Source organism: Myotis daubentonii, chromosome 4, assembly GCF_963259705.1.
Source record: "Myotis daubentonii chromosome 4, mMyoDau2.1, whole genome shotgun sequence".
In the NCBI taxonomy this organism is placed as follows: domain Eukaryota; kingdom Metazoa; phylum Chordata; class Mammalia; order Chiroptera; family Vespertilionidae; genus Myotis; species Myotis daubentonii.
The window spans coordinates 100,142,508-100,264,403 of NC_081843.1; the positions used below are offsets into that span (position 1 = coordinate 100,142,508).

Below are 121,896 nucleotides of genomic sequence, written 5' to 3' on the forward strand. Positions count from 1 at the left end.
AGGAGGTAAATCTCTCCACTGTTATGAGTTACCTCTTGCACATATATTACTTTTAATCTATTTTAAATTAGCTTTTTATTCTGAGCATATGTTCTTGCATTATGCATAGCCTGTTCAATTGTTGGCAGCGATGCAGGCTCTGGGTTCTTGACTTTGTGCAGGAAAGTTTTCACAATATGAGCCCAGGTGATTTTGAGAGTACATTTATTAAAGCTGGGGGACAGGGCAAACAAAGGAAGGGCTAAAATAGAAGAGGCAAGATTATACAATAGTAGTGAGACTAAGCATGGCTGCTTTGGCCCTTTAGAAAGAAAGTCACAGAGACAGAAGAAGTGAGCCAGCTGGCTGGGTGGACTCAGGAAATAAGTTACCAAGGCAAAAGAAGGGTCCTTGGAGAAAGAAAGCAAAGATATGTGCCTTAAGAAAAAAGGGGGTGGGGGGAGAGGGGAAGGTACAGATGTGTGTGTGTGTGTGTGTGTGTGTGTGAGAGAGAGAGAGAGAGAGAGAGAGAGAGAGAGAGAGAGAGAGAGAGAGAGAACTAGGTCCTTTGCCTTAAGGATTTTTACCTTTTTCCTAAAGGCAGTAATTATAGTGGAGTCTCAGGAGAGGATCTCAATAGAATATTCATCAGCTTTCCTGGTGTGTCCTCTCAGGGGTGTGGTCTCTACTGATTGATTGGTGCTGGAGTAGGGGGTCATTGTTCATTGTGCTTGTCCTGAGGTCAGCCATGGCATTGCTTCATCACCTCATCTGGTTTTGCTGCTTTCCTGGGCCTCCAGCTGATTTGATGCTGATCAGAACCTCATTGTCTTAATGCTTGAAGGAGAGGTCTTGCAAGGGAGAAGGAGGCAGGTGAGTCAGGGTGCTGGATCGGGCCAGTTTGAATCAGTCATCTGTCTCAGTCTCCCCGGTCCATTTGCCAAGGAGTTTTCCTAGCTTCTTACTATCCTGCCTCACAATTAGGCTTGGTATGCTATCTTTTTACCCCTAATTGTTTCTCTTAAGATTTTAAAAAAAAACCTTACATTAATATTTAATCTTTTTTTTTTCTGCCGAAAACCTTTTTTAATAGAATATCCTTCTTAATGTAGTTAATGATTTCCTTTTCAGTGTTGCTTTTAAAATTCCAACTATTTCTTTTATACTCAGATCTTGGAAAGAGTTTTGCTATTACTTAGCGTGGGTGTTCTCTATCTTGGCACTATTGAAGTTTTGGGCCAGATGATTTTTTGTTGTGGGGAGCTGCTCTATATATCATAGGATCTTCAGCAGCATCCCTGGCCTGTACCCAACTCCATTCCAAAAGCACCACCCACTTGTGTGACAACAAAAAATGTCTTCAGACATGGACAAGTGCCCCCCAGGAATGGGGGAATAGGGGTGGGATGGGGAGTGGGAGTGGGAGTGGTCCAAGTTGCTCCCTGTTGAGAACCACCGAGCTAGGGTGAGTTTTGGGCTTGTGTTACCATGTTCAATCAATCATAAATTATCCACAAATTATTTTCTGAAACAAGTGAACAGGCCGTTTGCAGCAGGGTATTGTTTTCAGACAGTACACAGATAAGAGCCTAGGAAATATCACACTTACTCAACAAAATGCCCCACTCACTCCTGTTATTTTCTTTCTGCCAGTGGCATCAAAAACAATTTTGAAGAAGCTTGGCTATGATGCTTCATGCTATCAATCAAAAAAAGGCCAGACATGTAACACCTCCAATCCTACTCCAGTATTCTAGCTTTGCCTGCTATGAAGGAGCAGAAATGTAGATTAAATTCAAGTTTACCTCTGTTAAAAGCAAGACAGCAAGCCCAAAGTGGAGTTGCTTAATTACACTTTCTCTCCTAGAAATAGAATCTTAAACCAGTGAATCAGGTATCACCCAATTTGCACTAGTTAGGTCATCTGACAGATAGGACCCTGCACTCCCCTAAAGCAGCAATTTTCAACCTTTTTCATCTCATGGCACACATAAACTAATTACTAAAATTCTAAATAAAGCACACCAATAATATATATATAATATTTTTTTCTTATCTGACAAAAAATAGGTATAATTTTCCTTTTTCTTTCTTTTATTTTATTTTTATTTTTACTTGAAGGGGAGGCTTTATTATACACCCCCTTCCACTATAAGAAAAGGGTCCCCCTCCCTAGCTACCCTCCCATCCCCAGAACACACACACACACACACACACACACACACACACACACACATATACGCACCTATTAAGGGCACAGCCAGCGTGGGCACAGGCTTTGGCAATGAGGCCCCTCAGGGTCTGACCAGCTGCTATGTGGGGTGTGGGGTATGGGGTGTGGAGCTCAGCACCTTTGGAGTTGGGGTGGAGTGGGGGGTGACCAAGAAGTCCCAGGGCTCCCAAGGAAAGCGGAAGAAGGGAAGTGGGAAGAATTGGTACAGGAAACAAGGCAGGCAAGAAAGCAAACAGGGAGGATCACCAGGAAAGAACCCACTAGGGAGGAAAGGAGAGAGAGAGTGAGGAGAGAAAGGCAACACAGGGTGTGGGCAGCCAAAGATGCAGGAAGGGATGGGGACAGAGAGTAGGGGACGGGGGAGAGCAGGGGACAGAAATGGGAGAGGAGCCCCAGGCGGAGGACATTGGAGGAGATCAGAACCCGGTAGAGACACCCTCGCAGAGAAGAGGGCACCGGGAGCTCCGGGACAGCCTCAGACAGAGACCGGGTGGGCCGAGTACACCAGGTCAGCCACGTAGGCCAGCAGGTTGGTGGCCGTCAGAATGGCCACGGCCAGGCGGCGGTCCCAGGCGCACACGTAGTGAACGTGGCCGGTACTGCAGACGGAATCCCTCCTGCGCTCGGGGAAGCCGCCATACCTCTCGTGGAACTGGTAGAGAGGCCAGAGGACCATGGCCGAGGCGTAGAAGAGGACGGAGAGCAGGGCCAGGCCGGACAGGAAGCTGGGGAAGGGGATGGGCAGCGCGTTGGTGAAGTTGAACAGGTTCATCAGGATGGCCACGGCGGCCAGGATGAAGCAGATGGCGTAGACGGCCACGCACCACTCCAGCGCCGGCTTGTACTTGTACAGGTAGGGGTCGCTGATGAAGGCGAAGATGATGCCGGCCACGACGGTCTCCACCACCTTGAGCAGGCCTGGCGCGGTGGCCATGTAGCCTGTGATCTTACCGGGCTGGGCCCGGGTCGAGGCCACCTCGGTGGCATAAGCCACACACGCGATGCAGGAGAAAACGGTGGCGGCGATGGCGTGGCCCCTGGTGCGGCCGTGACCCAAGAACTGGACGTAGGTGGTGGGGTAGATGATGGAGGCCGAGAAGCAGAAGAGGGTGGCGTAGTAGGCGTAGATGATGGGGAAGTTGCGCCAGAAGAGCGGGAAGCGAGCCTGGAGCCCGCCTAGTTCCACCACGATGATGATGATGATGGTCACGGCGAAGCAGAAGCACCAGGCGAACATGCACCAGTCACCCGAGAACCCTACATATGCGTCCACGCTGGCTACCAGCGAGAAGGCCAGGCAGGTGGAAAGCAGCTGGAGCAGGCGGCACAGAACCTCAGGGGACCCCAGGATGTTCGGGGAGCCCGAAGAGGATGCCATCGTCACCAGCATGGCCGCGGTCTTCGCTGAGGACCCCAACGGGCTGAAGTCAGACACCTGGAAAAGATTAGTCAGAGCATGAGACTGAGAGAGAAGACATCAGCGTCCAGCTCAGCCAACTCCGTCCTTGGAGACCCAGGCGACAGCCCAGCCAGGGAGAAGGCTCCCCGCTTCGCTAGGAAACTCAGCAGCAGCTCAGGCCACACCTCCTGGCCAAGGCAGCCCCCCCCTCCCCCCTTCCCTGATCCCTGTCCCCCCAAACCGCCGGGGTGGAAACCAAGGCCACTGGGCGAAAGTCAAAATAGGTATAATTTTGATACAGACAGCTATTATTGTGTTGGCTGTTGTGATTTTTTTTATTTGACAGTCTAAGGCAGCGGTTCTCAACCTGTGGGTCGCGACCCATTTGGGGGTGAAACGACCCTTTCACAGGGGTCGCCTAAGACCATCGGAAAACACATATATAATTACATATTGTTTTTGTGATTAATCACTATGCTTTAATTATGTTCAATTTGTAACAATGAAATTGGGGGTCACCACAACATGAGGCACTGTATTTTTTTTTATTTTTTTAAAAATATATTTCTTTATTGATTTCAGAGAGGAAGGGAGAAAGAGAGATAGAAACATCAATGATGAGAGAGGATCATTGATTGGCTGCCTCCTGCACACCCCCTACTGGGGATGGAGCCTGCAACCCAGGCATGTGCCCTTGGCCGGAATTGAACCTGGGACCCTTCAGTCCGCAGGCCAATGCTCTATCCACTGAGCCAAGCCGGTTAGGGCATGAGGCACTGTATTAAAGGGTCGCGGCATTAGGAAGGTTAAGAACCTCTGGTCTAAGGGAAAAGAGGTCAGTGCCCCTGACTAGATAGGCAGATTAGGCAGATATTTCATGTTTTAAAAATTCTTGCCACATCCCAGTGTGCCTGCCATGACACGCGGATGGAAAACACTGCCCTGAAGAAAAATAACCTTGTAACAACCAGCCTGATTTTTTGCCGAGTATAACTTCCTTGTTCCCGTTCCCTCTGACTATAAAGTCTTAAACACCTGAATGATTAAGCCTGGCTGGTGTGGCCCAGGCCCAGTGGTTGAGCATAGACTTGTGAACCAGGAGGTCAGGGTTCGATTCCCTGGTTCCATAGCTGGTCAGGGCACATACCCCAGGTGTGGCCTCGATCCCCAGTGTGGGGTGTGCAGGAGGCAGCCAATCAATGATTCGCTCTCATCATTGATATTTCTCTCTCTCTCTTTGAAATCAATAAAAATATATTTAAAAATAACCTTTCTTTTTTATGGGAGAAGCTACATTGATTATCTTAGACACTTCTAGCAGCACAGGTTTTTTATCTTTAAAATAAATTTTTAAAAGTACATAATAGTTCTTTTGAATGAAAATTTTAGTTAATATTTACTTATGTAATCCACATTTATTGAGCTATTACTAATGTCAGCCACCATAGTATATGCTTCAGAGAAAAGGTTAATTAAGCAGATAGGCTCTAAGTACTTTATAATCTAGCACAAGGGGCAGGTGGTCGGAAACCAGGTAAGTGCATATCTGACCACAATGCAAGGCTACTATGATGAAGGTTACAAAAATCACATTTCATGTTTGAGTTTGGTAGAAAAATAGACGATTTTCAGCTAAGGGGAATCAGCCAGCTGTATTTGAGATCCTTCTAAAGCAGCAGTTCTCAACCTGTGGGTCGCGACCCCTTTGGCACTCGAACGACCCTTTCACAGGGGTTGCCTAAGACCATCCTGCATATCAGATATTTACATTATGATTCATAACAGTAGCAACATTACAGTTATGAAGTAGCAACGAAAATAATTTTATGGTTGGGTCACACAACATGAGGAACTGTATTTAGAGGGCCAGACGGTTGAGAACCACTGTTAAAGCTTGCGTAGCCCTGTCATGTCATGCTGACTCAGTTGCATTCCAGATGTAAGTCAGGTTAAGGACATCCAGTGGGTACAGTAATTCAACATATTTCTATGCCTTTAACATGTCAGGTAAAAGGCCTTTAAACATCTTCAAGATCCAAGGCAGAAAGACCAAGGGAGAAAATAATGCTTGGGTATCTTTTTGTAATTTTTAAAAATGTAATGATTCTTTCTAACTCAGACATGCTCTTAAAATATTTATTGGTTTGAAGTTCTCAAAGTATTTTGGAGGAGATTGAGGGAAGCATTTTTGGTAGAAATTTGGAAACTAATTATCTCATAGCTTTGATGGTATTTATATGCAGTTTAAATATCCGTGAGCTTTCAGAGAAGATACCAGATTCTTGGAAAAATTTCAGTTCAAGGGAAGTTGGCAAGGATTAAGGCACTTAGTAAGGGTAGAGAGGGGACTGGTCAGCTAGGTTATATTTGGAAACCTTCATTAGGGGAAGGCAACTATGAAGAGATGCAAGAGGCAAAGAAAAAGAGCGAAGGAAAGAATTATACCAAACTTGCGGGTTGAAATGACAAATGCAGAATGCAATGGAGTATAAAATGAAATGAAGAACATGATGGATGATCAAAGAGATTCATCAGATATGGAAACCACCCATCTATATTCCTTCATGTTCCCTTAATGCCAGTACATACATTTTCAAATTTCTGACATCTTTGTTGCATTTTCAGATGTCTGCTGTCTTTTTTGAATGTGAGATTGAGTCACCCAAAACTTTGACTTTACTTGTATAGGGTAGCAAATGACTAGTTAGGTAACAACTACAAATTACTAAGAGAACATAATAGTTTTAGTTAATTTGTTTAAGCAGCAAAAATATATTTTGTATCACATGGAGCAGCGGTCGCCAACCTTTTGGACCTCATGAACCACCAGTGGTCTGACCACTGGTTGGCAACTGCTGACATGGAGCACACCAAAATGTTATGACTGCATCTTTGTCTTACAGATTGCATTCCCACCTGGAAACTACAGTTTAACCAGCTGCGCCATGCCTTAAACACAGAGGCCGATTAATAATTACCAGCTTGATCACCTGAATCATTCATATATTTGTTCAATAAGTACTGGCTGAGCACTAGTATGACCAGGCACTGTTCTAAGTACTGGCAACAGCTGAGTGAAAAAAAACCCCACAATATTTGATGAAGCCAGTGTTCTAGTAAAGATGTTAGATTTGAAAAGGAACAAAATACACACTATAAAAATGTATAATGTTAATAGTAAAGCAATATGAAAGAGTAAAACTGGGCAATGGTTAGAGTTAAAATTGAAGTGGAGGAGTTGATTCAAGTAGCAAGGTTAAGGAAAGTCTTTTTCAGGAGGTTTGTCTGAGCAAAGATCTAAGTGAATTGATGGAGCAAGCCATAACTAATGGAAGAAGAGTGAAAAGGGAGTATACTTGGGGAATACTTAAGTTCAGCCCAGGGCAGGAAGGAATAACAGGGATGGGAGATAGGGTGGTGAGGAGGTACGGAGGTGTCTTCAGAGAGGCCTCAGGAGTTAGTGAAGACTTGTAGGACATGCTAAGATTTTTGATGTTGCATGGAATGTGATGGGAAGCCCTTGCTGGGTCCTGAGCGAGGGGAATGACTTGACTGGATTTACATTTGAATAGCATCATCCTGGCTGCTGTAGGAGATGGATTCAAGGGTAAGAAGCAGGCTGACAGGAGTCTATTTTGATAATCCTGGGACACCATGATGGTGGTTTGAACGGGGATGGTGGGGGTGAAGCTGAATAGTAGTAGTGAACTTCGGAAGAATTTTTTAATACACTGACTACAGATATGAAAAATTAAAGTCTAGGATGACCCCACAGATTTTTGTTCAAGCAACTGGATAAATGAACACCTGGTTTACTGGCATAATGAAGATTGGGAAACTAGCAAGCTTGGGGGTGTTGTTTGCTTTTGGACTGGAACAGTTTGCAATGACTGATAGGTATCTAAGTAGAGCAGTCAAGGAGATAGTGTGACATGTAAGTCTTGAGTTCAGTGGAGAGGTTAGAATAGGAGACATAAATGGTGGCCTTGTCTGCACATGGCACTATGTTATGTGTTAACACTGCTTCTGTTCTGCTGGACAACTGAGTTCACTCTGTATGGAGGGCTCACAATATGCAGATTGTGCTTTGCTATCCTCTTTAAACATCACACCCTCCCACCCACACAACTTAATCTGTTGCTCTGTAACAGAGTTCTTAATTTCTTTCCTCTCAGTTATTTGAAAAACAACTGAGAATTCTATCTATTGTACTCGGTGGCCACAAGGACAAGTTCATGCACCGCAAAGGTGCCAAGTGAACAATTATGGAGCATCTGTAAGGGCTAAACTTAATAGAATTGAAAAACAATTCTAAAGAGCTAACCCTCCCTTTGTGGAGGATGTAGCAAGGTCATTATATCTAATTTAGCTCCGAGGTCATTCTGAAACCAATCTGACCCAGGGTAGCCTGGATTGTTTTCTAACAACCCTGAAGTGACTCCAGGGGACGTCAACAGGATGTAGTCACTAGGGAAGTTCAAAGAGAATATACTATGGATATCTAGTAATGTCATTAAATAATTTTTTGGGACATACTTGCCTGGGCCCCTCCCTCCTTCCACCTATCCTTGGATCTGACTCAAGAAAATCTAGGTTTTTAAAGGGTTTACACCTCCACGTTTGAAAGACTTCTTTTGGTGAAGAGTACATTTTACTGTGTGTGTGTGTGTTGGAGGAAGGGAGGGACACATGGGAATGGAAACTTTTTCAAGGATTGTTGTATTATTTATATCTTTCTGCTCACTTATATAGGTTCAAGTGATGTGCCTTCTAGTATTTGCTCAAATTGTTAGAATTGCCTCTCCCCCCATAGAAACATGGATGAGACAGAAACATCAGTTGGCTGCCTCCTGCCCCCTACTGGGGATCGAGCCCACAACCTGGGTGTGTGCCCTGACCAGGAATCCAACCAGCAACCTCTTGGTGCATGGGATGATGCTAAACCAATTGAGCCACATCCACTGGGCCCCTCCTTGTTTTTTTTTTTAGTTGGTGGATGCACATCAGTTGTTGGATGGCTGCCAGTGCCTGTGGGTGCCCTGTTCTTCATCCTATGTCAGTGTTTTATCATTTTTCCACTTGGGTGCCAACAAGTGAGTGTGGTTCATCTGGTCTGTGCCCGCATTCTCTATTTTTACAGCAGAGGATGAAGTCAGTTACAAAGGTGTTTTTCCTTGATCCATGGAAGACTCACTGAGTTAATGGAAGATCATAAACAAATTTCTCTTTTCAGGGAGTGATGAAGTCTGGAGGTCAAAGAATAATGTTTGTATGTGGTTACTCACCATATCAAGAAAAGTTAATTTTTCTTACTGGAGATAATTTTCTAAAACAATCAACTGAGAGGACACATCCAGCACTGTGGCTGTTGCCTCCTTTACCCATGTGACTTCGCTGGGTGAGTCATTCTGCATTGTTTATCCAGAATTCACAGCTTTTATGCTGTCCTTCAAATAATAATGTACTTTGTTACACCTGGTAGAAGCTTACTAATCACAAACTGAATTATTTAGGGGATTTTTGAAAAACCAATTCAGACACCTTTAATCTCACAAACTTAAGATCAAGGCTTATGATATTGTAAGACTGTGGCAATATACAGACTTGTGCAATGTCATTTTGACAGGTGATGATGGAAAATGAAAGCATATCTACAACCACATTTCTTCAATGTGATAAGTTCCTAGGGCATTCAGGGATTATTATTTTTAAAATGTGCTTGATGCCTGCCACTTTGCTACCAAAAATAAGCTAGTCTGAGGGGGCTAAGTGTTAGAGGACATTCCTGGCAACTATTTCGTCTGGGACCATTTGTGACAGCATTCTGGACTTCTTTTTTACTACTTTCTTTCTCTGTTTTCCAACCAAACCAATTTCTGACAAAAGAGCTGGGGCATTTTTTTTTTTTTAAAGAAAACCAAATATACTTTTTACTGCCAAAATGTATAATGGGAAAATTATTAATTTAAGCTGGTAGTTTATCTCGACCATTTCAGAACATCTAACTGTTAACAGGAGTCAGCGCCGTCAAACACATGTACTGCAATACTGTTTTTAGGAAGCAGGAGAGAAGATGGGCGGGGGGCGGGATCATTATGTTTGAGCCAGAAAATCTGCAGTCAGGGAGCTCAAAAGTTCTTTGTTAATAGGCCTATGACCTTGAACAAGTTACTTTGCCTCTCTGGGTCTTCAGCTGTTCCATGCAGCCAAAAATGACTGTCCAATGCGAGTCTGTTGTGGCCAAGACCTTAAAAGTGTTTCACTGGTGAAAGTCATCGTTGATTTGGAGAGTCACACTGATAAGACACACTGCAGCACACAAATCCAATGCTTTGTGATTTTACACTGTACCGATGTGCAAACTAGCGGATGTGCACGGGCTTCATCTACTTCCCTGCGGGTAAAGGAGTTTATTTTCAGAAAAGAACAGAGGGGACTCTGGCTCTGGGGGAAGATGAGTCCCAGAGGGGTTTTGCGGAGTGGACTTGCAGAGAAACTGGCTTTGGGGTGAGTAAAACTGAGATCCCAGGTTGCAGACACTTTAAGGGAGGGGAGGTGTCATTTGAGTCTTTTACACAACAAGGATAACAGTGACCACCCGCCACAGGACGTGGCACTAGGAGGAACCACTCCAGGGAATGACCCAAGATACTTACAATGTCACCAAGATATTTACAAATAAATCCGGATGCTCACTGCAGCAGGGAGGGCGGGGAAGAGGACAGAGGGAGGACACGGGTTCCAGAGACTTCTGCTTTTAGGACTCTGGTGGCACAGTGAGCATGCCCTTGAGGAAGAGGGTTGGGAGGGCAGGGAGCAGTCCACGGGATGAGGCCGTTACCATCCCCCGGTTCCACGCGCCCTTTTCCCGCGTCCCCGGCTCAGCGGGTTCGGGCGCGCCCAGGGTACCCGCCTCCCGCGTCTCCACGCCCACGCGAGTCCCCAGCTCGGCTTCACCCCGCCCAGCGCCGCCGCGTCCCACTCGCCCACCCGGTAACGGTTTCTGGACCGGCGGCCTACGACCCCCCTCCTCCCGGCTCGAGAGCCGCAGTGGCGCGAGGTTTGGAGAGGGGTAGTCCGCCCCGGAACCGACGTGAGCGCCGGGGCGGGGTCGGTGGAGGGGACCCAGGGATCCCCCGCCCCCGAATTCAGGCGGGTCCTCCCCGCACCTCACTCCCAGTCCCGAACGCCCCCTCCGCTCCTCCTGAGGAGCCCCACGCTAGGTCCCTCCTTAGACCTTCTCGCCAGTCCACCCCTCGGCTCGCTGCTCCACCCCCTCCGCCCCCGGTCCCTCCGCCCCCGCGGCTCTCACGCGCAGCCGAATTCCGCGCGCCGCCTCCGTCAGAGCCGAGCCGGCGGCTCCACGGAGCAGCAGCCTCTGCCGCCACCGCCGGGCCCTCCGCTTCCCCTCCCCGTCCCGCCCCCGCCCCTGGAGCCCCAGTCCCTGTCCCCCACCCTCTCCATCCCTCCCTCCTTCTTCCCTCCCCCTCTGCTCTCCTTGCGGCTGCAGCCCCAGCCCGGCCCTCCAGCGGGGCTGCCGGGAGGGCGGCGGCGGCACCATGAGCTTTGAGAGCGACCACGGCAGCAGTTGGTGCCGCGGGGCAGAGAGCGGGTACGCCGAGCCACCTCCGTCGCCGCCGCCGCCGCCGCCGCCGCCGCCGCCACCACCACCCGGGGAACCGACATCAGTCTCCGCTCCCTCGCGCTACCCGCCGCCGCTGCCCGCGCCTCCTGCGTCCCCCGAGCGCCCCGCGAAGCTCGACGAGCCGCCGGCGGGGGTGGTCCCGCGGCGCAGGGGCGCGGATGAGCTGCCCCCGCCGCCGCCGCTGCCCCTGCCACCCGCGGGCCAGGAGGTGTCGGTGGCTGGCGACTCCGGGGAAGGTCCGAGGCGCCTTCCAGAGGCGGCGGTCCCCGAAGCGGCGGCGGGGCAGGGCAGCCCTGGGGAGCCTGAGGCCGGCGCGGGCGGAGAGGGCGAGCGGCAGGGCGCCGGCGACCAGCCTGAGACGCGCTCGGTGTGTAGCAGCCGCAGCAGCAGCAGCGGCTGCGGCGGTGGTGGCGATCAGCGTGCCGGGCACCAGCACCAGCACCACCAGCCCATCTGCAAGATCTGCTTCCAGGGCGCTGAGCAGGTAGGGCCCGGCGGGACCCGGGGCAGCCACGGCGGGGCTCGGGTGAGGATGGTCTGTCTGGTCTCTCTCGCGACGGCCGACCTTTCAGCACCACGGACAGCGCTCGCTTCTCGGCGGCCCCGCTGCGTGGCTGGTCTGGTCCCTGGACTGAGAGGTGTGTACTCTGTGTTCGCCTTTCCATGTCTGTGCAGGCAGATGAAAATGTCCCGGTGACGACTAAAGGGTTTCATTTGACCTACACTTTTTTTTCCCTATCTGGTTTGCAGTTACACATTCCTCAGGTGTTTTGATGATACTGCCGTAAGTATCTTTTATTTACCAAATGGATTTTGGTTTATACGTAGAAACAAACTTATGTCCTTTTTCTACAAATGTATCCTGAGGCAGATTGTCTTAGAATACAAACTGGGGCGAGTCATGTCAAAACCAGAAGGGCAGCGCCTTTCCTTCTTGCAAATTTTGGTGACTTCATCTCATGATGTGACAAGCGTGTTACACTTACACAGGAGAAATCGGAATGTACTTTTGCCCTGTGAAAGAGAGGCTATTTAGACAACTACGTACTTTGTATTTTATTAGAATCAATTCTAAAATATAAACTCCATTAGAGGTGCATGCTAGTACTCATGGATACATCGGGATAATATATTACTCTTACAAAATGTGTGGTCTGAGAAAACATTAGGTTTAATATTTTTACAAGTAAGGAAATTGCATAAGAATATGAAGGCTTTCGGGAAATATAGTGCCCCAAGTCAATATTTATGATGCTACCTTTAGAAGAAAATAAAAGCATCAAGCTGTTGCAAGCTGCTTTCTGGGATGCCATGCATTTCTTCTTTAGCAATGATTAAGAATAACTGCAGAGGAAATGCATCTGACCATCCACTTAAAAGTTATTAAAGAGATTTAATAGTACAGCTTTCCCCTAGGAGTATTGGGAGCTACATCTTGCAGACAGTTTGTATGTTGGTAGAACATTTATGTCATAACTCTAAGCAATATCTTTGAAATAGTTTTAAGACTTCAGTTTCATTCTCATCAGAGGTATAAAAATTTACTTTCATTTTCTAGGATACAGTTTGATGCTGATATCCTTCTGGGTAACTGGCTTTGAAAGAAAAGAAAGCAAGTGTTAGATTTTTAAAATAGAGACACAAATATAAATATTCACATGAGCTGTTTTGTTTTCAGGGGGAGCTGTTGAACCCCTGCCGATGTGATGGGTCAGTTCGGTATACACATCAGCTGTGCCTGCTAAAGTGGATCAGTGAGAGGGGTTCCTGGACCTGTGAACTCTGCTGTTACAGATACCATGTCATAGCCATTAAAATGAAACAACCTTGCCAGGTAAACATTTGTGACAATTTTCCCCCTGAAATAATGTTGCTAAACATATGTGCACTTGAATTTAGCTATTACTAGGGTTATTTACATATGCTACTTAAAAACATTTTACACAACTCATGGTAAAATCAAGATTTAGAATTTGTAGAGATGTTCTTTGAGAATTCTGCGACATTGGTATCTGAGAAACTCAAAATACATCTTATCAAATGATTTCCATTATTAATTTGTTATTTGTTGATGAAATTGTACCCATCTTTGTTTCTAAAACGAAAGGTTGGTAAAATGTCTTATACTCCAATTAAATCAATTTTACTAGTTAGACATGTTCACAATTTATTTTAGAAACACTTTGTTAATTTAAGCACTGAAAACCTGGATGAGGTCAAGTTATGTAAAACAAATGCAAGTAAAGCAGAACTTTACTAGTCCAGAAACTTTGATTGTCCCCTTATTCAAAGAATAATGAATAGAACCTAGTCCTAATCTGAATACTTTTTCCACGTCACTAGGCTTTCTTTTTCATATGAAGTTTTTTTTTTGCGCAGTTAGCTTTTGATTACTTGCATTCTTTGCTGTGGTCATCTATATAGTAGATGTAGAAGTATTCCCAGCTGTTACTCTCAATAATGTTACCGAAGTGGTATATATCCTTAAACTTTTTTTGTATGTATAATGAAATAATAGCACAATACCAATAAACCTGCAAATGCCCTTGGAAAAACAAGCTTTTTTTTTGTCATGATGGAACTGATTCAGTCCTTTGAAAACACTGATGTAAATAACATAAAATACAAAATAGTGTGGATGACATCTTAAACTAAAGCAGAATAGTGTGTAATTGATAAGATCCATAGTGACATAGGGCCAAAGTTAAACAGACATAAAAGAGTAGGGTTCAAAGCACAGAGACAAAGGAGATAATGGAAGGGAAAGTAAGAGGGAATTGAAAAGTTAGGAAGGAAAGAAAATCATAAAATCTAATGGTCCATGTTTCTATTTAAAATACCAAATTTAGCCCAGCCAGTATTTCTCAGTGGTTGAACCAGGAGGTCGTGGTTCGATTCCCTGTCAGGGCACATGCCCAGGTTGTGGGCTTGATCCCTATTGTGGGATTTGCAGGAGGCAGCTGATCAATGGTTCTCTCATATCATTGATGTTTCTCTCTCACTCCCTCTCTCTTCCTCTCTGATATAAATAAAAACATATTATAAAATAATATCAAATTTAGTTTGTATTGAGCAGTATAAAATAGGTGACATTTTTATTGTTTGCAGAAGAAATCTGAAAGCTGAATTACTACTGCATTAATAATTTAAATTTCATAGTTTTTAATTTATCCTTCACATAATTTGCAATTAATTTGCATCTTTGATTGTCACCAGTTAAGGCATGATCATCAGGCATGAAATGAAAATATCAATTTTTTCAAGCTGACCTAAGGCTTATAAGTAATTTGAAAAGAAAAAGAATAACTAATGTGGATGAGTGATGTTATCATGCTGAAGATAGGCATAAACCTGACACATTTTCCCAGAACTTCTAATTGATTGAGCTTTTTGGGTATAAATTTATGGATCCATCATAGTTGTCTTGAAAAACAGATGGAACCATGTCCAAAGGTCAGAATATGAGTAGTATAATTGAAACTACAATAATTTTGTGAGTTAATATGTGGAAATGACAAATAGAGAGCTTTGGGGCTCTAGTGAAAAATCTCATGAAAAGTGCTGTAGTTGCATGTTCAAGAGCTGAGCTAGAATACCAATATTTTAAAAGCTTCAACTTACCCTACTCTGTATGAATTCATTTGGGATGATTACATTTGAAGAAAGTAGATATAGATCCTTGATATAATTTTAAACTGTAAAAGAGACAATGTGCTGGGGCAAAAATACAATTTACTAATAATTCTAATCCTATAGCAAAATGAATTAATTACAACTATATTTCGCTTATTTAAGAAATATTTAATAATTATTTTAACAAAAGCAATTTTTCCAGAGTATGTATATGAGATGGCCAAAAAAATCCAACCAAAACAACAAATTAACCCAGTATTAAGGATTAATTTTATGACCTATGTAAATACTACCATGATCTGTAACCTGATCTGTTTATTTTAGTGACCTAGAAAATAATATTTAAAAACAAAGTTGATATGAGTGTGATGATAGCTTAGATCATGCCAGAGAAAAGAGCTTTCCAGGACTGCAGGGTATGTATGTAAAGCTCAGTCCTCTTAATGGACAGAAATCAGTTAAAGTTCCCAAAGTGTGGATCCTTATACCTGGGAGTAGTTTATCCTCAATGAAGTTTGAATAATTGTCAGACATTTCTGTTATGAATGACCCATAAACGGAGCATTTACTCTGATTTTTTGGTTTTCTCCTGTGCTGCTGTGAGGTCAGTTAGAATTTGCATTGATTACAGTCACTGTGGTATGGCAGACATCGAATAAGCAGCATGTTGTGGCCCCCACCTTCACTTTCCACATCCTTCTGTCCCAAGTATAGAGCCCTCGCATAGCTTTGAGCGGGTGGTTTCTTGGACGTAAAACTGACTAGAGAATAAATACTAAGAGAGAACATTTTCTGAGTTCTTACTCTGTGCCAGTCACTGTTCTAAGTGCTTTACATGTATGTACCAATATTGATATTTAATCTTCATAACAAACCTAAGAGATAGGGCATATTACTATCTCTACTTTACACAAAGGGAAACTGAAGCACAGAAAAGTTAAGTAGCTTCCACTTGATACATATCTAGTAAAAGGCAAAATCAGGATTCAAACTTAGTCTGGTTCCTAGGTCCATGGTCTTAGCTGCCATGCTTTATACTGGAAAGGGTTCTTCTCAACTCCATCGTAGCCAACCTCACGTTTTTGAGTCAAGCAGCAACTGGTTTCAACCTGATCTCTAAGATTGTCTAGAAAGGCATTGGCTGTCTATTGCTGCATAGCAAACCATCTCAAATAATCAGTGGTCTAAACAGCTATCATTTATTACCCCTTTGGGTTGATTGAGATCAGCTGGGAGGTTCTGCACATGTGGCATCATCTGGAGCTGACTTCATCCAGAGGTCTGACTGGATTGAGTCATCCAGGAGGGCATACTCATTTCACTCATTCTTGGTGCTGGCGGTTGGCTGGGAGCTCAGTTGGGGCTGTCAACTAGTACTTAAGTTCTCTTCCTATGTGACTTGGACGTCTCACAATATTGGGTTGGGTTCCAAGAAAGCAGAAGTCACAGATCTTAAGGCCCAACCTTGGGAGTGACTGTTTCGTGTCTGCTGCTTTCTCCTGATTAAAGCAAGCCACAGGACCAACTCAGACTCAGGAGAAGGGAAAATGGACTCTACCTCTGGGGTCTGCCCTTTTTTAAAAGGAGTAGCTATCTTTAATTTACCATAGGAGCTAGCTTCTGAAATGGCTCCATTTACTTACCCTGGTCTCTGCATTTGGCCCAGACTGGTCAGCAGGCACCCACCATAGTTTCTCTCCCAGGGCTCAGAAACAGAAGGTTTAGAAAAATGAATGAAAGGTTGACTCCCTCAGCAGTGCTAGACCAATAGCCTCGAGTACTTTCAGAAGTGATTATGATCATGCTGTGCCTCCTGGTGCGCAGAGGGACCTGGGGACAGGAGGGAAAGGAGCAGTTAGCCAGGAAGCAGGTGTGTGTGAGGGAAATATGCTGCCCAAAGTCTACAACCTTAGTTTTACTTGTTTTTCTCATTGAGATTAGAAGTCTGAACATTTGGGCCTAAACCTCCCCATTTCATGGGATTTCAGTGATGCTCAACAACATGACCCAATAGAAAACTGATGTATCTTCTATAACATTTTTAAGTGTTAATTGCTGTATCACTAGCAGTAGAAGTTAATTAAGACATTTGAAGTAATTAACATGCATTCACCCTCCTACCTACTTCTAGAATGTATTTTATTGCTTAACATAGTCAAGATGATGCATTAATATTAATGTACGAGTAAAAGCCAATTCTGTTTTGAATCTCATAGTGTGGCAAAAAATTTGTAAAATGTAAGAACACATAAGATCAAAGCTATATTTTAGATCTGACATAGTAAACTAATTAAGCTATATTCAAGTTTGTGAATGCTTCAGTACTTTGTCAAGAAATATAGGTGCTTGAAGAGATAATATTTACTAGATAAAGTATTAAACGGGAAACTTCAAACTTCCTGTGTGAAACGAACTGTTTTTTCTAAACATAGAAAATACAATGTAAGTGGATGGTAAGAGCTATATTACCTTGGGACAAGTTACTTTAATTCCTTGTGCCTCAGTTAATTCATCTTCAGAAGATAATAATGGCACCTATTTTATACATTATTTTGAGAATGAAATACATTAACATGTGTAAAGTGCTTAGAATAGTGCCTGGCCCATTTTCATGTTGGCTGTGATTATTAATACATGTTCAAACAGATGGGGACCTGCAGTTGCTCTCTGCAACGATGCTCACTGGCCCCTGTGGTTTTCTTCAGGCCCGTGTCACCTAAGTGAAGTTAATGACTCCTCTTTTCATTTCATTCTTTATCCTTGGATTTTTGCTCCCTTTTCCTGTAAGAGCCCATCTAAGTTTCTGGCTAACCTTGTTACTGTAAATAATGAATGGACCAGCATTTTAAAAATCAGGTGTAATGAGATATAGTGGACTCAGCACAGGGGACCATATTTACTCTCCAGATGTCCCTCCCTGTGGGGCTCTGGGTCTCTGCTGGAGGTATGAGACGCTTTTATATGTGGCCAAGCAACAAGGCAGTGCTATTCAGCGAGCTCACTTTGGCAGGAGGTGGGGGAGCACAGAGTTCCCTGGGGTAGCCATGAAGGGGCACAGGCAGGTGACCAAGCATCAGTCCTGAATAGTGGCGTCCATCAGATTTCCTTCCTCCTCCTTTGTTGCTCAGAGGACCAGAGGAAAGGGCTGGGAAGGGACTTGCCTAGAAGGGATGGAGACTTACAAGTAGGCCATGTACCTTGCAGAGATTAGGCCCCTGGCCATTTTTACTAACCTCTAACATTTTTATTAGCCTTCTTACTGCTTTTCCTTTGAACACTTATCATGTGCTGTCAGCAACAGGTCTCACAGCAGTGAGAATGACAAGAGAGTCTCCTAGGAAAGAGAATAACTTGAGAGTATTTTTTCATTTTTACCCATATTCTGAAAGCCCTGGGATTCATCATGACAGTTTTGAATTAGAGAGGAAGTTGGCACCAGGTAGGTTCATCTTGGCAAAGGTTCTAAGATACAGCTTCTGGATGTATCTGTAACGTCTTTATAGAACTTTAATTAACTTCTTGAGGACCCTGGCATCATTATTTTCCTAATAGGGCTCTGTCATGAAAGGGGTATTTTCACCTTCAGGAGTGATTAAATTGGGAGCCGATGCACTGGGAGAGAAGCTGACAAATTACCCCTGAAAATTGACTATGATTAGAAAATGTATTAAGAAAACATCAGAGCATGAACCTTATCAGTATTGCATGCTGTCATTTGTAAAACTTCAAGGCATTTGCATTTTACGGATTAAAATGCCTGCATGCATACAACCTGGTTGACACAGCGAGCCACCGCTTTTCCTTTTTCTCAGTTACTAATGTTCTCTGTGGGTTTCATGGCAAATGGCAAGCTGAGAGGAAGCTTTTCATTGCCATGTCTGAACAACCGAGAAACAATGTTAAATGTAATATTTAAATGCATATACTGGCAGATTTTATGGTATTTAAATGTCAAAATAAAGGACATATTACACAACAGTTCGCTTGCCTTTAAAAGTATCTGTTTTCATTTGCTTACTAATTTTTAAAACATAAATGTTCACTTTACTCACTAGAGAGATTAATGATTCTCTACTGAATAAAATATGGAAATTATTCTCTGCCTACTACTTCTAGCTGCCTTATTTATTGTATAGGCTACATGATTTTACAGTTTGTCTTAAAGTCAGATGGTTCTGAGATGGTATTAAAAAGAGTGGGAGTCCATGTAGGGCTTTGTGTGTGGTGTTTGCGTTTACACTTTAGAGAAAGAGGATTGAGGATGATGTCCCAATGGATGTTACTCTCTAGAACTTTCTTCTCCACGTGTATCTGCTTTTCCACGTGTATCTATTTTCCTAGCTCTTTTTAGTGCATGTCCCTTTGACACCTTTCTCTTTGTTCTTTTGGTTCCTTCACTCAGCTGCCTGTAGGAGAAAGAACCTCTTCCTGGGTGGAGCTGGGCAGTCTTACTGGTCAAAGAAGTTAGAGGGGTAAGATTTGGGAGTGATTGGGCAGAGGAACCTTGTTGTGGCTCCAAAAGGTCATCTGATAACATTTATCTTGTTATTCAAACGAAAGGTCAGCAAATCTTTTCTCTGGGTAGTAAATATTTTAGGTTTTAAGGGCCACCCTAACCACTGTCCCAGTAGAAAAGCAGTAATAGACACTATATAAATGAATGACATGTTTGTGTTCCAATAAAACTTTAATTGTACACCTGACATTCGAATTTCGTATAACCTCGGTGCATCAAGGAACTAGAGTCCTCCCTTTGCTTCCCCCTCCCCCCAACCCTTTAACATTCAAAAGCTGCTGGACAACACAAAAACAGGTGGTGAGCTGGATTTGGCCCACCTGGATTTGGCAGTAATTTGCCAACCTCTGATATAAACAACTGGCATATTGATATGGACTTAGGTGCTTTCTAACCTCTTAGAAAGTTCAGTGAGTGAAGTGTTTTACAATTTTCATATGTTTCTTTGTAATTTTCAGTGAAGTCATTATAAGCTTATGCCATTCACAAAATGGTGATATTGTAGCTCTATAACAACATGCTATCAACTCCTTAATTTTAAATATTAACACCAGTGTGTCTTCTAAATAGTTTTGTGATTGTCTCAGTCTGAAATCTGAAATTTCCAGTAGTTTCAGTTGTCAGAAGCAGAAGGCAGGGACATTCAGAATAAGCCCTCGGTGTCCCTGGAACAGGCTGCCCTCTCCTTTCTGTAAGTTTTGGATGCATTTAAGCAGGTGTTCCCAGGTTCTCTGCAGCCCAGCAGGAGTGCTTAGGATATCTTTTTTAAATGTGTCAAAATGGTACTATTTTCGTTTTCTTGGTGTTTCCAGGTTTGCCTTCTAGGCACAGTAGTGAGTGGGACAGATTTTAGAACAAATTATGTAACGCAGGCCAGGAGAGCTTGAGATGCACTTTCTTGGTCACTTTGTGGGCATTTAGTGAATGTTTGTGGTATGAATGCGTGAGTGAATGTTTTCATAAGGTAGAATCAAGGGGATCATGTTCCTATTTCTGCAGTGAGAAAAAGACTTAAGGAAATCAAGTTGCATTAATTGCGCACGCATTTTCCCATCTACTGGCTGTCAATTTTCAACTTACTCCTAAGTTGTTCTTCTAATAATGCCATTGTGATTCTGCCCGGGCAGATATATTCGGTTCTTAGACCACAGGAAAAAGCCTTAAGAGCGGGACCTATTTTTAAAAACCTAGAATTGAAAAACAAAAGTTTCCAGTGAGACATATCTGCTCCTTTCAAAAAATGAAATGTCAGTGGATGTGAAATTACCCACGTGTGACACGCTTGCTTTCTTGAGGTTGTCACTGGTTGAAGGATTTTATTTAGCGCTTGTTCATAGAATTCAGATAATTTGTTGGAAATTTTACTGTATGATCATGGGTATAGATGAGCTGCTAAGAATGTCTACTGGGAATCATTTTTTTTTTTTTTTGGTGTGAAATCTGCCACCCGGCTGAGAACAAGGTGATGTGTTTTCTTGATGAGTGGTTTGTTTGTACAGTTGTAACATAACTTCAGACATGATTCTCCACTGGCGAATGCAATACTCCAACACACGGAGATGCGTCCAGAGAACTGACTATTTCCTCCTTGCTCATTTCCTGCTTTGCCTTGGTGTGGCTTTGCTGTGATGAGGCTGATGTTTACCGAAAAGGCTGGAACAAAGGAAACTGGCTTCCTTCTATTTTCGGACCTTCTAAGAGTAGAATAGGATGACTCTCAGAGCCAAGCAAGAGTACTTCCGACCTTTCTGAGTGGCAGGGAGTGGACTGATGAGGAGGTAATCACCTACAATTACCAGTAAATGGATGGCTGACACTGAGGACGCAGCCAAGAAAAAACGGCATGTGACTTGTGCTTTCTGTCTCCTTGGATATTTGACAGCGTCTTCCCTGTGGGCATAAGTCATGGTTCCATAGCTGTTCTATGTGATTTACCAAATGAAATCCCACAGAAGTAGAGGCGGACTGGGAGCAGTCACGTGGGAAGATGTGAAGAAACCTGGAAGCGTTACTACCTGGACAAAGTCAGTAAGAGAACTTAGTGGGGATGCATTTCTTATTCCATCCTTACTTTAGGTGTGGTATGCTCTGAAAATTACCGTCTAAAAAACCTGCTCTTTCTCCAGTTTTTATCTCTTTGAAATAGTTCACTGTGACTGATAACACCTGGGCCATGTCTCCTTATCTTAGTAACCGAGTTCCATGGCCTTAGTGTGCCTTTTAGTTTTGTTTCTCATGTTGGTATGCTAATTATGTGCAAGTGGCCAAGGCTTAATTTGGGCACAGGGGGCCCTCCCCATGTGCATGTAGCTCTTATTACAGGAGCCCTCTTGTCCCCCAGCACTCCTTTGTTATATATGGACTTGCAGTTGTGCCGTGACTCATTTGTGTCATGACTTCGAGTCACAGAATAGTTCACATAAACAAGGAACTATTTCAAGAACTGTACATGCCTTGGTTTGTTCAGCCCATTAAAAAAAAGATGTTAAAAAGCACAACCTCTCTCACAGCTATCAGTGGATTTTACTTCATTTGTGTGGAATAACATTCCAGAAACCACATGAACTAGTTTTGCTTTTTTTCTCTGCCTCCAATCCCCCATATTAATTTCTTTTCTATATTACATTTGCAGATTTTTAACACAAATATGCATGTAAATGCCCTCTATTAATTTAAAGAAAAATATAGAAAATAAAAAGCTTATAGAATAGAAAAGAGCACAGGATTTTCCAGGCATATATTGGGCATTCAGTAAAGATTTGTTTTATCCTCTCCCTTCCATCTCTTCCTGGTCTTGACAACATCACACCGTTATTTTTGAGGGGGATGGGCAAGCAGATGGGAGGTTTCCAGGAGGAACCTCCAGTCCTTTGGAAAGAAAGTAACAATAAAGGGTGATCATCCTTACCTACACTGTGTTCTCTAGGACCCAGCATGCCCAAGTTCAAATCTGGAAGTGGAAGGAAAATCTTGAATGCAAAACCATCTTTCATTGCTCTCTCAAATTGTCTTTCTTTCCCTTTCATGGTAGACTTTGGGTCATACTGCCATTGCTTCTATTAAAGTCATTTCACATATAGATAAGGCTTTCCAGCAGTTTGAGAATTACTAGTAGGAAGTAGAAAAATGTGAAGCCAACAAGAGTAGAACCAATTTTACCAAAATTTGTTGGGTAGCTTTGGGTGACTCATGGTTTGTAGACAGTGGAGGTAGATTTTGAAACCTTTATGAGTAGTTTAGTGAAACATGTAAGAATGGGGGACAAGTCTCCCTACTTCCTGTCTGTCTATTCTCTCTCTCCTGCACCCTACTATGACTAAAGGTAGTATTGGTAGCAGAAAAGGAAATTTGAGAGAGAAATATGTTGCTTTCATTTTGGACATGATTAAGCTCCCCTAGAGTAAACTTTTAGAGAAAAATACTAACCATTCTTTGAATTGCCTGTGGGAAAAATTTCAGTGCTGAGTGATGATGAATGCATGGAGACGAATAACATAACGGCATAGTGATAGATTAATATGTGTTTATTTTTGGTCTAGAAAATGATTTTTTTCATGTCAAGGGATAGCCACAAAATATTTTATCTTTGTTTTTCTACTGTGAGTTACATAAACAATACTTTCTTATTGGTTATTTTTTTACTCATTGAACAAATTTACCAGTACTATTAGCAGACACTGTTCTAGAAGCAATAGCTACAGAGTTTGTTAAAAGGGGATGTCTGCTTCTAAATTTAAATTGTTGACAGTGAGGGTCAGGTAGTAAACAAGTAGATTGTGTTAATAACTGGGTGATTAACAAAGGATATGCTAGAATGAACCATGTGATATTGGATCAGAGTGTGAAGCATCAGTGTAAACTCATATTTTGCTTAGTATAGATACAAATGGTTACATATAAAAATATTTATAGAGATGTGCTTAGTCATGGGTTAATATACAAACATGCATTTCTCAGGCCTTAGAGTGACACTCCAGTAATAAAAAGCTTACCTAGCACTAGATCTTGGAATATATCCTCTGAAGATAAGGAAAGACTACTGTAAAAGAATTAGTAAATTAATTAGTAGTAAGTCCTAAGGAAAAAAACATTGGACAAAAAAGGGGATAGGAAATGTCAAGAAGGGTGGATAAATTTTTAGATTAGGGTGGTTAGGTAAGGCTGGCAATCCTTGATCTTTGACATTGGCAGAAATTATTCATCTGTGGCTTTTTAGAAATAGGGTATGTTGGTAAATGTTTACCATGATTGGTTTTCCCACTGAAGCACATTTCATTCCGAGTTTTCTGTGAGTGAACTGGAGAGGTCACTATTGACAGCCTACAGTTTTATAATTTGCTTCAATATATTAAATGTTTCAATAGGGGGCCCAATATTCTTGACCCATTTGTATATCCTGGATATTATTGTGAGTATTCAAGACATTGGTTTTTAAGAATACAGTCAGACAGACTAAGGGAAAAAGACTAGTGAGAAATGTATTCTAGATTCTAAGAATGACAGATGCTCGATTTGTTCTTCCTGAGTTATTTAAATTATTTATGTGGCCACATTCACTGTTCAATCTACAGAATTATCAAGAGGTTAGGGTTGAAATAAAAGCCATCGCATGTGAGAAATGTGGCCTATTTTGGATTTTAATTAGTTTTATATTGATTTTTATTAATATACTAATAATAAAACAAGTAGAAAGCTAATATTTGGCTTATTTTTTTCTTGGACAAGTACATTCTTTTTCTGTTAAAAACACATTTTATGAGATGGGTTCTTTTTAAGAGAAGCTCTATCGTCTTACTGGATGTCATCTAGGAAACTTGGCTATTTGGAGAATGAATGTTTCAGGCTGTAATTTTCAAGGTAATGTAATTGGTCTTGTACATGACATGGCCACTATGAAAGTCATGCAATGACTTACAGAGGGGAAATGACTTTTTATGTTGCTCCCGGAGCTATAGAAATTGACATTTGGACTTCCAAAATCTATTTGAAATAAATGACTTCCATTAATCAGTGCACTGAGATGCTGGGCAGCCCATCTTTTTTGCATCTCCATCATTGACAGAGAATATGAACATAAAGGAGTTTTGAAGGGTGAAGAAGACGCCTTCCTCCTCTCAGAAAACATTTAATAATATGGGGACATTTTGCTTGAGTTTATGGTACTTAGTTAACCAAAATGGAGTAATCAGTTTCCCAAATTTGATGGGAAATGTCATCCGTAACTTAAAACCTTTAGCTTTCAAAGGCCATAAGCATAAGCAAGTTATTAAGAATCTTTTATTCAGGAGACAAGTGATGATAATTTCATGGTTATTGATGAACAAACACAGGAAGGAAATAGATCATCCTTAGGGTAAGTGTTATTCATGGGGCCCCTGTCTGGGTTCCCAGTATTTGCTTGATTGCCTTAGCAGTAGACTCATTTAGATCAACTGTTAAAAGTTCAAAAACTTTCAAAAAGTTCAGACTTTCAGTCAGTAGCAGCAGATTTTGAGGGTTTATATATTGGTGGTATCCCTTTCTCCAATTAGATGTCGGAAGAGCTTCACTATGCAGCTCTGCCCTCTAGTGTTTCCTGTTTACTAGTCATGTCCTTGAAATTTGACCCATGGTGATCTAGGTTAGAGATATTGCTATATGTATTTTATCTTGTTTGAAAATAAATTTGGTCCAGGCTCCACTTACTTAAAAGGTTTTGATATCTGTTATTGTTTCACATAATTTGTTTCAAAAAAAGATGCCTTTTAAAAAAATCTACTTAGCTTTTGATTAAATCAAACGTTTTCTGTTTTCTTTATTATACTTTGCAATTTTTGAGGGTTTGATTTTAGTCTGTTCAGAGATTTTGAAAAGCTAATCCTTAAATAGTTTAAGAATATAAAGTGTGTGAATTCAAGCAGAATGTTAAATCCATTTAAAGTTATTTTAGGGATTGCATTCAAATTTTGATTGCCTATTGACTATCTGGAAGCAACAAGTTTAAATAGAAGATAATTGTAGCAGCTAGTGGTTTCTGCCAAAATATTTGTAATATATTGAAAGTTAAGTATTTTAGATATTTTTGTTAGATAAGACAAAAAGAATATCCCTTATTTGAATTCATGTAACTAAAAATAACCATTGACCAAATATTGGGGCAGTTTGGATATTTGAAACAGAAACAGTAATTGCATTTTGGTTTTTATTTGGCTTTAGTTTTCTCAAAGAGCAACTTTTATTTTGCTTAGGACAACATTTTTAAAGAGAATTAGATGAGAAGCAATTTTCATGATGTAAAAGTTATGGACTACATTTGAAAATGAGGTTTTTAATTGCTGATTGTTTTACTAATGGCAAGCCATTTCGCTTGAGGGGGAAAAAATTTCCAAGCAGCCTAAGTTCTTAGTTAACAACTAGAGGAACCTCAATTAAGTAGTAACTATTGAGGCACCCACTGTCCACCTGCGAAGATTCATGTTGGTGGGAGGTGTGGAGAATGAGTCTCTGGCTGATTGTGAGTCCCTAGGAAAAGCTCTGTACCTTGGAAATAACTGGGAATAACACAGAAATAGAGGAGGGACCAAGGATATATATCCTATATAATAGAAGCCTAATATGCTAAGTGTCTGGTCGTCTGGTCATCTGTTCAACCAATCAAAGCATAATATGCTAATGATATGCTAAGGCCGCTCAACTGCTCACGATGACATGCACTGACCACCAGGGGGCAGACAGTCAACCGGTAGACCAGTTGACCAGTCACTATGATGTGTATTGACCACCAAGGGGCAGTTGCTCGCTGCTGAAGTCCTGACGATCGAGGACTGAGCTAGATGGGCCTGACACGCCCTGGAGCCCTCCTGTGGTCCCTCCCTGCTGGCCATCCTCCTGCGTTCCTCCCGGCCCAAATTGTGCATTGGTGGGGTCCCTCAGCCTGGCCTGTGCCCTCTCCTAATCCAGGACCCCTCGGGGATTGTTGGCAAGCTGGTTTCTGCCGGATCCCGCAGGCCAGGCTGAGGGACCCCACTGGTGCACAAATTATATATATATATATATATATATATATATATATATATATATATATATATATATATATATATTTAAATGGGAAATATAATTTTATTTCAGAGGCACAAGGCATTTCAAGAACTGATAGTGGGTATTAGACAGATTATTTGTCTAGAAGCACTCACATACCCTCCCCAGATCATTGAGGCCACATTTGTCTTGGTTTGATGCACAGAGAAGATGATATATTGACAATAAACGATGTGTACGTTTCTCACACTGTCCCTGCCATTTTGGCAGAGCCCCCCATTTATTAAGAGGTCCAAGACAACATGGCAAAGGAACCAGAAATGTCATGCTTGGTCGGGGAAAACCATGTCGCCTCTGGGGTTTCTAGGAATCACAGGTGGCATTGGGACCTGTAGGAACATGAAGCTTCTGTGAGATGATGATGTGGCCCAAACATTCACTAAACAGATGTTACATAGAGGTAAAGTGTGGTGGATTTCAAGTGAATTGATAAATGTATAAAATAAATATACTATCTTTCACATAAAGATCTACCGTATTAAAAATTGAAATGTATTTCTAAGCTGAGATGGATTTCAGAGAATATTTAAAGACTAACCATGAAAAGAATTGACTAAATGATGGTGGTTCATTTATAAATTGAATATCTTTTTTAAAAAATACAGTTTATTGATTTTTTACAGAGAGGAAGGGAGAGGGATAGAGGGTTAGAAACATCGATGAGAGAGATACATTGATCAGCTGCCTCCTGCACACTCCCCACTGGGGTTGTGCCCGCAACCAAGGTATATGCCCTTGACTGGAATCGAACCTGGGACCCTTCAGTCCGCAGGCCGATGCTCTATCCACTGAGCCAAACCGGTTAGGGCTAAATTGAATATCTTGGTAGCGAATGTTTTCGTTTGGACAGCTAGAAAAATATCCTTCATCAGATGTTGATACAGTAAGAAAAGTGACCTATGCTACTTAGTGACTTTTTCCCTCAGCAGCAAACCCCAGGGTACTGAATGACACAGACACACCATAAATTAAAATTATTTTGCATGGACAATTATAACATGTTTTTAGCAGGTAAGACCTTTAGCAAAATACAGAGCACATTACTTGTTATGGCACTAAAGGGTTGATATAAAACTGAGACGTTTTTCAATGAAATAGCATAAAGTTTCATTGACAGTAAGGAGAGAAATGCTAACATTAATAACATATCTACATTGCATCTTCTACATTAAAATATCATCATTTAATCATTTCCTAGCTGCTCCACAATGACAAAGATTAGTGTTCCTGTAAAGAACTAAGAGAATATTGGCCATCGTTGAAAGCAGTTTTAGCTTATAGTCTGAAGACAAGGCCCTTACTTCGAATAAGGTGCCAGGTATATGTGGGTGACAGGCGTGCGATATAAAAAGTCATACAGAGCTCCTTATCAATGGTGAGTCAGAGTTTGGCCAGCACTTCAGAAGTAAGAGCGCTCATTTCTCGTATGGAATCAGTCTGAAATGGAATTTCTTCTAGAATTCTGATCATAAAAGCCAAACTGTGCCAGCAAAGTGACTCTACAGAGATTAAACTCTATAGTTATTATCTTTTAAGCATCTGCTAAATCCATTCAGAACTCAGTACAAAGAACATATTGCTTTTTATATATTTACAGATATTTATGGATTAAAAATAACTTGATTGCCAATCAAGCAGCAGTAGAAAGGGATGTAGATTAGGTAAATGTTTAAGCAAATCCCGACGTGTCATTTTCAGGACTGGCACTATGGTTGACAATGATCTGGAGCAGGAAGGTAAGAGTGTGCTTGGGTGTCTCCTGGCTGACTATGGCTGAACCTGTGATGAGCTCTGAAAATCAGCACACTTGTTCAAAGTTTGTATCGCACTACAATGACCACTTCTAGATTCTTACTGGTAATAACAAAAGCTGCCATTTATTGAACTCTCATGTGCCAGGCACCTTCCAAAGTGCTTAAGAGACATTGCTACATTTAATTCTCAAAAATCCTACAAGTGAGTGGTCTAGAAAAATGTGTCTTACTTTGAGGAACTTCAATTGTGCCAGCATTTAACAGGATGGATCAAAATCTCTGGAATTCAGAAAAATTTAAATTAGTTTGGGAAAATGGGAAAACACTTTTTAAACAGATAGGGAGCCTGAATGTTAGTTTATGAATCACGACTCATCACTATGGGATTTTGGTGCTAGGTATATGTGGGTGACAGATGTGTGATTTGAAAAGTCATACAGAGCCCCTTATCAATTGTGAGTCAGAATTTGGCCAGTGCCAAATTACTACAAAAAATCTAATAATTTTACTAAATAATTTTAACTACACAAGTAATTCAGGAAAACACAATATTGTTAAAATGTATGTTGAAATTTAAATAATTCAGATACTATAAAAACCAGTAATGTAAAATGGATACTCCCTCCTTTTATTTACCTCCCAGAGCCCTCCTCAATCCATTACCCCAATCCAGGCAATTACAGTTAAATGCCTAGTCTGCAGCATTTTGGACTTTTTGAAGGATGCATTTACATGCATATGCATGTGCGTCTGTGTGTATCTAATTTTTCTTTTACTACCTGCCATCTTCTGAAGTTTCACTGGACAGTATGTCATTACATTTGACTCTCTATTATTCTTTTAACCAGTGCATTATAGTCTTCAGAATGAATCTAACAATGTATTTAGCAGTTTTCCTGTTGATGGACATTTAGGTAGTTTACAATCTTTCACTGTGATAAAAATGCTCCAGTGAACTCTAGACACACATTGGGTGTACTGCTAGCAGGGGTCCTCAAACTTTTTAAACAGGGGGCCAGTTCACTGTCCCTCAGACCGTTGGAGGGCCGGACTATAGGTTAAAAAAAAACTATGAACAAATTCCTATGCACACTGCACATATCTTATTTTGAAGTAAAAAAACAAAACGGGAACAAATACAATATTTGTATTTGCATGTGGCCCGCGGGCCGTAGTTTGAGGACCCCTGTGCTACAGGGTTGAATCAGCTGTGGAAATGCTGGGTTGTGGAGTATGTGCCATTGAACTTTCGATAGATACTTCCAAATTGCTCACCATCAGCGGTGTACTAATCTGACTAATCGGTACTAATATTAGCAATGTAGCACAGTGGTCATTTCCCCTATCCTCACCAGTACTGGAAATCATCAATTACTGATAATTAACAAAGTAAATTATTAATGGTTTATAAATGTGATACCTTTTAATTTGTATTTCCCTAATTACTAGTGAGGTTGAGCATTGCTTTCTATGTTTACTGACCACTGGAATTTCTGTGAGTGTGTGTATGTGTGTGAATTGTGTGTTCCTAACCTTTGCCTGTTTTTGATTGAGATCAAATTTATTAGTTTTAAAAATTTATACTCAACATCATTACAAAGTAAAACAAATTTTTTTGGCCAGTTTGATCTGTCAGTTTGTTACATAACTTAGCTAATTGGGACATAGACATTAACAAATTATCCTGCAATTAATTTTTAAACATGGGAGTATTATCATTGTGTTACTGATTTCTAGCTTAATAGTCTTATGATTAGAAAGCATACAGGGTTTGAACTAATTCTTTCAACAATTGCTGACATTTGAATTTTGGCCAAATATTTGGTTACCTTTCATAAATGTGCTTGAAAATAATGTGTTTTCTCCGGTGGTTGGGTTATCTCAGGTTTAATTGGATTGTTCAGTAGGGTTTGCTTCAGTCCTTACTGAATTGCTGAGTTCCTAAGGAGAAGGTAACAGATTTGCTGGACATATAGTTCCATAAAGCCCCTGCATCCCTTTCCCAACAATGTCAGATAGGCTTTGGTTTAGATGCCAGTGGTGGATATCCAAAATATCAGAAGGTCAGAAAAGATAGAAATTTCTTTTTTCAAAGAAGTGTCATGTCAGGTGCTCTGGGGCTGTGTGAGGGCTCCGGGTATCAGAGTCCAGCTCTTCCTCTCTCATTATCCTGATATATGTGACCTCCATCCCAAGTTCATCTGATGTCCTAAATGGCTGCTTTAGCTCTAGAAATGTCTAGAGGCCGTTTCCCAAGAAGTTGTACATAGTACGTCAGACTACATTCCATGGACTACAGCTTAGTCATATGATAACATCTAGCTGCAAGGCAAGGTAGGTAGTGTGTGGTGTTGATTCTTCTTAGCCTGTGACCAGCTGAATTTTGTGAGTTTTTTAACATGAAAGGGATGAGTAGGTAATGAACAACAATTAGCAGTCTGTCATAAACAGTTATATCAATATATATATATCCATCAACTCAATTTATTGAATACAAGTGTCTTCAAGTGTAAAGAATACCACACTTAACTTTGTGTACAATCTTTGCTAAAATACTTAGAATGACACCTTTTCTATAACCTAAAACACAACCCTGAGCATGCTATATACCCCTTCTTAAAATCCTCTTTAACTCCCTATTGCCTAGAGTCCCACTGATGCTTCCTAGCATGGTAGTCACGGTATTAGCTGAGCTGGCCACCTCAGAAGTTACCAAATGTATGCCCACTTCCTGCGCATTTTATAACCTGTGAACCTGCTGAAGAGTTGTGGTTTTCCAGCACAAACCCGGAATGCAGTCTTAGTCCCTGTGCCAGTGGCACTCCTTTCTCATCTTGAAATGCCCCTTTTCTATTTTCTACCTGGAGAAATCTCCTCTCGCTTTCCAAGTCTAACCCAAAAGCCACTTGTCCACTAAGACATCTCCGATCCCTCCAACCTGTGCGCAGTCTTCCTCCTGGGGGAGCTTCCATGTGGGAGCTCCCATGGCATTTGATCTTTTCTGTGCTTCTGCAGCTGTGCACACATTCTTTTTTAAAAAAATATTGATTTTTTACAGAGAGGAAGGGAGAGAGACAGAGAGTCAGAAACATCGATGAGAGAGAAACACCAATCAGCTGCCTCCTGCACATCTCCTACTGGGGATGTGCCCGCAACCCAGGTACATGCCCTTGACCGGAATCGATCCTGGGACCTTTCAGTCCACAGGCCAATGCTCTATCCACTGAGCCAAACCGGTTTCGGCTGTGCACACATTCTTGTCTCCTCACTACACTGTGGGGGCCCAATGGCAGGATTGGTGCCTGGCCAGGTGCATAGCATTGGACAATACATCAAAAAAGCAAGTTTAATTAAGTGAATGATTGATTGTGTATAAAATCTGTGCATTTAGGGCCATCACATTTATTTTATACAACTATACATTATCATATTACCTTAACGTAATTGATTCTCTGTGTGGTTCAAATGACACCGGTGGTGCTTGATCAGAGTAATAAGCAGAGAGATGCATTTAGTTCAAAGATAGCACAACTGGCTGCAGGTGATGATAAAAACATGATGCCACTTACAGGCATATCTTAATATTTTATTATTCCAGATAGAGGAGGCAGAATTAGAAACAATTGGATTCATCCAGGGGCACTTACTTCATAAACTTTGGGAAGGAGGGATGATGTACCTTGAGCTCCCTTTGTGTCTCTGATTGAGGGTAAGAAATGGATGTCTGATTTTGCTGTGAAAGCTCTTTGTAGGTAATCTTATTCTGTGGTCTTATCTATTGTGTCTCAATCAGGATTCCTTTGCACAAGACTGGATCCTGCCAATATTTGCCTTAGTTTTCCTAAGATGAATTAAGAAATGGCTTGAAAGAGCTTGTGACATGGATCTTGATAGCACTGTTATTACTCTTATGCCAAACATATACTCAGAACATGTGTTTTCACTGTATTTTTGCATGTTGGTCCAGAAACTTTGAGCAAATCTTGTTTTTGGATAGACAGTGAAAACTTCTTTGTTAGAAAAATGGATATGCTGATAGAAACTGTCTGGTTTATACCACACCCATTGTAAGTACACCAATCACTGTGTCTTCATATTGATGAATGCACAAAAATGCATTTATATATTCATATATTCATAATAGAACTTTGAGTAAAATATAAAAATAAATAAATCTCAACTAAAAACCTCTTCATGGCTAATGACTGAGATACTGGAAATACAACTAGTAATGTCAGGATCAAAACATGAGTGCCTGTTATCACTACTGTTATATGAAATTGTGCTGGAGGTGCTAGCTAATGCATTTAGGAAAGAGAACAAAAAATGGGCATAAATGCCATTTCTCCACATTCACATCAACAGAGAAAGTTAGCCTTTGCTTTCACCCCAAAATGACAGCAAGAAGAAAACAAAACAAAAAAGTTATTTTTATTTTATCCACATATTTTTGGTTAGCAGGGAGATGGGGTATCTTTTTATATGTTTATTGGCAATGTTAAGAGTGAGACATGAAATGTTTACTTATGGCAATAGCTAGAGACACGGAAGGAAGAGTCCTGGTTGGCATTGCCTTTCAATAGCTCCCACCACACACAATCTAAGGCAAAGATGCAAGGCTACAAGCTGCCACATTTCTGTACTAGGAGACGAAATAACAAATCAGCCTCCAAAAGTGGGATGTGGCAGGGGAGTGGTTTTGGAAAAAGGACTTGGGGTCTGTAAGCTGATAGAGTGTTCTTGTAGAGTGGATCTGGGACCATTTCTCTGAATATAAAACCTTCCACTTCATGACTGGCAATCACTGCTCAAGAGGTCTATTCTAAGGATATAATTATACAAGTCTGAAATGATGTATGTACGTGGATAATGATTTCGGCCTTGTTTGTGACAGTGGAATCTTGGAAAAGACCTAAATCCTTATCCATAAGGGCTGGTGAATGGTTATGTAAATCATGTCACCTTGGTACAGGGAACATTATGAAGCCAATGACATTTATGGACTTGGAAAGTTTTTCACAACCTATTGTTGAGGATAAAAAACCCCACAGGTTACAGAACACATGTATGCTCTAATTCCACTTAGTAGTTGACTAGAGAGATAGACCCATAGCTATATATCTAAACATATCTATGAAAATCATTTGCTAAAATACTGACATTGATCATTAAAATCTAACTGGAGAAATACCTGCAAACATGAAACTGTTGGGGAGTAATGGGAGATATTTACCATGAGCTCTTAAGGTCACAGAGTTTCAGAGAAGGCGGCCGGTCAGTATAGCAAGGGAGATCACAGAGTTTCAGAGAAGGCGGCCGGTCAGTATAGCAAGGGAGATCACAGAGGGCCTAATGCAGTGGGAAGCATTTGAGTTGATTTATTTACTAGAGGTCGGGTTTGAATAGATGGAGAGGCAGGAACAGCATCCCAGGTAGGCATAAAGCATTCAGTGTTTGTGTTCAGCAGTGAGGCAGGTGCTAAGAATCACATGTAAGTTATCGTTTTCAGGCTCAAGGAGCTTATAGCCCAATGGAGAATAAAAGCACATAAATTACAATCCAGTATGGAAAATGCATCTATAAAGATGTGCCCAGAGCACTGTGAGAATACCGAAAATGGTATCAGCCTAAGCCTTAATGTGTGAACAGGGGTAGAGAGCAAAGGGCTGCCTGGAGGAGGTTTCTAGAAGAGGTGAGTGTGAGTAGAAACTCAAAGGATGAGTTAGCTATGTAGAGAGTAAATAATTCTAGAAACAAACATGAGTGATGATCTCAGACTTGACCATTACACTGATATAAAAAGCCATCTCCAGCTCTTTAACAGATAATGCCTTAACCCTTCACAGCAACAATGTGGAATTCTCAGGCCTGCCCACCTTGGTCATTTAGCCTGTTGCTCTGTAACACCATGTTTCTTGGGCGAATTGGTTTCTGGATTTGGGGAGGTGAGAAACAATTTCTCCTCATCCTTAGTGTCTCCAGCTTCATGGTTGGCTTCCAGGGCTGGGAAATCCGAACTCCCGACTCTGTACCGGTTCTGAGCAGTTCAGCCTTCTTCTCTTGGAGGCTGCAGCCAGAACCGGTCCTTACAGCTCCCTGCTATCCTTGAAGCAGACACATGACCCTTCTAAAGTCTAAGAATCATATAATTTATTTCTAATAATGTACTGTTTCATTGAGGAAGGATCCCTAGAGAATGAAGTGCATACATCTGAAATTTATGTTTTGATGAGTTTTTTATGTGAATCCACACTTGTATAACTACTATTCAGATCAATCCCCAACAGGCTCACGTATGTTTCCTATAGATTAACCAATCAAAGCCTGTCCTGAGGTGGCCGTGACCGACTCTAAACACAGTCCCCTCAAACGTGATGTCTACTAGGATAGCAAATGAAGGAGAGCTTTCTGGGAAGTCCTCTTCTTTGAGAAAATGAATCTGAGAACTCTTGAGATACTTCCAGTGTTTTTACTCCGGCAGTTAGCTCAGCATCTTAGTGTCTCCGTCTGTCAACCTCTTCTTCTGTCTTTTTAAGATTTTTAGCACAGAATAGCGAAGCTAGAATTTCCACCTTTCCTCTTGATCACTCCTCCTCCTACAAAGTACTACACTGGAAGCTAAGAGTTGTGGCTGTGACAGCCTGTATTTCTACTTCTGCTCTAGCTGGACTGCTCTCAAATTGTGGCACAGCAGGAAGCCGAAATGAAATTATTGATTATCCTCCGGTTACTGTGCCAGAATTTTAAAAATCTTGCAAAAAAGCCTATTCCAGTTTTCTGCTTCTTTCAGCTTTTCAAAACAGAACTTCAAAGTAGTTTCAGGTTTTCACTGTTGGACCTACAGGTAACTTAGCTATCATATATGTACTAGTACTCTAAGCCCCCTTGGTCATAGAGCTGGTGAATGAGCCAACATGTACTGGTCCTGAGTCCAGGGGTCTTTTTACTCTTCTCCAAGTGAACCAGAGAGAAGTCTGTAATTTTGAGTGGAGGGTTTTTCTCCCTCAGCATGAATATTCTTTTAAAAACTATTTCAACCATCAGAGCTAAAGGAGGAAAAAGGAGAATGCTTTTAGCAAATTAAAGGCTTTGTATGCTCAGCCGGCATGGCTCAGTGGTTGCGCTTCAATCTATGAACCAGAAGGTCCTGGTTCTATTCTCCATCAGGGCACATGCCCTGGTTGTGGGCTTGGTCCCCAGTGTGGGGCATGCAGGAGGAAGCTGATCAATGATTCTCTCTCATCATTGATGTTTCTCTCTCTCCCTTCCTCTCTGAAATCAATAAAAACACATTTTTAAAAGGCTTTGCTTAATGGTACCAAGTTTTGCTTATTTATAACAAATTTCATGAGTTAGAATATTTGGTATAATATAAAGAAGACCCCTGGGAGAGTTTACAGGGACTCTGCCTGCCTCTTTAAACATTTTTTTAAAGATTTTAAATTGATTTTTAGGGAAAGAGGAAGGGAGAGAGAGAGAGAGAGAGAGAGAGAGAGAGAGAGAGAGAGAGAGAGAAACATTGATGTGAGAGCGAAATATCTATTAGCTGCCTTCTGCTAGGCCGCCCTCCTCCCCCCCCCCCCCCCCCAGCCAGGGATTAAGCATGTATCCTGAAGTGGTGCACTGGACAATGTCCAACCAACTGAGCCACACCAGCCATGGTAAGCCCCTTTAATTTAATAAAATAGAAGCAAATTGGGTCTTGGCCTTTAGACAGGGAGATTATCAAGATCACCTGCTCTTGATTGAGGAGGTTGACTTTATGTCCCAATTCTTTTATTTACAAAATCAAGCAGTTTCTATTGTTCTTGAAAATTATCATGAGCTATTTATTCAAATGTCCACTAACTGAATGCAACTGCATGATACATCCCATTTATGAAATTTGGGGAGGGGGTATTATTGAATTTGAAATGCTTCCACAGAAAACCCTCTTAAAGATCCAGTGCAAAAAAAAAAAAAAAAAAAAAAAAGGTAAAAGTTTACCTAATTATTTCCCTTGGGCAAATATGAACAAAACTATCTAGAAATGAAAGGAAATTTTACTGTTAGGGCACCCATCTGTGGGTCAGGTATTGCGTGGATATTGAAATATGGAGATAATGGATTATATGAAAAGTAGCACCAGTGACATTCACTAGGAAGAAAAACACCTTTATGCAGTTGATTGGATAAAAGCATGCACTAGAATGAGGCAAAAGAACATGGTTTATATATTTTCCAAAATATATTTCTTTTTTCTGTTTTGGTGTTTCATTTTTTAGGTTCCATATTTAAGTGAAATCACACGGTATTTGTCTTTCTCTGATTTATTTCATTTAGCATAATACCCTCTAGGTCTATCTATATTATTGCAAATAGTAGCATTTAAAAAATTTTTATGGCTGAATAATAGCCCATCTATCTATATATTAGAGGAATATGCAAATTAGCCAGGATGCCGTGACATCACGACCAAACAGCAGGGAACTGAGGCTGCATGGCACCTGGTCAGGGTGAGGGACCTCAGTCCACGCCCCCCACCCCGCGGGGCTTAACAGGGGACCCCAGGTTGCACCCCCCGGCCCAGTGCCGGGCCGGGGAACCTCAGGCTGCGCCCCCCGCCTGGTGAGGCTTAACGGGGACCTCAGACTGCGCCCCCTGCCCGGAGGGGCTTGACGAGGGTGGGGCCGGCCGAGTCTGGGTCTCACCCAATGGGGTGGGCACACCCCAGACTCTAACAGGAGGGAGATTTTCATATACATTTTACTAATTTTCTTTCATCTCTGACACTTCTATTATAGTGAAAGGGCAAAGAGCAATATTAAAATAGTTCCTCTAATTAATTCCCTTTTAATGTGCACGAATTTCATGCACCAGGACACTAGTTGTATATATGTACCATAGCTATTTGTCTATCAATGGACACTTAGGTTGCTTCCATATCTTGGCTATTGTAAATAATGCTGCACTTAATATAGGGCTACAAATGTCTTTTTGAATTAGTGTTTTGAGTTTCTTCAGAAGTGGAACTGGCGGTGTGTGTGTGTGTGTGTGGGGGGGGGTCCTTCTTGTCTCTTGTAATAGCCTTTGTTTTAAAGTCTATTATGTGTGAATGGACACAAGACACTTAGGGGTAGGGGAGGCTGGGAGAAGGTCAAGGGTGGGGGGGAAGGAGACATATGTACTACTCTTTGTAATACTTTAAGCAATAAAACAAAATAAAACAAAATAAAAAAATAAAACGTAAATAAATCCAAACACTTCAAAACACACACACACACAGATAAAGTCTATTATGTCTGATATAAGTATTGCTACGCAAGCTTTTCTTTTTCTTTTTCATTTGCATGGAATACTGTTTTTCATTGTGTTACTTTCAATCTCTGTGTGACTTTCAATCTGAAATAGGTCTCTTGTAGGCAGTATATGCATGGGTCTTTTTTTTTTAATCCATTCAGCCACCCTATGTCTTTTGATTAGATAATTTAATCCATTTGTATTTAAAGTAATTATTGATAGATATGCAGTTATTGCCATTTTATTATTAACATTTTTGTTCTTTTTTTCTTTTTTCTTAAAGAAATCCTTTTAACTTTTTATATTACTGGTTTGATGGTGATGAACTCATTTAGCTTTTTCTTATCTGGGACAAATTATACTTCTACCAGTATCAGCAAACTGGTCTTTCATCACATGAATCATTTTATGGAGAGTAACTTTGTTTGGTCTTGTATTCTAAAATCACTTTTTCTTTCACAAAGAATTGTATTAGTCAGCATTGGCTGCTATAATAAAATAACACAGACTGGGTTGTTTAAGCAACAAAAATTTATTTCTCACAGTTCTGGAGTCTGGGAAGTGCAAGATCAAGGTGCTGACAGATCGATTCTTGGTGTGGCTCTCTTCCTGGCTTGTAGTGCTGCCTTCTTTCTGTGCCCTCATATCAAGTACTCTCTTTTTATCAGATCATCAGATTAGCTCCCCCTTTATGGCCTCATTAACATTAATTAACTTCTACAGATTGTGTTCCCAGATACAGTGACATTTGGGATAAGGGCTTGAACATATGGATTTTGTAGGGGATGCAATTCATTCCATAGCAAAAACTTACTTCTGGACTTTAGTAGATAACTACAAAACAAAAGCATTTTAGGTGTTCATTTTATTTAAAGTCTGGGAAAGACACTGAGATTTATTTTACAAATTCTGTCCAGGTGTCTTGGTGAAGAATGGGCCCTTTCCCATTGCGTTGGCATGATGGAAAAGTCCAGAAAAGCTCATGTTGTCCCCAAATTTGTAGGCCTTGCCAATGAAATTTACTTATTTTCCTTTAAACATTACTCCAGGGGGCCTGTAGATTATTTCAGAGCTGTTGATAACATTAACATCAATGAAGAATCATTTTCTTCTAGAGAACAGTGGGAAAAGATCATGGTCAGGGTCAGGAAAGGGAGTTTAAGGTCGGATGAGGGGGAGCTGTCTAGGAATGGAGGCCTGCCCTTAGAAGTCTGGTGGCAAACAGCTAGCACCAGGGCACAAAGGAAGACAAGAAAAAAATGAAAGAGATGTGGGATCTGGAATTTGAAAGTATAGAAGTAACAACAACAAAATATAACTGCCTCTTATTTATTCTAGCCTGCAAATAAAAGTCATCTATTTGTTTAGTTTTTGCAGCTAGTGATCTTTGACATTTTGATAAACTTATTATTTTGGAATAGTTTTACATTTACAGGAGAGTTGCAAAGATAGTACAGAGAGTTTTTGTACCTTACACCCAGTATCATTACTACGGTGCTCTTGTCACAATGGAGAAAGAAATATTGACACATTATTATTGATTAAGCTTCGCACTTTACTAAACTTTTAGTAATTTCCCACTAATATCCTTTTGCTGTTTGAGGATTCTCTCCAGGATACTGTATTACATTTAGTTGTGTCTCCTTAGGCTCCTCTTAGCTGTGACAGTTTCCAGATTTGAGGAGTATTGGTCTTTTAGGATGTTCCTCAATTTGGGTTTGCTGATGTTTTTCTCTGAGGTAGACTGGAATGTTTTTTTGGGAGGAAGACCTATAGCGGTGGAGTGCCATTCTCGTCACATGGTATTAAGGGTACATGCTATCAACATGACTTATCACTGTTGATGTTGACCTCAATCACCGGGTTTGCGGTTACAGGAGAGGTAGTGTTTGTCAGGTTTCTCCACTGTAAGGTTACTCCCTCCCCCTGCCTTTCTCCATTATCTACTCTTTGAAAACAAGTCAGTAAGTGCAACCCCAAAGGTGGAAGATCTTTGACTTTATTAAATGAATATATTTAGCTCCTGTCTATTAACCTTCAATGTCTAAGTGAATCCCGATTCTAATCCTTATTCTATCTCTAGTGGGAATATTCTGTATATTGTGCTACCAGCTCCATGTACTATGTCTTTTTTTCACTTTCTCACATATATCAGCTGTCACTCTTAATTTTTCTTTTTTTATGTGGTGGGCAGGTGACATTAAAAATCAAGATTAAGGTTGAAAAATTTAGTCATCAATCCTCATGTTTCCATTTAATTTAAATGTTTGCTTCATAGCCTAAAAATTCAGGTAATGAACTGAAAATTATTTTTAATCACAGTGTTTGGCAGTGCTACGTAATATACTTATTTTGGCACCATGAATTCCTCACTTTGTTTTCAAATTAAAATATAATTTCATTGCAGGTGGAGCCATGTGACTCATATTTGAGCATCCCTCTGTGTGCTCGATAAATAGATTGCAATGTGTTGCTTTGATTAAGAATCAGACCCCACACTTTAGCTAAAAGTAAAAACTCCCAAATCAATCAAACTGGCTGATGGAAAGACAAGAGGTAGGATATGGGATAAAGAGGATGAGAAGGTCAGTGAGCACATGTTTAATAGTTAGTGGTAGAGAATGGAGGAAAGAGAGAATAAGAGTGTGTAGGGTGATGCAGTTAGAAACTGTTCTGTTATGGAGAGGGCAGTAAGGACCTGCTGATTATTATACATCAAGATGAATAACACACTGGGAAGACTTGGTTCTGGGCATCAGAGAGCAATTTGATAAACCCCATTTTAAAGGGCAGTTAGTTATCTTAATGAATATTTAGAGAGTACTTAAGAACATATCCTCAATTTAATTTATTAAACTCTTTTTACAGTGTTCATTCTGAATTTCTCATAATAATTAATATTTCCTTGTTTTTCCATGTTATAAAGTGCTTTCACATGCATTAGCTCCAAAATCCCTTAAGAAAAATCTTTGGTGTTAATTTTATCTTTAGTCCATTTTACAGATGGGTTCATTGAGATGGAGGCAGGTTATTTTGGATCACTTGTTCTGAAATAAAGAACCAGGCATTTCTGTTTGTTTTGACTCAAGTCAGTTGGTTTCTGTTAACATGGAGTGAGCAGCCTTCATGGCTAGGGACCCTGGACCAGAGGGAGTCCTGCACGTGGGTCTCCAGGCTGCAGCTCTTACACCCGAACCCACTGCAATCCATTTAAATCACACTCCTTCTGAAGTCCTGCCAGTATGTTGAAGAGATTTTTAAAAAATATATATTTTATTGATTTTTTTACAGAGTGGAAGGGAGAGAGATAGAGAATTAGAAACATCGATGAGTGAGAAACATCGATCAGCCGCCTCCTGCACACCTCCCACTGGGAATGTGCCCACAACCAAGGTACATGCCCTTGACCGGAATTGAACCTGGGACCCTTCAGTCTGCAGGCCGACGCTCTATCCACCTAGCCAAACTGGCTAGGGCATGTTGAAGAGATTTTGTTACCTGTATGTCTAAACTAGGTTTCTTTTGGGGGGAACTCACCCAAACTCAGGCCTGAGGATATGACTGCAGCTCCACCTTCACGCCCATATTCCCCTAGTCCAGTGATTTTCAACTGATGCCACAAGAGTGAAATATATCAGTCAGAAAAAGCTAAGAACCATATGGTTTCATTTATATATGGGATATAAAATTGAAACTTTTGGACACAAACAAAAGTGTGGTGGTTGCCAGAGGGTAGGGGATTGTGGGTAGCGAGGGTTTAATATATGGTGACAAAAAGATTTGACTTTGGGTGGCAAGCACACAGCGCAATATACAGATCTTGTAAATAGAAATCCACACCTGAAACCTATATGATCATATTAACCAATGTTACCCCAATAAACTTAATTTAAAAAAATTTTAAAACATGTGATACCTGACTATTTTAGTCAGGGGCACTGACCTCTCTTCCCTTAGACTATCAAATAAAAATGATAACAGACAACACAACAATAGCTGTCTAGTGTGAATAAATCAAAATTATACCTATTTTTTTGTCAGATCAGCAAAAAACATTCTTTTTTTCTGATGTACCACAGAATTTTAGTAGCTTATGTGTGCCATGAGATGAAAAAGGCTGAAAATTGCTGCCCTAGACGTAGACAAAATTCTCTCAGATACCTGCCTCCCCCTCTTTGCAACTGGTCTTGTTCTGTTTTGCAACTGGTCTCTCTGGCTTAGCAAAAAGACTGAATTAGAGTTGAGGAAGAAATGCCCGTGTCCCTTGGGCTTGCTCTTGCTTAGAACAGTTCTCTTTCAAGGACACTTTCTTGTTGGACAGTGTATAAATTAACTGCTTGAGAGATCACCGGAACTTTAAAGTGAGGCTGGTTCATTGTGGAGGGAGAGAAGATCCACATTCAGTGGCATGATGAGCCAGCTCCTGGGAGACAGGAGGAGGAACAGGCCAGCCAGGGTGGACCAGGGCAGCCGGACTGCCTTGGCCCAGGGGACCGGACATAGAGTGTTAAAGGGAGAGGGGATGTCTGGGGAACAGGAGCAGAGGGCAGATCAAGATAAGTCCCCCCATCAGCTGTCCCCTACCACCCCATTTTACCTCCTTGGCTCCACCATGTTCACGGTGCTCTCTTCCCCTCCACCTCCTTACGCTATCTGAATGCGGACCAGCAGTTTTATTGCTATCTTTACCCAGTGGCCAGATAAGTTTCTATTGAATGAGTACAAAAAACGTTTTACATAAATGTTAAAGGCATGCTTTAAAATTAAATACCCATTGCATTTTGGAGTTATTTATTACATGTTCTTACAAGGTAATATCTTTTTAAAGTATGATTGGCCACAAGCCTTAGAACAGAAAACATGAGAATTCTCGAGTTCCGTCGTAATGTGTTAAGTGTCAGGACTAGAGACAGAACAAAGTGATCAGTTAGATAGTATCCGAATGAAGGAAGAGCCAAGGACAGGTAAAGAAACTAAGGAACAGCCCTAACCGGTTTGGCTCAGTGGATAGAGTGTTGGCCTTCGGACTCAAGGGTCCCAGATTTGATTCCCGTCAAGGGTACCTTAGTTGCGGGCACATACCCAGTAGGGAGTATGTAGGAGACAGCTGATTGATGTTTCTCTCATTAATGTTTCTAGCTCTCTATCCCTCTCCCTTCCTGTCTGTAAAAAACCAATAAAATCTATTTTAAAAAAAGAAACTAAGGAACAGAGAGAGGAGAAGGGAGGAGATATGGACACAGGGTGTTTTGCCCCTCTTAACATCTGATATAGTTTGCTTTTATACTTATAAGGTAAAATGCGCAAAGTGTAAAGAGGGCTTTTCCCTTGAGTGGAGCTAACAGAGGAGAGGAGGTTAATGGAAGCTGTCATGGTGACTTGCCCTGGGTCACTGGATGGCACACAGACTGTGCTCCATTGAAACACTGGCAACCAGGACTGTAGACAGGTTGAGTCCTCAGGGCACAACCGGCTGCCTTATAGTCATCTAGGCTAGACTTTCTTGTCCAGTTGCTTAAGAGCCATTTACTTGGATTAAGACTCTGTCGGGCTCAGAAGAGGGATTTTGACATCCGTCTCAATGGTCCTGGAATGGAATTACTTTTAATGTTATTTTAACAAGGAAAGTGGGCTTGGGTGGAGGAGACGATGACATAGGTACCAGGTTGCTCAGAAAACCATGTTAGGACTGTAAGTTCTTGGACACTTTTGCCTCTTAAAGATCTCTTCTTAGAAATGGCTTGCCTTTGTAGAGTATGATTTAATATTTTACCCCCATTTTAACTACTTGTTAACTATTTTAGTTTTAGAATCTGCTACACCAACTCCTCCAGTGAGGCTTTTAGTCATTTTGGCTTTGATGAAGATAGAATCTGCTGTTTTTTCCTTTTAGAAATGATCACAAGGCCGCCTTCTCAATTTTTGGCAGTGAGTCATGTGGAAATCATAGGGGGGCTCTGTTTTGCCTTTTAAAATATTTGTGTTGAAGTGATTTGCCAGAAACAGGGCAAAGAAGTCCTCTGAAAATCAAGCACCATCCTAATTGCTGAAGGCCTTGCGGGGTCTTTGTGCCGGGTGGTAATGAACTTGATGCACCTGGAGAATGGAAGGTACTTTGTGCAGTGTGGATGTGTGGGAGGCAGAGCCACCCTTTCTGCACAAGGTCAGAATATATTATTCTCATGTTTCTGGGCTCTTGAGTTTCAGTTCACATTTTGAAAGAGAATGGAAAATAGATTTTGTTGGCTTTAAAAAATGTCAGTTTTCTTCAAAATATTAAAGTGAATGTGCTGTGCACGGAATGGTGTCCCAGGCTGCTTAGCTGCCAGTGAATGTGTTTCTCTCACATCTTTGTTTGAAGACTTTCCAAGGTCTTCCTGCTCTTATTTTGCCCCTAGCAAATGACAGGTATTTATAGATCACCAATGTCCAGATGGCCTTCATGTCCTTGTGGATGCTGTGGGAGCCTCAGGAAAGGGCCACATTTTTGTTTTTATTTTACTCAGTGCCTGAGATTTGGGGAGTGTTTACCACCATTAAAAAGGACTCACACTGCTAAATTATTCCTGCTTTTAGATTTAGGACCAGAAAGTGAACTAGATGAGGAAGGCTTAGCTCTGCTGGTATATCTGTAACACCCAGGACAGTGCCTGGCACCCGCTAGGCACTCAGTGACTATGTGCACACCAGAAGAATGTGTCTGCAGCTGACGTGCTGTACACCAGCTAGTAGGTAGAGCAAAGTGCTTCATACTCAGTCAAGGCGTCCTGTCCAGAGGGTCGAAAGAACTCTGGGAGGGAGATTTTAGATGGTTCTTCTTCTGTTGGTTTGGCAACTAGGTGATGCCTCCAACTTTCAGAATAAACAAGAGTCCTGCATCCTTGGCTCTGCGCACACCCCCCTTCCCAATTCCCTCATCCCCTCATCCCTGCTGTCATTGCCCTGCTTCCCCATTACTTTAGGAAAAGAGAACAATTTAGAATAGGCACACTTCCCCTTCACACAGCACCAGTTGCATCGTTAGCACTATATAAAGATTAGGCATTTTTATTCTATTAGTGATGTTTCCACATTTTTTCCATTAAGAGTTTTAAAAATTAAAAATGGATAAATTTTACTAAATTTTGTTCAATTCCTCCTCAGCATTAATGGAGAATGTAAGATTTCTCCCTTTTATTCAATATAATATGAAGAATTATAGTGGCTTATATTCTAACTTCAACTGTCCTTGCACACTTGTTATGAGCCCCATTATAGTTGCAGACTTTGGCTTGCACATACTGACCTTGAAATTTCTGAATTAAGAAAAAAAGTGGAATTTGTCTGCCATTTCTTTGTGTGTGGGTGTGCTATCCTTACCACATGTTGGTGTGGGTGTTATGCTGGTTTCCTAGAAAGAAATCAGTCATATTTTGGGGGGCATTTTTTTTTAGTAGACATGGTGACCACCTGGCCATTGCCAGCTATGTAATAATTGCTTTTCATTTATTCCGAGATTTAAATCTTTTCAACAGTGTTTTCTCTTTTGGCTACATGATCTCATTTCTAAAGAGATACTATTCTTTATAATGTTTTCCTTTGAGCCCCTCTTCTTAAATTGTGGATCCAAAAACTATAGATGATATTCATAAAACACTATACATGGCCAGTAGGGTGGGGAGGAATCATTCTCATGTTTTGTCAATTTTGGTTTCAACAATGAACTTGATTTTCTACACAGCTTTCTAATTCATGTTCAATTTCTGGTCCACTACCTCCTAGATCTATTTCAGACACACCTGCCCTTGTTCTCTACATTACACTGTTCTCTATAGTGCGCTGTGTAATTAGCTTATCCTCAGTAAATGACCCCGCAGGGGTCCCTTTTAAATATCATCCTGTTTATTTCTGATCACCCCAGCCTTTAACAATGTCATTGCAGATTCATGAAGTCTCCTGGTTTGCCTAAAGACCCAGAGCTATTAAGTTTATATATTGTGTCGATGTGTAGTCACTGATGAAAAGATTATAAAATGTACTGAGCCAGGAAATAATCACTAAATTCTCCGAAAGCTATACTGAATAGTTAAAAAAAGCAAATTTATTGGTTGTAGTTATTAAATTAATGTATGCTTAGTGTAGGGGATTTGAAAGCTGTGTGTGTATGTGTGTGTGTGTGTGTGTGTGTGTGTATGCAAGAGATGTTTGTATAATATAGATATTAGCATGATTTTATGTTTCCTTCTAATCTTAAATAAACACACACATACAATTTTGTTAAATTGTAGTCATGGTTTATATACCTAAAATTTAGAACCAAGTTTATTTTTTTGTAGTGTTCTTATATCATTTTTGTAAATATTCATTACATATGGTTTTTGTAATGGTTACATAATTTTTAATTAAAGCCTATACCAGAATATATATTCCTAATTTTTGAAATTCTTGTGACATCAAATTTTGTTCATATTTATAACTATGTAGAGTTAATAGATGAAAGAGAATGAACATTTTTTGATGCTGTCTTTTTGATTTGTTTTTTAAAGTATTTTATTATGAAACACTTCTATAAAACATGAGTCTGAGCATTTTTCATACTCAAGATACAATATGAGGTAGGTTATGAGAATGGCTCTGCAACTTCACACTGTCACCAGGAGCATGTTGAATGGTTGCCTTCTCATGCCAACCTCAGCATTTATTAAATTTCGCTGTTTATTTCATCAACAGAGTTGAGTAGATTGTGATATTTACTAGCCATTTACATTTTTCTGTGACTTGTCTAAAGAGATTTTTTTTTTCTCAATTGGCTTTTGGAGTACTCGAATTTTGCTTATTTCCTTTAAGGGTATTTTAAATATTTAACATTTTTCATACTTTTGCAAATATGTGTGTGTGTGTCTACACATGTTATAGTTTTCTGTTCCTATTTAAGTAAATTAGTTAGCTAGTGCTGTGTAACAAAACCCTCAAACTCAGTGGCTTGCAACAATAATCCTTTGTTATTATTTGTTAATCTTTGGGTAGTCTACGTGGTCTTCTGGTCTTGGCTGGATTCTCTAATGCCTCTGTGTTTAGCTATAGGGTAGAGAAATGCTTCTCTAGATCTTACAGAGATCTCTCACATTTTGGGCATTGGCAGGCTGGCTGAACTCTGGCCTGGACTAGGCTAACTGGGCTCTCCTTCCTTCTCCAGGCTAGTTTGGCTTTTGGCTTATTCAAATGGCAGGGTTCCAAGAAAGGGTTGGAATTGATACACAGCAATTTCTAACATTTCTATTGGCAAAAGCAAGTCACAGAATCAGATCAGGTTGGCATAAGTTAGAACTGAGTAGGTATTTAGGGGGAAAACAGGGCATGCATTCCAATTCCTAAGCAGAAAGTAAATTCATCTCACTTTTTGAGCTGCCCTTTGTGAAATGGCAATGTTCCCAGAATATTTAAGCTGGAAAGGATCTGAGGGATCATGCAGTTCGATCGGAATATTCCATGTGGATTTCTGGGGTTCAGAAAGCTGAATCCCAGAAAGGCTAGACTGACTCATTCATGATTCCAGAGTGGGTCGTTGAAAGAAAGGATTCATACCCAGAGCCCCTCAATCTGCTGCCTTTTTAGTCTCTATTTTACCCCAGTTCTTCATATTGCTTTGCTGACATTTTGTTTTATTTAAAAAAATATATTTTTATTGATTTCAGAGAGGAAGGGAGAGGGAGACATAGAAACATCAATGGTGAGAGAGAATCATTGATTGGCTGTCTCCTGCATGCCTCCTACTGGGGATCAAACCCACAACCCGGGCATGTGCCCTGACTGGGGAATTGAGCCCTGACCTTGAATTGAACCCTGAACTCCTGAATCATAGGTTAACGCTCAACCACTGAGGAATGTCAGCTGGGCTACATTTTGTTTTAAACTATATTTTTTCTTCCCTTTCTACTACCAGGGTCCATTTTTCCACCCTTGTGCTAAAATAACTACACATTTATATGTTTATTATATTTCAAAATTGGAAATAATAACAAACTGAAATTTATTATTTTCTTCCATTTCTTCATAGAAGGTGATTCTAATGAGATTACATTACTGCCTACTGAACCAGCTATATTACTTTGTATTGTTTCTTTTAGGATGATTGTTTGCTTTCTTCCTGACAAATTAATCAGGAGTTATTGGCATTAAGATTAGACTTCTGAGCTTTTTAAAACGAATGACTTTCGACTCTTGTAGCGCTTGCCTTAATGTTCCGTTAGATTCATGTTAATTTACTCCTCCCTTCTACCTACTTCTTCAGGCTATCCTCTGTTAAGTGGAATAGTCAAGGTACTGTTGGTTTTAACATGTATATTTAAAAGCCTGTGTAAATATTCAAAATTGTTTTATCTATTTAAAATGAGGGATCCATTAGATCATATTTGCCTGGTAAATTAACATGAGCCTTCAGGCGTATGGATTAAAATGGATTGTGGCAGATAGGAAAGGATTTAGAGAGTGAATTCATTGAGAACTTACAATGTGCCTGCAATATAAACATATCTGGAGATGCACTGCCAGCTATGGTTTCATCTCTGACCATGACACTAGCTTGATTTGTTGTGATGATGGCTGTTTTATTTCCCAATAATTACAATGTGGGTTAGAAGTATATCTTAAGCATTCCTGACTTCCTTAATATGGATTTTTAGCTGATCAGTGGACCAAATTTCTAAAATAGAATATGGATGTGATTATTGAATTTATTCAAATACTATTTTACCTGTATTTACATAATACAGTTAAACAAAATCTTAGGGCACTAATTAGCTCTCATTTTTTTTTCTGTAACTAGTGAAATATTTTGTCTCTATTAATTTCCTAGGAAATATATCTTGAAATCCCAAAATGAGAAGACATAGAAATTTTATCCATTCGTATTTTATAGCAGACATTTGACTCTATACTCTTTTTTTTTCCATTTTGATTTATTTTTCTTTTGGTCCTCATCTCACTGGTAGGCTTTGCTCACTCTGGTAACAACGTATCCCCAGTTCTGTGTAAAGAAAGTTGGGAAGGTGACATAAAATGACTTCAAACAAAAGACTCATGTAACTCATTGAAACGAATGTCAACTGTTTCTCTATAGAAACTCCTGGAAACAAACTTGAGAAGGCTGTAATTTTCTCATTTCTCCAGTTAACTTTTATAGTCTTTTTTGGAATTGGTGAAACACAGTTGTAGAAACTAAGTATTGCTGAGCCAGCAGGTTGTTTGAAAAAATAATTTACTTATTTAGAGCATAATGGGACTATAAAATAACTCTAACATATTTTAAATATCTTTACTTAGACATCTTTATATTAAGTAAAATCAACTTTGGCATAGCTACTTCATTATAAAGCACTTAACTTAAAAAATAAGGAATTTCTTTCCCCATTGTGTACTATGACTTTGCAAACTATAGGGTAGAAAAAACTTTCCTGAGCAATGCCCAGAAAGTGTAACCAAAGAAATCCTGACAATAGTGCAAAGGTGATAGAAAACATTCCCAGCTATTCCACAACTTCAGATAATTTATAAATGTCTTTGGATGGTTGGATGTTTACTGTTACATTTGTAAGACATCTGACTCTTCAGAAATGAAAAAGTGTTGTGTGTTCAAGCAGCACAGTAGCACTGCATGTTAATTACATGCCTATTGCATGGAGTGTGGTGAACAGTTTGTAAGTTCTGGTTGCCACATAAAGAGTTGAATGATGGTGTTAGAATCAGGGACATTGGGCAGTAAACTCATTTTCTAATCAATCCCTGCCAGTCAAGGGTTAATGGTACTTGTTTGTGTCAAAATATAAACACTGAAAAGGGAGATTTTATGTACAAAACAAGTGACAATTTTGAAAATGGAAAGAACTGGGCACAAAAGAGCAGAGCAAGTGAATAAGGTTTAAATATTCATCAGGAATCGATGTTTTATGAATTACTTGTATGAACAGATGACCAAGCTTGCTCACATTTTTTAAATATCCGATCAGTTTTCTTATGGACTTTGCAATACGTATTTGAAGTGTTGTTTTCACATACACACTTTGGTATATGATTTAAACTCTTAAAATTCATCCCAAGGAGATTACTTATTTCTTTGGTTAGGGGACAGTTTTCCACATCACCTTCTCTAAGAAAGATGGTCTTCCCAGACCACTCCAGCTTAGGGTTACATAGGTGGTGACATCAAGCATTGTCATTTCAGAGCTGTAATGTGAAAAAGGAGATACACTTGGGTGTAGAAGAATATAGCCACTGGCAAGTTCATGGTCAGGAAGGGAGGGAGCACAGGGAGCAGATGCCCCCACTTCACTTCCTTCCCTCTCTCCCTCTGCAGGCCCCACCATTGCCCTCATCCGATCAGAAGCCAGAGGGCAAGGGAGCTAATGCAACTATTTTATAAAGAATGGGGCAAGAAAAAAAATGATATTTGGAGGATCAAATGAAGGGTATTTGGCACCCAGCCTGTCACTCCCTTTGCCCTCCCCCATGCCACACTGGCATGGGTCCTAGGAGCTGTGTCAGTGTAGAAATCTGCAAAGCCAATGCCTTGCCACCCTCAGGACAGTTCCTCTTCTCTGTGGAATAATGACACATTATAATTGTGGCACTTGAGTCCTTGTCCAAAGTGTTGGCTAATCCTGTAAATAAGCTTGTGCTGTGTTGACCCAGGCACTTCACCAGACTGTCCAGGCATACCTTGTATTAGGAGGCTGTGCTCTGGGGGCAAACCCCAAAATCTCAGTGTTTTAACCCAGCTAACGCATGTTGTAGTCCAGTATGGATCAAGTGTCTTCCTTCATGGGAGATAGACCATCTGTAACTCAGGGTCTTCAGGTACCAGAGTGGGAGATAGGATCACACAAAAGTGCCTTATGGCCTGGGCTGGTGTGGCTGACATCTGGTCACTCACATCCTATTGGTCATTTGGTCACATGGCTCCAACCTAAATGCAAAGAAAGGCAGGGTGTTTGAAGCGTATAAATAGTTTCTGCTCTGAGCCTGAATGTCATCAATGAACATGACTTAGAGTGAGCTGGATTCCTTAACACATGTGAATTGAAAACTCGTCCCCCATGTTTGTACATACCCATTAATTTCCCACTGTCCTATGAATTTCCATCAGACCTGGTGAAACTTGACTGTTTAACCAGTTACTCTAGATATGCTACTTTATCTAATTATTGAATTATCTGAGACTTTAATTATCCTGGCCATTCATTATTTCTGAGAACCATGGGAGATGCTTTTTATTTTTTGTTGACTGAGTTGAGATTATGTAAGTAGATAGATTTATGTTGTTACTAAAGATTGACAGCTCTTCAAAAAAAATTCCTTCAACTTTTAATGCTTTGATCAAGTTATTAATCTGACTCTTTATAAAATGTTCATGCCTATTAAAAGTAGATGCTTGGCAAAGCAGGACTTGTGAAGATGCCATATCTTAAGTTTAGAAGAATTAATTATATTATGGTGAACAGTTAAACTGGTAAATTGATTTCATGTCAGTACTTACTAGAATCTTAACTCTGCAATTAGAATCATAACTCTACATGTCCCATTATATGAGATATTTTGAAATACTTGAAACCAAATATTTAAGACCAAAGACAGAGGTTCGGAGGAAGAATATATAAGTTAGCTTTTCTTGCCTTAGGAAACATAAGACCACTGTAGAATGCTATTTTTTAATATTCTTATAAGCACTTAGTTCTTATTTGTAAAATGTCTATACAGGTCATTAAAAAGTAGCTATTGTAACAATAACAATAACAATGTCAAATAGGGACTTTGTAATTAAGAACTTCAGTTTTATTCCCTCTGCAAAGTATTATAATTTGAAATAAAGTGCAAAATAATTCATGCATTAAAAAGTAGTCTGCCAATATTTTCTTGTAAATAATTTCATTTTTAATTAGCAGCATTTACATGATACATTCTTGGTATCTGACTTTATGGAAATGGTGAACACTGTGCAAAAAAGAAAATTATTTATCTTAATTCTCTTTATTTTATAAAATTTATTTTCCAATATAGTTGACATATGATGTTATCTTAGTTTCAGGTGTACAACATAGTGATTTGGCATTTATTATACCTTACTATATGATCACACAATATATCTAGTATCCATCTGTCACCACACAAAGTTATTACAACATTATTGGCTATTTTCCCAGTGCTGTACATTATATTCTTGTGATCTACATATTTTACAACTGGAAGTTTGTATTTTTTACTCCCCTTCATTGTTTTCATCTATCCTCCCAGCCCTGGTTTATCTTAGTTCTTGATTTTCCTTTCTTTAGGCGTCAAGTGAACCCTGTGGGCCCCTTCCACCCACCACCCCAACTTATCCAAGGTTTACATTACAGTGATGAATCCTTTATTCCTTAATTAACTATTTCTCCATGACTGCACCAGGTTGCAATGCTTAATAACTGCTGGAATGATATTACTTAAGAAACTCAAACTAACAACTAATACAGTTAAGGGATTTATCTGAATCCTTTACACTGAACACTTATTCTGATTGCTGTCTAAGGATTTGCAAGCAATAATTTATGTTCACAAGTCACAATGAGGAAATTCTCATCACATTATCTTAGTATATTCAGATTTCAGGGCCAAGACATCTTTGCTGTGTCTCATTATAGAGAAAAATACAAGTGTGGGTTACCTGGTGTTTATCAACTAACCCTGAAAGTGATTTGTATTAAACTTCTCCTGACTTATTTGTGTAGCTTTTTCCCCCTTATAGAGCAACTGTTGTAATATTGCCCCATATTCTGGGTTTCCTGACATGGGTCCCTTTGATACTGTCATGAAGGAGCTTAAGGACAGGGCAGTCAGGATTCATCAGCTGAGGTGTCTATGGAGGGCTTGGCTATGTTTACAACCTCTGAATCCATCCCTGGATGCCAGGGTTGGGACTGGATTCTTCATGGCAGTGCAAGCATTGCTGGGAAGTTATTCCATGCTTTAAAAGCCACATGGCGGGGGATTACTTGGGGGACTCTTCACAGAACTGAGGGCTCTAGGACAATGATGATACCAGGATTTATGGAACCTGAACCATGTGCCACCCCAGTTCAATCCACACAATGGAAGCTTTACCTGTGTTTAACATCCAGGTTGGCTTTTGTGCTTGGTGCTCAGTTTAAATGTCAGATGGTCATGAGTGTGCTCTCGGCCATGTTCCAGTCAATGAACAGTTGGCCCCGCCACCCTTACTCTTGTTGCACGTCAACAAGTTATCAGGCCGTGGAGTTGAGCGTACAGCCTACAATACTAGGTTTAAACTCTGCTTTACCATCACATAATTAACAAGAGGCTGAAAAATATTCATGCAAAGAAACCTCAGATAGAATGCAATTATAGTAATGCAAACATAATCAAACAATAAGAACATGGCAGACCCGGCATCTATATATATAAAAGCCTAAGTGACCGTCCGACCATTCAACCAGTAGCTATGATGCACAATGACAACCAGGGGGCAGACGCTCAATGCACAGGCATGGAAACATGGAACAAACTAATGAATCTCACAGAGAAGGGGGGAAGGGGGAGGGCGGGAAGAGATTAACCAAAGATCTTATATGCATACGAGAGGCCTGGTGCACGGATTTGTGCACTGGTGTCTTCCCTTGGCCTGGCCTGTGGGGATCGGTCTGAAACCAGCAGTCCGACATCTTCTGAGGGGTCCTGGATTGCAGGCCAGGCTGAGGGACCCCATTGGTGAACGAATCCATACACCAGACCTCTGGTTTTCTATACTAGTGCAGCCATGCTTCTAGGGCAGTGGTTCTCAACCTTCCTAATGCCATGACTCTTTAATACAGTTCCTCATGTTGTGGTGACCCCCAATTTCATTGTTACATAATTGAACATAATTAAAGCATAGTGATTAATCACAAAAACAATATATAATTATATATGTGTTTTCCGATGGTCTTAGGTGACCCCTGTGAAAGGGTCGTTCGACTCCCAAAGGGGTCATGGCCCACAGGTTGAGAACTACTGTTCTAGGGGGAAAAAAACCTGACAAATATCAGATCTGCCATAAAGTCAACCAAAACCTTAGAAATGATTGAGAAATTATTGACAATGTGGGTTTTCATCTGCTGTTGTTAATTATAAAACTTGTCCCTAAGTGGATTGTTGTATCTGAGAAATAAGCTAATGAAAATTCCTGGCCTAGAAATTTATGTTCTGAGACTTCCCCAGGGGCATCCCTGGATATTGTAAAATTTCAAGGAAAATATAGTGCCATCTGTAGGCAGAGGGTGAATTGCTAGTTCGGGGTAGCTCAGGGTTTCAGGTTTCAACATTAGTTCTCACAGGTTCCTTTGTGAAAGCCAGATGTTCAGTGATTATCTGATAAAATGAAGTGCCCCCGGAAAATCAAGGTGGAACAGGGATTGGATATGGAAGTGTCTTACTTGAGTCCAAAATTTGAAAAGCTGTGCAGTCCCCAACAGGGCCACTTGTCCCATTACAAGTAATTGTGGTCATTTAATAATGACACTTACCCAAAGTTTTTTTTAAATGGCTAAGTTGTTAGGATATAAGTACTCATAAAGTTGTCTGAATTCAACTATTTAATTAACAGAACTGTAAGTTGTTTCTTTTGGCCTATGAGTGATGTGAGAAAATTTACTGTGACACTAAGGGCTCCATGAACCAAGAAAATTTGGGATCTTCACCTGTAAACCCATAAATACCAAGACCTTTTCAAAACATAATATGCAAATTAAGGAGACAGACCTCCTCCATTGTTTCTGAAAGATAGTTTCATAACAGGTTTGAACAAGGCATACTTTTTTTTATTGATGCACCTTGACTCTTTTTGAAGGTCTTATAAAGGACCTTATCTATTCATCTTACCTTTTGGGACAGCATGGATGGACCTGGAGAGCAGTATGCTAAGTGAAATAAGCCAGTCAGAGAAAGATAAATACTATATGATTTCCTTATATGTGGAATCTAATGAACAAAGTAAACTAACAAACAAAATAGAAACAGACTCACATATACAGAGAACAAACAGCTTTGGAGGGGGGTTGGGGGCTTTGTGAAAAAGGTAAAGGGATTAAGCAAAAAACAACAACACCCAAACTCATAGATAATAGTATGAGGATTACTAGAGGGAAAAGGGGAGTAGGGGGAGGTAAGAGAGTGTAAAGGGGGCTGGTGAGTTTGTAATTCTATGCAGTATGTTCAGAGAGGGCCTCACTGATGGGTCACAGTTGAGCAGAGATCTCAAGGAGTGATATATGTGACTGTCTGGGTGAGGAGTGCTCTTATATGTTGGAAATATAAAATGCAAAGGCCCTGGGTTGCAAAGTGTATTTTCTGTATTTATGTAACAGTAAGGAAGTGGTGAGGTAGGAGCAAGATGGATAAGGGAGATGTATCAGTTAGCTTTTGCTGCGTAACAAACTACCTCAAGGCTTAGTAGTTTTAAACCAATTACTGTTTATTTAGTTCAGTAGCCTCTTGGTCAGGAATTTGGCTGTGCTCAGCTGGTCAGTTCTGTTGGTCTTGATTGGGCTCACTCATGTGTCTCTCGCAGCCAAGAAGCTGTTTGGTCTTAAGAATCTCAGGCAGGATGGCTTGTCTCTGGTCTATATGGATCTGTTATCCACCAACAGGTAATCTTATAATCACTTCTGCCACATTCTTTTGGTCAAAGCAATTCTCATGGCTAATATGAGATTCAAGGGGAGGAGAATTGGCCCCACCTCTTGGTGAGAAGATCTGGAAAGCATATTGTGGTCATTTTTGCAACCTACCCTAAAGGAAGTGGCATGGCATGAAGCTAGAGAGTAGTGCAGCCACATAAGTTGTAAGTGTAAGTTTAAATTTCACTCGTAATGTAAGTGGACCACATCACTTGGAAAGCCATCTGAAGGTATGGAGCAAAGCTTACGCATGATCTGACTTAAATGAAAAGTATTTTTTTTTTTTTTTGGCTACTCCATGGAGAAGAGGTAATAGAGAGGCAAAGTAGAAGCCTAATGACCAGTTTGGAGGCTGTTATAATCTAAGTGAGACTTGATGGTGACTTGGACTGGGGTGGTGGCAGTGAGGGGATGAAAAGTAGCATTGAATATCTTCTCCTGCTTAATACCTCTCTCTCTCTCTCTCTCTCTCTCTCTCTCTCTCTCTCTCTCTCTCTCACATCACCTTGAGTGAAAGCTTCTTATGGGCAAGAATTTTCCTATTTCCCACAGATTCCTTAGCACCGAGCCATGGCTGGCACTTGGTAGATGTTCAGTATACATCTATTGAATGAGTGAATGAGTGGTACTTTAGACTTAAAAGGTGAACGTTCAGAAACAAACATAGCCCCATTCTCAGAAACCCCATAGGGGACCCGACTAGCTCCTGGCCGCTCATAGCATGCTGTGCAGATGCAGGCCTCTGCTTATAGGCTCTATAAATTGAGTTTGTTGTCCTTGGACCGGCTGCTGGAATGTGAGTGTTCTTGAGTTAAGCACTTAGCAGCATATGTATGGACATAAAGCCTGGGGACTCCATTTGTGAGGGGTTACTTAGTAATGCATTTTAAGCTAGTTCATTTTCTTCATTGCATTCTGCATGTTTATTTGAATCTGTGAGTTGAATTTTTATTACTATAAATAGAAGTAATAAAACTCAAAGCCTTGGGTTGTTTTGAATAAGAGGAATAATTGGTCGAATACACTCAGAATTTGAGGGTTCTTAAATGGTATTGTCAGCAAGTCAGTAAGCAAAATTGTTTTGCTGGCTGATAGGACTTCAGTATCCCAAACATATAATGTTCATGAGTAGGCATCCTTTAACATTTTAAATTCTCAAGACTTCCCATCTTCATGGCCCTGGATATTTAGAAAAATAAAATCTTTTTTTCCCCAAGTCCTGTGTAGAGTGCCAGGGGGAGAGTCCCTGTGTGCTCTCTCCTCCTGGCAGTGCTCAGCAGCTCAGGGTGGCTCTTCCTCAGCTGTCTCCTAGCTTTTCTGACTCTTCAGGATCTCCTCTCTGTTGGATTATTTCCAGGGGTAACCGTATAGAGTTCTATAGTCCCCTCCCTCATTCTGAAAAACAGAAGAGGAAAAGCAAAAGGCTAACAAACAAAACTTCCCTTACTCACCCAGCCACTGCTCTGTTTTTTGCTGAGCCATACTCCTATGACCCTTGAACAAACACAGGTTTGAACTTACAGGTCCTTTTATATGCAGATTTTAAAAAATAAATACTGTAAATGTATTTTCTCTTCCTTAAGATGTTCTTAACGTTTTCTCTAACTTTGTTGTAAGAATAGAGTATATAATGCATACAGCGTACAAAATATGTGTTGATCACTATTTATGTTAGCAGCAGGCTATTGGTAGTTAAGTTTTGGGGGAGTCAAACTTTATATGAAGATTTTCAACTGACTGGTGCGTCGATGCTCCTAAGTTCCTCCTTGTTCAAGGGTAAACTGGGTAGCCCACACTTAACTGCTTCTACCCCTGCATCCCTGTCATGTTCAACCCCCTCTAAGCTAGCTTCTGCCTCTGTTACTTTGCTAAAGCTGTTCTTGCTAAAGCCAGCCATGGCCTGGAAGAGGGGTCCTCAGGCATCTCAGACACGACACAGCTAGCGATGCTCTCCTCTTGATTCCTGTCTCCGGGGTTGAACTCTCTGACTGCTCTGTTTTGTTTTGATTCTTACCCTCTTTCTTCCTTCTCACTGACCATGTTACTTCTTTCCCACTCATAAATCCAACAACCTACCTGGTATCTTCACTTGAAGGTTTCATGGGAATTTCAAATCTGGTGTCTATAACAGAACTCATGGTCTTTCCCCTCAAACCTCCTCCTCCTCCTGTCTCCCCATCTTAGTGTCCCACATCTCCATTCACTTGCCTTCTTGAGCCACTGCCTGGCCAGAGGCATGGCCACCTTTAGTTGGACAGTTGAATAACCTTCTAACTGGAATTTTTACTTCGCCCCTGCCCGGATCCATTGTCTATACACAGTGAAGGGAACAGCGCCTCCGTTAGTGGCTGGGTCCCCAGTGATCTTGGGAGAAAACTTCAATCCATGCCTGTGTCTTGGAGCTCATTTCATGTCACTCGTTCTTCACCTGCCACATTCCATGTACAGCTCCCATGTTCCTCAGAGTCGCCACAAGTTCTTCGATGCTCTTCCCTCGGCCAGGCACACCTGTCCCCTCTTTCCTGCTCATGCTTACCCATCCCTCAGGTCTCAGGATAAAGTGCCCCTTGATCAGAGAGGCTTCCCTGAACCCCCCAAGCTTGAATGAGTGCTCTCAGTTTTGCTTCTTCAAGCAGCAGTGCCTTCTCATAGTACTAGTCACAGTTGACAGTTGCATGCCACCTTCCTCTGCCGGTTTTGGTGTAACATTCATGTCTCCTGCCAGTCTGTAAGGAGGAACTTCCCTGCTTTGCACCAACATATGTGCAGCACCAGGCACAGAGCGAGCACGAAGTTACAGGAGGGGCGGGTGAAGTTTATTTCCTACTTTATTTTGGAAGCAGTTGAGTTGAAAGAGAGCAGTCACCACTTTCTGTGGGCCTGTGGCTTTCTTGAGGGACTGAGTCCAAAGATGGTTGTGACTGTCCCCTGCTGCCCAGTGGAGTGCCTTTCCCCGGATGTCACCATGAAAGGATCTCAGGAGCAAAGGAAGAAGGTCTGCCCAAATGAGTCGAGGTAAGAAAAATTAGCACGATTTTATCGGATGGCTTTAAAGGGTTAGTGAATAAATAAGCCAAATGGATACATACTCAGGAATAAATAATTCACAGCCTCCCAAGTGAGCCATATTATAGCACAGCCGATTCAGTCATATTTTATTTATCTCCATATTGAAGGAAATCAATTTGAGAAAATTTCCAGAGCAATCCTGGGGCTCAGCTGCCCCCCTCCTCAGTGTGTTAAGTTAGGTCATGCTTTTCAGATGGCACAGCTGCAAAACCCCCTCCTTGCTCGTGCTGTCATTCCTCCTCTGGTAAATTCCTCACTGCTGTTACTACTGCTGTGTTCACCCATCTGCTCTTCTCAGTGTGTTTCTAACTTGATGTGGAATCTAATGAACAAACTGAACTACCAAGCGAAATAGAGACAGACTCATAGACAGAGAACAGGCAGACAGCTCTAGTGGGTGGGGGATGGGGTGTTGGGTGGATAGTGGAGGGATTGAGCAAAAAAGAAAAAAAAAGAGAACTCATGGATATGGACAATAGTGAGGTGATTGTGGGGTGGGGAAGGAGGAGGTAGAGGTAGAAGAGGGCATAGAGGGGATAAATGGTTATAAAAAAATAAATAATAAAATTAAAATAAAGAAATTTAAACAATTGCTCTGAGATTCTAATTGCTAGAATGACATTATGTTAGAGTTTAGTTCTCTCCCATTATCTCTGTCCTCAAATGTCTGGGCTGGTCAAGGTCAGCTCTTCCTCTTGAGCTTTAGTCCCCGTGCCTGAAGAAAGTCTCAGCACCCCCCACTGTCTGACCCTGCGTGCGGGGGTGGGACTGTGTCTGAGAAAGAACCTTCTGTGGGAATCGTACCAAGCCCCAGCTTCCTAAATGTTTGTCCATAAGTTTAGGTACTTTTGTGCCAACTTTTCATTGCATGAGGTTATACTTCAAATTCTTTCCAAATATTCCAAAATCTGTTGTCATCGTGCATGGGAGGATGGCAACTTTTACTAATTATTCCAGTAGCCCAAGTAGCAGCTTTTACTTATTTTTCCAAATAGCAGCTCTTACTTATGATTCCAGTAGCTTAAGATGAACTTTTCTCAAGTTGCTGTAGGGTCCTTTTGCTCTGTCAAAGTAGACAAGTTGCTGTCAATAGCTCAGCACTGCTTTCTTTCAGGAACTACTTTCTAAATCACGTGTCATAACTGTCCTCTGCAATTCAGGGGCTGGGGTTGCACTGAACAAACCCATCTCCGAATTGTTCTCTGAAATCAGAAACGTGGGAACGTGGGCAGTCCCAGCTCCCTTTTCGTCAGGGCACGGGTGTGACGGCAGTGGGTGGGTCAGCGTATTCCCTCGTGGGAGAGAGTCCCAAGTCCTGGCACTGAAGCGCGTCAGTTTCTTTTTATAGAGATAGATGCAACGTTGTGGCTACAGACAGGCAGTGAGCTGCACATGACTGCAGTGCTTCAGTTGAGGACATGGGAAGAAGTGTGTGAATGAGAATGTACAGGCCAGGGCAGCAGTCGAATGAAGGAATGAGAGGGCACTTCTCATAAAGTGATGGTTTAAATCAGATCCACAGACTTTATCTTAATAAGTAGATGGGCTAAATCTTTCATTTTAAGTTATGCTTATTGCAAAATGCCCTTTACAAAGTCACATCTCAGCCTCCACTAAAATGTTACTGCAGAGTCAAGACTCCTAATCTTACTCATGAACCTCCCCGATGACAGGCGTTCAGTCACTGCCAAAGGATGAAGTACGCGCAGCAGTGCAAGCCCTGGCGTGCCGCTAAGGGCGTGGGTAAATACCATCGGCTAGAAAAGCTTAGATAAATGCTTTTGATTTCACAACACAGGTTTTTTATTCTTAAAACAACAACCCAAATAATCAGAGTAAATTTAATCAGGGGGGAAATGTGAGAAACCGCATTGTATTTCATTTTCATGTTAATAAAGAAGGCACCCATTTTTCCTGATGATAAAAGAAAGACTTCCAAGAATGTCAGCTCTCGTACACATGCCATGTGGTCCCCCAAATCTACTGCCACTATTTTTCCAGGACCTTGAGGGGAACACATCAGTAAAGTCCCATTTGGGAAACACATTTTCTTTTCAGTTCCTGTCAACAACAACAAGGGCGATCAGCTGGCCTCGCCTCCCAGTTGCGCTCTCTCTGAACCTCTTGCTCTGCAGCCCCTTTTCCCCCCTCCTTCCTGCCCCAGGCTGGCTGAGGCTTCCACAAGGGGACAGGTGTGACCCTCGGCTCTTTTTCTCCACCTGGAGCTTGTCCTGCCCTGGGATCAGTTCTGTCGCCACCAGGTCCCCTTCCTCCTCCCAGGACCTTCCAAATTCCGAGCTCCCGCTGCAATCGCAGGCCTGCCCTCCCTCTTCCCTCTCTTAGCCCCCAAACGTCCAGATATAGGCTTTATTTATTTTAGTAGGGGCACATTTCACGTGGTTGTAGCTATTTAATAATTCATTGATCATTTGGGGGCACACGTTTCTTATTGCGAAGCATGCTTAGCTCTGGTTGTGCATTCCTACTTCTGATTACAAAACTTTTGTCAACAAAATTTGTTGAAGAATCAATTTTCCTTGAATAGGGACATAACCTCCCAAATAGCAATAGCACAGCATCAGATTCCCCCCAAAAATCAATAGTGCTTCCCTCAGGCCCTCTTTTCTCCAAACCACTTAGTTTATTTTTCCACTCTAAGCATCTCCTGGAGGAGGGAAAACTGTAGAAAATGTTCTTTCACATCGTTTGTCAGATAAATCTTGTTCATAAGTAGTTTAAAAGCGAGTTCAGCTGTCATGTGGGTAAGTTCATATTCACCCCTTCTGTAATGTTCATTATTTTGGAATTTTTTCGAGATAGACAGAAATTTCATAAGAAGGACAGGTGCAGCTTTATAAAGGCCTCCGCTGCAGCCAGGCCCCTGCTGGCGTCGAGGGCCCAGAGGGCCCAGACCAGCCGTGGGCAAACTACGGCCCGCGGGCCGGATCCGGCCCATTTGAAATGAATAAAACTAAAAAAAAAAAAGACCGTACCCTTTTATGTAATGATGTTTACTTTGAATTTATATTAGTTCACACAAACACTCCATCCATGCTTTTGTTCCGGCCCTCCGGTCTAGTTTAAGAACCCATTGTGGCCCTCGAGTCAAAAAGTTTGCCCACCCCTGGTCCAGACCCTCCTCCAGTCACCTCTGATGTTTTGGGTCCCGGGGCAGGAGTTTTCTGCCACTATCATAAGTAATGGGCTGGCTCCCTTGGATTGGCAAGACGGACTTGAGAGTGAGTAGTACATGAGCCTGTTGGATTGAGAAGATGACCCCAGTTAAGAAAGATGTTTTATGGTAAATTCAGAGGCATCGTGGCAGAGTAACAGGAACACTGGGCCAAGTCCAGGGGTCATGTTGATATCCCACCAGCCAGCTCAGTGACCTTGCCACAGCAGTTCACAGCTTCCACCACTCTTTTCCTTAAAATGAAGTCGCCTCCGAGGAGCTTTCTGCCTCCTTCGAAATGTGTTTTTATGAGAATGTTCTAAACTTTGTTCAGATGTGGACTAGGCTGAATTGGGTTGGTGGATACATTTTTCATCTGTGCCCACTGTGTCGTAGTATCAGGTTGGTTTGCTCTTCCCTTCCATCTGAAAAGCCATCCCTTCTCCAGGTCAACCAATCATTTAGTCTGTAGGGGAGTTTCTCCTACCTGAGACCTAAAGGTGGCTGATCCAGAAGTTGTTTGGCGCCAGAATATTAGTATCATTTTAAACTTTTTGGATAGCTTTCTTCCAGTTCCCAACCCAAACCAGAAAAGCCCAACTACTTATTTAACTTGAGAGATTATAGTGTCTGAAGACACAATGCAGGATGGCAATACAGAAAAATGTTATAGTGACCTTATCTATGGCCTGGGATGAAGGCAGCTCAGTCTGTTTATCCATTCATCCACCTATTCGTCTGTCAATCCATTCGCTTGCCTATTCATCTGTCTGTACATCTATCTGTCCCTTGATTTATCAATAATCCATCCATTCTTCCTTCCTTCTTTCCACCCTCCATCCTTCCTTCCCTCCCTTCCTCCTTTTGTTCTCATCTATCAATCTCTATCTCTCCATGCTATAAAGAAATTTTTCCGTAAGGAGCATGCTTTTTCCTTATTCATCAAAGTGCATTGAATCAGCTATCACTTAAAAAAACAGCATGCTGTGATAATATATACCTGTAGGTTATTGCAGGCAGAATCACAAAGAATTTGAACTTGCTTTTATCTAGGCACCTTGAATACATCAGCATATTAGTCACTACCTGACATTGTCCTCTCTGCACCATCCATTTCTCATGCATTTTCCGGCCCACAGTCACCATGTAATGCAGGGTTCTGGTTGATGAGATGACCTGTGACACATTTTGGACATCACTGCTGTTAAGTTTCCCAGGAAACTAAGAGCAATTATCTTGAAAAGAATTGGGCTCTTTCCCCCTCATTTATTTAAAAATATAAGCCTGCTCCAAGTTCAGAGAGAATACAACTAAAGCACCCCAAAATCCTAACACAACATCTATTTTAGTCTTAAGTGTGATAGGCTAGAACAGGGTTTCTCGTCCTCTGCAGGACTATTGACTTTTTGGGCCAGTTTTCTGTTGTGGGGCTGACTTGTCCATTGTGGGATATTTAGCAGCATCCCTGGCCTTTAGCCCTAGAGGCTAGCAGCTCCATCTCCATTAATGACAACTAAAGAGGTCTTCAGAGATTGTCAATGTCCCCTGAGAAGTAAGTGGGGCAAAATTGGTCTTGGTTGGGAACCCCAGGACTAGAATTAGAAGGTTAAAGTGATTTTTGGGATCCCTTCATGCTGTCAAAACAAGTCACGTGAAGAGACAAAGTAAAACTAAACCTAATTCATTGACCTAATGTTTCTTAAGTTCTGCTAATGTGCCATGGCACTGTGCCAAGGAACAAAGACTCAAACATCAATAAGGCACAATCCCTGCCTACAGAGAGCTCACAGTGAGGTCAGGGAGGCAGATGTGTAAACAGATAATCATACATCCATGGACTTAAAGGGAGGAAATTAGTCATATTGCTGGATGTTATGTATATAGCCAAATCTGTCAGACCCCTACCACATGTTTCACTTCTCAAATGGTTCCTCTGGGCTTCTGCAGACACAGCCTTATTTTAAATTGGGTACCACAGAAGCATCTCTTGTTTATTGCCCCTCTTTGGAGCCTTGCTAAGGTTGTTCCTGCCTAGAAGGTCTTACTTCAGACTTTTATAAATTCTCCCTGCTGCTGACAGGGAAGCCTGCCTCCTCCAGAAGCCATTCTGGGTTGCTTTAGCTTGTATTGATGTCTACCCACCAAACTCCCGTTATGAAACTCACAATCTCTTTTACACAGTTTATGCCTTATCGTATGGTCCCTTCTGTTTCCCATGCATCGGTCTAATCACTCAAGTAGATTATGGGCTATTTGAAGTTGGAAACCATTGCAGATTCTACTCTCTAGTGACAATACAAACATACCAGCTTGTTTGCTCATGCTCTTCTCTGTAAAATGACACTTGACATAATTATCTTAGAATAATTGCCTTCATGCCTTGCTCTCCTTCCTTAATGAGGTTCCAGGGACTGAACCAGTCGCTGTAAGACTATCAAGTGGCGGAGTCAGTAACAGGACCTCAATGTTCTTTTCTATAAAATGACATTTGACATAGTTATCTCAGAATAATTGTATACCGAGGTCCTCATGAGAAGTATACCTCATTTGGTGATAGAGCCAGTTCACAGCTCTCTGTCTCAGCACATTTCACTGTCTCCCCATCACCAAGAGAAAGCCATTTTGTAAACACCCTGGGTATAGCCTATGGAGGTGGTGATATGTCTCATGCTGTGGTTCCTGGTTACAAAGGGTGCTGTTCTGAACACCAAGAGAATAACAGTGTTTGGTCTACATGGATTGAAGTATTTCAAATGTGAAGCTAGTTGCTTTCTAAGAAAATTCTGCTCTAAAAGCAAGGTTGAAAACAGTACCAGGCATTGAGAGTTTTAATAAACTCCTTTAGCAAAGATAGCTTTTAATTCCTTATGGAGAGAAGCAAATAGGATTATGACCACCTACTAATTACTTAGGTAGAGATTCCCTGAAGAGCCTGTGTTTAAATATAATTAATACCGAATATTGGGAAGAGTAATGAAACAAAAATGCATTTTATGCAGACACACGCTTTTAATTCATTTGGGACAAAATCTAGTTACTAAGATTAACTATATTAGACAGTTGACACTTGAGCTAAATTTCCCTGATTTGAAATAATGCATAGCACCTGCTTTTGATATAGAAATTAACACACAGAGGGAAAGGCCATATAAGCTCTTGAGCACTGAAAAGCTAAAATGTCTTTGTATTTCAGCTTTGCACTGCTAAATCTGGACTTACAAGCCCTAGACAAGTATGAAAATCTATAACAATCAAAATAGTTGAACAAGAAATGTCATTGAGACATGAGAAATGGATGGTTCTGGAGGAAAATAAATGGAGGAATAAATATGTGTTTTCTAAACAGAGATCCAGAACTTTGGTATTCCTTACGTAGGCTTACCCCGTTGTTGCTAAATTAATCTTGCTTGTTAGTCAGTTTGAAAAGTTGTTGTGCTTGTTAATACTCAGTCGTTTGAGAGATTTTACTCTGTCAGATGGAACCTTCTAACTAAGGATACTCATCCTATCTAATAATAGACAAACATGGTAATAAACCATACCTCAAACATGCTTCCCATTGGCTAATCAGGACGATATGCAAATTAACTGCCAACAAAGATGGCGGTTAATTTGTATACCCTGCAATGATGGGAGGCGAAAGGGGAAGGACGGAACAACGATGATCGAAAACCCAGGCAGCAGGCAAGAGCTGGGGCATGGGCAAAGGCGGCCATCAGAAAGCCAGGCTGGCCTGTGGCCACATGATCCACGTGGCAGTGGGGGCGAGTGGGAGCCCAGGCGGAGGCCGCATGATCCCCGCTGCGATCAGGGTGAGCGTGATCCCTGCGGCGATCGGGGCAAGCGGGAGCCCGGGCGCAGGCCAGCTGGCAACCCCCGGACCCCCCAGGTGTCCTGGGTTGCCGGCCAGCCTGCGGCCTGTGATCCCTGCAGCGATAGGGGAGAGTGGGAGCCCGGGCGCAGGCGAGGCGGCACCTGGGCACCCCAGCACCTGACATGCAAAGGTCGGGGATGACATGACTTTTCCCAACCACATCTGCAAATATCCTGGGGAAGGCATCACTGAAGAGTTCACAACTCTCTTACTTGGCAAGAAAGAAAAAAGTTGGCAACCGAAACAATTCCTTACATCAAACTTAAGGTCCGTCTGGGTAAAAAAGAATATTTCCAATGTAAAGTAGGGAGCAGGCAAAAATAATATGTTCTCATGACTTCCACTGAAGATTGAGCATATGACAGAGTCAAAACGAACATACAAATTAAAACAGACAGTGGACATTCAGATGACCCGAATGAACTGTCACTGTGCCAATAGCAACAATGCTTATGTGATAATATAGTTTAACAAACATACAAAACAAGTCACATGATAAGAGAGGTTCGGCTTCTAAAGTAAATTGAATATGTTCTTTAAAAATTCTCATGTCCTCCCTTCTGACAATAATTCTTAATTTTCCAATCAGAAAATTACCCCAGGTGATCCAGTAACATGTAGAACTCCAGTAACCTAACTTATTTAAAAAACAAACATCCAAACCATTTTTAAAATATTTAAATTGATATTTTAGGGTTAAAATTATAGAAGATATTTAGATCCAAATATATTTTCTGAATAGAAAATATTTCAATTTTTGACTAAAAAAAATAAACATAAAAAATATATAAGTGACACATTTCCCCAAGGAACTCTGAATTATTACCTTTCCCTCTAACTTTCTTCAAATTAAGAGAATCTATGGAGTTCCCTATACTGCACAAGTTTTAATGAAAGAAAATAAGACTTTCTAAGAGCATCAAATACATGTTTTCTTTCTTTTTTTTTTTTAATATATTTTATTGATTTTTTACAGAGAGGAAAGGAGAGAGATAGAGAGTTAGAAACATCGATGAGAGAGAAACATCGACCAGCTGCCTCCTGCACATCTCCTACTGGGGATGTGTCCGCAACCTAAGTACATGCCCTTGACCGGAATCGAACCTGGGACCTTTCAGTCCGCAGGCTGACGCTCTATCCACTGAGCCAAACCGGTTTCGGCAAATACATGTTTTCTTATTTACAAACATATATACTCCTCTCTCTCTCTCTCTTTAAAATATATTCTTACTGATTCAGAGAGGAAGGGAGAGGGAGAGAGATAGAAACATCAATGATGAGAGAGAATCATTGATTGGCTGCCTCCTACACGCCCCTGTACTGGGTATCAAGCCCACAACCCAGGCATGTGGCCTGACCTGGAATCAAACTGTGACTTTCTGGTTCATAGGTCAATGCTAAACCACTGAGTCACACCCGCCGGGCTCAATTCTTATTTATAAATTAATTCCAAGGACATATATAGCTTGAAAAGCTTTGGAAGCAGTTTCAAAAAAAACCTATCTTTTAAGTAACAAGAAAACAGTTATAGAGGAAAGTTTAAATTAAAAGAAAAAAATTGTTTTAATTTATTCAAGAGTGGGAACATCCTCCATGAAAATGTGTGCCTTGACTGTGGATGCCTGGGTGGCCTTATCACACCTTAGAAATTTAAATGCCTTTTACAATGACAAGAAAGAGAGTTTCATCTCATTTCTCTCCCTGGGTAGATGTCTGTCAACAGAAGGTGGACATCAATAAAAGGAGGGGCCTGCACAATCAATCCAGAAAGTCAGCAATCTATGAATAATCCAGAACTGAGTATTTATCTCCTCTGCCACACACCCTCCCTCCCAGCCAGTGAGCAAGATAATTACTCTCAAGTCAAGCTAAGTGCCCCCTAGTCACAGAGGCCCAATGCTGACATACCAAGCATACAAATAATTCTCACTCTGGCATAAAAGTGACAACTTTCTTGGAAGAAAAGCAGATACTGTAAATTTCTCAAAGTCTTCCTGAAACATTTTTTAAAGTAATTTTTACTTCTTTAGAAAAAATGCATACATGGCAAACCATCTGTAATAAAAGGCCCATTCTACAAAATTTTACCTGGTCCTACTCATATCTGCAATCATAATCATATTTACAGACAAATGTATCTATACTGATAAAAGAGTAATATGCTAATTAGACTGGGAGACCTTCCAGGAGACCTTCCAGATGTTCTTCTGGACAAAGCCATGGTGGAGGGGCCGAGGTAGAGGCGGTTAGAGGTCAAGAGGGGAGGGCAGTTGTGGATGATCAGGCTGGTGGGGGGTGGGGCCATTGGGGGTAAGCAGACCAGCAGGGGGGCCAGTTGGGGGCAAGCAGTGGGGGTCAGTTGGAGGTGATCAGGACAGCAGGGGGGCAGTTTGGAGTGAGCAGGCCAGCAGGGTTATGGTTGGGGATTAGCAGGCCAGTGGGGAAGGAAAGTAGGGGCGAGCAGGCCAGCAGGGGGAGCAGTTGGGGGCAAGCAGGCCGGCAGGCAGAGTGGTTAGAGGCAATCAGGCAGGCAGGCAGGCAGGCAGGTGAGCGGTTAGGAGCCAGCAGTCCCAGATTATGAGAGGGATGTCCAACTGCTGATTTAGGCCCGATCCCTGTAAACTGGCAGGACATTTTTTGAGGGGTCCCAAATTGGAGAGGGTGCAAGCCAGGCTGAGGAACACACCCTCCCCCGTGCACGAATTTCGTGCACCAGGCCACTAGTCTTTTATAAGAAACCTTCACATCTTCTACCCCTTTGGACTACCACTTCCTGTGAATCTGGAAACAGCCAGATAGTCTTCAGGACTCAGTATCCTATCTCTACAGACTTGGCATCTGGGTAATAAAGGAAAGGTTTTTCTGGACAGACATTTCTTAGAAAGGCTCATCTCAGGTGTGTAATTAGTGTCTTGATCCCTGGCCATTCACAGATGCCTCTCCCGTTTAGCATCTCTCCTACTGAATGTCTCTGGGCTCTGCTAGTCTTGCCTCTCGCTTAGTAACTAAACCTTCACTTTGGATTAATTTCCTCCCCTTCTGGAATTGAATTTTCAAGCTGCCCAGGCTTGTTGGATCACATTGGCCTACCCCTGGGTTCTTAGTCCCTTTGCTACTGCATGTAGCCTCAGGCCCATTTCACCTTTGTTTGGATTCAAATGGGATTTTATTCTTCGGGCTCTGAAGTCAAAGGGTAGCCTTGCCTATTCATGTGTCCACCCCAGTTGAGCCCAGTTGTTGTGGGGAAAGCTGGGAGGAATCTCGGTACTGGAGTGTAGTCTTCTTGGAGCTCATCTCCCCTCAGGGACTTCTTTCTGGGAAAAGACAAATTTTCTCCTTTAATCCTAGGGCTCAGGCCAACAGTCCTGGACACTAACCCCCAGGAACATATAAGGTGACCCTCACCTCGAGGTGCAAACCACATTGAGCACATCTCCATAGTCATGAAACATGGGTCATCAAACCTCTTGGGATTTCCAGATTTCTGGAAGAAGAAATTTCATTGATGTTCTGAGTTCTGTACAATAATGTGAACCCCTCATGGGAAGCTACCCACCCACCCCTCTGCATTTCTGTTGGTCACATGATCTAGTTCCAGGTATTTTAATTAAATAAAGCAATGATCTGTGGCTAAGACACTCTCCCTCGAAGAATACACAACAGCCAAGGGAGCACTTGTGAAGACTGTTTCCCACAAGAAAGTGGTTCAGAGGGTTTTTTCTTGTGGAAATGGCAACCAACAATTTGGAGATTTGTTTTTCTTTTTATATCACTGTTGAGTTACAATTCAATTGATATTGTCAACCGATTGATGATTATTCTACAGGAGTAGTTTTTTTTTTCTAATAATGTAAACAATGATAAGAAACTTTTGTTTTTCTGATACTATTTTTCTTCTATTTTAAGTGTGGAAGTTAAATTTGGGGAGAGTGGGTATCTGAACAGTAGTGAGTCTTCTAATTCTTAAGTGCCAATTTGGGTCTTCTTTAATTTCTTTTAGCAATGATTTGTAGGTGAACTTTTAAAAGTTGTAATCCTGTGTAGTTTCTGATTTATGTTGTTGTTTTTAATGTAGTATTGTTTTTGTAATTTTACTTTACATCTTTTTGCTTCTGGTGTTAAATATCATTGATCATTATTTATTGACCTCATATTTTCAGACTTTGCTAAATTAATTCCCTAATTTTATTAGGTTTTCTTGTCAATTTCATAAGAATTTCTAAATAGATTATTATGTCATCCACACATAGAGACACTTTTATACCTCTTCCTTTACAATCTTTATACTTATTATTATTATTTTTGCTTTATTCCATTGATCAAGACATCCAGTTCAATAATTAATAGAAGGAATAAGGGTAGATATCTTTGTGTAATTCCTGATCTTGAGTAGGTATGGGAGCATTTTTTTTTCACCATAAGTATTATTTTAGTTTTAAGTGTTTTGCAGACATTTTTTTTTCAGGTTAAGGAGTTTTCTTTCTGCTCATAGTTGTTGTTTTTTATATCGTAAGTAAGGTGTTTGTTATATAATTTTACCACATCTATTGAGAGAATTTTTTTTTTAGTTCATTGATAAAATCAGTTACATTGGCTTATACTTGAATGTTATATCCACCTTGCATTCCTAGGATAAACTTCATTCACTATATATTGCTAGATTTGCTTCACTAAAGTTTTGTGGAAGATTTTTTTAAAAAATCTATGCTTATAAAGAATATTGGTCTGGATTTTTTATTTCCTCATAATGTTTTTGTCAGGTTTTGGTATCAGGTTTATGCTAGCCTCAAAATATGAGTTGGGAAATATTCTGCCCTTTATTGTCTGAAAGAGTACATGTAAGATTAATATTATATTTTCTAAATGTCTGATAAAATTCTTCAGTGAAACCATCTTGTTCTGGAGGTGTTTGTTCATTTGTTTGTGGAAGGCTTTTGATGAAAAATTCAATTTATCTTATATAGGGTTATTCATATATTCTGTTTCTTCTTGAGTCAATTTTTATAAGTTATGCTTTTCAAAGAATGTGTCTATTTCATCAGTGTTATTGTTTCAATTGGCATTAAGTTGTTTATAAAATTTCTCTCTTTTTATCTGTAGGATCAGTGATTGTATCTTTCATTTCTTGGTTAGTCTTGCTAGAGCCTTATCAATTTTATTAATGTTTTAAATAAGCAGTTTTATGTTTTTCTAATTATTTTCTGTAGGTTGTTTAGATTTCACCTTTCTCAGAGGCAAGGCAAATTTCCTATGTCTGACATTTAACTCAGCTCTGGTAAGTTTATGAAGATGTCTTTCAGTCAGAGAGGACACAGCCCACACCATGAAATCACTTTTAACATGCAGCCTAGAAATACAATTCTACGAAGAATGGGCGTATAATTAATTGAATGCCGTATCCACATGTCAAATTGATTACATATTGAGATTTTTTCTGCCAGCATTTCAAGTCTCAACTTCAGTGGTTCAATTTAAAAGCCATCTAAAGATGATTGAAAATAGGTTTTAGCTAAACTCATTTTACTGAGGAAGACACTTCTTATGAGCAGGTGTTCTCTCCTGTGACACTGGTGAGTAATCCCACCTGTCACCTGCGTACAATAAATCATCCTACTACAAATCTATTAGCTTATGATTCATATCTAGCCTTCCTTGTTAAAACAAAAAGGATACAGTACTTTAGCCCAAATGATTTAGTACACACTGAACGAATCTACTTTCTCGGAGTTCAGCCTTGTTCTCTCTGAGCATTTGTTATTTTTAGAGAGAAAATTGAGTTCTAAATTGAGAAGGTATATTACCTTTTTCAAACAATGGAGTGACATGTACAGCTTCTAAATAGCATCCTGGAGGCCTCATTGAGCGATGCCTTCCTTCAGTTCTTATCTTACTGGGTGAAATACATTTGTACACGCGGGAACTGTTGGTCTTACCTTGGCTTGGGCTTCCATCATTTTTTTTAAAGAAAATTCTTAGCTTTCTTTTTTATCCTTTTTTTTCTCTGAGGGTAGTAATAAACCTGTGTTGATTAGTAAGATTTCATTGGTAAGGGCAATGATTTTTGTCATGGTTTCACAATCGATAGTAATTATTGGATACCTATCTAATTTCTCACAGAGTGCCACATAACACAGGCCCTCACACAAAATGGTACTCAATTCTAGGCCATGAGTATTTGAATCTTTTTATAACTAGTGGACCTTACTTGGTGCATCTACGAACAGTTGTATGTCAATTATTAAATAATTTCCAACATGAGTTTATTTAATTCCTTATAAACGTCATTAAAATGAAAAAGAAATAATTCTTTGAGATTTCCGTCTTTATGTTAATGCTCATTTAACAAACTGCAACTTTCAGATTCAAGAAATTTGAGGATGCCATTTAGAAAACTATAGGTCAGACTTAGTTGGCACTCTGATTAGCTGCTTTTTTCATATTTGACTTTTTTCTGTCTCTACCTTTTAGATAGGTATAATTAGGTCCAGACACACAGAAAGGCATTTTAGAAAGAACTTGGGCTTTGGAGACAGGTCTGGGTTTAAATTCTCACTTCCCCACTCACTGGTGGTTTGGCCAGAGCTGTACCTGATCCTGTGGGTAGTGATACAATGGGTGTGGAGAGGATGGTAGCCTGGCAGTCAGAGAGACAGATGGTGGAAACTAGTCAGGAGACCGTGTATTTAAAGCATTTACTCGGTGGTCTCCCCTTTCCCCTTCTGGAGTTCTTATGACCAGACTAATAATAAAATTGAAAAAGGCCAGATTAACAGGAGAAAAAAACAATTCAATATGTGCCCCCAGGAGATCAAAAATGATACTCTCAGATTGACCAGCCAGCAGCTTTTATACTTTTTAGGCCAAGAAACAATAACTTTGTGAAGAAGTGACAGAACAAAGACACCTAGGTTTGTATGCTCGTTGGTGAGGAACCTAGACACAGTTTGGGCTTGGATAGAAAGGGGTAACAGGGTTGTTTATGGGAGCTTCTCAGCCCTGGATTCCTTAACTCAGTGGTGAGGTGTCTCTCTCAGGACCCTTCCCCCTCCCGCCCCTACCCTGCTGGAGCCTGGAGGGCCCCTTTCACAGGGGAGATTTATATCCCACATTCAAGGCAGGGAGGATCCGCATGCCCTTCTTGCACTGGTTGCTTGTCAAGTAACTTTAATTCAAAGGAATCAGTATGCCATTTGGGGATATTTGGGGCAGCCCGCCCTGAGTCCCAGCAGTGTGTTCAGCTCTTGGTGGACGGACATAAAGGGAGATGGGACTGCTCTTCTCCTGTTATGAAGCCTGCAGTCCATGGACAACAAGGAGCTAAACACCTATCTGGGACCCAAGTGAGAAAAAATCAGAACTAAACTGAGTATAAACATTGGATTGCAGGGTCCAGAGGGAGGGATTCTGCTTAAAAGAGGAGCAGCACAAGGTGGGTAGCTTCAGATGCATTAAAGCCTGTTGCAGATGGATGCAAGATCTCATCTGGTGCAAAAGGGGAGAAAGGCATTGCATGCTGAAGTCAGAGCATGCTCAGAGGCAGAGAGGGGCCGAAGTAAAAAGCACATAGCACTTGGGAGAATCCAAAGAAGTCAGAGTGTTCCTCTCTCCCTCTCTCCTCCCACCCTTTTTCCTTCTAATTTCCATCCCTGATCCTTCCCTCTCTCCCTCGTAATATTTCTCCATATTTTCTCTCATCCTTCCTGCAATAGTTATGTGCCAGGCACTGGGAATGTGTGCTGAACCATGACCACTGAGCCCTCCTTGAGGGAGCTGAGAGTCCACCCAGCAGGGGCAGATCTTTCATTAGCAACGTAGACTTGGGAGTTACACAGAGGCTCCGGGAATGATTCACAGCTAGAAGTCCAGCTGGAAAGCTATTTCAGTAGATCCAGAGAGGATAGACTCCAAGCTTTTAATCAGGAAAATTGCCTTGGCACTTGCTAAGACAGAGCGTGTGCAATTAATTATTATCAGAGCTCGGTGGAATTATTACACAGTGTAGTGTATGGGTTTAGAGCATGACCCTAGGAGCCAGACTACCAGGGTTTGTATCTCATTTCCCATTTCTCACTAGGTTAAAGATTAACCTTGGGCAACTTGTGTAACCCCTCTGCCTCAGGTTACTTATTTTCAAAATGGGGATTATAATGGTATCTCCCTAATAGAGTTGTCATGGGGGTTAAGTTAGCTCATACATGTAACCTCTTAGAAAAGTGTCTGGCATATATTAGCTCTACTTAAATATTAAATGACTTCCAGTCCACTAAATAAGGATGAACTTCCAAAAGAGGAGCCAACGGCCCCACTTTGCTAGAAACAACAGGTCCCATCATTTGTGTAAAATGGAACAGCTCTTCAGGAATATAAAAGTGTCAACACGTATCCAAATGTGATGGAAGTAAAATAATAGCAATTATTTAGAGCCAATTTGGTTATTGTTCTTTTGTTTCCCTTTTCAAAATTAGGAAGAAATTTAAGTGGAAAAAGTATATGTGCATACACATATCTCAAGTTTTAGAGGAGGAAAAGTGTGCTCAGAAGTTGGCAAATTTTGTTTAAGATTCAGAAACGTCTTACAAACTGAAATCCAGGCCTTGGATACTGTCAGGGTAAAGAGAGGGGCTCGAGAGACTCATCTTCTGCTTTTATTGTCCAAGCTAATGATCCATTAGCGCAGTTCCTTAGGCTGAGCCTGTAGATCAGTGATGGCGAACCTTTTGAGCTCGGCGTGTCAGCATTTTGAAAAACCCTAACTTAACTCTGGTGCGGTGTCCCATATAGAAATTTTTTGATATTTGCAACCATAGTAAAACAAAGACTTATATTTTTGATATTTATTTTATATATTTAAATGCCATTTAACAAAGAAAAATCAACCAAAAAATGAGATCGCGTGTCACCTCTGACACGCGTGTCATAGGTTCGCCATCACTGCTGTAGATAATGTCCAGGGCCAAGATGTAGGTGGGTGTTTCCTAGTGGTGGGAAGCAGTATTATTTTTCCTGGGGAAAGACAGTGAACAAATTCCACTTATTGCACATAATTGCAAAAATAAGAAAGATCCCTATTTGGTAGGCAAAGAAATTACCAAGATACTTTCAGTGTTCAAAGGGAAATGCCTATGTTCACAATTGTTTTAATAATTTTGGTTTCAGTAATGGTTTGTTCATATTAGCTATTCAGTGAAATGGTGTTAATTTTATCAGTTTATGAAGAACATTAATGCACTTTCATGCAGATTTGCATTGCTAGCAAAGAGATATAAAACGAAAAATTTCAGTGAGCTCATTATAGACATGAGCAGTTTATCTTCCTTTAAAAATAAGCTTCAAAAATCTCAAATTCTCAGAGCCACAAGGAGAAATTATGTTTATGACAATAGTGAACAATTAAGTTTCCCAATGTACTGTCATTGAGTTCTTTTTTTTCTTTGCTTCCTGACATAAATTTGACTCCTAACTGCCAGGTAGTTGAATTTTAAACCATTTTAAATTTGGTATCACCAAACAAGTATGACGTATCAGCATCTTTTTCCTAGTAAGTCTGTCCCTTTAATCATTCACCTTTCTGTTAAGGAACAGCTAAGCCTCACATGTCAGAAGCCTGCCACCCGAGGTTCCCCCCCGACCCCCCAGAGTCTTGCTGACTCTGAGACCGAGCCACCACAATTTCCTGTGTCCCAGGAGACAGCTTAGCCGCATCAATCAAACCATCCCCACCACGTGTCTAGTACGGCCTCCCGCCACCATTCGTTACTGAATTGGCATGCAAGCAGTCTTGGGTCAATTAATTAGTAAGCCTAATTGAAGCTAAATATAATTAACCATACAATATTGAGCTGTCTAAGTTTAACTCCACTAAAATTATGTAATGAATCTGTAACATAAAGGATTACTGGCAAACACCTTTGCCTCGTGGATTTAAACGTATGCTTTGTTTTCATCTATCTGATGTGCTTAATTGGTAGAGGGTGACCTAATACATACAGACAGGGGAGTGCCCATCTAGGATGGGTGCAAGTTAGAAGTAGTTTTCTATATTGCTCACCATTTGGATTGTACTCAATGCAAATTTTAGTGAGCGTCAAAACTAAACAAAAGCAGCAGATATTGACATTTCACGCTTGTTTGGTGAAACCAAATTCAAAATGGTTTAAAATTCAAATGCCCAGCAGTTTGAAATTAATGTGTTTAAAATTATGTCAGGAAGTGAGTGGAAAGCGGACTTCAAATACATGCTTGAAATACAACATTGGTTGATTGGTAACGATAAAATAATGTTGATCCAGGTTAATTATTATTCATCCAGAATTGTGAAAAGCAAGAACCACTTTTCAATAAATGAATCTTTGTCTTAAGATGATTAGAAATCTCTTTCTTATAGAATTTCCACCAAACTTTGTCAATTGGTTCTGTTTTTTAAAGGACAAAAATAAATGACTTCAGGAAATGAAATATTTCTAATGCATTTTGATATTTAATCTTTCATACATGTAGTATTTAAGAGTATCCATGAATATGCATGGTCAAATGCATACTTAAATATTATATGTAAATTTTTTATGGTGGAAGAGACAGCGAGACAGTGGGAGGGAGAGAGGGAAGTTGTGGGTAGTGATAGACTTGCCATTTGTGGATGCACATATTCAGACTTCAGGTAAGTAAAGGGGTTAAGAAAATACCAGATTCACCCAGTTGCTTAAGCGCCTTTGGTTTTAAAGGTATTTAAACTGTTCGGGAATTCTTCTGACGCGCCATACATTGCAACAGCCAGAGCTCTTTTGATTCTACAGGTTGCATTTCACTGTTCACTGGCAAACCATGATAGCAACTTTAGTTTTGTTTCTGTCTCAATTACACAAAAGTGAGAACATGACTATTTAATTACCTCAAGTCGATAACACCCTTGAAAATTTTTGATCATTTGTACTGTAAATTCTCTCAAATTACCTTCCCATTGAGCAGTGTAAGCGTTATACAGTTTGTGAGTTTCAAAGATGCTCCATTTGTGTACAAATTCTAAATCTTGACAAAAATGGCCTCATGGATTAACCTATAATTAAAAGTCAATAATATCTGAGTATATGAAATTTAAGAATAACAGATAATATAACATTTTATAGTTCCCTTATAATTATTCTAGTATTTTACCTTAAACAGCTTTTTCAGCTTTTGCTGCTATATCGCCTAATTATTTGTTTTTTACATTTCCTCACAAAACAAGAAATTCCTTTTCTTGCAGTAGCCAAAATGATAAGTGTAAAACAGACTTCCAAACCGAGGTGTCCTCCCCGTGTTCCTTCAGAGTTTTTAATTCTCTGCATGCGTGAAAGATGGTAATGTAATTCCCAGGTATTAAGTATTCCTCAGCCATTCGCTCTCAGTGCTGTTATCTGGACTAAAACGAGATTAAACTTACAGAATGGCGAATTACTGGAAATAATGAAGTTAAGGCAGCTCATTAATATTTATCTCCTTCTCTATTTTGTACAGCCTGGATGAAATGGAAAAATTCATTTGGGGGCCGATCAGATTGAAAAGGGTCTGACATTATAAAAAGAAACATGGGGCTGAAACTGTTTTGGGTTTTTTTTTTTTCTTCTTTTCAAATTATACACAGCACCTTTTTTCTTACATGCCTCTGTTTTTCTTTTAGTGGCAAAGCATTTCTATAACACTGGTTGAGAAAGTTCAGATGATTGCTGTGATCCTAGGATCCCTGTTCTTAATAGCGAGTGTCACCTGGCTCCTCTGGTCCGCCTTCAGCCCCTATGCAGTGTGGCAGAGGAAGGACATCCTTTTTCAAATCTGCTATGGAATGTATGGTTTTATGGATCTAGTGTGCATAGGTAAGACCAAGACGTTACACGTTAACAAACTGTCAGTAATCCATTTCTTGCAGCTGTTACATTTGCGCCAGTCGGGTGTGATATAGAATGTTGTGGTTCGCAGGATCTTGGTTCTCCAGTGAACTAATGACTATCTGGGGCGTCACAACCTGGCCACCTTTCTCTAAAAGCATAGCATTGACATTCCTAAGTAGTTTAAAAAAGTGAACAGGAAAATGCCCATTTTAAGTGACATATTTTGCAACGTAAAGGAAGGAGGAGTCAAATTTTTTAGGATGGGCGATAGAAGGACAGTCATTTATTTCTCGGGAGTAAGAGCAAATCAGTCGCCCTTCACAAAGCTGGGGTAGCACTGATGGATGCCAGTGGTGATGGTGTGCATTTGGGGAGAGGACCCACACCTAGAGGTCTCACTTCATGGCATGGCGACTCAGATTCCCCCAGGGGCAGGGACTCAGGTTCCCCCAAGGCAGGGACTTAGGGGCAGTTTTCTTTGCTGTACTGCGCCTCTTTGTTTCATTTATTAAACTTGGTGACTTAAAAGAGAAAAAGGATCAAACATTTTAGTTTAAACAGATCCTACACTTGACTGATCTGTTGTTTCCCTGAGAAATGAGAGCAGACTCATACATACAGTGTTTATGTGGTATATGAGGTGCCCCAGGCACCTTGATGGCGACCAGTCGACAATGTGGGGCAGGGATGGGGAGGAGCAACACCGTACCAAGGAGACTTTCCCTGCTCTGATGTGGTTTACAGTTTAGTGGGATGTGGAAAGAGCTGAGGTGGGCAGCTATGGTTTTTAAAACAGTGGTTCTCAAAGTGTGGTCGGAGGAGCACCAGCAGTAGCAGTATCTGCATACTCTCAGGCCCCACCCTAGACCTGCCAAATCAGAAACTTCAGGCCCATCTGTGTCTTAGGAGCCTTCCACGCCTTCTCATACACGCTGCTTTCAGGGAATGGATGCTCAGCTTGGATCAGATCACGAGGCCTCTAATCCTGGCCTCTGCTTGGACACATCAACTTTGTCCATATCCTTGTTTTCTCACCTACAAAAATGGGAGTAATCATCCCTAGCTCACAGGCCTAAATAAGGGAAATAATGACTAATAAATAATGTTATTAATTGCAAGTTGTAAATTAAGGGCATTTGAGTAAATCACAAACATTGAAATAATTTAAGTAACTTAAACGAAGGCCTCTACTCACCAGAGCCTTAATTTAGCCGCAGTTTTATATTCTAAGTCATTTTTTTCTAAAAATACTATAAATTTTAAAATATGATCACCCTGAATTCCCTCTCCTTATCTTATTTTTCTCCTTTGTCACTAGTACAAAGCTAATAAGAAAGAAAATGATCAAATTTCAGTCCAGAAAGGAAAAAAAGAAGGCAGGGAAATGTCATGAATAATACGTAAACTGAACAGATGTTGCCTGAATAATTGAGCTAATCATGTATATGAACAGTTTGCATTAAGTGTGATAATGCCTATGCATGCTTTTGGAAATGCTAAATCTCTATACAAATGTAATCTCCAGGGTAGTGCTCTAAATACAGAGAATTACAAAATTATTCTACAACTCCCTCAACAAATTCAGAGGTAGTGTTTCTTCTGTGTTTCCGCATAAATGTTGTAAAATGTGGTGTGCCATTAATATTCAAAGGAGAGGTATAAAATAAAGGAACCACTAGGCTCCCAATCTAACCTAGAGGGGAAAAAGAATTCCAGTTGATTTTCTTGATATTAACTAAAAAGGGCCATGTGCTTCCTGGTCAGGAAATTATTTTCCTAAATTTCACAGCTTGCATTTGGTATACTATTCCTCAAATTTTGATTGCTAATGCCAGACTTTTAATCAAGAATATTAGAATTCTGCTTTAAAAACCACACACATATCAACTAATTGATCTTTCAGTAATATATGACATATCTGGGATTCTGTTTCGAAATATGGGTGTCTCCCATTTTATAAAGTCAAATTTCTTAGGAACAAAAACCAATGGACAGTGTCCTGGAGACACTCTGGAGAGTGAATTTTTATATAAATTTTAAATATTGACAATACTGTTGTATTTTGTTTCAGCAGATATAAGTGCCATTAGTCAATTATTTATTTGTGTATTTCAAAAAATATTAAAGAACTCAGATTGAACAACATTCTTGATTTTACTAGGAAATATTATTTAGTCTATTTGGGCCCAGAGAAAATCTTATTTTTTCCCCCCAAGAAATTAGGAAACTACTATAGTAAAGAAAACAAATACAGGGAGGCTAACAATAACCAAATAGATCATAGCTAACATTTCAAATTAATTCAGATGTCTTCTAATTAAGTGTAGAAAGTGACAAAGTAGATTATATTGATTATACCTCAAATACTCCTGACAGCAAGACTTGGAGTCAGAGTTGAGTGAAAAGCAGGTTTACAGCTCTGAGCCCAATTTGCTCAGCTCAATTTAATAAGTATGTATTGAGAGCTGTCTATGTGCCAGACATCATGCTAGAAGCTGAGAATAAAAATAAGAGTCAGTAACTTTCCTGCCAACAAGGAGCTTCTAGCCCACAGGCAGGACAGACAGATGTGTAAGTAGGTAACCAGAACGCAGTGAGTTGTGCACAGTAGGCAAGTATGCACAGGAGATGGTGGTCGGACAAAGCTGGGAGAGATTAACGCTGGGGTGTTGTGTGTAGAGAGTGGATGGATTCAGGCAGATTTCATGGGGAAGTGAGAGCCAAGTAGGCTGACGGATAAGTAGTTGCTTGCAAATGGGGAGATGGCCCCTTGTCAGTGTTGGAGGATGGAAGACTGCCTTGCCATTCAGAGGGCTTTAAAGTAGTTGAAAACATTCCTACATTCCTATTATCCAAGCTTTTCAGATTTGTTTATACCTAAATGAGAAGAGCAGGTTGGCAGCTTCATAAATGTTCTTTTTCAATAATAATTCTGAAAATCTACAGATAATTCCACAATAAAAAAATTGTTATAATCCAGCCAGTGTATGTCATGTTTAGGAAGAGAGTCTTATTGGATTATTAAATAGAAATGTAAACATTTGTAGAAAATTTATTTACGTGGGAAATTTACTTACTTATTTCCAGACACAGTGAATTTGGTGTTGCTTTCATTCATTATTAATACATTTCCTGCTTTCCTGAGACCCAGTTTCTATTTGCTGTTAAAGTTTTGAATGCTCCCAAGGGTCTGGGTACTATTAGAGTTGAAATACCTAAACCAGGATTGTCTGATGGATGGAACATTTTGCAGTGATGAAAACATTGTATATCTGTGCTGTCTAGTACCAAAGACATGGGCTACATTTGATTATTAAGCACTTGAAATGTGGTTAGTGAGAATGAGAAATTGAATATTAAACTTAATGTTATTTAAATTTAATTTAAATAGCCAAATGTGGTAGTGGTTACCATATTGGACAGATGTCTAGGTAATGGAATGGTATATGCATAAAAACTTGATTAAGAAGCTGCACCATGTCAATATAAATAGGTTGTGTTTCCTACAGTGAAAATGAGTTCAAGAGGATTAAGAGAAGGAAGGGGACTAACGGTGAGATGGTGGTGGTGAAGAGGTAGATGGAGAGCCATAGAGGGAGACATGTCTTACGGAGATGGAGGTATAAAGAGAGAACACTTTATATTATATTTAGGGAGCTCTTTTAAATATTTAAATAGATAGCATTCAGGCTATCATTGTGCACCAGGAAAACTAATCTAAAGGATTGAAACCACCCAAATGTGGTAGCCCAGGGCTAGTAATTTAGGGAGAAGTAATAAGCCAAACAGACTCCCTCCTAAGAAGATTTGCACAGTGGACAAAGGAAGGTTAGCAAACTCAGAAACGAAGAGCAAGTGCTTGGCAGATGGCACTGGGCACACACAGCATCCAGTTCTTTACTCCGCACTTCGCACAGAGAGGACATTGAAGGCTCTCACTTCCATTGGTCCCGTGATTCAAAGCAAGTTTGGGCCACAGAGGAATGTGCTTCTCAATGACTCAAAGATTGAGGGACTAAGGGATGGCCATAAGGACCGGGAGTCATTCGACTCACTTGCATCTGAAGAGGGAGGGCAGTAACCAAGTCACTTAGTGTCTGGTAGCGTAGAGGTCAGTTCAGTTTCTTGTAGAAGCAACGAACTAAAACTGAAACGCCATTATGTTAGTGAGATTCCTGAAATAGATATAACAGTGCTTATACCTAATCATTAACACCACAGTGTGGTGCCAAGTCCATGTCTGGAAAATCTTCCCTGAGATACTAAGGGAAGGAACGAATTAATTATGATTACAAAATTTAAAAACTTGGATTACTTTTGTTCTTTTCAAATTTTTCTTAATTGTCCATGTAAATATATACAGATTCAACTTAAGAGGCACCTTTGTATTTATAATTCTGAAATATATAAAGTTTAAGACGGACCCTTTTACTCACACTGCTCTGTTACATCACTCGATTTGAAGAAACATCCCCACTCAAACATCTTGATGCATATCCTCCAGCTCTTTTTCATTAGGTTAACATGCATATTTTTCACATAAGCAGGATCAAAACTATTCATACGGTTAAACAAATAGTCGTGTTCATTCAACAATATGATCTCGAGCTCTTTTCTCAATAGAACGGATGTATGGGATTTACTTGAACTTTCTTCTTCTGTTGATGGATATTTTTGCCTTTATGAACAATGCTGCAAAAGACATCCTCTTATGTATTTCTGTAGGCCAGATTCGAAGGAGTGGAAAGTCTGGTTTGAGTAATATGCACATGTTAACATTTTGCACCCTAAAAAGGCTTTACCGGTTTATATCTCCCCACCCCCAATATACGGGAGTTCCGGTTTTCCCATACATTGACAAGCCTCCATGTCACTTTTTGACATTGCCATTGGTAGTTGCAACTATATTTAACACCATTAGAGTGGTTTTCTTAATTCATTCTGTGACTATTTCAGTCTCTGGGGCAGTTTTATCTACGAAAATAACAGTGGTCACACAGGGCCGTGTGAATATGCAGGTCATCCTGCCTGGTGTCTTCTGATGCCAGGGTCATGATGTGCAGGGACACAGACCGACGATCTGTGGTGTTAACACGCCACTTATTCTTTCTGACAAATGAAATCCAGCAGGGGTGATTGAAGTCAGAGATCACTACCTCTCACAAACCCTGCCTTCCCCCAGGCCCTTAGGAGCTCCTGGCCGGTTTCTTCTATTATACTGTTAACACTGAGGGGATTTCACGCTTCTATCTGTCCCTTTTTTTATTCGTGTAGAAAGTGATTCCTGAAATTGCTTTAAGAAAAATTGCTTCTCTCTGTCACTTGGCTCTATGGCTAAAGTACTGGTTCTGTTATTGCTTGTATTCTGTATGTTTCTATTTCTCAAATTAAAGCACAAGCATGCAGAATGGAGGACACACACACACACACACACACACACACACACACACTTTTCCCATCAGGAACCACAACTATTTCTCAGGGCTCTCTTAAAGTACTGAAATAAAGTATATTATGATTGTTTATGCTGTCTTGCATTGGAAAGCTGTAGAGATTAGGGAATTTAAAAAAATAGCCCGAGATGTACCAGAGTGAGGATCTGATTAAAATATCTTCTCCTTGCTGTACCAATTACAGTCAATACTGAAAAAAAAATGCTCCTCTGCAGAAATTCCATACTCTCTGAAATTAAGTTTTATTTTACTGTATTTTGAATCTAAATAAATTTTTAAAAATCCATGTAAATTTTATCACTATTATTGTAGCCCTGTTGAAAATCTGTTCTTCATAGTTGGTAATATATCTAGCTAAAGCAACTTGGAAACTTGTACACACAGGAAAACTATTTAGAGTTCCCAGTCGGTAACTTTTATTCACATTTCATTATAGAACTTCAGGACAATGAATAAACACAACATATTCCTATGGTTTTAAACTGATGATATCAGACATATGTTTACATTTTTAAAAGCCAAGTTAATGTTTCTCTCTTGCCTTTGATATTGCTCCACTTCGCTCATTTTTATTTTCTCCAGGCAAAGCAGCTAAAAGGAACACCTTATTTAACATTTTATGGACATGAAATTTAAAATGTACATTTTCTAATTCTTTGATAGTGAATGAGGAAAGATGAAGAAGTGTGACAAATAATTTTAGGATAATCAAAGTCTCCGTTACCACAAATGAGTTCTTGCCATTGAGGGTGACCAGTTGTCTGCCTGTCTAATGCCAGGTCGTTTCCTCCTGAAATGGCACTTTCAGGTCATCTTCCTTCCTGTGGCTCACTTTCAACAAGCACAAACCAATTAGCTTAAGTAAAGCATAATTAAGAAAGTAAATCAACTAAAGAAAAAAAAAATACTAGTGCGTTCCAAGCAAAATATGACTTCTAGACTCCCTCCTGTTAAAAATTTTCCAGGGTCTCTGGTACTTCTCACTCAGCATGATTCAGAACCTGACAATATTTTCTAAAGTATTTTAGATGAAAACACATTTACTGAAAGAGCTAGAAAGAGATTAGCATTGGAATGGAAATGCCGTAATTTAGAGCAGAAAAAAAGTGAGTTGGCTGGAGAGCACAGGAGAGCATCCAGTTCCTGCGTAGCCACCACAGAGTCGGCAACCACATAGATGAATGTGCTTCAAAGGGCAATGGTGGGCCAGGTCTGCAAAATGTCCACTCCTGGGTCATTGTAGAGAGAGAGCATTTTTTTAAGTTGCCAAATACTTATAGATAAATGTAAAATGATATCTATAAAATTATTAAATATTTCAAGTGAAAACGTAAGATTACCAGGAGAACATACATGTTGGCGGCATTTTTTAGGGCCCGCTCCAGCGCTGTCTTGCACCGAGGTGTTTGTGGATGTCCTCACCTTCCCTAAGGAGAGCCAGGACCACAGAATCCAGTGTGACTGGACACGGGCCATCTCCACATTGAAAATACTTTCCCTGTGGGGAGTAGAGACAATAGCTGTCAGCTGCCTACACCCCACGCCTGCCCCACCCCATTCAAAATTGCCAGCCAGTTTGATGCTAAGGCTTCCAATCTGTGTTCAGCTGATGTTTTAAAAGCACAAAATATTGGAAGCCCAGATCCAACCTTTCATCATACTCCACCCCGTCTTACCCCCATAACCACCACCATCACCACCAAGTCTGGGATCTGAGCACTGAGCTCACTTAGGAAAGCGGCTTTGCATGTCAACAGGTCAGCATCCAGCCACAGAGGGCGATGTGGAAAGCTGCTTAAGTGGAGGTTGGCACTTTGCATTACAGCGCAGGAAAATGCATTGCAGAAGGTGTTGCCCTTGTCTCATTCTGAGTTCAGGGGAAGCACTAATGTGGGTAAGTCTGCATTCATCATAGGGGTGTGAAAAACACACAAACAGTATTCGGCAAAATAACTAGGAAAGTTGATTCACCCAGTATTTCCTCGTTGAATCTTCATATCATAATTTTCCTCTTGACACAAGAAGACTACCAGCCACCTTTGCTCTAGGAAATGATTCCATTTCCTGATCTATAATTTGATCAGGGACCTACATTCATGCAGTGCTACAATTTGGCTACTTAGGAGACCTTTGCACAGCTGCCAGTTAGTGCAGGGTGGACACAAACCTTCCACTCTGGCCCAGAGCCCCTCTGGGCTTCCCTTCAAAGTTCGTCCCAGGCTGAGGACTGGGTTGTGAGGTTGGCCATGCTGAAAGGAAGGGGCCTGTCACCCCGCAGCCATGACTGTTCCCAGAGTTGCATGTTCTGCTAGCTTCTTTGGAACGACTTCTTAGAATTCTTTTATAAGCACAGGTCATTATTTCTCAATTTCAGAATATCTTAGCGAGCTTTTTGTCCCAGGAAATGCCGCAACTTCATTTATACAAAGATTCTGACGCAAGTCAAGCAGATGTCTATTCTTCAACACCAGCCCCAGCCTTGGGTCCTTTAGGTTTCTAATTTCTGAGCACATCCTGGTCAGGCCCTTTGGAGGGAGAGGCAGAGTGGCTGCTTGTAATTCAAAATTCTTAGAGAGGAAACAAATGTGTATTCTTTATATGTTTTGAGATGTAGGCTATTATTATCTCTTTGCTCTGGAGGTACAAATTATAGGCTTTTGTATGTCTTAGTCATATTGATGTTTACCAATTTTTCTAAAGATTATTATCATGTTGGTTATGGTGATATTGCTGCTTTTAAAACCCCAGGAAACAAATAGAAGGGAATTTGTTTTGTTACTTGCCCTTCGTGGTCTCTTAAAGCTAATGAACATTTTAGGCCTCCTCTGAAGAGAAAACCCAACCCAATACCTTTCTTTCATTTGACCTCGTAAAGTTCAAGTTCTTTTGGAGAAATATCAGCATAATCAGCAGCATAGCTGACCAAATATGTTGTTACTGTTGCCTTCCATTTCCTCTAGGACACGGTGTGACTCTTTGAGCCATGTCTCTCAATTTGGGCAGTCTAGCCAAAGAGGTGTCAGTCATCTACTGGCCATTTATTGTGTCCAGAGCCTGGAGTGCAGGATAGAGATGTAAATAGCAGAGGGATGTTCTTGTACAGCCCATGATCTAAGAATGGGTTTGACATATTGAAATGCTTGACAAATATCAAAAGAAGAATTTTGTTTTATTTTATGACATATGAAAATTATATCAAATATAAAATTTAGTGCTCATGAATAAAGTTTCATTGGAAGACAGACATATCCCTTCATGTGTTGTCAATGAGTAGTCTGAGGGGAGCCCCGTGAGCTTTGGGGGAGGAAGCTGAGCTAAGAGACTTTGTTGGCATAATTGAGTGCCCTCCTGAGGTGAGAGCAGGGGTGGTCCCAATCTACAGGGCTATGTGGCTGTGCTTTTTTACCCAATGGGATGAAGAATAAGTGAAGAGTGTGAAATGGTGAGATGGGCTATGATGGGGTTTTGCATGCAGTTGCTAGAAGACAGCAGCAGGATCAGCCTTGCCTTTCACCTCCAGTGGTGGGAGTGTGATTACAGGATGGGATGTGCTTTCTCAGCTGCTGGGAAGGAGCCGCAGCCCAGACAGAGGCTGGGAGAGCGGGGGGAGACTACACAGTCCAGGGGCCCAGACTCTCCAGGAGGTGGGACAGGATACGTTGAAATTAAGAAAGTGAGTGAGTGAGAGGCCTCGGAGGTGGTGGTTGTCAGCAATGGGTGGTAGTTTCAGAGCTTGCACTTGGAATGGGTTCTAGTAGGGAAAACTCCAGGCTGGGGTGAGGGAAGAACAGCAGAGGGAAGGGTTAGGCACACCAGGTTGTGGCTATCATCTACTGGGACCTGAAGTGTGTGGGTCTAGGAAGCCAAGGACATTCAAGAATCTGGGACACACCCTCCGTGATCATGGAGAGCAGCAGAGAGGTCAGGAGACAACAGCTCTAGTGACCTCACTCTGTGTGCAGGCGTGCACATATATGTGCATGTGCAACTTGACTCTGTCTGTGACTCCACTATCTTCCAGAGAGTGGTTATGAGAATTTTAAACATTCTGTTGCTAGATCACAGAATAAAATATTAAGGAAACCAGAGGTCTGAGCATTTTTATACTCAGGTTAAAATTTTATCAATATTTGCAATTATACAAACCTGACTGTTGTGAATGAAATGGAAGAGTTAGAAATGTTACTTATGCTTAGATAGTAGCTTCTGTTTGGAATTTTTACACACAGCCTATATGAAGTAAGAGAAATGAAAAACAAGGCCACAAGAAATGAAACAGCCTATTACAGGTCACAAAGATAAGCAGGTTTTAATTAGATATTTCAATTTATATTTTTAAAGATATTTTTCTCACCCGAAAAATAAAACAGCCAATACATGTCTAGTTTTCCCCTGAAGATTAATAACTGTGCTCTGTGAGTTTGCAGTAGATTGTTTGTCCATTGTAGGAAAAATTCATTGTGTTTATTTCTACTTCCCATGAGGAAAGTCTATTAATGTATCCTTCTAAGAACTGGCTTTGGTCTATATACTAGCGTATGGGCAATAAATGGAGATATATAAAGTAGATTACTGATCCAAAAAGCTTTAATTAACACACAAGATGGATTTTGATTAGTTTTTTTTAACCACATACTGTTCCATTGGGCATGCAGACAGATTTATTATTATAATTGCGAGGGTCACTGTAATCCTCCCATCTCCTATCCAAATGCTGCAATGTACCCCAGAGGATAAAGGCCAGAGGAGAACTTAATAGCCCCACGTCTGGTTTTATTGAAAAGGGATTTTGATTCACACTGCTTCATAGTCGGTAAAATATCCCTTTGGCTGGAGAGAGACAGTGAGGACTGGCTTTGCCCAAAGATGGCTCCTGTGGTCTGAGTTATTGAGGAGTGAGCACACTGGACCAGGCATCAAGGTTCTGACTTTCATTCTGGGCTTGGACGCTAACTAATCATGGACCCTTTGTCAAACCATATGGTTTCTCTGGTCCTTAGAGACTTTGTGCCCCACAATGAAGGGGTTGAATGAAGCCAGAGCCCACCTTTTCTAATTTTAAAACTATGTTTGTCCACTTCTGATCCCTCTGATATATAATGTTACCTCTTTGCTGCAGGTGTTTCATCTGTTCATGAATTGAAGGACAGAATTAAAGTTGCATTCAACTGAAATTAAACTGATTATCTAATCCACGCTCCTAGTTTTATGAGAACTCTAGGATATCTTTTATATCTATAAAAGTATTGAGCTCATTCCTTTATTTCTGTTTTTGCAATAATTATATCTGTAGGTGTAGGTTTTTCTTGACCCCAAGCAAGTTTGGGTAGAAACTCCAGTGATACAACATTTCTCTCCAGTGAATTCTTTTAATATTTTTTTTTAAAAAATAACATCATGTGTTTTATAACATATGACAAAGTTTGCAGCTTTTGAGGAATATTTTGTAAATATACCAATGGTATGTTAGTACTCCAGGGCTAGTAATCAAAAGATCAGGAGTCTCCTATCTACTAAGGAATAAATAAATCATTAAAATAATTGATAGATTGGCTTCTTAGAAAAGCAATGGTCAGATGAATGGACAGCATCTTTTTTATTCTCCCTGTTTGCCTGGAATCCATACCTGTCTTATAGGCTTTAGGCCTAGCTGTAATCACTTGGTAACTCTTTGGCTTGATTATTGGTTGATGCAGGCAAACACTTAATGACCAGGCCAACAAAACTATGGGAGTGGCTGCTATAATTTATTAGAACTGAAAACAAATCCTTGTAGAGAATTTTATAGCTCTCTACCCCTGTTAGACTGTCTCTCTCTCTCTCTCTCTCTCTCTCTCTCTCTATCTGTATACAAACACACACACACATACACACACACATGCACCATCATCATCACCTTCTCCCCATGACCCAAAGTCCACGGTCATAAAATATGGGCCTTTCCACCTCTAGTCTTGGCGTGTACATCTGTTTGTCCTGAGATCAAGCTGTTACTCTAACGCTTCATAGAATAATACTTGTGATCTCTCTTTGTTTTCATGGCAGTCACAACTAAATTAATTTTTGTTATCCTTTAGATTCCAATCATGGCTAGTCTTTCATTTCTTCTCATTGGGTAAAGATTTATTGAATTCCTACTGTGTACCAGACACTGAAGTAGGACTAGGGTTCCTGTCCTCAGGAAGCACACAGCTGATGAGGCTCACAGGCATATAAGCAAATTGTTCCAGTGTGGGTAATAGGTAAAACAGGGCAGGCGTTTCTTGTGTGGAGAGGTAGCAGGCAGGAGGGAGTAATTAATTTTGCGTGGGTCAGAAAAACAATGATGAGAGCGTCTGGATCTTGAAGCATGTTTAATACTTCATCATGTAAGTGTTGGAGAGAGCTTCTTTCAGGGGATTCTCTGATTGATGTTTTTTTAATCTCAGATTTGCTCAGAAGACAGAATTAGCATTATTTAATGCAAAAGGATAGAGGAGTCTAGGTGACTCCCAGGTTTCAGCTGACTTGACTTGGGGGTTGATCATTCACTGAAATAAGATGGCAGGTCAAGGAGCAATTCCAACCTATGTCAAGCCCTTTCACTGCCAGTTAGTAAAATATTGCACTTCTTATTGGAATTTGGCTTTGCCATCTTGTTCTACTCCCAGTCAGTGATGTCATCAGCATTAAAGATGCAGCACAAATGTGCTCTTTGCATCATGCTGATGACAGCAGATTTCATTGGGCAAAGAGAGGACAGAGAGAGTGGCAGTTTCATAGGACAATGGCCAGGAATTTTCCTTTGTGTGCTCTCAAGAAACAGTCATTTAAGGTCTTCACTATTCAATTGTCATTTCTTCATGTGCCCTGTGATCTATTTTGGATGTGGGGTGGGTTAGATCATCAATATTTGGAGATTTTCCAGCCTCTAATGCCAAATATTTTCATGTCATGTCATGGGATGTTTCTGAATAATGTGTTTTCCTTATAATGTTTTGTTGTTGTTTTTTTGCTCAGATTTTAGTACCGGTGGTTTGAGTGTTAAGCCTCTAAGCTTTAAGCTCTCATGAACAGTCTGCCTTCTCAACTTGGTTCTTTGAATGTATATCTAAAATTTACATTCAACAATAGAAAAATCAACCCATATTTTATAGATAGAAGTGCATTGTATGTGGGATTTTCTTTACATTATTTGTTCAGATATGGGTTCACAACAAATTCCATATGCAATCAGGACATTGTAGTTCCCAGAGACTTGGTTTTTAAGTTATCAGTTTATGATAGCCTTGTTTTTTGGTGAGCCTAGTGACATCTGTGATGATTTATGTGTTATTTTCAGTCTTTATCTCTCTAAGTTTTATATTTTGTTCTATTGGTGTTTTTTGTTTTTGTTTTTCATTTAAGCTTCATCCATAGTTTACTCCAACAAAAACATTCAATATACATAGAACAATGACTTACAGTTTTTTCAAGGTTCATATTAACAAGATTCAACAATGGAGGAGTGACTTGAAAAATGATCACCTCTATACTCACATCTATGTTTCCAGGACAGTTGGGCATTTAAATTTGGGGTCAGTTGGGAAATTTTGCCAGGAGGATTAAGGCATTTTATTACATTCCAGCGCAGATGATCCCAGCAAAGGGTATCTTGGACCAAAGTCTCATTCAGTTGACCCTCTTTGGTCTAAACATGCTGTAGTCTTCTGAGTAGGGATGTAAATTATGATGTCAAAAGTGGGGCTACTTTATGTGATTGACTCTAAACTACTGTTCTTAAACAGGATCAAATGGGACCCAAAGTCACCATTCTTTGGGTGTACCCTGACTTCTCAGAATGACACAGGATAATATTTGTAGAGTTTAGTTATGTGCAAATTTCAGAGAGAGGGGGAGAAGGAGAGAGGAATAACTTTGACAAGGGAGAATAGTAAAATTTAATCTAGAAATCTTGGACATTGTCACAATCAACGGCTTTTTCTGGCCAAATATCTGCTGGGGGTTGCGAGCTCCATAGTTTTCCTAAGAGCCCTTTTGATTGAACAGCACACAGGGCTTTAACCTGTGTTTGTTTCTCTGTGGTTTAATCAGGGCCTTGTACTTCCTGGGAAGGCTCAAGGGGAGTGCAGCTCCCCAGACGAAGGTCTCACCACTTACAGTGTTGCCTTCAAATAAGGTTCCTATCCCTTTCCCTCCCGTGAGAGGGAGGGAAGAAAGGGGCTCTTTCACTGGCAGTCCTAGAGATATAACTGGCAGTGACGCACAAGGATGTTAAAAATGGCAACTAATTGCATAACTTTGCCCAAGCCACAGTCTCCAGGACTTAATTTACTCATATTTTAAATGAGGGTGATGTAGTTTATCTACAAGGTCTGTCTTAGCCTTTTTGAGCTCCTAAAATAAAATACCGCAGATTGGGTGGCTTAAACAACAAACATTTATTGCTTAGAGTTCTGGAGACTGGGAAGTCCACGGGCAAGGTGCTGGCAGATTCAGCATCTGGTTAGGGCTCTCATCTTGACTTGCAGATAACTGTCTTCTCTTTATGTCCTTACATGGCCATTCCGTGTATGCACAACAGAGAGCAGAGAGCGAAAGTGAGAGCGAGAGCAAGAGCGAGAGCGAGAGAGAGAGAACTCATGTTTCTCCCACTTTTTAAAAAAATATATTTTTATTGATTTCAGAGAGGAAGGGAAAAGAAGAGAGAGATAGAAACATCAGTGATGAGAGGGAATCATTGACTGGCTGCCTCCTGCACGTTGGACCCAGGCATGTGCCCTTGACCGGAATCGAACCTGGGACCCTTCAGTCCGGAGACCAACAATCTATCCACTGAGCCAAACCAGCCAGGGCTCTCCCACTTTTAATATGGACATTAATTCCATCACAAGGTCCCCACTCTTATGACTTAAGATAACCCTCATTACCTTCCAATGATCCCACCTCCAAGTACAATTGCATCACAGATTAGGGCTTCAACATGAATTTTAGGGAGATACCTACTTTCAGTTGATAGCAAGCTCTCTTTTAGTTGGTTATCATTGTATGACTAGGGGAGACTGCCTTAAATTGGACATTTAACATGAGTAGGACTATAGTACTCAATGTTTGCTTATAGACAGATTTGAGCTTTACCTTCACCTCTGATTCTTATATCTTCATGATGTTGGACAAGTTAAATCTCTGTACGTCTCAATTTCATCAGCTGAGAAATTGTTCAATCACAGTATCTATTTGTAAAGTTTCCATCAAGATATAAAATCATGCATGTAAAGCATATAGCACATTGCCTGACTATCAAAATATATCCTTAATAAAAATTTGGCCTTTAAATTATGAAAATAACCAAGCTTATTTGGACAAAAGCTGAGGCTGGTAACATAAGAAATAAAAGTTTGACCAGTGCTTTGGTTGTTAATATCAAAATATTTATTTGATCAAAAATATTGGAAGTTTCCGTTAATTATAACACACCGTTTGTCTGTGTTAAAATAAACAGAGAGAGAGAGAGAGAGAGAGAGAGAGAGAGAGAGAGAGAGAGAGAGAGAGAGAGAGAGTATTCAAGTGCATGCACAGAGTGTGTACCTGATAGTCTGCCCCACCATTTCTTTGGGTAATTAGCTTATTCTCTACAATATATAAGAATTTCAACTAACACACCACTTTGAAATCTGGGATACTTTTATCTATATAAACAGTTGCTTTTATTCCAATGAAACCAGAAACTACTTAATCCTGCTTTGTTTTAAAAGATAATTCCCTAACAAAAATGTTCTTTGCACATTAATAACTGGGTGCTCCAATTAAATGTTACTGGCAAGAAAATGATAAAACCAACCACACACACAGAGCTCAACTCTTAAAACCCCAAATTCCCATAAATCATAGCTTGTTGACATCCATGCCATTAATAATGTAGCAAGTATCCTAAAATATTTAATACTTACATTTTATAGAAATTATTGATTTTCCCTTCAGGTTTAGTGACTCAGATGGAAAAGTAAATTTAAGCCTGTTCTCATATGACCTAAAATGTCAAGGTGATAAATCCTTTTTAAGGCTTAACTTGTATTACTCGGAGAGTGACAGCCACTGGAGGAAGTGAGCTCCCCATTATGAAACCAGAGGAGACCGATCAGTAAGAAAGGATGGCAATATGGATTTTAGCAGCTGGGTTTTCCAACATACGAACTGGAGTTGAATGACTGCTTACTCCTGGATTTCAGTGATCACAGTCATCATTTCTTCTCATAACCACTAGTACAGAAGGCGTTTGCTCCAACTCCAGAATATATAAAGAAGAAAAAATTACATTACAGTGGACAACCTTGGGGGTGGGATGGGGTTCCTCATATTTCAGTAAAATTTAATCTTCTAGAAGGCAAGAAGTAATTCTGACTGCTCGTGGAAAATAAAACACAATCTAAGCATTATTCTTAATTGAAATGCAATTAAGAAGCAGCACATGAAGCTGGAAATTTAAGAGGGCTGTGTCTTCATGAAAACTTCAAGTAGTTCTCTCTCTTTAAATTTGGTTCAAAATGTTCTATGAAGACCTGTGGGATTTATTTCTGAATACTGGGTAGATTTATGTATTCAGAAAAGGGCTACCAGGAGTGTATGCCAAGAAAGTGACTTTAAGCTCTAGCAAAAGATCTGATTTCTGGCCTTTCAGAGGAAATCAATAAAAAAAGAATAAGATTTTGTAAAATGAGTGGTTTCCCTGGTAAAGCTGTCCCCCATTCGGCATTTATGTACAATGAACCTGCTGCAAGCTATAATGGTTTTGTGATTAGTGTGAATGAATGTTCCTCACCACATAGATTCACTATTGATTTTTAAATTAATAATCATATCTTGTACTTATACAGTTACCATCTCTGAAAAAATCTGAGTGCTAGTTGATGAATTCTAATTTATCTTCATACTATTCTGCTGAATGTGTAGATTAGGTATTACAATTGCATTTTAAGGAGGAAAATCTGAACCATAAAAGTTAAATCACTGGCCACAGAGCTTTCAGAAAGCTAATAATAGAATCATCCATTAAAACCTGGTAGAGGTGGCTTCTAATTCTGGCTGTTTCTCAAAATCATCCAATCAGTTGGGTCAACTTCGATTATTTCTTAGGAAAAATAAGTTGATCATAACAATGATTTGAAATTGCTGTGATTAATGGACATTTAGTTTTCTACAGATTATTTTGGTGTATAGTGACTGGGTTGAAGACATTTTTATTTATTGAACCATATGCATTTTTAGTGGTCTATGACAAATATCTTTGGAATGCGGTTATGTTATATGTGTCTGAAATTTATCTGGTAAGGGAGCGATGTAAAACTTAAATTCTAGCCCTGACCGGTTTGGCTCAGTGGATAGAGCATTGGCCTGCGGACTGAAGGGTCCCAGGTTCGAATCCCGTCAAGGGCATGTACCTTGGTTGCGGGCACATCCCCGGTAGGGAGTGTGCAGGAGGCAGCTGATCAATGTTTCTCTCTCATCGATGTTTCTGGCTCTCTATCCCTCTCCCTTCATCTCTGTAAAAAAAAAAATCAATAAAATATATTTTAAAACTTAAATTCTACCGTTAAGTAGGTGTGGTTTTCCAAGAGCTGGGTATCTCTATAACCTATCTGGCATTGCTTTAGCTGAAAAGAAAAAATAATCTCCCATCAAAAACTCGTTGTACTCATTCTTTCAATCATCCCTTCCTCCAGCCTTAACAATGTGGGACTCTGATTTCCCCCTTCTTTGTATTACTATTCATATCCATTTTCCTTCTGACAAGTTTATGACTGTCCCTCAGTATTCTCCTTACTGCCACCACTCTACTTCTCACATTTATATGGGTAACCTCCTTATTGTCTCTCCTAGTTCACCTAGTCCAGTGATGGCGAACCTATGACACGCGTGTCAGAGGTGACACACGAACTCATTTTTTTGGTTGATTTTTCTTTGTTAAATGGCATTTAAATATATAAAATAAATATCAAAAATATAAGTCTTTGTTTTACTGTGGTTGCAAATATCAAAAAAATTTCTATATGTGACACGACACCAGAGTTAAGTTAGGGTTTTTCAAAATGCTGACACGCCGAGCTCAAAAGGTTCGCCATCACCTACCTAGTCCATCTTAGACCAGTTTTCCGCATTCTCTGTGATTTTTGAAATTATGAATTATTCAGTCACACAAAAAGTATACATATCCATCCATATCCCCAGCACCCAGCTTAAAAAACACAACATTGGAAGCCTTCTTTGAAGTCTCTCCCTGATCTCACTTCATTTCCTCTCCCCACTGCTATGAATTTAATGGTTATTATTCCCATGCATGTTTTTATACTTTTATTTACCATATATATATCTGTATCCATAAAGTGTAGATTATTTCTTTAATCATTTATTTCTAAAACTTTCCCTTTTTTTAAGCCATGGCTTTGAGATTTGCACTGTTGTTTTAAGGTGTATCCATGTTAGTACCATGGCCGTGTTTCCTACTATTTCCTTGTGGAGGTCCCTTGGATCCACACACCGCAGGCTGGCTATTCTTCTAAGGATAGACTTTGAGATTGTGGTGATTTTCTTTTCTGAAAAACAAACAAATATATAAACATTTTGAATATGCCTCCTTGTTCACATTTATGAGAGTTTCTTGAGGGCATATACCCAAGATTCTAAATGCTGAGGAGGTAGATCTACTCATTTTTCAAATTTATTGTTAAAAAATGGTTGTCACCTGAAGCATTCTACTTTCAGGCCATATGCCATTAAAAAAAAAAAGATTTCATTGGCCTCTCCACCAACTTTCACAGGAATTTCAACCTCTTGAAAGAGAAGAGCTCCTCCTCACTTTTCTACCTGAAGCCCCCCACCCCTGGGATCCTTTTTATGGGGCGGTCACCCCATGATGAAATATAAATGATGAAGAATGCAGGGTGTGATGGGACCTTGGGTGGACGAAGGACATGACGTCATGTCTCAGGGCACCATATCTGATTCACTGACTGCTGGTTTGTGAGGTTCTAGTATCGCCTAGTTCAGTGATGGCGAACCTTTTGAGCTTGGCGTGTCAGCATTTTGAAAAACCCTAACTTAACTCTGGTGCTGTGTCACATATAGAAATTTCTTGATATTTGCAACCATAGTAAAACAAAGACTTATATTTTTGATATTTATTTTATACATTTAAATGCCATTTAACAAAGAAAAATCAACCAAAAAAATGAGTTCGCGTGTCACCTCTGACACACGTGTCATAGGCTCGCCATCACTGGCCTAGTTTATTCTCTGAAGACTCTGTCTCAGAAATCATTAATCATCCACCTCACTGTACGGCAGCGAAGAACAAGGACCCCGGAGCCAGCCTGCCTGGGTCTGAATTCCTGACCCGCCGCTGCTAGTCATCTGCTCTTGAGCAAGTTCCCTCACCTGCCTGGGGCTTGGTGTTCTTGCTTGTGACATGGGGAACGTGCTTGTGATTATTTCATAAGGCTGTGTTGAGAACCAAACGAAAGAATATACATAAAGCTTTCAAGTAGGTGCTTACTAAATTTTGTTGACCTGTCTGGAGAGTAAAAATAACAAAAAGCTATATCATACCTCCTTGTGTGTCAGGCATTGTCTTAGGAACTGGGGAGATGGCATTGACCTTAATACATGCCTCTTTCCAAAAATTAAGTTGCCTGCTGGGATCAAGCCCACATACATTGCTTGGCTCAAGAAATATATGTGAAGTACATGTTGAATCAATAAATGAAAATGAACCCAATGTTTCTTCTACGGCAATGAAATGCCCAGTGTATGTTCTGAGCCATAATGAAGCAAGTCAATTATATCCATGATAACTACATTCTCTGAATGGTATTGAACTCTTAATCTTTGAATATTGATTGTTCCCAGGCAATACGGTTAGTGTTTTGCCATTTGCCAAAATATTTGAGTAGTCAGAATACCATATTTTTAAAGAAGATGAGTAACAAAGAGTTGACTATTTCTTTCATTCCTAATTGCATACAAAATAACATTCTCAACTTTTGGTTATGACCAGTCTTTTGAAATTGATTTTTTTCCTTGAATTTTAGGTCTCATTGTCCATGAAGGAGCTGCAGTTTACAGAGTGTTTAAGCGCTGGCGAGCTGTTAACTTACACTGGGATGTATTAAATTATGACAAAGCCACAGACATCGAAGAAAGTAGCCGGGGAGAGTCTTCTACAAGCAGGACTTTATGGTTGCCACTGACAGCTCTGCGGAACAGGAACTTGGTCCATCCCACGCAGCTAACCTCCCCGAGGTTTCAGTGTGGCTACGTGTTATTACACCTGTTCAATCGAATGAGACCCCACGAAGACCTGTCGGAAGATAACAGCTCAGGAGAAGTTGTGATGAGAGTGACTTCAGTGTGACCAGAGTATAGGATGGTGCAGCGTGGACCACCCATTGGAATGTAATTGCAATGAATGGCAAAACCATAACACTTCTAAAAACACACATCTATGAACTTTTTAAAATTTATGCTTTTTATATGAACATTTGAATTGCAAATACATTTTTCTGAAAAAATAAAAGAGTCCTCTTGTTTGCTTTCTGATTTATCACACATTTTATAAGTTGATACTTGAAATCATGATCTGTATAATTTAACTCTACTTGGTTAAAAGAATGATGAAAGTTATCCTCAAGGCCCAAACTATTTTTTTCTTGCTTGTTTTAAATATATTTTTATCAAACTTTGTGCTCCATGTGTAATCTTTCAGACATGCTACAAATGGGGAAGAGTTTAGAATTCTCTGGGCTGGTTCCAAAGTGCCTAGCAACTGAGCAGCCATGAGGCTCTGCACTGGACCTCCCGTGCCTCATGCCGGTTGGCAAACTTGACCATGATTTTTTTTTTTTTCCGGGGGAGGTGGGGAGGAAATAACCTGTCAACAGGAAAGTAGATTCTAGGAATTATGGCTTGTTTTCTAACTTCTGAGACAGTACAGAGAGCTTGTAAAAAGATAAAGATAAGCTGAGTAGAATAGTTTTACTCCAGAGTATGTTACATAGAGCATCCTGCATACTTATAACCCTAAGCCCACCAAAACATTGTATCACTGTGTGTGATAATAATACTGCCTCACATTTGCATAAACCTCTCATAGACCTATCAAAATGTTAGTGTCTTGACTTCTATGAGCACGGTCTTAATTAGATTTTCCTTTTGCAAAAGCTTATATACCTACTTAATCATTTAAACACCAATCCCATTACTTGGTTTAATGAAGTCCTGGGGAAACACATTCACCAGCAGTGAGATGTGTTTCTCTTTCACACATAAGTATTTTTTAAATGAGAAGAGGAAAAATGAGGCTATTGACTCCCCAGGATCAGGTTTCTAGCTAGTGGAACCTGGAGATTTCCCACCGTTTCATCCTTCTAATGGGAGTAAATGGCACATTTTAATGGCAAAGACAGAATAGATGAGGCAGGCCGTCATGCTTTCCTTAGAAACATGAGTTGAGCATGTAGGTGATTTGAAGTAATTGATCAGATTTTAAAGCATATGAAACAAAATGCTTTGCACCCTACTTTCTAATAATAATCTTTGTATGATTAAAAACAGAATAGGAATGTTTACAGGTAACGTGGTTTTTACACAGCAAATTCTACCAACACTTGAAATATTTTCCCAGTTAAAAAGTTGTCACAATGATTTGAAGATTACTTTAGTCTTAATTTTTCAGTTCAGAAAAAATATTTCTATCATGCGTGTGAGATAAAACATTACAGCAAGTGCTGTAATTTATAGCAAAGCTCAAAGTTCCAAGTCCCAGTGGAACCTAGAGATTAATTCACTGCATTCATGAGGACGCACGCCATTTTACATGCAGTGGATTTATCTGGTAAATTAATCAAAGACTTCAAAGTTATTTTAAGAGACTTTCCCCCTAAGAAATATAGGCCATTCTTTGGCCTAGCACACATCTATTCCATGCTTCCCTCACCTCCCATCTCTTCCAGGACCCAGGATAATTATCCTCAGGAAAATTAATGATAATAATAAACAAAAAAACTGTCCACAAAAAGATAAAGATGCAAACACAGCCTGTAGGTGTGCTTCCTATAAGGCTATGTGGGCATATTTTTAGTTAATGGGAAAAATAGAGGAAAAAATTTTAAAATTAATAGTAAAGAAAATTCAGATGATAATTTTTGTATGTTTTAGTTTCCCATGGACATAGCGGAGAAAAATTAATTGATAGTTAATCATTAATAAGTTGCTTCCCCACAGTTTAATTTCACCTCCCTCAAATTCATGAAACTCTCTCAAAAATCTGTAAAGATGAAAGTACAATGATGAAAACATTAATCTATATAATTCCTGGTCAACAGCTAGGCCCAGAGCCCCACTTCTGAGTTCAGGCAAAGATGGATTTTCTGAAGCTGAGGAACGTTTTAAATGTCAGAAGCAGGTTTAAGGAGGGAGTTGACATTCATTTCTCACAGGTTTAATCTTTGTGCTGGCTTTAGATGTCATAGCCTTACAGGAAACAGGATTCTAAGTGAAATTATGAATTTCCCCCTTAGGGGACTTTATGCTTCAACAATCTTTGTTTCATTGGAAATCTTCCCACAGCCATGTGTATGAAGAATTTGAATTAGCCCTCTTCTAAATAAAAGTAAATTATATTTATTGTCAGGATTGCAGGAAGAACATGGTCTTTTACTTTCAGTTTCACTTTTACTTAAAATTCCCTAGGTTATCACTTATATTGATCTTTTTCTGAGGCTAGTAGAACAAGGTTTAATCAAAATGACAGGCAAACTTTTTTAAAATAATATTTTTTGATTCAAGTTCTTTAGGTTTGAACTAAAATAATATTAAAACACCTAGCTCAGCCCTGGCCAGGTAGCTCAGTTGATTAGAGTATCATCCCAATAAGCCACGGTTGCATGTTAGATCCCCTGTCAGGGCACATACAAGACAACTAATGAATGCATAAATAAGTGAAACAACAAGTAGATCTCGATCTCTCTCTCTCTCTCTCTCTCTCTCTCTCTCTCTCTCTTTCTCTCTCATCCTTCCTCTCTCTCTAAAATAAAAAACCTGAAAATAAATAAAGCAGCTCTGATTAAATAACACATCTACCTCCATGTATAGTGATTTTCTGGATATAGCAGAGAATGGCTTTGAAACATAACATGAAAATAGTAAGTGGATACACAAGCTTATAAGGTCTTTGTGACTATCAAGTCTGGTGAATAATAATGTTACTACCATTACTTGTGTTGGACATGGAAGATTCTGTGGTTTTGCAGAGGCTTCTCTGAAGATATAATCACAGTGAGTTGTTCTCTCCAAATAAATCTCCTAAATGCGCAGTTGTAACATCCTGCAGAGGAGCAAAGTAGCCCTTCTCTCTAATAATTTCCACTTGACTTGGTTGTCATTAACAGAAGAACATGCATATTGGGTAGGGAGATGGGCAGTCTCAGCTGGGCATGGGCATCGGGGAGAGATGACAGCAATTTGTCAGTGTCAGTGGAAAATGTCATTCTTAGGACAAAAGGTTGGGACAATCCATGCTAAAGGTTTCATTCTCCAATGTCTGATGTTTGCTTTGTGTCAACATTCATTGAGCCAAATCGAATTGTCATCCACCGTGCTTACCCTTTGGAAGCACTTAGAATCAATTTTCTAGCTGTGCTCAGAGGTGTGTGTAAGCCTGGCTCCTATCCCAGCTTTGTGACCTAACTCAGGGCTGGTCATCTTAAACTCCTGTAGCATTCAAGATTGAAAATGTAAGACTTGCCTTTGGGAATAAGGCTACTTTATTCAGTAAATATTTATTGATCCTCAATTATGTGCCAGACACTGAAGGATGGTGGAGGAGAGGGTTTAGAGAGAAACACCAAGTGGGACATGGGGGTGGTACTGTCTTTAGAGATGAAAAGGGGTCCTACAGGGTACTGCTTTAGTCCTCTCTAGCTCAGAACTCCCCATGGAACAGGGAGACTGTGGACCAAGGGTACATGTCCACCCAGAGTCCATCCAGAGCCCACCTCTCCTTTAGACCATGCAATAGGCACTACACAAATGGCTCAAGTCTACTTTCTGAGCCCACATGAACTTCTTCTCTAGGTTCATTCTTATGGGGCTGGCCATTGCCCAGCATGGCCATCCCTAGGACCTGGGGCTGGCAAAGGGGCAGCTGAGGGGGCAACGGGATGTGTGACTAAAGCATGGATGTATGGGTTGTAGGTTACATATATGCAACCAAAAACCCTATAGTGAGGAGAGGACCCAGAGGTAGAAAGAGAAGGGCAAAGCCATGGAGTCCAAGAACACATACCTGACAATTTAAATTTCACGAAGGTGTTTGTAAAGTTAAGAGGATAAAGCTTATTTTATTTAACAGTTTTTAACTTCATTTTTAACTTAAGTATTGGACTTTTATGTCCTATATAATGTCCTATATAATAAAAGCCCAGCGATTGAATGGAGGAACAACCAGGACTGGTCAGCCAGTCGCTATGACATGCACTGACCACCAGGGGGCAGACACTCAATGCAGGAGCTGCCCCCCGGTGGTCAGTGCACTTCCACAGTGGGAGCGCTGCCCAGCTGACAGGGATGAGCGCTCCCACTGCGGGCTGATCCCTGCAGGCCACACCCCCCACCAATGTATGAATCCCATGCACTAGGCCTCTAGTAGTAATATAATTCTAAAGTCACAGTCTTCTGAGTTCAAAGCTAGGCTTTATCTTTTAATTCTTGTGTAATCTTAGAGAAGTTTGAGGAAAAGTTTACTTAACAGACTGACTGATTGATATATGTCCACCATTCCGTCTGTGAAACATACCAATTCCATCCAAAGCACTCATTCCAATTATCTACTGCTACATAAAAAACCATCCAAACTTAGTGGTTTAAAATAAATATCTTCTCTTTTGCTCACTACTCTGTAATTGGAAAGTGCTCAGCAGGGATGGCTCATCTCTACTGTACATGGTATAATATAGAGTGATTTGACTGGAACTGGAGGATCTGCTTTCAAGATAGTTCATTCACATGGTTGGCAAGTTGCTGCTGGTGTCAGCTGGGAGCTCAGTCAGGACTATGGGCTATAGGCTAAGGGGATTAGCTTGGAATTAGCTTGGATTTCAGATAGTATCCTTTTTGCCATACTCTGTTAATGTGGTCACCAAGTCCCCTCCAGCTTTGGGGGAGAATCATCTAGCATAGATTCTAAATGAACATGTGAGGTGGTACATGTAATTTCGACCACCTAGGAATATAGAATCCTCTCTAATAGACCCACACACATTTGCTTTTACTAGGTAATTTGTCTAAGTTACTTCTCAAACCTGTACAGTTGCCATCACATAACTTAATTAAATATAACTAATGATGAAATCTGAGGTGAAAAAAGGTGCTTTTTTTTACCCTGTGAAAAATAGGTTGAATGATTTGGAATGACTTGGTAAGAGCCATGCCAATTGGATGTTAGAAGGATAACTATAAAAGATGACAAAAAAATTTAAAAAAAGTCTACAAGGATTCTGCATTGGATTGCTTCACACATGTCTCTAGGTTCATTTTGCATCAAAGAAATTGGAACTAAGAAATGTTGAGCATATGTTATGTGTGTGGTTTCTGCCAGAAAAACAGTGCTAAATTCCAATTAGCAATTTCTACTGAAAGAAAAAACCTTGCCAAATGGATATATATTAGTATGTTTTTAAAAAAGTAAAATGTCTAAGGTATGCATGAATCAGTTTTTAATAATTCCTTGTTTTAATTTGCATTTTCTTTTTATAAAATCTATTCATTTTAGAAAGAGAAGAGAATGGAGGGAGGAAGAGAGAGAGAAGGGGAGAGACATAGAGAGAGAGAGAAACACTGATTTGTTGTTCCACTTACTGATGCATTCATTGGTTGGGTCTTGTATGTGCCCTGAGCAGGAATGGGGCCCACCACCTTGGCATAATGGGAAAATGTTCTGAGCTACCTGGGCAAGGCCTCAGTTTGTATTTTCAATGAACTGACTAATTATTAGTACTTATTACATCCAATAGGAAGGCTTCCATTTCTCTTGACCCTCTTTTGTCTCAGTTTATTCATCTGTAAAATGGATATTACAATTGTAATATTTATTTCAAAGTGTTTTTTAAATGATCAAAACATGAAATCTTCAAACATTTAGTATATAGTAAGCATTTGATCATTATAGTTATCCTATCTAATAATAGAGAAACATGGTAATTAACCATAACTTCGCAACCCTTCCCATTGGTTAATCAGCAAGATATGCAAATTAACTGCCAGCCAAGATGGCGGTCGGCAGCCAGGCAGCTGAAGCGAACATGAACATGAGGCTTGCTTACTCCAGTGATGGAGGAAGTCAACGTTCCCCGCCTGCCGCAGCTCAGCTCTGAGCTCAGGATAAAACAATGTTGCAATTATAGAACCTAAACAAACCCCAGAAACCTGCTTTCAGCCAGCGCGGCCTCGGAGCTTAGAGCAGCCAGTGATGGCAACAGAGTTTCAATTATAGAATCTAAACAAACCCAGGTACCTGCTTTCAGCCAGCAACGGCCTCAGAGCTGGAGCCTGCTCTCAGCTCCAGTGACAGCTATACAAGGTAAATTAATCCCAGAATAAAAAGAAAAAAGGAGAGGCTGGGAGCTTCAGTCACCCACCAGCCTGAAAACAGCCCTCAGCCCCTCACCCAGACTGACCAGGCACCCCAGTGGGGACCCCCACCCTGAAGGGGGTGTGACCAGCTGCAAACAGCCATCATCCCCTCATCCAGGCTGGCCAGGCACCCAAGTGGGACCCCCACCCTGATCTGGGACATCCTTCAGGGCAAACCAGCCGGACCCCACCCATGCACCAGGCCTCTATCCTATATAGTAAAAGGGTAATATGAAAACTGACCCTAACAGCAGAAGGACTGGGAATGACTGATCACTATGACACACACTGACCACCAGGGGACAGATGCTCAATGCAGAAGCTGCCCTCTGGTGGTCAGGGTGCTCTCACATGGGAGGAGCCCTGCTCAGCCACAAGCCAGGCTGATGGCTGCCAGTACAGCGGTGGTGGTGGGAGCCTCTCCCGCCTCCTCAGCAGCGCTAAGGATGTCCGACTGCAGTTTAGTCCTGCTCACCGCTGGCAAGTGGACATCCCCCAAGGGCTGCCGGGCTGCCAGAGGGATGTCTGATTGCCATCTTAGGCCCAATCCCCTGGGGAGCGGGCCTAAGCCAGCAGGTGGTCATCCCCTGAGGGGTCCCAGACTGTGAGAGGGCACAGGCCAGGCTGAGGGACCCTGTATCCCCCCTGAGTGCACAAATTTTTGTGCACTAGGCCTCTAGTTATTATTATAATTACCTTGGCTTATAAGGAGGAGTGACATCCTTGAGATATTTCAGATGATGGGGATCTAGCAAGGAACACCTGGTGAAGTGAGGGGGGACAGGAAGCCATTTTAAGTTTCCTACAGTAGGTGTCCCAGGAACTAAAGCATTGGCCCAGATCCTCAGGAGCTCAAGTGCCCTATCGTCCTCTCTGTCAATAGCATCTGTTGGGACCTTCTCTAGTGAGTTTGCCATTTTTAGCGCTCAGCTTTCCCCCTAGCTGTTTATCTCTCTAGTCTTGGGTTTTCTCTCTGGCTGCCCTGTTCTGTTTCTTTCTTCTGCTTCTTATATCACTCATTCAACTAATCCAGAGAGAAGCTATTACTCGGTCGGCGGGCCTTAATCCAAAAAGAAGCACACTTATCTGGCACTTGGCTACCTTGTAAGCCACTGGGCTATTACATTTGTCGTGTGGCTGGTAGCTGAGGAGTCAATCTGTGGTTTAATCTGTTGCGGCCAAGATATCATTGTCTGATGGTACAGAGCGAGACAACACATGCGCTTCCACTGTGGCCATAGGTGTAGCAAGGGTGCAGAGTCTCTGGGACATCAATTCATGGCTGATGTTTGCCCAAAGCAAGTTACAGCCCAGCTGGAAGTTTACAGCTGGCATCCATTCGTTTGAGCAGGGCTGGGGTTGTACCAACACTCTTGACTCTCACCATTGCATGGTGATTATTTGATGATAACAATTTAGAAGCAGAACATGAGTGGGAATTAAACCCTGATTTTAATATTGACCTCTTCAGTAGAATCTCTCTCCCTGCTCCTCTCTTCTCTCAAACACACACACACACACACACACACACACACACACACACACACACACTCCTCATTATAATTACTCCTAAAACTAATTTGAAATAAAATTCATTCTTTCTTATTGCAAAATATGCACCTGAGTAGATTCTGTAAATTCATTGGGTGAATTTGCCTACCTTGCCAGGGTTAAGAACAAAATGAGAATTGAAGCTTTTGCCCACAGTGGCACCTGAAAGCATCTAGATTTGCCATCCTCATTGCTGAATATTTCAGCATCCTTCAGTTTTTGGTGAATGTGTACATTCTATTTTTAGGACTCATTTAGAGAAAACAATTCCAAAAATGATACAAACAAAGTCCATCTGGAATCAATGTTCCAGAGGTTCAGCAAAACTCTCCTTCTTTTTGGAAGACTCCACTGTCCTCAATAGAGTTAAGATTAAAATAAGTCTCTCATGTCACCTCTGGTCAGAAAGTGGGGCAAAGACAGGTTTCACCATTTTGGAGTAAGAATTTCCACAAAAGTTTCTTTTATATTATCAAGCAGCACTATGTCTAACTGGTTTCTTCTGGTCTTATACCTCCCTACACTGTCTCCTAGCTCGCATGAACCTAGAAGCTCACTTCTTTTCTAAACAGGGTGAAGGAATAGTGAGCTCACCCAGAGAAAGAGAATTAGCACTAGGAGGCACTAACAAAATGATCGGTTATCGAGTGGGCTATCTGGGCGTCACAGCAGCTTCAGTGGACAGTATCCAGAGCGTTGCTCAGTGGTGTGCATTTTATAACCTGGGGCAGAAGACAAACTGTCTTTCCATACTGGCCAGGAACAGAAGAGCCATTCTGTATTAGGGAGCCAAACATACCCATTCTTCCTGGTTGGAACCTTTTAGGCCCCTTCTGATTGGGTTTCCTGGAGTGTAGTTTTAGCAGAAATACTTTGGCTCTTACACATGCAAACGTCAGGGCATACATAACGGACCAGACACTATATGAAGTGATTTTCCAAAACACCAGGAAAAATCGGTTTCCTCCCATCAAGTAGCTTTCACTACCCATAATCCCCAGCTTCACATCACCCTGTCTCTTTTTATTCTGCCTAATTAACAGTAAGTGAATCCAGTTGTGTTCTGTTGTCAGCCAACCTACAATTGGATTTTATGTGCACTTTAGACTCAGCAACCTGCTGTTATCCAGCTCCAGGCACTGCCTCATCTGTGGTCGAGGGAAGTGCCTGCTTTTGATTTACTTCTACCAGAAATCAAAAGCTTGATTCTGGGTGCATATCCGCCACACTGCTACCATGCTCGCTTTATGTATTTCTCATTTTTGAGAAGTTTTAAGATTTAATAGGCAATGATGGGCCCGTGCTGCTGAGCTGAATGCACGGGGAGGGCATGAGGATTCGTTTTGTGAAGAAAAGCTATCCAAGGTCAGTGGTGGTGCAAAGGCCAGTGGGGTATCAGACAGCAGGACAAGCATGTTGTCGACTCAGAGTGGGCTTTACAAGCATGGATTCGACGGTCCTCTTTGGTACAAGCTAACCTGAATGCTAACCTATCTGGAAACAGTCTCTGTATCCCCTTCTCTGTCCACGCGCTTCCCCACCTTCATCTTAGTGATGGCTGCTCTGCAAAATGAAGAGGAAGAAATGAGCTCAGTATGTCTAACCCAAATGAGGACAAAAAGGCCCTCTCAGCACCAGTGGTTTGCCATCCAAGTCTCATAGATCATTTGAAAATAACACAATATAGGCCCTTCTGCCTTTTGGGAACTCTGGTTTATTCCATCCTGGGCTCAGGCGGGGACTGCTGGGAGTTCTTAGCTGCTTCTTAGAGTGAGCATTGCTTAAAAGCCATAAACAGACATGGAGTAGACCCAAGAGCTGTGACAATAAGCTCTACCAGCCTCTCAAAGTGCCAGCCCTCTAGGTTCTTGTTGCCCAACAAAGCCCAATTTCAGACTTGAAATTTCCCAGTGTCCCTTTTTATTCATCATAACTAGCAATGAGTGACTCCCATCTAAGGTCATGCCCTTAGTAGGAGCTGTGGAGGAAGTTTCCCTGTGGGTTGGGCAGGATTTGACCTGAAGGAGCAAACTTCTATTACACAGCTAGGTGGGGTCAGCAGCCCAGGTAGTCTGACCACACCCCAAGTCTATATGGTTCATCCTTCTGGTGGCCATTGTGGTCCTACAAACTTGAGGAAGGTACTTCTTCCTCTGTCTTAGTTACACATGAAAACCATGACCTAGAGCACCCTCAGACTGGGACTGACCAAAAAAGCTGCCATTTTCACTTCTCACTGATCAAATGAGATAGTGATTAGGGGAGAGTTCTTAAAAATTTATTTTATATAAAAATATGTTAAAGCTCTAGCTATTTGGCTCAGTAGTTAGGCATCAACCTGCAGACTAAAGGGTCATAAGTTCAATTCCAGTCAAGGGCATGTATCTCAGTTGCAAGCTCAATCCCCAGCCCTGATCAAGGTGCATATGGGAGGCAGCCAATCGATGTGTCTCTCTCACATCAAGGTTTCTCTCTCTCTGTTTCTCCTCCTTCCTTCTACTCTCTCTAAAAATCAATGGAAAAAATATCCTCAAGTGAGGATTAACTATATACATATATATGATATTATACACCACTTCCATTAAAACAGAAGCTGAGTCACTCAGACTGGCAATGAACAAATGGTGAAGGAGAAAAGGTTGTGAAAGACTTAGACGTGGCACTGAGCTGAGTCATTCTCCTTGGGTCCTCATTACTTTGTGTCAAGTCAACAGAAGGCAAATCAGGTGAGCGGTAGGAGGAGGAAGGTAGAACTTTGGGAAGTGGTTCAGGTGCTAGAATGTGAGTGAGAATAGAGGAACAGATCGGCAGCTGAGGACACCCCATCCGTGAGCTATTATCCACCCATTCATTCATCCAATCGGTTAGTCACTCTACACCTAAGTATTGCACCTACCATAAACAAGGCAAGGGGCTAAATGCCATGGGGGTTCAGGTTGCATGACATAGTTCTTCCCCATAGTCATATAAATAACAAAGCCTAGTGAACTGTAAGTTGGAACAAATGTCATATATGAGGTGTGGTAATCCCTCCTTATTCATGTCTGTTTTCAGGGTACATTTTAGGCAGGCTCCGCACACCACCTCAAGAAAGTATGTAGGACTGGCCCTTCCTACACATGGGAGACTTAGGCATCCCCATTTAGGGGCTGTGCATGTGATGGGAAGGTAAACCAGATGACAATGCAAAAGTGGAGGTTTGGTTATTTTGAAAGAAGAACTTCAAACAATTGTTATGCTGAGGGATATGACATTGTCACCAAATATAGGACAGTCTTTAGGTGGCCTAGTGGGAAGGAGCCAAGGGACAGTTCCAGTCTTTCTGCTAGGACCCTGAATTACCTCAGTCCACATAAGCCCTCAGTGTCTCTATACCCTCGTTTGTAAGATGCAGATCACAACATCTACCCTTTTGAAGTGTTGTGACAATTTATATATATATATATATATATATATATATATATATATATATATATATATATATATATATATGTATATGCCAGGGTTGTAACGTCCAAAATGACCGAAGGCTCGACCGAACACTAGGCTGCGCACGCAGCAGGTGAGCGGGCTGAACTGCTGACCTCTCAGAGAGAGAGAGGCGGGGCTGATCAGCAGTGGCGGCAGCTGCTGGCGAGGCCCGGAGCGAGAAGCAGGGTGATCAATATTCTGCTTCTCTCTCTGGGCCTCACCAGCAGCCAAGCCTCTCTCTCTCTTCCAGAGGTCAGCAGTTCAGCCCACTGGCCAGCAACCTGGAGCAGCTGCTGATCAGCCCACCTCTATTATCAGGCCTGGAGATAGGCCCGAAGATGCTGATTGGCATAGAAACCGACCAATCAGAACCTACTCTGTGTGAACTGCAAAGGCAGAACCTAAGGTGGTGGAGGCTGAGGAGGGTTTTTAAGGGCAACAGCTGTTTGGTGTAAGGTGTAAGAAAGTCATTCAATTTTTTAATGACTGGTTTGGTGAAGCAGGGGGTCCCGCGGGGGTGAGGCCGACAGAGTCCTAACGAAGCATGCCCAACTCCGGATACCAGGTTCAGTGACGCAGGTCTAAGTTTATTGTGTAAGTGCAGCAACATATATAACATTCCAGACCAATCAGAAGTTTACACTATCCTTAGGGCAACCAATAGTAGGAAAGATCAGGGTACTATGTAGGGGCTCTAGGAGGCTTGCTCAGGCGGGCGCTGCCACTTCCCAGTGTGCCGAGGAAGCTTATATAGGCGGAGTGCACTCACGCCATTGCATCTGCCACTGCACTGAGATAAATCTCCTGAGTTCTTCCCACAGTTTGGCAATATAGTGCATATGGCTGGCTATCAGTACAGATATAGAGATTATGTGTTTTTGTCTGCCAAGAGTATCTCCTCCTGCTGAAAAAGGCTTTTCCCCCCATTTAAGCAATCCTATCCTATATAATCTATCTATACTAACAAAAGGGTAATATGCTAATTAGACCGAGTCAACCGGCCATCTTCCAGACGTCCGACTTCCTTCTGGACAAAGACATGGTGGTGGGGGCTGAGGCAGAGGCAGTTAGGGGCAATCAGGCCAGCAGGGGAGGGCAGTTGGGTGTGGCCAGGCTGGCAGGGGAGGGCAGTTAGGGGCAAGATCAGGCCTGCAGGGGAGGGTAGTGGGGGCGAGATCAGGCTGGCAGGGGAGGACAGTTAGGGTGATCAGGCAGGCAGAGGCAGTTAGGGGCAATCAGGCCAGCAGGGGAAAGCAGTTAGGGACAATCAGTTAAGCAGGCAGAGAGGTTAAGGGCGATAAGGCCGGCAGGGGGGCAAGGTAGGGGTCATCATGCCAGCAGGCAGAGGGGTTAGGGGTGATCAGATAGGCAGGCAGGCGAGTGGTTAGGAGCCAGTCATCCCGGATTGTGAGAGGGATGTCCGAGATTAGAGAGGGTGCAGGCCAGGCTGAGGAAACCCCCCCCCCTCTGTGCACAAATTTTGTGCACCGGGCCTATAGTATGGTAATAAATGGCAACTTCCAGTCACAGTGCAGGACAGATGGATACTCAGTAGAATTCATGGCTCTTCAAGCCAGTGTTTCCCCAAGAGTAAATACTGCCTCAGTTATTCTGGAGTATGTACTGTCTTGGTTAACGTGATTGGAAGGAAGTGAATTTTAATAATACTTTTCTTCTGACTACACAACTTCTTCGAAAATGCCATATTAATATCAAATTCCCTCTCCCCCAGTTTTTTTGGGTATTCTTTTTATTTAACATATATTTTTATTGATTTTTTTTTTAGAGAGAAAGGGAGGGGGAGAGAGAGATAGAAACATCAATGATGAGAGAGAATCATTGATTGGCTGTCCCTCCCACCCACCCCCTCATCCCCCATCCTCCCTCCCCCACATGCCCCACACTGGGGATCAAGCCCACAACCTAGGCATGTGTCCTGACCCAGAATTGAACCGTGACTTTCTGGTTCACAGGTCGACAGTCAACCACTGAGCCACGCCTGCTGGGCTGGGTATTCTTAACATATAGAAAGGACTCCATCCTATGAGATCAAATGTTATTCTTTATCTGGCAAGATCAGGTTGGGTTAATGAGCAGGGGGCCTGCCCCTGATGCCTTTGCATTTGCCCCGACAGGGGTCCCATTCTTTGGGAATGGAATTTTCAAGGGTATTGTGTGACCCTTCTCTGAGTCTGCAGTAGGCTCTAGTGGATGGGAATAATTTCACCTGCAATATTTAGAGCGGGGACTAATGAATCTTCATATCTTTTCAAACTCATCTATTCTTATTTAAAAGCAATGAAAAGTGGCAGTTTGGAAAGATGTACTTGCTCATTGGTGCAATAAAAAATAGATGGCATTGCAGCACAAGGTTTTTAATGTCCTTCCCCAAGGGGAAAAAAGTAACGGCTATAAAGAATTAGAATTTAACTCCTTGCTCTTAGTCCTTCACAAAAGTTCACTATCGCTTTTACCTTTTTTCAAAACTTCCCCCCTATAACTTGCTCAATTCAAGTGCAGAATATTTTACGTTCACAAATACCCATTCATATTTTCTTACCTATATTTGGCATATTGGTAACAAAAGAAACTTTCATTTTTGAATTCCCTTTCTAAAAAACTCAAAGGGCTTTAGAGACTTAAATTCAATGTGCAGAATTTAGACTTTGAGTATCACTCTTCCCGGTTTACAGATGAGTAAATAGTACTGAGAGGCAACCTTTATCTCAGAATTTCTAACATAAAAAGAGCCTCAGGAGAAAAATCTAAGCAAAGGCAAAGTAAATGTCCTTGAGGCAAAATGGATAAATGCATGTTAGGGAAAGGAGGCTTTTAGGATTACAGTTTCATAGGAGAAGGAAGACCAGTGTTACCATCTGGAGGACAGAGTTAAGCTACTAAGATTTTTTCAGTGGTCTAGTACAGTGGTTGGCAAACCACGGCTTGCGAGCCACATGCGGCTCTTTGGCCCCTTGTGTGTGGCTCTTCCACACAATACCATGTGCGGACGTGCACGTACAGTGCGATTGAAACTTCGTGGCCCATGCACAGAAGTTGGTTTTCGAAAAGGAGATACACAAAACAAGCATACAAGACGAGTGTGGATGGGAGAGTTGGAAGGGGTCGACCTCAGCGAACGTACCTCAATCAGATTGAGGATGTTTTTAGCAAAGGCAAGCTTAGGAGTACCCTAATTAAGTTAATAACAATGTACCTACCTATATAGTTTAAGTTTAAAAATTTTGGCCTAATAAAGAAATTTCAATCGTTTTACTGTTGATATTTGGCTCTGGTGACTAATGAGTTTGCCGACCACTGGTCTAGTAGAAAGAGTCAGGATATATTGTTTCTGACTGTGACTTTTTTGTTATGTAATTATGTGCTCTTAAGGATATTGTTTACTATTTTGGAGCTAAGCTTCCTCCTCTATAAGAGGAAAGGGTTACAACAGACATCACAACAAACAGCAATATCAATCTTGTTTCCTGTTGAGCCCACAGTGGGCCTTGGCATGTTTTCAGCATCATGCTCTAGGTAGCCATAACCCATTGATGAGAGTTAGCAATTAAAATCTCTTTGCCACCCCTGGACTGAAAGATTTCAAAGGTAGCATCTAGCATCCTAAGCTTCTCTTTCTTACACAGCTTGCTTGTATTTAATAACAATGATTTAAAACAAGGGGGACATTTGGAAAGCACCCATTATACCCTTTGTTAGATGGGAGCCTGGGGCAACAAAGCCCCAGACTAATGGAGTACTTAAAACATCACATGCATAGCCCACAGCAGTGGAGTGCTAATTGATGGGCTGTTGGGGTCTCACCTCAGGATATAGAGAAATCATTTGGTTTTTCCTCAGCATAAGCTGCACTAGTGATTTAAAACTATGCCACAAGCAAAAGGAAGGGAACATTTAGCAATAAAAGATCCTGATATTGGAAGCAATATACTATTAGATCTGTGAAATTTTTGTTTTTGTTGAGATAACACTCAGGCATAGGCTTGGAGCCCTATTCCCCTTAGCCTCCAGGACCTAACTGGGGAGACATACATTAGCAGGCTGTAGTGAGGATTACATGTTTTCATATATTACTCAATGTAATTGAATACCCAGAACATATTGCTTACGGATTGCACTGATTAGGTCCCCAGGAATTGATACGGATGCATATTGTCCCAGTTTGTTTTATTGTTTTCTGGACTTAAAGCTTCTTTGGGCTGGAGAAATCAAGACACAAGAAGCAAGGTGTTTTGAGCCACATTATTGATTTATACTTGCAAATGGTGAATAGCCTGGGGGGAATGAGTGCTTTTGTGTTTTGTGTTCCTTGGGGTATGACTTGAAGCCTAGTCTCCTTCTAAAATGAGTCTATACATTGATACTGATGAAGGAGGCTCTGCTTTTCCTCTGTCTGCAAGTAGCTGCAATTCTTTGCAGATTTTCCTCCCTGACTTCCGAAGACAATGCAGTGATACTGCTCTGGGGCCACAGAGATGGAGCTACTTGAGGAAGTTTAAGGAGGTCAACCCAAGGGGAAGATGTCAGTTCCTCTGTATTGTTCCGCGGACACATTCCTTTTTCCCTCCCCACCCTTCTCATCTCTGTGTAGCAAGCACTTCTATTAGTTTGCTTGGCTACCATACGAAGCACTACAGGATGGGAGGTTTGGATATCAGAAAGTTATTTTCTTACAGTTCGAGATCAAGCAAAGTGCCAGCAGGTTGGTTTCCTCTGATGGTCACAAGGGAAGGTTCTGTTCTAGGTAGTCTCTCTCCTTGGCTCCAATATCTCAATTTCTTCTGCAGTCACTGTCATCCAGTTAAAAGATCTGTCAGATCAGACGTTTCCTCTACTTGCACAGACATCGTTTATGTGGAAAGGCATATGACAAACCTAGATAAAGAACATTTATATAATCAATATATAATTGTTATTGTGTTAGTTCCACTTTGAAGCCTCCATCAACTGTACTATTTATTCATGCACAATTCCACAACAAAATCTTTTTCTCTCTTCATCCCCACAGCCAGCAGAAAACTCCAAAGTCTGTTTCAAAGACAGAACTTGGTTAGCTATAACTGAAGATTTCCTTTGGTTTTAAATCTATACCCAGGACAGGAATCCCATAATGCCATTCCCTGGATTTTCTTTGTTCTGATATTTTGTTCCTCTTCATTTCCAAGGCACAGTGATGAACACCACTGTTATTTTTTATTCAGATTTTTTGGTACACTTGAAACCCATATACTAATAGTAATCTTATTAACCAACTAGAGGCTCCGAGCATGAAATTCATGCACAGGGAGCCAGAGGGGAGTCCCTTAGCCCAGCCTGCGCCCTCTCACAGTCTGGGAGCCCTTAGGGTATGTCCGACTGACAGGGAGTGGGCCTAAGCTGTCAGTCAGACATCCTTAGCACTGCTGTGGAGGCGGAAGAGGCTCCTGCCACCACTGCTGTGCTGGCCAGCTGAGAGCCTGGCATCTGGCTGAGTGGCACTCCCCTTGTGGAAGCACACTGACCACCAAGGGGCAGCTCCTGCATTGAGCGTCTGCCCCCTGGTGGTTAGTGCAAGTCATAACGACCGGTCGTTCTGCTGTTTGGTCAATTTGCATATTAGCCTTTTATTATTTAGGCTGTCACCCCAATAAATTAAATAAAAATGCAATTTCTTTGAAGACAAAGGCTTGGAAAGTATGTGGCGCACTCCTAGATTCAGAGCTTCCTGTGAGGGATAAGGGCAAAAACCCAAAGTGGAGTCTTGAACCCCAGTCTCTGCTTTCCAGACCTTCTGTGTGGAGGAATCCAAAATGACTGGTGATCAAACAACCCAATATAAATAACCAGATGGACTGAGGAGCTGTGGCATCTCACGGCATGTCCTGTGGCTGGGAGACTTGGCGTAACCTTGACATTATCTAAACTTTGATGAATATAAGCCAGACTCTTAACTTGATTTCCGTGTGTGTTTTGAGCCTGAGACACATACTTACATATTGTTTACAGCTGTGGCTGCTTACAAAAGCAAACCTCTGTGATAATGATTTTGTTTTGTTTTGGCAAGAAATATCATGCTTGTATTCCTCAATAAACCTCTTAACTTTTTTCTCTCTATGAAACCAACAGTTTTATCTGTCCTTTGGTATCTAATTTATGTCTCTAGTTTGGCTTTTATTTTAGGTGGATGGCTTCTTCAAATGTTATTTCCCCTGTTCATCATTTGTCTGATACCACTGCCAAGAAATAGCTCTATCTTGTGTTTGTTATGCTCCACAATCTATTTGTGGGTAAAATACCTGAGTCTATTTGTCTTATGAACACAGGAAATTATGAGGTAACCATGACCAAAATACTCCTTTATGACAATGGATATCCAATTTAAATGAGAATATTTCTCAGGATAGTGGGTAGAAAGTGTGGCTTATCTATACATCAACGTCACTTTAAGAAATCTGAGAAGCAATATTGGGTCATAATTTTCTTCCAAATGTAAAACTTATAAGTCTTCAGTTGTGGCTGTCTTTCTTGTGTTTCAAAACTCCATAAGAAGCCAACAAACAAACGTAACTATTATGTTGAAAACTGTAGGTTAGCAGGATAATGCTTTGTAATGTCATTGTATATCCCCTTTGGATAAGGCAGCCTTTTCCCCATTAAGCGTAGGCCAGGGTACTGAGGCTTACTATTCAGGAGAAGAGGGTACCTATCACTTAAAATAACAAATGACGATGATAATTGTAGTTAATGCTTATGAAGCATGTTATTTGCCTTGTATTGGTCTATGCAGTTTGCATTGGAATCTCACCTGATCCTTTATACTAAACACGCAAACATGTACATAAGGCTCACATGTGAACCATCGTAGGCTATTGAAATAGAGAAGAAGATGGGAACTTGGGGCCAATGCCTTTTTAGCAATAGCATAATACACTTCCCTGACATTTTCTCTATGTGTACAGAGAAATTCCAGGAATTTGCATATAGATTCCTCTAGGAATCTAGTTTGGAAGTAGAAATCTGGTAATTGCTTTTCATCAGACCCTGATCATTTTCTGGGATGTAGGTATGATCAGCTGCATCCCTTTCTGCCCCATCTTTGGGTCACCTCTAGGTATCTGAGTAGATAGTAGAAGTATTGAATTTAGGTGAAAGTTCTTTTATTTTTCCAGGGGAGAGTGCGAATGCAGTCCTCCACTGCCACAAATTATGCAGTCGGGTTTCCCACATTTGGGGAAATCTCAGGGGCCAGCACGTCCGGAGTGCAATGGATAAGCCTCGCCCTGTGATCATGGTATCTCCGCTGCCAGGTAAGCATGTAAGTTCATATTTTTAAACACTCTTCTTACTGGCCAGTTCTGTGTCTACATAATATATGGGCACAAGTCACTCAAGACAGCTCTAGCCGTGTTAGGCAATTCTGTCATTTCTTATCCTATAAAATGTCCATTTTCTTCACAAAGTGCCTTAATAGCTTACAATTATTCTGGTCTAAAATTTGTTCATTTTGCATTCAGACTGAGAAAATACTGTACTATGAGAAAGATATATTTTAGAACAATGTATGTTTATATCAAATCATCACGTTGTACACTTTTAAGTAATGTTATACTTTAAGTAATTTAAGTAGCTTACCATTTTAATAAAATATAAAATAAAAATAGTTTAAACAATTTAAATCCAACTCCATGGATTAAAGACTCCATTTAAATAATGGTCAGTCTTACTAGGAAAATTGCTTGGTTACTCAAATATCTCAGCCATCAACCTTCCCCCTTGGCCCCTGGATAAATGTATGGAGGAAAGATGCACTTATGTACATATCTGGCCATGGGAAGAACAAAGAGTCCTTTGTCACCATGCCCCCTGGCTTTGCCCCAGGACCATGTCCCTAATCTGTGGCTTAGCTGCTTCCCAATGGACAAATATGTAGCTGGCATGACTCAAAATTTTGTTTTTCTCTCCATTTTTGTTTGGTCTATGTTATAAGGTATTCTCTTACTACAAGTAGAAGATCTGAAAGGTACAAAAATAATTTATAGACTAAGTATAGGTCAATATATATGAAAATGAATAATTAATATTATTAAATCATATTCTGTATGCCCTTCTTCCCAAAAGAAAGGAAATATGTGTTTACTAAAATTTGAAAAGAGACTCCTGAGAGCATCTAACATGCTGGAATATACTACAGAAATATATTTCTTCATCCAAGAAATGAATATTCTCTCTGGGAATTGCATGGTTCCCAAATATCTCATTAATCCAATAAAATTTTTCAGTCTACCCTCACTTGCTGGTAAATTTCCCTCTAGTCTGGAGGTAGGAGGAAGTATACCATGAGTGAGAGTGGCCCATGTGCCCTGGAATTGAGGGTGAGTGTAGAATGTACAAATGTGGGGTGAAGTGAGTACTGGGGACATCTTCAAGGAGCTCGGTCTTCCCTTGTAGGCCCTGGGTTGCAAATGAGCACTGGACCCTGCTCTGTAAAAAGATAACGTGCATAAAGTGTATTATGTTACCTGGCACATGTTAGGCACTCAGTAAGTGTTGGTTTCTCTCCTGCTTCCTTCAACTCCCCTTGAGTTGTCTTCCCTGTAGTTTTCTCAGAACTTAGAGATATACAGAGCTGTTCCTCAGCTTTCTTCTTGACAACTGTGATGAGTAACTGATGTCTAGTGCTCCAATATTCTTTGGGTGGGAGGGTCCTTATAATGTGAAGAGTGAAGTCCTTTTCTGCCCCCATCCCCAGGGAGAACACGAACAAAACAACAACCAAGGGTTTTGTGAAAAGGGCTTGTTATATCCTACCAGATCTACCCATGTTTCAATCTAAAGGTTGGCTGACCTCCCATTTCCAATCTAAAGATGGAGGAGTTCTTTATTTGTTGCTCTGTTTTAAGGAAAAGGAAAACGATGCAGGGCAGGAAGTACTCTTTTAATATATATAAAAAGAAAAGAATAATAAAAGCTAACCCATATTAGGTCCTTACTTCTCTGCCCAGGCTCTGTTTTATACACTTCACAAATATTAGCTCACTGAACTCTCACAACAGCCCTATAAAGTAGTTTTCATAGATGAGAACATGGAGGTACCAAGAGATGAAGTCCAAGGCCACAGACTAGCAAGTGCACAGGGCCAGGATTTGAACTCAGGATGTCTAGGTCCAAGGTTACAATAGATATGCATCATAACTTCATCTACATGTGTTATGTAGTAAAAATTAGCCAACACTTTAAATTTCACTGGTAATTATGACTTGTCTAAAGTACACAACCTATATCTTCATGGAGGGCTTGGTTGCAGAAAAAAATACACAAGAAAATCTGCAGGCAATAGAATATATTCAAGCTGCAAAGTGCCATTTTCAAGGGGCAAAAACATTATTGCACATTAAAGAGCTAAAATTTGGGAGATTCTATGAGAAAACTATACTCCCTCCCCCTACCTTCCTTACAAGTAAGTACCATCTAACTTTGGACTGCTCCTGTGGAGTTAGCCAGATCAAGCAAATTAGCTCTGAAGAACAATGGACAACACTTGTCAAAGTAGGCTACCTTCATATCCATATAAATTGTGATTCTCCATACTTGCCCTTAATAAAAAGATTTCCAGGATGAAGGAAGGCGAGAGAAGGGTAACTAAAGGTCAGACAAAGAGTTGATCTTCAGCTAAGAATTTTTGCCTCAATTGTAGAGAACCTTTAAAGTCAAAGTCAGATGGCCCGGTCTGGCCGGGCCTATAGGTGCAGGTGGGTGCCAGGGAATTTGAAGATTCTGCTTCTTATCTGTCTGGGACCCAATATCTGTATGTTTAAAAGGCTTCCCATTGATTTTTCTGCCAAAGATGTCTAAACCTATTCAAAAGCCTTGGGTTTCCTGCATGCTTTAGGCATCTAGGCTCAGACTCACACACACAACTCTGAAAAGTTCAGTGCTGTGTTTAGTACATTAAAAATCCCAGTACATTAACAAGGGCGATGCTTCTATCAAGTGAGCATTTTGCCTAAACTTAGTGCAGGGAGACACTATGAAGCTCCTCATTTCCATAAACATACTTGGAAACAGAACAATTTCTTCTGTTTCACCACTGGCCTTGAGCTCTCTTCACTGCCCTTGATTTAGCCAGGGGTGGGCAAACTTTTTGACTCGAGGGCCACAATGGGTTCTTAAACTGGACCGGAGGGCCGGAACAAAAGCATGGATGGAGTGTTTGTGTGAATATAAATTCAAAGTAAACATCATTACATAAAAGGGTATGGTCTTATTTTCTTTTTTTAGTTTTATTCATTTCAAAGGGGTCGGATCCGGCCCACGGGCCGTAGTTTGCCCAGGGCTGACCCTCTCAGGCCCCACCCAGACCAGAGCAGCAGAGGAATGTTAGCATTTCATTGGTCAATGGTGACATCATGCTTTATTTAAATATTTGACTCTGGGGATTGGAGTAATTGAAAACATGCTTCTATTTTCAAAACACTATAGTAACACTGATTTCTCATATCTGTAACATTTTTTCTCTTACATCTTACATCTGTAAAATTTTTCTACACATACAAATGTATCAATATTTTCCCAAATATAATGTTTCATTCTATTTAGTTCATTTGCAAAGGAAAGTGTTCAGTAACTAACAGATTGACCAATCTCTCCCCATTTCACATCCTCCAAATGTCCTTAATCTATGTTCAATGGATATTTCAGGAAAGCATGTGTGTTAGTGTCAGCACATGAACATGTATGAGTGTGTTGTGTGTGCGTATGTGCACATATTTGATGAGTCTATTAGCATAAATATTTCAACTTAGTTACACGACGAAGAATTGGAATGCTGGTGGAACACTTTATTACTTTCAAAATTATTCATCACTACATAGCCATGTGGGATTTCATAGAGAATATTAGACTTGGAAGAAATATGAAAGACCTAGTTCAAAAGTTACATAATTTTTCTGGTTATAAAATGTAAAGCAATTTTTTAAATCCCAAATCATTAAGTTCATGATATCTTCTTCTGAAAAGAACCTGCACTTTTGGCTGGTGCTCTTTTTCTCTCTTTCCATTTTATTAGGCTTTGAAAATTTTCTCTGCATTTATTATATTTTGTACTTCCTTATTTCCTCTGCTTTGACTGTTATTATATCTGACTACTGTTCCTATAGATCAGGGGTGGGGAACCTTTTTTTCTACCAAGGGCCATTTGGATATTTATAACATCATTCATGGGCCATACAAAATTATCAACTTAAAAATTAGCCTGCTATATTTGGTCAAACATTTAATTAACTCACCCCTTAACGCAGGGCCAGACCAAATGATTTTGCAGGCCTTATATGGCCCACAGGCCGCATGATCACCGCCCCTGCTATAGATAGATGGTAGATATATATAGACATAGAAGCACATACATGTGTGTTGTGTGTGAATGTAAATTCTTAGGACAGGGCCTAGAACCCTGGGATGCCATTATTATGGGAAAGACAAAGGAAGTACAAGGTGCTATGAAATTGTGTGGTAAGTTATGTTTTAAGCAGATAACTGAAGATGGGATGGAAGGTGGGCAGTCAAAAGTGAGGGGATGTAAGGATAGGTGAAGCAGAACCTGCAAAATCTCTGCAATAGGAAGGATGAGCACAGTTTTACAGAAATAAAAAGTTCATTGTAGCTGGAACAACATGGAAAGGGAAGAAGGAAAGGCAAGAATTGAAACTGGAGAGGTAAGCAGAGGCCAAGGGTAGGACAAAAACCACATGGTGCCTCCTCAGGCCGTTCCCAATCTCTAAGATTGATATGCTAGCCATGGAAGTGACTTTTGTTTGTAAAGTAACGGTAATTGATAAACCAGTAATTTTATAATTGTTATATGGAACAATGTGTATATTATTTTAGAGAAACGTTGGTGGGTTCAAATGAACTCAGTTTATCTTTCTGGTTTGTTTCCAACATTTATAAATTAAACACAATAAACTTTGTTACAAAAAAAAAAGAGCAAAACCAGCCGCCTCAGCATTCCACTTCTCACCACCACTGAGGCGAGTGTGAGGGGCCACCCCTCCTCCAGCAGGTCAGCTCCGTTGCTGCGCTGGTCCTGTGCCAGGAGACAACTGTCTGTGATCTCAACTGTGGGAAGAGGGAAGCTTTTGCTTACACCAGTTTACCTGCCCTCCAGCCTCCTATCTCCTGGGGAGCTCTTAAAGCATCAGTGTCATGGGACACAGCTTCTCTCATTGACACGAGCTAATCCAAGCTCAGGAACCCAATGCAACAAAGGACAGAGTCCTTTTATGGCATTCCAGCAGGTCTGAAAGCTGGCTGAGATCTGTTATCGTGCCACGTAGAGCAGCATCTGAGAGGCTGGTCTTGGGTTTTGTTCCTAAGGGAGCTATGTCACCTCCCACAGTCTTTTCCCTGTGTAGGCACAGCAGTAGTAACACCCTAAACTCATGTGGCTGCTAAGCTTGCTTCCTGTTTCATAACCAGAGACTAGAAGCATCAGGTGTTTTTCAATATTGGGAGCCCGTACTCTGCCTTTAAAAAAAAAATTGATGCTTTCAATTTTCATAGCATCCTATTATGCAGTCTTTTCTGTTCAGCTCCTCCTTCTTGGTCAATTGATGTCCATCAAACATACTTGGAGCTATTTTCCTCTTTGTTCTTTGGGAACAGTTGCTGAACTTTTACTGAGACCACTATAGGATTTTTTTATGTTCCCTGTTAAAGAAAACTAATACAATGAACATTATTTGCTCATGGTTGGTATTTTGTCTGGATCAAGGGACACAAAGTAGGATTGGGAGATTTAGGTTGTTAACTTTTATTAGTTTAGGTAAAACCATTTTGTATTTGCCGAAGTGTTTTGCAATAGTTACTGCTATTTCTGTTGCTCTCATTATGGCTGTTTATCACTCCTTCCCCAGACTGAGGAAGATGTAATTACTGAGAGGTGAAAAGATTTGAACTCTTACCAGCTGACCTTGACTGACCAATGTTAGTCACACTCTTTATGTGTTTGAAGAGGTGGGAGGCCTGCCCCTAAAAATGATAGATGTCATGGCGATTCCAAAGATTAAAATAATTGTTTTCAGAATCTGAAGGAGGGGAAGATAATTAAAATTTAAGGTATACCTGTTCTGGTTACAGGATAGCATCAGTAATAAACCTATTGACAAAGGGCTTTTTACAATTATCATGTATGTGCATTGGCGTGAGATAGAACATATCCCATTATGAAATACTGGTCACTAACATGAATACCAACCATTACTTGTGCTGGATTGAATTGGTGATAAGCAGGTAAATGAGGAAAGAGTTGAAGATGATCAATGAAGCTACTAGTAGATAAAATCTTGGCTTTGAGATGTTAAATAATCTCCTTCTTAGAAGATCCTTTATTTTTCTTGGGAGTTTTGAAGATACTGAATACAGAGTAATTTATAATGATTTCAAGAGGAACCAAGGCCAAGACAGTCAGAATTCTTTATGCACTTAAGATTTACAATGCAATCCTTTTATACAATCAGATTAAATTTGGCTGGAAAAGTTCAAGATAAAAGCCTCCATTTCCTGGCACTGCAGCATCTGTGCCCAGTGTTTC

At 40.7% G+C, this 121,896-nt stretch overlaps 2 protein-coding genes and 1 pseudogene across 2 annotated transcripts; 1 reads left to right on the forward strand and 2 right to left on the reverse strand.

Moving 5' to 3' along the window:
• Positions 1-2,282: 2,282 nt before the first annotated feature.
• LOC132233869 (myeloid-associated differentiation marker-like) lies at positions 2,283-3,602 on the reverse strand. Its single transcript, XM_059695094.1, has one exon. The coding sequence runs from the start codon at positions 3,600-3,602 to the stop codon at positions 2,688-2,690; it is 915 nt and encodes a 304-aa protein (XP_059551077.1). The 3' UTR covers positions 2,283-2,687.
• A 7,420-nt stretch (positions 3,603-11,022) lies between these two features.
• Positions 11,023-97,328, forward strand: MARCHF11 (membrane associated ring-CH-type finger 11). The gene is made up of 4 exons (XM_059691878.1): positions 11,023-11,740; positions 12,935-13,090; positions 76,968-77,160; positions 96,692-97,328. Exons 1-4 carry the CDS (start codon positions 11,171-11,173, stop codon positions 97,012-97,014), a joined length of 1,242 nt encoding a protein of 413 aa, XP_059547861.1. The 5' UTR covers positions 11,023-11,170; the 3' UTR covers positions 97,015-97,328.
• Positions 97,329-115,474: 18,146 nt separating this feature from the next.
• On the reverse strand, positions 115,475-115,623 carry LOC132234005 (U1 spliceosomal RNA; annotated as a pseudogene).
• Between the last annotated feature and the right edge of the window lie 6,273 nt (positions 115,624-121,896).

What these genes read in the sequence shown, in the direction of transcription:
- LOC132233869 (XM_059695094.1), bottom strand. Translation starts at nt 3,602, where the DNA reads ATGCTGGTGACGATGGCATCCTCTTCGGGCTCCCCGAACATCCTGGGG.
- MARCHF11 (XM_059691878.1), top strand. Translation starts at nt 11,171, where the DNA reads ATGAGCTTTGAGAGCGACCACGGCAGCAGTTGGTGCCGCGGGGCAGAG. An exon ending in AAATGAAACAACCTTGCCAG is followed by an intron (nt 13,091 to 76,967) that starts GTAAACATTTGT and finishes TTTTTCTTTTAG; the next exon opens with TGGCAAAGCATTTCTATAAC. An exon ending in TATGGATCTAGTGTGCATAG is followed by an intron (nt 77,161 to 96,691) that starts GTAAGACCAAGA and finishes CTTGAATTTTAG; the next exon opens with GTCTCATTGTCCATGAAGGA.